This window comes from Coregonus clupeaformis, chromosome 8, assembly GCF_020615455.1.
Source record: "Coregonus clupeaformis isolate EN_2021a chromosome 8, ASM2061545v1, whole genome shotgun sequence".
Lineage (NCBI taxonomy): Eukaryota > Metazoa > Chordata > Actinopteri > Salmoniformes > Salmonidae > Coregonus > Coregonus clupeaformis.
Window position 1 is genome coordinate 20,490,635 of NC_059199.1, and position 144,179 is coordinate 20,634,813.

Below are 144,179 nucleotides of genomic sequence, written 5' to 3' on the forward strand. Positions count from 1 at the left end.
TTAGAACCAGCAACCTTTCGGTTACTGGCACAACGCTCTTACCCACTAAGCTACCTGCCGCCCTTTAGTAGTGGTTTCTTTGCAGCAATTCGACCATGAAGGCCTGATTCACACGGTCTCCTCTGAACAGTTGATGTTGAGATGTCTGTTACTTGAACTCTGTGAAGCATTTATTTGGGCTGCAATCAGAGGTGCAGTTCATTCTAATGAACTTATCCTCTGCAGCAGAGGTAACTCTGGGTCTTCCTTTCCTGTGGCAGTCCTCATGAGAGCTAGTTTCATCATAGAGCTTGATGGTTTTTGTGACTGCACTTGAAGAAACGTTCAAAGTTCTTGAAATGTTCCGAATTGACTGACCTTCATGTCTTAAAGTAATGATGGACTGCCGTTTCTCTTTGTTTATTTGAGCTGTTCTTGCCATAATATGGACTTGGTCTTTTACCAAATAGGGCTAACTTATGTATACCACCCCTACCTTATCAAAACACAACTGATTGGCTCAAACACATTAAGAAGGAAAGAAATTCCACAAATTAACAGGCACACCTGTTAATTGAAATGCATTCCAGGTGACTACCTGGTTGAGAGAATGCCAAGAGTGTGCAAAGCTGTCATCAAGGCAAAGGGTTGCTATTTGAAGAATCTCAAATATAAAATATATTTTGATTTGTTTAACACGTTTTTGGTTACTGCATGATTCCATATGTGTTATTTCATAGTTTTGATGTCTTCACTATTATTCTACAATGTAGAAAATAGTAAAAATATAGAAAAACCCTGGAATGAGTAGGTGTGTCCAAACTTTTGACTGGTACTGTACATTTATATTTAGTAAATTTAGCAGACACTCTTATCACACCATAGTGCTATCAGACTTCTGATACCAATGCAGGGTGAAAGGGGGCCACAACATGTGAACTGCTATAAAGAATGGTATAGAAAAAGTACACACAAAAACAATATTACCAGATAGAGGTTCTTTGGCTTGTAACCATAGCAGAACCCTTTTTGGTACAACACATTAGGAATACCTTCCAAATATTATGTTGCACCCCCTTCTGCCCTTAGAACACCCTCAATTCGCCAGGGCATGGACTCTACAAGGTGTTGAAAGCGTTCCAAAGGGATGCTGGCCCATGTTGAGTCCAATGCTTCCCACAGTTGTGTCAAGTTGGCTGGGTGTCCTTTGGGTGGTGGACCATTCTTGATACACATGGGAAACTGTTGAGTGTGAAAAACACAGCAACGTTGTAGTTCTTGACACACTCAAACCGGTCCGCCTGGCACCTAATTCCATACTCCATTTAAAGGCACATAAATCTTTTGTCTTGCCCATTCACCCTCTGAATGGCACACGTGCAATCCATGTCTCAATTGTCTCAAGGCTTAGAAATCCTTATTTAACCTGTCTCCTCCCCTTCATCTACACTGGTTGAAGTGGATTTAATAAGTGACATCAATAGTGGACCATAGCTTTCACCTGGATTCACCTGGTCAGTCTGTCACAAAAATATATAAAAATAAAAAAGAAGACACATTTTAAAATAACTAATAATTAAAGAGCAGCATTAAAATAACAATAGCAAGGCTATATACAGGGGGTACCGGTACAGAGTCAATGTGTGGGGGCACAGGTTAGTCTAGGTAATTGAGGTAATATGTACATGTAGATAGAGGTAAAGTGACTATGCATAGATAATAAACAGAGAGTAGCAGCAGCGGGGGGTCAATGCGAATAGTCCGGGTAGCCATTTGATTAGCTGTTCAGGAGTCTTATGGCTTGAGGGTGGAAGCTGTACCACTTGCCATGCGGTAGCAGAGAGAACAGTCTATGACTAGGGTGGCTGGAGTCTTTGGCAATTTTTAAGGGCCTTCCTCTGACACCGCCTGGTATAGAGGTCCTGGATGGCAGGAAGTTTGGCCCCAGTGATGTACTGGGCCGTACACACTACCCTCTGTAGTGCCTGACTGGTTGCATCATACCAGGCGGTGATGCAACCAGTCAGGATGCTCTTGATGGTGCAGCTGTATAACTTTTTGAGGATCTGAGGACCCATGCCAAATCTTTTCAGTCTCCTGAGGGGGAATAGGTGTTGTCGTGCCCTCTTCACGGCTGTCTTGGTGTGTTTGGACCATGATAGTTCGTTGGTGATGTGGACACCAAGGAACTTGAAGCTCTCAACCTGCTCAGTCCTCCTTTTCTTGTAGTCCACAATCATCTCCTTTGTCTTGATCACATAGAGGGAGAGGTTGTTATCCTGGTACCACACTGCCAGGTCTATGACCTCCTCCCTATAGACTGTCTCATCGTTTTCGGTGATCAGGCCTACCACTGTTGTGTCGTCGGCAAACTTAATGATGGTGTTGGAGTCCTGAGGGGCCCCCGTGTTGTTACGTAGTCCAGGATCCAGTTGCAGAGGGAGGTGTTTAGTCCCAGGGTCCTTAGCTTACTGATGAGCTTTGAGGGCACTATGGTGTTGAACGCTGAGCTGTAGTCAATGAATAGCATTCTCAATGAATAGTATTCTTGTTAATTGACAAGTTGAATCATGTGTGCTACCTCTGGAACAGCTGGGGGTCCCTGAGGATAGAACTGAGAACCACTGACTGATTTAGGCAACTGTTTAGTCAATTGACCCAAGGCCATATGTAAGTATTTCACAAGACACCATCACTGGCCATAGTAAAATAAAATATGCAATGGCATAACACAACACATTAGATAAACTGGAATTACACTATCACTCACGGTTGCACAAAAAGAGCTGTGAGCAAACCACGCCTCCCCTACATTTTAATTATCACTAAAAGAGAAAACAACCCTTTTGTGAACTGCAAATAACCATTGAAGAGCTGAAAGGTTCTTTGAGTCATTATGGTTCCATATAGAACCATCACCCTTCCCAAAGAACCCTATTTTTTTTTATTTTGAAAATGCAAATGACCGTATTTTGAAATACATTGGAGTGTAGTTCAGCCCAGGTTAATTCAAATTACACAAAATACTCAGAAGTCATTCAAATACGTACCTGTTTGTAGCTTGATGGGTGGCCAAGGAGCTTTTCTCTGTGCACAATGGATCTGCATAAGCTGCCCACATCTTGCCAGCCCCTCACATCAGTGTGAGTACCTACCACCATGTGTTTATTCGAGTGTCATCATGAAACCATAACAAAAGTCATGCATTTGTAACAAGAACAGTGAGTGTTATGTTGGTGTTGTATATCAGTATTTTGCAAATGTGACTGTTTAGCTGATCTGGACTACATTTGAATTATTCTCTAGGATGGCAAACATCCATCATTATACATGACTACCATCCACATGCAATCCACCACCACTTTTCTAATGAACACCACTCCTCAATCAGCATATTGTACATGGAACAACATCATTTTCTATGTATTTATGATTTATATTCCCTTTTGTCAATAACAGCTTCTACACGTCATGGCCAACATGCTTGGGTAAAAATCTTTAAACATGTCTATAGACTTTGAGGTTATGGGGGTGATGCGGTTGCCCATCAGATTTAATATATTATGCCAATATGTCAAAGTTATCAATTAGGAAATGGTGGAATTCAGAATGGCATGTTCATGACTGTTGATGTTCACAGGACTCTCCAAATGCTATGTTGAACAAGCACAACAGATGGAGGGGGAGGAAAACAGATAGCTTATCTCTACCACACATTCACCAAGTAATCATCCAATGTTTGCTTCATGAACAATTGTTGCATCTTCTAAATAAATATACCATGACTTTTTTATATTCTGTTTCAACTGTTTTTTATGCTAGATGTGAGTAATTTAACAGGTCTATAGTATAATGTATTGTATTAAATACATATTCATTCACAAGTCTCTTGGATTATTTTATGTAGCCTTTTTAAGTGTTTGTTACTTTGTACATGCTGAAACAGTCTCATTAGTTTTGGGCTAGGCTATGATCTGTAAATGCACTTTCTATTCATTGTTTTCTACTTTTTATTTTACTACTGCCTGGTGAGGTATTGGATAATATGGAATACATCGGAGGAAGTGAGAATTATTGAGTAAACATTTTATAGTTGTATAAACAGAGGGCATCCGTAGAAGAACATACGGACAACGTCAGGTAATAAGCAGGTAAATGTAGAGCCTATTAATAACAGAACAGTGCAGTGATGTAATATTAGGATAACATCAGATATTGCATGTTATGTGCTATATCTATTCTGGACAGGAGGCTAGCCATGCTGTTCTCCTCAAAACATTGGATTACTAACTTGAAAAAAAAGATCTTAGCTAAATAGCCAAATAGCAAAGCCAACCAAATATACACCCGAGCAAACAATAATTTTGTAAACGAATGTTAGCCTCAACTAACATAAAAAAGTACTTAGACCTATTTCTCGGCAAAACAACGTTAGATACAGTCTAGCTATGATAATAGCCAGAAGTCTCTGATGCTAGCTAGCAAACCAGCCATGTCAAGTCTATGGAAGAGGCTAGCTAGCTAGCTAACCAGCACATTGCTGTAGCTTTCCAATTATATGAATGTAATTTAGTAATTGTAACAAATTAAAAACATTTTTTTTACGACATATCCTCCCTGTTGGCAATGCCTGACGATACACCAGAAAAGGCTCCCCCGATAAGAGGAGGCCGTGGAATGTTAGAGCATGGAATTTGCATAGTGGCTATTGAATTAAATTAAAGGCCCAAATCATTCAAAAACTAGATTTTCCTGTGTTTTATATATATTTCCGCACTATGAGGTTGGAATAATACTGTGAAATTGTGAAAATGATGATAATGCCCTTTTAGTGTAAGAGCTGTTTGAAAAGGCAGCCTAGAATTTCAGCCTGTTTTGGTGGGATGGAATTTTGGTGACATCACCAGACAGTAAATGAGTTAATCGACCAATAAGAACATCTCTGCCAATAACAGCTAGTTTTCAGTTTTCCCCTCCCACTCAAACCACTCCCAGACAGTCCTAGCAAAATCCTTGCTTGAGAAATTGCTCTTTGCTAAGAAGCTGTTTTTGTTTCTTTTTGACCATTTTAATTTAAAACAATCACAATAAGGTACTTAATTGTTACCCAGAAATGATTTGATATTGAGATAAAGACCTTTAAGAAATTCAGAATTGACCCCAACCCTGACTGACACACACACACCATTCATATCCCAACAAGCCTCTCTCTCCTACCCTGAACAGTGCACCAGCCCCCTGACACACACACCCACCCACGCGCACACATACATTACAATGGCCTTCTCATACTTGGAAGAAAACATTGAAGAGTGGACACCTGTGGTGGCAATAGTCTCATTCATTCACTCTCTCTCTCTCTCTCTCTCTCTCTCTCTCTCTTCTTTCTTTCTCTAACCCTCTCTCTACATTTCTCTCTCTCCCTCGAGTCTACCCCCTTTCTCTTTGATTTCTGTCTTTCTCCCTCTTACTACTTTCCATCTCTCTACAACAGGTATTTGGGACCCACAGCAGGTCTTCTGTTCCCAAAGGAAGTATTAGGTAAGTAATTAGAGAAAAGCTTGTTTTATTCTGTTTTCTTCTCCAATGATCTATATATTGGGTCATAATACATTTTTTAAATGTTTTTTTTATTCATGATGTTGAAGAGTAAAGATGGGAAAAAAGAGGAGTGAGAGGGAAAGGAGGATGGTTAAAGAAGCATAATTTGACAGTCGTCAAATTAGGTTATGAAAAGAGAGGGAGGGGGATGAAAGGAGGATAACAATGGAAAGTAGAGGGAGAGATGTATAAGGTAGTGTAATTATGAAAGGCCCCCTTCCTTCTTTCTTTCCCTCCCTCCCTCCCTCCCTCCCTCCCTCCCTCCCTCCCTCCCTCCTACTTTCTCTCTCTCCTTTCACTGATATCCAGACATTTCTGACAGCATGCCAAGGACTCACAAAGACACATTGTATCTGAGTGCGCACACACACACACACACTCTCTTATTGAGAAAGTCCTGCATCAGTCAACAGCAGCAATAAGAGTTAGATCAAATTACCCTGTAAAACGGCAGATATGTTGGCTTGTAATGCAAAGTTCACTTCAAAAGCTCGTATGTGCGTTGACTGCTACTATACTGCACAGTACACTGCACTTCCTTGTGTAGTGGTCCTACACCTCCATCTAGTGGTCGCTTGGCGCTCTTACTGCACTGATACGGTAAGTTGCGCAATAGTTCTGAATGTGGAAAGAGGTCGAAAGGAGTCCTAGGAAAATGTTAAAGAGGCAACTTTGTTAGCGAGCTAACTTTGGTCAACTCTGAGTTCAACTCTGGTTAATGGTTGACACGAAAGTGGCTCGCCTTTTAGCCAGGTACATTCTATTGCAACGAATCCTTCAGGGATAATGAAGGTTATATATGTAACCACGGTTATGTGAGCTATTGGATCACTCCAATATGGTATCCTTCCGCGTGGCAGGATATATTCAGAATAAGAATTTCAGATTAGTCCCGTGTACCGGGTAGTACTGCGGCTGACCCCCTTAAATAGCTGCCGCCGCACTACTTCCACCTCGTGTCCTTTTCGAGGCACCGTAGATCACCGGCAAAGAGGACTGGAGTGATCCAATAGCTCACATAACTGTGGTTACATACATAACCTTCGTTATGTAGCACTATATTGGATCACTCCAATATGGTATCACAATTCCAGATTAACCGGTGAACTAGGTAAGGGCCAGACAGAGAGCAAAGTCCCATAGGACTGAGCTCAGGGCAGTCGTAGTTGCTATGTCCATCCATCCCCTCTCAGGGAAGTGGAGGCAACACCCAGCACAGCCGTTCCGACATGGGTCCCTCTTGGCCTTTGTCATGTCATGCCGAGATAGCGGCTAAATACACTCTCAACGTGGATGCTACTCGGCCCGCATCGAGCAGTGACTGTGAAAACTGTTAGGGAAAGCTGCCATGGGGTCTCCGAGAGGAGACAAGAGAAGGCTGAACCATGGTGGTCTCAGCCAGCACAGATCTATCAAGAGCAGCTGGTGGCCAATCAAGATGATCCTGTCTAACGTAGTTGTGATCAAGGGAAATGGTGGCAAAGCATAAAGCGGTTTTGCCGGCCAATTGTGAGCGAGGGTGTCCAGACCCATAGGGTCCAACATTGAGAACCAGCTGGGGCAATAAGTGTTCTCCTGAAATGCAAACAGGTCCACCTGTGCTCTCCCGAACCTGTCTCAAAGCTGTAGCACCACCTGAAGGTGTAGACTCTAGTCTCTCCACCGTCAGTAGGCCGAGTAACTGTTGGTACTCTAACACCGACATGGCTCGTCCGAGCCGGAAACGGTTGAAGTAGGATTTTGTTACTGTCACCTGAGGGAGACTTGCCCTCATGAGAGTCGAGTCTATGGACATCCCTAGGTAGATCACCTTCCGTGAGGGGGACAGGTGACTCTTCTCCTCGTTTAGGGTAAGGCCCAGAACTTGAATGTGGATCAAGAGGGTCCTTGTGTCCGTTGTGGCCTGTTCACTGGATGAGGCAGACTATCCAATCGTCCAGGTAAGGCAGTTACTCCTCCAGTAGAATGTGCCACCACAGCAAAAGGCAAAGGCCGGCGGGCCAGCTGAAATATTGCAGTAACAGTGTCCACCATGCAATGTGAGAGTATGGTCGGATAGGCCCACTGGGGGAAGCCCCTATTTCACCCGCAACAGCGAAAGGGGTGTGTGTGGACAAATGTAATGGGCGGTTAACGTGTCTGTCAGACAGAACCCTTGGCCAGAATGAGGGGTTTGGATGTAGGTTGACACTCCTTCATTTTAACTCATTCGGAAACATTCCATCAACCAGGGCGTCAACACTAGAAGACCCTGAGACATTTGAGGCACCAGAATTATAGCGGTGGCCAGCATCGGAATTGGAGTTCGTAGCCTTCCATCACTGTATTCAGTGCCCATGGGGACTCCACTTGCCTCTGTTTGGCCTTTGGGCCTGTGAGAAGCTGCCAATGCCAGCGGCAAGCACCTCAGGGTGACTGCAGACTGCCACCCTTCTTAGACGTTGCTGCCTGTGCATATGGTAGTTTCTCTTTGTGGGAAGAAGAGATGGGTAGTGTATACCCTGCAGTATAATAAATGAATATGGCAACTCCAGCTACACACTAAGGGAAACTAGGATAGTTACTGTCTGTACTGTAAACTAATGTAACAAAACTATAGTAAACCCAGCTATATACTGAAACACTCAGTGTAATAGATCTGAGATGTGAGTTTCCAGGGGAAACTAGGATAGTTACTGTCTTAACTGTAAGTACAACAGAAAACTAGTAACCCCAGCTACACACGTCGAAGTCGACGTCGGCAACCTTCCGTCCCTGTTCTGGATCGAGTGGGGCTTCTCAATCTGTCGGAGGCCTGCACCATCCTGTGAAGCGTGGGAATGGACGGATTTCCTCGTCCTTCTCACTAGCCGTGATTTTGGGCAGCTCCATGGTAAGAAATGTGACTATTCCTGGTGCAAAAACAATGTCCTATCCCGGAGCTCGAGTAAATTACATCACTAAGCTGTTCCCGAATGTACTATGCCAGTAAATTGATTCTATCGTAGTCCATGTGGGTTTTAATGACATTATGAAGGGCAGCTCTGAACAGCTGAAACTGGATTTCAAAGAGCTGATTGACTCTCTGCTAGACACTAATAAAATACCCATCATATCTGGCCCTGTGCCCTCTCTGAATCGTGGCATTGAATGCTTTAGCAGGATTCTTTCTCTTCACAACTGGCTACGTGATTATTGCAGCTCAGTGGGTGTAACTTTTGTTGACAATTGCGATACCTTTTGGAAACAAAACACGTTTTATAAGGAGGATAAGATCCACCCAAATCATTTGGGTTCCTGTATCCTTTCACAGCATTATAAGGCTGCATTGAGACAATGACTTATCAATGACCCAGGCCCAGCTCAGTTAATCCCTACCATTGTGTCGCTGCGTCATCATAATGCTTTAGCAAATGTACATTATACCAGGGGCATTGGTAGACACAATGTAAGTAACCTAATTTGTGTCCCTCTAACTGCCCTGAATGCCTCTGCTGATCCTGCAGCAAACGTGCCTAGATTTATGCTGTTAGCATACTAGGGCACACCGCACTGAGGCGGTGTGCCCTAGTAGGAAGTCCACAGTGTGCAGCTCACCCTGCACTAACATAAATAGCATGAACATATCTACTTCTGCTAAGCTTCCCGGTAAAGCAATGAACACAAGCAAGCATCCCAGAGAACTGCTCAAAATAGCCCACGTTAACATGTGTAGCTTAAGAAACAAGGTTCATTAAATTAATAACTTGCTAGTAATAGATGACATTCATATTCTGACTATCTCTGAAACTCACTTAGACAATACCTTTGATGATACAGTGGTAGCAATACAAGGTTATAATATTTACAGAAAAGACAGAAATGCCAGTGGTGGAGGTGTTGCTGTTTATATTCAGAACCACATTCCTGTAAAGATTAGAGAGGATCTCATGTTAAATACTGTTGAAGTAATATGGCTACAGGTTCATCTACCTCACCTAAAGCCCATTCTTGTGGGAATCTGGTATAGACAGTCAGTATCTGGATAACATGTGTGAAATGCTTGATAATGTATGTGATATCAACAGAGAGGTATATTTTCTGGGTGATTTAAATATTGACTGGCTTTCATCAAGCTGTCCACTCAAGAAAAAGCTTCAAACTGTAACCAGTGCCTGCAACCTGGTTCAGGATATCAGTCAACCTACCAGGGTAGTTACAAACAGCACAGGAATGAAATCGTCAACATGTATTGATCACATCTTTACTAATGCTGCAGAAATGTGCTTGAAAGCAGTATCCTGATCCATTGGATATAGTGATCACAATATAGTAGCCATATCTAGGAAAACCAAAGTTCCAAAGGCTGGGCCTAATATACTGTATAAGAGGTCATACAATACGTTTTGTAGTGATTCCTATGTTGTTGATGTAAATAATGATTGTTGGCCCGTGGTGTGTAATGAGGAGCAAACAGACGTTGCACTGGACACATTTATAAAATTGCTTATCCCAGTTACTAATAAGCACCCATTAAGAAAATTACTGTAAAAACGGTTAAATCCCTGTGGATTGATGAGGAATTGAAAATGTGTATGGTTGAGAGGGATGAAGGAATGGCAAATAAGTCTGGCTGCACAACCGATTGGCAAACGTACTGCAAATTGAGAAATCATGTGACTAAACTGAATAAAAAGAAGAATAAACTACACTATGAAACAAAGATAAATGACATAAAGAATGATAGTAAAAAGCTTTGGATCACCTTCAATTACATTTAGGGAAAAAAGGCAAACTCAGCTCCATCATTCATTGAACCAGATGGCTCATTCATCACAAAACCGACTGATATTGCCAACTACTTTAATGATTTTTTTTCATTGGCAAGATTAGCAAATTTAGGCATGACATGCCAGAAAGAAATGCTGACACCACACATCCAAGTATATCTGACCAAATGATGAAAGACAGGAATTCCGTAAAGTGAGTGTAGAAGAGGTGAAAAAATGATTGTTGTCTATCAACAATGACAAGCCACCGGTGTCTGACAACTTGGATGGAAAATTACTGAGGATAATAGCAGACAATATTTCCACTCCTATTTGCCATATCTTCAATTTAAGCCTATTAGAAAGTGTGTCCTCCGGCCTGGAGAGAAGCAAAAATCATTCCGCTACCTAAGAATAGTAAAGCCCATTTACTGGCTCAAATAGCCTACCAATCAGCCTGTTACCAACCCTTAATAAAGTTTTGGGAAAAAATATGTTTGACCAGATACAATGCTATTTTACAGTAAACAAATTGACAACAGACTTTCAGCACGCGTATAGGGAAGGACACTCAACAAGCACATCGCTTACACAAATGACTGATGATTGGCTGAGAGAAATTGACGATAAAAAAGATTGTGGGGGCCTGCTATATTGTGGATAAAGATTTACCTGTCTAACAGAATACAGAGGGTGTTCTTTAATGGAAGCCTCTCCAACATAATCCAGGTAGAATCAGGAATTGTCTAGGCCCCTTACTTTTTTCAGTCATTACTAACGACATGCCACTGGCTTTGAGTAAAGCCAGTGTGTCTATGTATGCGGATTACTCAACACTATACATGTCAGCTACTACAGTGACTGAAATGACTGCAACACTTAACAAAGAGCTGCAGTTAGTTTCAGAATGGGTGGCAAGGAATAAGTTTGTCCTAAATATTTCAAAAAATTAAATTATTGTGTTTGGGACAACCTCAACTTCAACTAAATATTGTAATAAATAATGTGGAAATTGAGCAAGTTGAGCTAACTAAACTGCTTGGAGTAACCCTGGATTGTAAACTGTCATGGTCAAAACATATTGATACAACAGTAGCTAAGATGGGGAGAAGTCTGTCCATACCAAAGCACTGCTCTACCTTCTTAACAGCACTATCAACAAGGCAGGTCCTACAGGCTCTAGTTTCAGTCTTGTGGTCGGGTGCCACAAAGAGGGACTTAGGAAAATTGCAATTGGCTCAGAACAGGGCAGCATGGCTGGCCCTTGGATGTACACAGAGAGCAAACATTAATGTCAATCTCTCCTGGCTCAAAGTAGAGGAGAGATTGACTATATGTATTTGTGAGAGGTATTGACATGTTGAAAGCACGAGTTGTATGTTTAAACGACTAGCACACAGCTCAGACACCCATGCATACCCCACAAGACATGTCACCAGAGGTCTCTTCACAGTCGCCAAGTACAGAACAGACTATGGGAGTCGCACGGTACTATATACAGTTGAAGTCGGAAGTTTACATACACTTAGGTTGGAGTCATTAAAACGTGTTTTTCAACCACTCCACAAATGTCTTGGTAACAAACTATAGTTTTGGCAAGTTGGTTAGGACATCTACTTTGTGCATGACACAAGTACATTTTCCAACAATTGTTTACAGACAGATTATTTCACTTATAATTCACTGTATCACAATTCCAGTGGGTCAGAAGTTTACATACACTAAGTTGACTGTGCCTTTAAACAGCTTGGAAAATTACATAAAATGTCATGGCTTTAGAAGCTTCTGATAGGCTAATTGAGTCAATTGGAGGTGTACTGTGGATGTGGATGTATTTCAAGGCCTACCTTCAAACTCAGTGCCTCTTTGCTTGACATCATGGGAAAATCAAAAGAAATCAGCCAAGACCTCAGAAAACAAATTGTAGACCTCCACAAGTCTGGTTCATCATTGGGAGCAATTTCCAAATGCCTGAAGGTACCACGTTCATCAGTACAAACAATAGTACGCAAGTATAAACACCATGGGACCACGCAGCCGTCATACCGCTCAGGAAGGAGACGCGTTCTGTATGTAAGCTTCCGACTTCAACTGTAGATGCCATGAGTTATAATAATCAAACATAGATTTATTGGTAAATGAAAAATCGGTAGGCTGTTTGATGCCCAATTATACAAGAGTAATTATATTGAGCCTTATTCACAAATCACTATTTTATTGTCATCATCAGATAGCCGAACAGATGTCATAATGAGTTATAGGCCTAATAATGAAAATGTATTGGTAATAAATGAAAAACTGGTAGACGTCAAAATAACTTATATTTTCAGATTTAGGCTATATCACTTAGGTGTTTGTTATGTGTTTTGTTAACATTCAAATGGCACAGTATGATTCTCTAACAAGAATAGAGTGCTTTATTTCACATGGTCGGGAACTGACCAATAAAAACGTGTTAAGAAATGGAAAAACAAGCGCAATCAAAACCGTCTAACCAATTACAGAGCGCTGGTATAACGCCTATCGCTGTTGATCCTTCCACTTCTGTTGACGCGCCGACTTTCAGACATGCTCCAAGTATGCAGTTACCCATTCTTGCAAAAAGTTGCATATTGTGACTTTAATAGATGAATAGGGACCAGCCTCACACTGCAGTACAGTAGGTGGCGGTGTACGCACCTTTCAGTTGGTTGCGATCCGCCAATACAAAGAAGAAGACGAAAAAAGTCGAACAGATGGCCATTTTTTATTTATTTTACTAGGCAAGTCAGTTAAGAACAAATTCTTATTTACAATGACGGCCTACACCGGCCAAATTGTGCGCCGCACTATGGGACTCCCAATCACGGCCGGTTGTGATACAGCCTGGAATTGAACCAGGGGGTCTGTAGTGACTCCTCAAGCACTGAGATGCAGTGCCTTAGACCGCTGCGCCACTCGGGAGCCCAGATCATTTTGTTGGCCTTGCAGTGGGTGGAGGAAGTCAAACAAGACAGAGTAGTTATTTGCTCTGATTCATGTGCAGTGTTAATGAGTCTCCAGTCCTTTAGCTCACGTAGTAGACAAGACCTGCTTTATGAGGTGCTACAAACCCAGATGGGTATACAGATAAGATTTACGTGGGTCCCAGCCCATGTGGAGGGGAACGAGGCAGTAGATGAGCTGGCTAAACAAGCACTTAGTAGTGGGGATGTTGATGTTGAAGTTTCAATGAGCAAGGCAGAGGCAAAAATACTGATATATACAGTGATGGTGCAGAGATGGCAGGAGTAGTGGAATAGAGATAATAAGGGAAGGCATTTATTTCAAGTACAGAGGAAAGTCGGGGAGGGGAGGACGGCAGGAAGGGACAGAAGAGAGGAGGCTATTTTTATAAGATTAAGGGTGGGACACAGCCAGTTGAATAATACATTAAATGTGATAGGAAAGCATCCAAAAGGAAAGTGTGATTATTGTCAGGAAACAATGGAGCATGCATTGCTACCGTGTGGACAGTATCAGAGGGAAAGAGAGAGTATGAGATCTAGTATGAGGGAGAAGGGGATACAGGAAATTAGTTTAAAAAGTATATTGATTAGAACGTCATTAGATATAGTCTCAAATATTTTGTTATCTTTTTTAAGAGCAACGAGGCTGGCAGGTAGAATTGAGTTTCTCCCTGTCTCTGGCCCACACTCCAGTACAATAGGTGGCGGTAATGTACCATAACGTTGGATGCCAACCACCGATAAACCCCACTGAAGAAGAAGAAAAATAAAAAGAAGAAGTCGAACAGCATTAATGGATAGAACTGCGGTGTCGTTTCTTTCGAAAGAACTGCAAAGATGATGGTGAGTAGCTGTTCATGCTTCGCTCATTGAGAAATCCACCTCCATCCTTCTAGTTATCAAGAGATATGTGTTACCAAATCACATGTATTGTACATTGTAGGCTCTGTCTACCCAGTTGGAAACATTATCTTTCAAATAAAAGACGTTAAAGTCCACCGTTATGATGTTAACAAGGACCTAGCCAGTGTCTCCTCGCATCAAATGGGCGTATTACTTGCTAGCTAACTAGCTGTGACTCTCCTGTATCGTTAGTTCATAGAACTAGCATGTTGTAATTTAGTAATATGCTAAAATGGTTTGATAGTGTTAGGTTTGAAGTGTAAATCCATGGATATTGTTTAGTTGTAGCGTAGCTACTGGCTTGGTCTGTCAACAACTTGTGCTAACGCTAGCTAGGCTACCTAGCCTAGGTCTTGTTGTCTTGACAGCAGTGTGGCGCATCAGAGATTTAGATGGAACAGTCGAGAACCTTCCTCCAGTGCTAGGCTAGTTACCTACTGCAAATGGGCTTCCTAAGTATGTTTTAATTATTGAGTCTGACTGGCACACATTGGGAAACCAGCCCGTTAACGTTAGAAATAGCTCGTCACTACTCCATGGGGTTTGTTTGGTAGCTAGCGACGCTCAGCTAACGTTCGCTTTCATAGTTGTATTTAGTTAGTTAGGATATCGAGGAACAGTAGTACCATTTGTCTAAACCTATTCACGTTAGCTACAGGCTAACGTTAATCGGCTACTCTGTGCTCAGTCATTGCAAACAATCTGTGGAAGCAATACGGTAGCCTTAAAGGAAAGGTTCACCCATTTTGAACGTTATATTGTTTTTGTGCATTTGAGAAATCCCAAAAAAAATCAGGCCGGTATGACGTAGCACTGTGATAGTCACTCTCGCTCAAATCAAATCAAATTTTATTGGCCACATGCGCCGAATACAACAGGTGCAGACATTACAGTGAAATGCTTACTTACAGCCCTTAACCAACAGTGCATTTATTTTTAACAAAAAAGTAAAAATAAAACAACAACAAAAAAAGTGTTGAGAAAAAAAGAGCAGAAATAAAATAAAATAACAGTAGGGAGGCTATATATACAGGGGGGTAAAGGTGCGGGGCACCGGCTAGTTGAGGTAGTTGAAGTAATATGTACATGTGGGCAGAGTTAAAGTGACTATGCATAAATAATTAACAGAGTAGCAGCAGCGTAAAAGGATGGGGTGGGGGGGCAGTGCAAATAGTCAGGGTAGCCATGATTAGCTGTTCAGGAGTCTTATGGCTTGGGGGTAGAAGCTGTTGAGAAGTCTTTTGGACCTAGACTTGGCACTCCGGTACCGCTTGCCGTGCGGTAGCAGAGAGAACAGTCTATGACTAGGGTGGCTGGAGTCTTTGACAATTTTGAGGGCTTTCCTCTGACACCGCCTGGTATAGAGGTCCTGGATGGCAGGAAGCTTGGCCCCAGTGATGTACTGGGCTGTACGCACTACCCTCCCCTTGCGGTCGGAGGCCAAGCAGTTGCCATACCGGGCGGTGATGCAACCAGTCAGGATGCTCCCCATGGTGCAGCTGTATAATTTTTTGAGGATCTGAGGACCCATGCAAAATCTTTTCAGTCTCCTGAGGGGGAATAGGCTTTGTCGTGCCCTCTTCACGACTGACTTGGTGTGTTTGGACCATGATAGTTCGTTGGTGATGTGGACACCAAGGAACTTGAAGCTCTCAACCTGTTCCACTACAATCCCGTCGATGAGAATGGGGGCGTGCTCAGTCCTCTTTTTTTTCCTGTAGTCCACAATCATCTCCTTTGTCTTGGTCACGTTGAGGGAGAGGTTGTTGTCCTGGCACCACACGGCCAGGTCTCTGACCTCCTCCCTATAGGCTGTCTCATCGTTGTCGGTGATCAGGCCTACCACTGTTGTGTCGTCGGCAAACTTAATGATGGTGTTGGAGTCGTGCCTGGCCATGCAGTCATGGGTGAACAGGGAGTACAGGAGGGGACTGAGCACGCACCCCTGAGGGGCCCCCGTGTTGAGGGTCAGTGTGGCAGATGTGTTGTTACCTACCCTTACCACTTGGGGGCGGCCCGTCAGGAAGTCCAGGATCCAGTTATATAATAATAATAATATATGCCATTTAGCAGACGCTTTTATCCAAAGCGACTTACAGTCATGCGTGCATACATCTTTTTTTTTTTTGTTGTGTATGGGTGGTCCCGGGGATCGAACCCACTACCTTGGCGTTACAAGCGCCGTGCTCTACCAGCTGAGCTACAGAGGACCACACAGTTGCAGAAGGAGGTGTTTAGTCCCAGGATCCTTAGCTTAGTGATGAGCTTTGAGGGCACTATGGTGTTGAATGCTGAGCTGTAGTCAATGAATAGCATTCTCACGTAATTCTCACTACACTGGAAGTTAATATGGAAGTTAATATGAATACGATTTTTAGATCGCGAAAACGTCTATCGTACATGTCAGATTTCAATACTGACCGATGTCATAACTCGGGAGGATGTCTTCTCTCGAATGATCCATTGATCATATTTTGGCGATGTTAGTAATTTATCAGAGGGACTAGCACATTTTTCCTATTTGTCTACCTCTTTAGTCCAGGGTGCATTGCATGGTGCGTTGCCAGAGATATTATAGAAAGGAGATAGGAATCCAATGAATGAAGGTATAACTCCTCACCCAGCAGACTGTTGACCAATCGCTTTCACGTTGTCATGCTGCCGCACACGGTTGCTTAGATAATCGTCACGCAATCCCTTCTCTAAGTCAGTGTATATGTCGAGATGTGCCTATTTCCCTCAAGTACGTAATATCACGTTTCCAAAGCTCAACCATATTACAGATAGCTAGTTAATTATTTCACATCTCGGAAAAGATTTGTAATGTTGTATAGCTTGTTGACGAAATTCGTGTTAATGTTGGGTTTTTGAGCTAGCGCCCAATAGACTCCGATTCACTCCTTGAAGGAGAGAGCTCCTTGTCCCAGAATGCACCGCGCGGCCCATTGACGTAGCATGGAGAGTATATCTGTCGTTGCGAATGTCTACTCTGTGAGGCACATCGATCTGCAGGTTGAACATGGTGAGATTGTAGACTCCTAAATTGATAGTGCAGTTTAGCTGATTTTACAGCTAACTAGCTATTTTACATGCAGATATTGTCTTTGATATTATTGTGTGTAGCTGCGTTTTCTTGCTAGCTAGCTAGCCAGCCAACCAGTAGAGAGAGCAAATGTTGTAGTCGACTTGAGCTGCAACAGATTTCAACAACAATTTTTAATGATGCTACCAACTTTATTATAACTCCAAAATGAAACATTTGTTCACCAAAAATATTGTTCACACATATTAGTGTTAAATAACACTAAATTAAAGGAATTAGTGGTTTTGGGTGGATTTTTCCTTTAACGTGGACTGTATCATGCACTGGCAATATGGAATGGGGCATCACTTGATTTGATAATTGATGCTAGTAGTGCTGAGCGATTAGTGTTTTTTGAGGTCAGTTTGATTATTAAAAAATCACGGGTTTCGATTAAAAAATGTAGGACATTAAATGCACTTTGCATTATGTGGGTTGAATTCTGTAACTAGGGCTGTCCCCGACTAAAAAATTATTTTGGTCGACCTAAAGTTGTCTGTTCTATCGACCAATCGATTGTCTGATGCTTTAAAAACTATGTTTGATGAAATAAGACACTCATGAAGGAGCCAGAGATAAAGATAAACAGAAGGGGAAAAAACCGTTAACTGACCCGACCATTCTCCTCCTGCTGGCTTTCACGGATTCTGCCGATACTCTCCTGAAGTTGCTGATCCGGCAACCTTTCTCATGTGGAATGGCAATTTATCTTACAATTTCTACCAATCTTTGTGCCAGTTATGTTTTTTTTGTGGAACAGTTTAATTTATTTATTTGTGTCTCAAAATCATTGTCATGTGGTTAATCAAAATTCTATCCAAATCTAAATTAAAATGCTACAAACCTAAAAAATAACTTCTATTGCCAACTATGTCATATGAAAATGGCGCCGACAGAGAGGGCTGCCTCGCTTCTAGTCCTTAGGGAACTTTGCAGTATTTTGTTTTTTTATGTATAATTTCTTACATTGTTAGCCCAGAAAATCTTAAGTGTTATTACATACAGCCGGGAAGAACTACTGGATATCAGAGCGGCGTCAACTTACAAGTGCTACGACCAGGAAGATGACTTTCCCGAAGCAGATCCTTTGTCCGCACAACCCAGGGCATTTTGAACTGATTCCAGAGGCTGACCCAAAACAATGCCGCCGGAGGAGAAGCAGCCGTAGCAGTCTTCTAGTCAGACTTAGGAGGCGCGCACAGCATCCATCGCTTCCGAGTATATTGTCCAGTCCCTAGATAACAAAGTTGACGAGATCAGGGCAAGGGTTGCTTTCCAGAAAGACATACGAGTCATTTTGTTCACCTGACCTAGAATTCCTCACAATCAAATGCCGACTGTATTATCTCCCAAGAGAATTCTCTTCGGTTATTGTTACAGCCGTGTATATCCCCCCTCAAGCCGATACCACGACGGCCCTCAAGGAACTTCACTGGACTTTATGCAAACTGGATAGGCCATCACACTGCCCTATCCCATCTGGACAAGAGGAATACCTACAGTTGAAGTCGGAAGTTTACATACACTTAGGTTGGAGTCATTAAAACTCGTTTTTCAACCACTCCACAAATTTCTTGTTAACAAACTATAGTTTTGGCAAGTCGTTTAGGACATCTACTTTGTGCATGACAAGTAATTTTTCCAACAATTGTTTACAGACACAGTGAATTATAAGTAAAATAATCTATCACAATTCCAGTGGGTCAGAAATTTACATACAATAAGTTGACTGTGCCTTTAAACAGCTTGGAAAATTCCTGAAAATGATGTCATGGCTTTAGAAGCTTCTGATAGGCTAATTAACATCATTTGAGTCAATTGGAGGTGTACCTGTGGATCTATTTCAAGGCCTACCTTCAAACGCAGTGCCTCTTTGCTTGACATCCTTGGAAAATCAAAAGAAATCAGCTAACACTTCAGAAAAAACATTGTAGACCTCCACAAGTCTGGTTCATCCTTGGGAGAAATGTCCAAATGCCTGAAGGTACCGCGTTCATCTGTACAAACAATAGTACGCAAGTATAAACACCATGGGACCACGCAGCCGTCATAACGCTCAGGAAGGAGACGTGTTCTGTCTCCTAGAGATTAACGCACTTTGGTGCGAAAAGTGCAAATCAATCCCAGAACAACAAAGGACCTTGTGAAGATGCTGGAGGAAACGGGTACAAAAGTATCTATATCCACAGTAAAACAAGTCCTATATCGACATAACCTGATAGGCCGCTCAGCAAGGAAGAAGCCACTGCTCCAAAACCGCCATAAAAAAGCCAGACTACGGTTTGCAACTGCACATGGGGACAAAGATCATACTTTTTGGGGAAATGTCCTCTGGTCTGATGAAACAAAAATAGAACTGTTTGGCCATAATGACCATTGTTATGTTTGGAGGAAAAAGGGGGTAGCTTGCAAGCCAAAGAACACCATCCCAACCGTGAAGCACGGGGGTGGCAGCATCATGCTGTGGGGGTGCTTTGCTGCAGGAGGGACTGGTGCACTTCACAAAATAGATGGCATCATGAGGAAGGAAAATGATGTGGATATATTGAACTAACATCTCAAGACATCAGTCAGGAAGTTAAAGCTTGGTCGCAAATGGGTCTTCCAAATGGACAACGACCCCAAGCATACATCCAAAATTGTGGCAAAATGGCTTAAGGACAACAAAGTCAAGGTATTGGAGTGGCCATCACAAAGCCCTGACCTCAATCCTGTAGAACATTTGTGGGCAGAACTGAAAAAGCGTGTGCGAGCAAGGAGGCCTACAAACCTGACTCGGTTACACCAGCTCTGTTAAACAGCTATCACTAGCATAGAGAGGCTGCTGCCTACATACAGACTTGAACATCACTGGCCACTTTAATAAATTGAACACTAGTCACTTTAAAAATGCCACTTTTAATAATGTTTCCATATCTTGAATTACCCATCTCATTTGTAGATGGTATAGAATACAGTATATATTGCATCGTAGGCTATGCCACTCTGATAATGACATTGCTCATCTATATAAATTATTTATATATTGTTATTCCATTCCTTTACTTAGATTTGTGTGTATTAGATACAGTGGGGAGAACAAGTATTTGATACACTGCTGAATTTGCAGGTTTTCCTACTTACAAAGCATGTAGAGGTCTGTAATTTTTATCATAGGTACACTTCAACTGTGAGAGACGGAATCTAAAACAAAAATCCAGAAAATCACATTGTATGATTTTTAAGTAATTAATTAGCATTTTATTGCATGACATAAGTATTTGATCACCTACCAACCAGTAAGAATTCCAGCTCTCACAGACCTGTTCGTTTTTCTTTAAGAAGCACTCCTGTTCTCCACTCGTTACCTGTATTAACTGCACCTGTTTGAACTCGTTACCTGTATAAAAGACACCTGTCCACACACTCAATCAAACAGACTCCAACCTCTCCACAATTGCCAAGACCAGAGAGCTGTGTAAGGACATCAGGGATACAATTGTAGACCTGCACAAGGCTGGGATGGGCTACAGGACAATAGGCACGCAGCTTGGTGAGAAGGCAACAACTGTTGGCGCAATTATTAGAAAATGGAAGAAGTTCAAGATGACGGTCAATCATCCTCGGTCTGGGGCTCCATGCAAGATCTCACCTCGTGGGGCATCAATGATCATGAGGAAGGTGAGGGATCAGCCCAGAACTACACGGCAGGACCTGGTCAATGACCTGAAGAGAGCTGGGACCACAGTCTCAAAGAAAACCATTAGTAACACACTACGCCGTCATGGATTAAAATCCTGCAGCGCACGCAAGGTCCCCCTGCTCAAGCCAGCGCATGTCCAGGCCCGTCTGAAGTTTGCCAATGACCATCTGGATGATCCAGAGGAGGAATGGGAGATGGTCATGTGGTCTGATGAGACAAAAATAGAGCTTTTGTATAAACTCCACTCGCCGTGTTTGGAGGAAGAAGAAGGATGAGTACAACCCCAAGAACACCATCCCAACCGTGAAGCATGGAGGTGGAAACATCATTCTTTGGGGATGCTTTTCTGCAAAGGGGACAGGACGACTGCACCGTATTGAGGGGAGGATGGATGGGGCCATGTATCGCGAGATCTTGGCCAACAACCTCCTTCCCTCAGTAAGAGCATTGAAGATGGGTCGTGGCTGGGTCTTCCAGCATGACAACGACCCGAAACACACAGCCAGGGCAACTAAGGAGTGGCTCCGTAAGAAGTATCTCAAGGTTCTGGAGTGGCCTAGCCAGTCTCCAGACCTGAACCCAATAGAACATTTTTGGAGGGAGCTGAAAGTCCGTATTGCCCAGTGACAGCCCCGAAACCTGAAGGATCTGGAGAAGGTCTGTATGGAGGAGTGGGCCAAAATCCCTGCTGCAGTGTGTGCAAACCTGGTCAAGACCTACAGGAAACGTATAATCTTTGTAACTGCAAACAAAGGTTTCTGTACCAAATATTAAGTTCTGCTTTTCTGATGTATCAAATACTTATGTCATGCAATAAAATGCAAATTAATTACTTAAAAATCATACAATGTGATTTTCTGGATTTTTGTTTTAGATTCCGTCTCTCACAGTTGAAGTGCACCTATGATAAAAAATTACAGACCTCTACATGCTTTGTAAGTAGGAAAACCTGCAAAATCGGCAGTGTATCAAATACTTGTTCTCCCCACTGTATTTGTTGTGGAACTGTTAGGGATTACTTGCTAGATATTGCTGCACTGTCGGAACTAGAAGCACAAGCAGTTTGCTACACTCGCAATAACGTCTGCTAACCATGTGTATGTGACCAATAAATTGTATTGTATGTAAAAATAGCCTACATAAAGCCAACAAATAAAAACATTGCAGCCTGCAAAATATATATATATATATATATATATATTTTTTACATTATTATTTTTACAGCTGTAGGCTATTTGCGCAAGGCATAAGAAGTAATCAGGTAGGCCTATTTTATGACGTTTCCACTGAATCATAGCATGACATTTTTCCCTTTCATGCTGAGTGGTTATCGAAAGGGAGAGAGCTTGGAAAGATTTTTCAAATACATTGAGGAACTATTGTCATTCTCAATGGATGTAAAAATAGACTTGGTTTGCTTGCTGTTTTGAGGTGAAGAAACATGTTATTTGAAAAACTCCACAGCTCATTAGTAATGCATTAAGCCAATCAGAAAACTATCAGATCCCCAAATGGGCACGTTTTATATGCCTACATTTTTGGCCTGGCCAAGTAGCCTATAGGCCTATTTCTATGCGTAATCAGGTGCTTGTCCTTACTCAACATTGGCAGGAGCGCTCCAAACAAAAGACAATGACTAAATTGACTAAACTCGTAAATGGAATGAAATGAACCAAAACTTGTTTCTCGCAAGTGTAGCATAGGTTGTGCGCTCTGCAAACATGTCCATTCCGAAAATGGGAATGGTAAAAGACTGGAATAATAATAATATATTGAATGTATTAACAGAAATTACTGTAACCGAACAAACGATTTAGATTAGGAATTAACGGTAAATGTACTACTGGTGATACACTACCGGTCAAAAGTTTTACAACACCTACTCATTCAAGGGTTTTTCTTTTCTTTTTACTATTTTCTACATTGTAGAATAATAGTGAAGACATCAAAACTATGAAATAACACATATGGAATCATGTAGTAACCGAAAAAGTGTTAAACAAATCAAAATATATTTTATATTTTGAGATTCTTCAAATAGCCACCCTTTGCCTTCATGACAGCTTTGCACACTCTATTATTCTACAATGTAGAAAATAGTAAAAATTAAGAAAAACCCTTGAATGATTAGGTGTTCTAAAACTTTTGACCGTTAGTGTATATATATTTGCTACTGCTTGACCCAAAAAAAAACTTTTACTAGGATTAAATGTCAGGAATTGTGAAAAACTGAGTTTAAATGTATTTGGCTAAGGTGTATGTAAACTTCTGACTTCAACTGTAAATATTAATATCAGGTGTGCTAGATTATGGTTGGAGTGAACCTACAGGACAGTAGCTCTCGAGGAACCGGGTTGGAGAGCCCTGATTTACATAATGTATTTTCAGGCTCTTATCCGTCTCGATCGCGCTGTCTCTTCTCTCATGTTCCATTAACATCGTGACATACATTGCCCTCCGTCATTATTGGGACAGTGAAGCATTTTTTCTTACTTTGGCTCTATACTCCAAAAGTTTGGATTTGAAATCAAACAATGACTGTTAGGTTAAAGTGCAGACTGTCAACTTTAATTTGATGGTATTTCCATCCATATCGGGTGAACCGTTTAGAAATTGTGTTTTTGTACATAGTCCACCCCCCCCTTCATTTTAGGGCACCAAAAGTATTGGGACAAATTCACTTATGTTTATTAATGTATTCTAAGGTTTAGTATTTGGTCCCATATTCTTAGCACGCAATGAGCTTTTCACTCTACAAACTTGTTGGATGCATTTTGCTGTTTGTTTTGGTTGTGTTTCAGATTATCTTGTGCCCAATAGAAATTAATAGTAAATCATGTATTGTGCCATTTTGGAGTCGCTGGTATTGTAAATAAGAATATAATAAATTTCTAAACACTAATACATTAATGTGGATGCTACCATGATTATGAATAGTCCTGAATGAATCGTGAATAATATTGTGTGAAAGTTTGACACACAAATATCAGTGGAAACGTCTAGGAGCAACAATGGCTGAGTGCTGAAGCTTGTATTGTGTAAAAATCATCTGTCCTCTATTGCAACACTCACTACCGAGTTCCAAACTGCCTCTGGAAGCAACGTCAGCACGAGCTGTTCGTCAGAAGCTTCATGAAATGGGTTACCATTGCCGAGTAGCCACACTCAAGCCTAAAATCACCATGCGCAATGCCAAGTGTCGGCTGGAGTGGTGTAAAGCTAACCGCCATTGGACTCTGGAGCAGTGGAAGCACGTTCTCTGGAGTGGTAAATCATGCTTCATCATATGTCAGTCCGACGGACTAATCTGGGTTTGGCGGATGCCAGGAGAACACTACCTGCCCCAATGCATAGTGCCAACTGTAAAGTTTGGTTGAGGAATAATGGTCTGGGGCTGTTTTTCATGGTTCAGGCTAGGCCCCTTAGTTCCAGTGAAGGGAAATCTTAACGCTGCAGCATACAATGACATTCTAGACGATTCTGTGCTTCCAACTTTGTGGCAACAGTTTGGGGAAGGCCCTTTCCTGTTTCAGCATGACAATGCCCCTGTGCACAAAGCGATGTCTATACAGCAGTGGTTTGTTGAGATCGGTGTGGAAGAGCTTGACTGGCCTGCACAGAGCCCTGACCTAAACCCCCATCGAACACCTTTGGGATGAATTGGAATGCCAACTGCGGTCCAGGCCTAATTGCGCAACATCAGTGCCTGACCTCACTAATGCTCTTGTGGCTGAATGGAAGCAAGTCTGCTAAAATGTAAAATGACTAAAGTCCCCGCATCAATGTTCCAACATCTAGTCGAAAGCCTTCCCAGAAGAGTAGAAGCACTTATAGAAGCAAAGGGGGGACCTACTCCATATTAATGCCCATGATTTTGGAATGATATGTTCGAGCGGGTGTCCGTATACTTTTGGTCATGTAGTGTATCCCATAAAGCCATCACCAAAACCACATTCTCATCTTCTCTGTTTTGGTGAATTCCTATTCTTCTACGGACTTGGCTGGACTGAAGATGACGCAAAGTTTCAGAGTTTGTGTGTCCATCTCGCAACGGAGCCTTGAATCGTAAAGGGGCCTTTCGTTTTCACTCCGTTGTGCATGTCTACATTGAAATGCGTGACATCCGGCGCAACGTAACCCGAGTGCTTATGGGTAATGTAAACTAGGCTTCAGTCTCTGTGTCTGCTACGCACAGACCAGACAAGTTTAAGCAGGCGCGCAATGAATGATGGTTATTGTAGTTAATTACCACGTTTTCTGCACTAAACTATGTAGAATATTGGCCTGTTGAAAACTACAACTCCCTACAGTTCAGGGTTCATCTGATTTTATCTCTACAAACTGCACATCAAGCTCACAGAAGAAGAAAAAAACTAACGAAATGGACTTCAAATACTTGAACCGATGTCGGTCAATTTGGTTGTCTAAAAACCACTCAGCACTGGTGGCTAGCCATCTTAACGTTATGTTAGCTAGCTAGTGAGTGAATCATGACGTCAAGTTCGGCTCCTTTCTCTCTCTCTCTCTAAATCTGACCTATCGCCGGGAGCAGCGGGTGTATGCTATCCTGCTTCTCGTGGGCCCTTAAATGTTCAACGAATTGTAAGGGCTATTAATGGGCGGATTTCTCCATCCCCTTCTCTGGCCGTTGTATTGGGCAGTTCAATGGTGAGAAATATCTGTCCCTGGAGCAAAAACTGTGTGCTATCCAGGAGCACGAGTACAGGACCTCAAGTTGCTTCCAAACATTTTAAACCTGCATGAGGAAATTGATTCTATCATACACTGCTCAAAAAAATAAAGGGAACACTAAAATAACACATTCTAGATCTGAATGAATGAAATAATCTTATTAAATACTTTTTTCTTTACATAGTTGAATGTGCTGACAACAAAATCACACAAAAATTATCAATGGAAATCAAATGTATCAACCCATGGAGGTCTGGATTTGGAGTCACCCTCAAAATTAAAGTGGAAAACCACACTACAGGCTGATCCAACTTTGATGTAATGTCCTTAAAACAAGTCAAAATGAGGCTCAGTAGTGTGTGTGGCCTCCACGTGCCTGTATGACCTCCCTACAACGCCCGGGCATGCTCCTGATGAGGTGGCGGATGGTCTCCTGAGGGATCTCCTCCCAGACCTGGACTAAAGCATCCGCTAACTCCTGGACAGTCTGTGGTGAAACGTGGCGTTGGTGGATGGAGCTAGACATGATGTCCCAAATGTGCTCAATTGGATTCAGGTCTGGGGAACGGGCAGGCCAGTCCATAGCATCAATGCCTTCCTCTTGCAGGAACTGCTGACACACACCAGCCACATGAGGTCTAGCATTGTCTTGCATTAGGAGGAACCCAGGGCCAACCGCACCAGCATATGGTCTCACAAGGGGTCTGAGGATCTCATCTCGGTACCTAATGGCAGTCAGGCTACCTCTGGCGAGCACATGGAGGGCTGTGCGGCCCCCCAAAGAAATGCCACCCCACACCATGACTGACCCACCGCCAAACCGGTCATGCTGGAGGATGTTGCAGGCAGCAGAACGTTCTCCACGGCGTCTTCAGACTCACGTCTGTCACGTGCTCAGTGTGAACCTGCTTTCATCTGTGAAGAGCACAGGGCGCCAGTGGCGAATTTGCCAATCTTGGTGTTCTCTGGCAAATGCCAAACGTCCTGCACTGTGTTGGGCTGTAAGCACAACCCCCACCTGTGGACGTCGGGCCCTCACACCACCCTCATGGAGTCTGTTTCTGACCGTTTGAGCAGACACATGCACATTTGTGGCCTTCTGGAGGTCATTTTGCAGGGCTCTGGCAGTGCTCCTCCTGCTCCTCCTTGCACAAAGGTGGAGGTAGCAGTCCTGCTGCTGGGTTGTTACCCTCCTACGGCCTCCTCTACGTCTCCTGATGTACTGGCCTGTCTCCTGGTAGCGCCTCCATGCTCTGGACACTACGCTGACAGACACAGCAAACCTTCTTGCCACAGCTCGCATTGATGTGCCATCCTGGATGAGCTGCACTACCTGAGCCACTTGTGTGGGTTGTAGACTCCGTCTCATGCTACCACTAGAGTGAAAGCACCGCCAGCATTCAAAAGTGACCAAAACATCAGCCAGGAAGCATAGGAACTGAGAAGTGGTCTGTGGTCACCAACTGCAAAACCAGTCTTTTATTGGGGGTGTCTTGCTAATTGCCTATAATTTCCACCTGTTGTCTATTCCATTTGCACAACAGCATGTGAAATATATTGTCAATCAGTGTTGCTTCCTAAGTGGACAGTTTGATTTCACAGAAATGTGATTGACTTGGAGTTACATTGTGTTCTTTAAGTGTTCCCTTAATTTTTTTGAGCAGTGTAGTTCACGTGGGTTTCAATGACACTGTGAAGGGCAGCTCAGAACAGCTGAAGATGGATTTTAAAGAACTGATTGGCTCTCTGCTTGACACCCAACAACCGCCCCATAATATTTGGCCCTGTGCCCTCCCTAAATTGTGTCTTTTAACGACTTTTAGCCCTCCATAACTGGCTACGAGACTATTGCATCTCTGTGGGTGTAATATTTATTGACAATTTCGATACCTTTTGGAAACAAAACACGTTTTATAAGGAGGATGGAATCCACCCAAATCATTTGGGTTCCTGGATCCTTTCACAGCATTATAAGGCTGCGTTGAGACAATGACCCAATCCCAGCTCAGCTAATCCCTACCATTGTGTCTCTGAGTTGTCATAATGCTTCAGCAAATGTACATTATCCCAGGGGCGTTGAAGACACAATGTAAGTAACCTAATTTATGTCCCTCTAACTGCCCTGAATGCCTCTGCTGATCCTACAGCTATTGTATGCAGTAATCATGTGCCTATGAATCAGTTATACTGTTAGGACTGAGGTGGTGTGCCCTAGTAGGAAATCCACTGTGTGCAGCTCACCCTGCTCTGACATAAATAACATGAGAATGTCTACTTTTGCTAAGCTTCCCAGTAAAGTAATGAAAACAATCACACATCCCAGAAAAGTGCTATAAATAGCCCACATTAACATACGTAGTTTAAGAAACGAGGTTCATGAAATCAATAATTTGCTAGTAACAGAAGACATTCATATTCTGACAACCTCTGAAACTCACTTAGATAATACATTTGATGATACAGTGGTAGCAATACATGGTTATAACATCTACAGAAAAGACAGAAATGCCAAAGGTGGAGGTGTTACCGTTTTATATTCAGAACCACATTCTTATTTTTTAATTGGCAAGATTAGCAAATTTAGGCATGACATGCCAGCAACGAACACTGACACTACACATCCAAGGATAACTGATCTAATTATGAAAGACAAGCGTTGTACTTTTGAATTCTGTAAAGTGAGTGTGGAAGAAATGAAAAAATTGTTGCCTACTAGAAAGTGTGTGCCCTCAGGCCTGGAGGGAAGCAAAAGTATTTCCACTACCCAAGAATAGTAAAGCCCCCTTTCCTGGCTCCAATAGCCGACCAATCAGCCTGTTACCAACCCTTAGTAAACTTTTTTGGGGGGAAATAGTTTGACCAGATACAATGCTATTTTACTGTAAACAAATTGACAACAGACTTTCAGCACGCTTATAGGGATGGACATTCAACAAGCATGGCACTTACACAAATGACTGATTGGCTGAGAGAAATTGATAAAAAGATTGTTGGAAATGTTTTGTTAGACTTCAGTACGGCTTTTGACATTATCGATCATAGTCTACTGCTAGAAAAGCTCCTCATGTTTTATGGCTTTACACCCCCTGCTGTGGATAAAGAGTTACCTGTCTAACATAACACAGAGGGTGTTCTTTAATGGAAGCCCCTCTAACATAATCCAGGTAGAATCAGGAATTCCCCAGGGCAGCTGTCTTTTTTTAGTCATTACTAAGGACATGCCACTAGCTTTGAGTAAAGCCAGTGTATCTATGTATGCGGATTACTCAACACTATACACGTCAGCTACTACAGCGACTGAAATAACTGCAACACTTAACAAAGAGCTGCTGTTAGTTTCAGAATGGGTGGCAAGGAATAAGTTAGTCCTAAATATTTCAAAAAGATTACAATTGGCTCAGGGCAGCATGGCTGGCCCTTTGATGTACACGATGAGCTAACATTAATAATATGCATGTAAATCTCTCATGGCTCAAAGTGGAGGAGACATTGACTTCATCACTACTTGTTTTTGTAATAAGTGTTGACATGCTGAATGCACCAAGGTGTCTGTTTTTAAACTACTAGCACACAGCTCTGAAACCCATGCATACCCCACAAGACATACCACCAAAGGTCTCTTCACCATCCCCAAGTCAAGAACAGACTATGAGAGGCACACAGTACTACGTAGAGCCATGGCTACATGGAACTCTATTCCACATCAGGTAACTGATGCAAGCAGTGGAATCATGTTATTTTTTAAACAGATAAAATTACACCTTATGGAACAGCGGGGACTGTGAGAAGACACACATAAGCCGCGCAATTTACACACACGTACACATGAATGTTGAATTGTAAATATGTGATAGTGGGGTAGTGGCCTGAGGGAACACACTAAATGTATTGGGTGAAGTGTACATTTCATTAATGTTTTAAACTGAATATAACTGCCTTAATGTTGTTGGACCCCAGGAAGAGTAGCTGCTGCCAGCATATGATGGGGATCCTTAATAAATACAAATGCCACTAGCTAACTGCTAGTGGCTACATTTTGAGTAACAAAAGCATCACACCCAATGCTGTCACATGTGGACCGTGCATCCTGTTCACTGACTTAGTTGCTCTGGATGAGAGCATCTGCTAAGCTAAATGGTAAAAATATAATGTAAATGTCTCTTCAGACAATTTATGAATGATTAATAAAATGGCATGAAAATAAAAACATTTCGAGTTCTGACCCTCCATTAATGAATCTCTCTCTCTACCATCCCTCTGCCCCTCCCCCCTCCATGTATCTCTTCCTCCAGCCCACACCAGTTATTCTGCTAAAGGAGGGGACCGATACGTCTCAGGGCGTCCCCCAGCTGATCAGCAACATCAATGCCTGTCAGGTCATCGCAGAGGCCGTCCGTACGACCCTGGGGCCTCGCGGCATGGACAAACTCATAGTGGACGGCAGAGGTGAGGAGCAAGGGGGAGGCAGGGTGAGGAAGGGGGATGGTAGTGGGGGGGTGAAGTCACATAGGCCCCTGGGGCCTCATGGCGTGGACGGCAGAGGTTAGTACTATGCCGCTATGATAGAAATGTTTTGTGAGCGGTTATATTCATTAGTGCACATTCAGGCAGTCGGTCAATAGATCAAGGGGTGCTTGCTCCCTCTCTGCCCAGAAAAGACAGAGCAGTGAAACTGAAGGCCTTTTCTTTGTGTAATGTCTTATATCTCCTGAGTGGCGCAGTGGTCTAAGGCATTGCATCGCAGTGCATCTCAGTGCTAGCTGTGCCACTAGAGATCCTGGTTCGAATCCAGGCTCTGTCGTAGCCGGCCGCGACCGGGAGACCCATAGGGCGGCGCACAATTGGCCCAGCGTCGTCCAGGGTAGGGGAGGGAATGGCCGGCAGGGATGTAGCTCAGTTGGTAGAGCATGGCGTTTGCAACGCCAGGGTTGTGGGTTCGATTCCCATGGGGGGCCAGTATGAAAAAAAATAAAAATAATATATGCACTCACTAACTGTAAGTCGCTCTGGATAAGAGCGTCTGCTAAATGACTAAAATGTAAATCAGAGGTTTATTAATCATTTTACGTTTCTGTGTAACAAAAATTGAAACAATTCTTATGTAATGTGTCTCTTAGGCAAAGCCACCATCTCCAACGACGGGGCGACCATCCTGAAGCTGCTGGATGTGGTTCACCCTGCAGCCAAGACCCTAGTGGACATCGCACGTTCTCAGGATGCTGAGGTACTGTGTGTGTCTTGTTTATGTCTGTCTTCTGTCTGTGAACGTGTGTGATTTCTTCTTTATCCGTATCTCTCTCGGTGTGCGCTCTCCCCCCCTTTCCCTGTGCTCTCTCTATGCGCGCTCTCTCTCATTTATGTTAATCTGTTCTAGTGTTAGTCTATTCACTCTCCTCGCTATTTTTAGTCCTTTTTTTTTTCTTCACTTTTTACTCTCTAGGTGGGAGATGGTACTACATCAGTGACCCTGCTAGCAGCTGAGTTTCTAAAGCAGTTGAAGCCGTACGTGGAGGAGGGTCTCCATCCTCAGACCATTATCAGGGCCTTTCGCAACGCTACGCACCTGGCCGTCAAGAAGATCAAAGAAATCTCTGTCACCGTCAAGAAGGACAACAAGAAGTGAGTTGGAGTGTGTTGTTGCTGGTGTGTGTGGGAGAGGGAGAGATCTTCATAAACGTCAATAAGGATGACAAGCATTAAGTTGGAAGAGGGGGTAATCTCTCTCCTTTTCCTCTCTTCTAACTCTCTCTCTCCCTCTATTCTTCCCTCTCCATCCCCTGTATGTATGTCTTTCGGAGGGGATGTAATAAAGCAGAAGACAAATTCCGTTGGACATCAACGTACATTGAACAATAAAGTAATCTTATTTTTCTTCTTCTAGAGAACAGAGGGAACTCCTGGTGAAGTGTGCAGCCACAGCCATGAACTCCAAGCTGATTGCAGGTCAGAAAGTTTTTATTTATTTTTAACGAAAACAAGGTGATGCAATTAGCTTTACAAATGACTTGCGTACAATTCATACATCTACACTTTTTTTTGTCCCCCACGTTCCCCTCTGTCCATTTATACGTACGTTAGTCACGCGATATCTGACACTACTGGCCCGATTTGACAACTGGGTGAAGGATGCGTCTTGCCATAGAGAACAGGCACTTACAAAATTACACTGATTCGCCCAAAGGGGGAACTATAGTAATCAACTGAAATTCCAAACATGGGAGAGGCTATACAGACACGCCTGGTGCACATATTTATGACTTATGTCGCGCAGCTGGGAGTCGATGAATGGATTCAGTTCAGTCAGTCGTCCTGATGAGTTCTTCCCAGGTAGCTAGTTTATGCATGTGGCTAGACGCTTCAGTAGAATTTTGAAACTTGTCTGCTGAAGTTAAGACTTGGGAGAGTGTTCAGAATCATTCCGTGCTTTAGCTGTCACCCTGACCTGATATTGGCTACACTATCTAGCTACTTCCCTCTCCTTACTGAGGCAAGCGCGAGTGAAGGACACTGTGCCCTGTTTTGTTGTTGCCGGCTTGCAAACTCTCCCTATTTTGAGCAGTTGATTGTATGACTGTGACATCCAGGTGGTTACGACCGATATTATAAGTTATTTCTCGTTTAGCCTACTATTAGGGCTGGGCGTTAAACCGTATTTTACTATATGCCGGTATTGATGCACGGACCGGTTTGGATTTGTGCTTTCTTTACCTTACATAACGGTATTTCAATGTTTGGTTTGTTAAATGTAATATAAATGTAATAACTGCGTGATGAAACAAAAAAAAAAATATGGTAATCGTCTGTTCTTACCGCCAGTAAGACTGCGAACAGTTGAGAACTGCTAAATTGCTAGCAAGAGCTTTGGGTGTGCCTATGTACTTTTTAACCATAAATCATGCCTGTAAGGCAGTGCTGGGCCAAAAGCACTGTAGAAATTAGCACAATGACGGCAGGGGGCGGCAGGTAGCTTAGTGGTTAAGAGCGTTGTGTCAGTAACCGAAAGGTCAGTAACCGAAAGGTCACTGGTTCTAATCCCCGAGCCGACTAGGTGAAAAATATGTTGATGTGCCCTTGAGCAAGGCACTTAACCCTAACTGCTCCTGTAAGTTGCTCTGGATAAGAGCGTCTGCTAAATTACTTAAATGTAAATGTTGCGAAAGTATCCATTGAAACAGTGCCTTCAGAAAGTATTCACACCCTTTGACTTTTTCCACATTTTGTTCTTACAGCCTGAATTTAAATTTGATTAAATTGAGATGTTTTGTCTCTTGCCTACATCCAATACCCCATAATGTCAAAGTGGAATTATGTTTTTTGAAATGTCTTGAGTCAATAAGTATTCAACACCTTTATGGCAAGCCTAAATAAGTTCAGGAGTCAAAATGTGCTTAACAAGTCACATAATCAGTTACATGGGCTTTTTTCTACCTTTGCACAACTTCAGCCCTGCCCCTAGGAGCCTGTTTCGAACCGTCCTCGCCGTGCACTTCACCCCAGCTGCCGTTTGCAATTCTTTTTGTAGGTCATTTGATGTCATCCTACGGTTGTTGAGTGACATTCTAATGAGTTGGCGGTCATCTCGGTCAGTAGTCGTTTTCGCCCTCTGCCGGTCTGTAGCTTTTGTTGTCCCCACTGTCTGCTGCTTGACCTTGTTCTTATCAACCGCTGTCTTTGACATTTTAAGGATGGAAGCAACCTGACGCTCACTGTATCCCTCTGCCAGTAAAGCCAGAATTTAATCCATCTTTTCCTCACTCAAAACTTTCCTTTTCAACTCTTTTGGCATGTCAATAGTTATTTTTTTATTTAATATTACTTTTGAGGTACTATTAGCACTGTTTTTGCGATCCAGCTGGTCCTATTGCAAGAGTGATGACCACAGCAGTGGTTTTTATACTTTTCCTCGTTAAATAAGATTTGGTTCAGATGATCACCTAATCAGTACCTAATTCAGTAGAATGAGGTGTGCCTGTGTTGGAATTCAACAGACAATGGAATGTAGAGCGCATGTAGAGATAAATTTGCAGTGGTCTCTTAATTTTTTCCACAGCTGTATATGCAGCTCCTCATGAGCAACGTGTTTCCCGTAAGGACCTATAAGCTCAGCCCATTACATTATCAGCAAATTAGACAGACTTTTATATTTATTTTATGCATGCAACATAAGTTTCCCAAAATTCCCAGGTTTTTCAGAAATCCTGGTTTGATGATTCTGAATTTCTTGCTTTTCTCTCCTGATTCTGTCTTCCAACCGAGATTTCTCAAACCTGGGAACTTGTGGAAAGTAAATTTTTGCAACCCTAACTACTGATAGTTTTCAAAAGGGAGTGGTATAAATGTTTTAATTGAATCCAACACCAGGTCAGAAGGAGTTCTTCAGTGAGATGGTGGTGGAGGCTGTCATGATGCTGGATGAACTGCTGCCTCTCAAGATGATCGGTATTAAGAAGGTGCAGGGGGGAGCTCTGGAGGTAAGGTGTGTCTGTGTGTAGGTAAGACTGTGTGTGTGTGTGTTTCATTGAGGTGAAATGAGACTACAGGGCTGCATCTCAATAGTCTATGGAGTTTAGGGCTGGGACCTAGGCTGTGTCTCAATAGTAAAAAAAAACACACAAAAAACAAGAAGGTGCAGGGAGGAGCACTGGAGGTAAGAGAAGACTGTTTGTCATTGGGGTATGATTAGACAAAGGGCTGTATCTCAATAGTTGGGTTCAGGGCTTGGAGCTGGGGTGGGTCCCTATAGTCTAAAGTTCCTCTGTCTTCAGTGTTTCCCCAGGATCTTTTTCAGGAGTGGTGGCAAAGTTAGTGGCGGGGTAGTGGGCGTGGCCAAAGGCATGGTTTTAGAGGCCCTCCTCTTCGCCGCAGAGACAAAATGTTGCTGTTTTAAAGCTAGTTTCCTTCAATTCTACACATTAGTGACGGACCGGCCAGATTCGGCCTTATGTAGCAACATTTGAAATTGTGTTTTTTACATTGGATAAAAGTATCATAAACTACAGTTGCGGAACAATGGGAAAGTAGTTCTGCTTTGTAAGTTGATGAACTTCGCTCTTTAATATTTTGGTATACCTACTGGAGAGCTGCTCTTTGTCTACACCCATTCAGCATTGTTCAAACCCTCTTAAGCCTTAGAACCGCATATCTCTTTAAGGATTCACACTTGAGGCCATGTGCTACACAGAGTGAGTTTGGTAGTTTACTAAACAACAAAAGATTTCAAGACTAAAGGCTGGTTTATACTACGTCTATCGACACATCTGTATAGACAAGTTTACGCGCTGTATCCCGGGTGGCGCCATAACTCTACACAAATGCATTTCATTTCCGCCGGAAGTTGTTGGCACAACGTCTGCCGGTGTAAACACAGCGATGTCGACGCTAGCTTGGGAACACGGTTCTACTACTATGCCGCAACCCGTCAAGGAGCGGAGGGGGAGGAACTTGCAAGGGACTATTTGGAAACTCTGGGCAACAGCATTGAAACCAAAGGCTTAGTAGTGTGCGAAAAGGAACCGTGGCTTGCAGCATCTCCCGATGGAGTGATAAACAACGACATTCTGTTGGAGATCAAATCACCTGTGATGGGAAACAAGTCACTTGCAGAATTTTTGGCAACAAAGAACTGCGAAATCACAACTGTGGCAAACGGAGATAGGGTAGATTACCATATTGCCTGCAATGGTCCAAAAGGCTACTACATGCAGGTACAAATTGGGATGCACTTCACAGGGCTTCAGCACTCCCAAGTTGGTGATCTGGAACAAAACTGAGCACCTAGAAATCGAAGTACCCTACGACCATGGCTTTGTCCAGGGGCATATCATAAGGCTGCGCACATTCTACTTTGCCCACATGCTCCCGAAAATTGTTGATGATTTTGTTGAGGGAAGGTTACAGTTCTGCAGTAAATATCTCAGCATTTTAAAACCAAAATAAACTGCCTTATTTAGGTCATGCCCACAGGAGCCAACAGATGTCCATTGTTTACATGATCTCTTTATGCTGTGCAATATATCAGTGTGCCTACTGTTTGAGTGAAAATAAAGTTTGATGTAATTTCAATCCTTAGAGTGCTACAATTTATTTTAACACAGTTCATAATTCATAGTAAGCTCATACTGTACATAAATAACACTGGATTAATTAATTGTTTTGAGGAAACTAAACAAATGGCTTCAACAAGAAAGATTGCGTGTTTAATCTTAACAGGTATTAAAAAGTAAAATACAAAAGCAGCCCACACAATTACATCACTATGAAAATATTCATATATAATATTAAAAAATACAATGCACGCAGTATTTGTTGTGTTTATCTGTATTTAATGAACAACATGGCTGGGTGTTGGTAGACAGGGACACAGGGCAAGATTCTAAACCTCATTGATCAGTGGACTCTTCAGGTTAACTAGGCCAGCACAGATGGTTAAGATGTTGTTCGGTGCCATGCTGATGGGAACATTCTGGGATAAAATCTTAAACACCTTCAGTCTCTGGATTGCTCTTTCCACATGTATGCGGACATTGGCTACTCGCCTGGTGCGTGTCGTCTCCTCATTGGTCAACTGATTGCGCCTGTAGGTGAAAGCAGGGATGTTCAAACTGACCCTTCTCTCATCAAGCAAGTCTCGAATGGTGAACCCACGGTCCGCCATGACCTCATCACCAGCCCTCAGATAGTCTAGGAACCCACTGTCCATGGTGATAAACTTATCGCTGCTTCTGCCAGCATAGGCATCAGATATAAACATGATTAGCCCATTAGGGGCCACAGCGACGAGATATTTCACAGTGTTGCGTGATTTATACTGGCTGAAAGTGTCACTCCTTGAGTCGTGGTTTGTGGCTCTCTGCATGGCACTTTCGGCACAGTCAATGATGCAGGTGGTTCGAGGGTAGTTCCTCTGAAACGACAAGGGCATGGTGGCACGAATGGTCTCTCTTGGAAGCCAGGGGATCAGGACTTTGAACTGTTCACCCATCACGTCAATCCAGTGACTAATCACAATGCTTGCCATGGATGTAGACACATTGAAGCGGTGAGCAATATCTCCTAATATTAGGTTTAGTTTGTTTCATCAACGTCATAAGTATTTGGTCAACAACAGGAAGGGTAATTGATGGCTTACTGAAAGGCAACAACACCGTCACCAGGGTGAAGAATTGAACCATAAGCACTCCTGTATACAGCCGGGACCTAGCATCATCAATGACCGTGGTGCTGGTCACAGTAGGACCCATTTCTGCCTCGCACTGTGTGGCCTTGTCTACTTTAACAGACTGTGTTGAACAGTAAATGTGATCAATATGTGACGGATCCTCCCATTGGGTCTGGGCATCTCGAAATTTTGGTGTAGCAGGCTCGGCCTCACAGACAGGCTGACAGGTTTCTGGAGCATCTAAAAAGGGGAAGAGAAAACATGGATGGAGCAAAATTAATGCAGGCATAGAGTGCTCTCACTACAAACATCACAATGGAAAAATGTGTACTACAACATTGCACTCACACACACAATCATCATCACAACAGCCTGCCACCTTGCATTGTATTGATGATGTAGACTAAGGCACACGCAGGCAGGCACACACACACACACACACACAATTAATGATGTAGCTATCGTGGGCATTGTTTGTCCCATCTCCAAAACAATCAACTGCCTTAGCAAAATACCAGTAGCAATGTTAATGTATGACAACTTCTTCATAATTAACAGTATTGTCAGCTTCATAGCTAAAGTTGCTGAACTTACCCTCAGATTCAAGTCTGCGTTTCTTTATCTGGGAGGAGGCAGTGGTCCGCTGGGTGAGTTGACGCCTATTTGGCTGGGGAGGGCGATTGTATCCCAACCACAACTCTGGGAAAGGATTATCCTTGGTAGGTTTTTGGTCAACAAAGTGATAGGAACAAACAAAAACGTTGAGGGGTGGTTTCTTTAGATTCAATGCCTTCAGCCAGGTCCTTGATTCCGAGTCGGTATCAGGCTTGCGAAAAAATGTAAACAATGGAGCGCATGGACATTGCCTCTTTGTAGCTGGTTTGTGGTCATAGCACTCTCTATCTAACCACTCGTTCAGGTGCTTTCTCGAGTTTTTGCAACCAACTACCGCACACGTCGTTCCCGAACCACTTTTCTTCATGTTGTAATTGTAATTTTTATATCCTCTTTGTCACTGCGATATCAGTGCTTTGTCGGCACAACGGCGCTAGCTAGCAAAACAAACCCAGCCCGGCAGAACGGAACTGGATTGCATCGACGGGAGGAGTTCAGGAAGTAGAGCGGAAACGGCTCAAAAACTTGTCTATACAGTTGTCGCAGTGACATCATGAACATTCTATTGTCGTTCAGCATCAAACTTGTCTTTGTCTGTATGAAAAAGTATAAACACAAAAATGACAGGCTGCTTGACATCAGCAGCCTGGTGGTCCAAAATAGCATAACTGGTGTATTTTAACACCAATAAACCCATCCGTTTATAAATGAATTTAGTATGTACATCTAGCAAACCAGAAAACTAAAAGCAACTTCTAGGCCATTCCAAGACATTTAAATGTTTCCCCTTAAACCACTCGAGTGTTGCTTTAGCAGTATGCTTAGGGTCATTGTCCTGCTGGAAGGTGAACCTCCGTCCCAGTCTCAAATCTCTGGAAGACCGAAAAAGGTTTCCCTCAAGAATTTCCCTGTATTTAGCACCATCCAACATTCCTTCAATTCTGACCAGTTTCCCAGTCCCTGCCAATGGAAAAACATCCCCACAGCATGATGCTGCCACCACCATGCTTCACTGTGGGGATGGTGTTCTCGGAGTGATGAGAGTTGTTGGGTTTGCGCCAGACATAGCGTTTTCCTTCATGGCCAAAATGCTCAATTAGTCTCATCTGACCAGAGTACCTTCTTCCGTGTGTTTGGGGAGTCTCCCACATGCCTTTTGGCGAACACCAAACGTGTTCGCTTATTTTTTTCTTTAAGAAATGGCTTTTTTCTGGCCACTCTTCCATAAAGCCCAGCTCTGTGGAGTGTATGGCTTAAAGTGGTCCTATGAACAGATACTCCAATCTCCGCTGTGGAGCTTTGCAGCTCCTTCAGGGTTATCTTTGGTCTCTTTGTTGCCTCTCTGATTAATGCCCGCCTTGCCTGGTCCATGAGTTTTGGTGGGCGGCCCCCTCTTGGCATGTTTGTTGTGATGCCATATTCTTTCAATTTTTAAAATAATTTTACATTTTAGTCATTTAGCGGACGCTCTTATCCAGAGCAACTTACAGTTAGTGAGTGCATACATTTTTTTTCATACTGGCCCCCAGTGGGAATTGAACCCACAACCCTGGCGTTGCAAGCGCCATGGTCTACCAACTGAGCTACACGGGACTACAATAATGGATTTAATGGTGCTCCGTGGGATGTTAAAAGTTTCTGATATTTTTTGATAACCTAACACTGATCAGTACTTCTCCACAACTTTGTCCCTGACCTGTTTGGAGAGCTTCTTGGTCTTCATGGTGCCACTTGTTTGGTGGTGCCCCTTGCTTAGTGGTGTTGCAGACTCTGGGGGCTTTAAGAACAGGTGTGTGTGTATACAGTTGAAGTCAAAGTTTACATACACTTAGGTTGGAGTCATTAAAACTCGTTTTTCAACCACTCCACATTTCTTGTTAACAAACTATAGTTTTGGCAAGTCGGTTAGGACATCTACTTTGTGCATGACACCTGTAATTTTTCCAACAATTGTTTACAGACAGGTTATTTCATTTAGAATTCACTGTATCACAATTCCAGTGGGTCAGAAATGTACATACACTAAGTTGACTGCCTTTAAACAGCTTGGAAAATTCCAGAAAATGATGTCATGGCTTTAGAAGCTTCTGATAGGCTAATTGACATAATTTGAGTCAATTGGAGGTGTACCTGTGGATGTATTTCAAGGCCTACCTTCAAACTCAGTGCCTCTTTGCTTGACATAATGGGAAAATCAAAAGAAATCAGCCAAGACCTCAGAAAAAAAATTGTAGACCTCCACAAGTCTGGTTCATCCTTTGGAGCAATTTCCAAACGCCTGAAGGTACCACGTTCATCTGTACAAACAATAGTGTGCAAGTATAAACACCATGGGACCACGCAGCCGTCATACCGCTCAGGAAGGAGACGCGTTCTGTCTCCTAGAGATGAACGTACTTTGGTGCGAAAAGTGCAAATCAATCCCAGAACAACAGCAAAGGACCTTGTGAAGATGCTGGAGGAAACAGGTACAAAAGTATCTATATTCACAGTAAAACGAGTCCTATATCGACATAACCTGAAAGGCCACCGCTCTAAAACTGCCATAAAAAAACCTATGGAGAACTTCTCACTGAATAACTATGGTTTGCAACTGCACATGGTGACAAAGATCATACTTTTTGGAGAAATGTCCTCTGGTCTGATGAAACAAAAATAGAACTGTTTGGCCATAATGACCATCGTTATGTTTGGAGGAAAAAGGTGGTTGCTTTCAAGCCGAAGAACACCATCCCAACCGTGAAGCACGGGGGTGACAGCATCATGCTGAGGGGGTGCTCTGCTGCAGGTGGGACTTATTTGGATATTTATTTGGATATATTGAAGCAACATCTCAAGACATCAGTCAGAAAGTTAAAGCTTGTTCGCAAATGGGTCTTCCAAATAGACAATGACCCCAAGCATACTTCCAAAGTTGTGGCAAAATGGCTTAAGGACAACAAAGTCAAGGTATTGGAGTGGCCATCACAAAGCCCTGACCTCAATCCTATAGAACATTTGTGGGCAGAACTGAAAAAGTGTGTGCGAGCAAGGAGGCCTACAAACCAAAATTCACCCAATTTATTGTGGGAAGCTTGTGGAAGGCTACCCAAAACATTTGACCCAAGTTAAACAATTTAAAGGCAATGCTACTTCTGACCCACTGGGAATGTGATGAAAGAAACAAAAGCTGAAAGAAATAATTCGCTCCACTATTATTCTGACATTTCACATTCTTAAAATAAAGTGGTAATCCTAACTGACCTAAGACAGGGAACTTTTACTAGGATAAAATGTCAGGAATTGTGAAAAACAGAGATGAAATGTATTTGGCTAAAGTGTATGTAAACTTCTTACTTCAACTGTATATACTGAGATTTTGACAGATCATGTGACACTTAGATTGCACACAGGTGGACTTTATTTAACTAATTATGTGACTTCTGAAGATAATTGTTTGCACTAGATCTTATTTAGGGGCTTCATAGCAAAGGGGGTGAATACATATGCACGCACCACTTTTCCGTTATTTGATTTCTAGAATGTTTTGAAACAAGTGATTTTTTTTTTTCATTTAACTTCACCAATTTGGACTATTTTGTGTATGTCCATTACATGAAATCCAAATAAAAATCCATTTCAATTACAGGTTGTAATACAACAAAATAGGAAAAACGCCAAGGGGGATGAATACTTTTGCAAGGCACTGTATGTTAGCTGGCTAGCCAGTTCAAATAATGACAGTATCATATAGCTGACAACATTACAGGAAAATAAATTCACAACAAGATCATTATTTACAAGTTATTTGTGAGCTAATTAAAGAAAATAGCTTACGGTTGTGAGTGTGCCTAATTAAAAGCAGGGCATTCTACCAGAGAATTTTTGAACTTGGACACTGTCACGTTGGCCTAACGTTATATCCTAATTTGACTTTGGTGCAGGCCATGTTCTTCACATTACCATCTCTGGTAAACACAACTATATGAAATAAAATCTACGTTTATTTTTCACATGCACAGGATACAGAAGGTGTAAACGGTACAGTGAAATGGTTACTTGCATAGTGGAGTATTTTGTTTAGATGTAGCTAGCTAGCTAGTTAAACAATGAACCATAATCCCAACTCGTAACGTTACTACCCTGCATGAATCTACAGGTAGCTAAAGCTTACCAACTAGGTTCAATGTTAGCTAGCTAGCTAACATTAGGGTATAACTAGCAATGCAAATGGCTCTGCGATACTAATAATATTACTACACAGATCATACACAACTTTAGCTAGCAAGCCAGCCAGCTAATGTTAGTTAGCTATCTAACAGTACGCTTTAACTTGCAATGAAAACGATTTTCTGACAATTATAAACTTATAATATCTGAAAATGTAGCTTGCTAGACTCTATCACGGATGCCATGGTTGCCCTTAGTTTGAAGATGTAATCCGGAGACAGATGTTTTATATAACAGCCTTTTGTGTTCTCTTTTCGACTCCCTCCACATATATTTGCAATCAAACGCCTGCATTTTCTCCATGTCTTTTTCTCTGGCTTAACCAACTAGGCTCATAATTGAACAATTGTATTCCTGTTTACAGATGGCATAAAAGTTTATTTAGGCGCATGAAAGTAAACGTGTTCCAGGAGGGATTTCTGGCAACAACAAAAAACACTTTTATGATAATAATAAAAACTGTACAATGCAGTCGGAAATTATTCAGACCCATTCACAAGGTTCCTTTCATTGGCTGTTGTGACTGGATTGTTATGTTGGGCCTCAAGTTTCCACTCTGATGCTGCGTTTGTAACTACAGTGTATTCGGAAAGTATTCAGACCACTTGACCTTTCCCACATTTTGTTACGTTACAGCCTTATTCTAAAATGTATTAAAAAAAATCTACACACAATAACGCATATTGACAAAACAAAAACCGGTTTTTAGAAATTGTGCAAATATATTAAAAATAATAAACAGATACCATATTTACATAAATATTCAGACCCTTTGCTATTGAACTCTAAATTGAGCTCAGGTGCATCCTGTTTCCGTTGATCAGCCTTGATGTTTCTACAACTTGATTGGAGTCCACCTGTGGTAAATTCAATTTATTGGACATGATTTGGAAAGGCACACACCTGTCTATATACTTTCCGAATGCACTGTACATAAGTATTCAGACCCTTTACTCATTAATTTGTTGAAGCACCTTTGGCAGCGATTACAGCATCAAGTATTCTTGGGTATGACACTACAAGCTTGGCACACCTGTATTTGGGGAGTTTCTCCAATTCTTCTCTGCAGATCCTCAAGCTCTGTCAGGTTGGATGGGGAGCGACGCTGCACAGCTATTTTCAGTTCTCTCCAGAGATGTTCGATCAGGTTCAAGTCCGGGCTCTGGCTGGGCCCCTCAAGGACATTCAGAGGCTTGTCCCAAAGCCACTCCTGCGATGTCTTGACTGTGTGCTTAGGGTCGTTGTCCTGTTGGAAGGTGAACCTTCGCCCCAGTCTGAGGTCCTAAGCGCTCTGGAGCAGGTGCTGCAGAGATGGTTGTCCTTCTGGAAGGTTCTCCCATCTCCTCAGAGGAACTCTGGAGCTGTCAAGGCCCTTCTCCCCCGATTGCTCAGTTTGGCCGGGCGGCCAGTTCTAGGAAGAGTCTTGGTGGTTCCAAACTAATTCCATTTAAGAATGATGAAGGCCAATGTGTTCTTGGGAACCTTCAATGATGCAGAAATGTTTTGGTACCCTTCCCCAGATCTGTGCCTCGACACAATCCTGTCTTGGAGCTCTACGGACAATTCCTTTGACCTCATGGCTTGGTTTTTGCTCTGACGTGAACTGTCAACTGTGGGACCGTATATAGACAGGTGTGTGCCTTTCCAAATCCAATGTCCAATCAATTGAATTTACCACAGGTGGACTCAAGTTGTAGAAACATCTCAAGGATGATCAATGGAAACAGTGTGCACCTGAGCTCAATTTCGAGTCTCATAGCAAAGGGTCTGAATACTTGTGAAAATAAGGTATTTGTTTTTTAATTTGTAATAAATTGGCAAAAATTTCTGAACCTGTTTTCGATTTGTCATTATCGGGTATTGTGTGTAGATTGAGGGAAATATAAAAAAAAAAAAAAAAAAGATGCTTATGTATGTATTTTAGAATAAGGCTGTAATTTAACAATGTGGGAAAAGTCAAGGGGTCTGAATACTTTCCGAATGCATTGTAAATGTGATTTCTACATTTTTGTAAAATGTATTTGCTAATATTTCCTGTTTTTGCTTTGTCATCCTGGGGTATTTTATGTAGATTGATGTAAAAAAATAACTATTTTAGAATAAGGCAGGGGTTCTGAATACACAACATACATTTAAGTCATTTAGCAGACGCTCTTATCCAGAGCGACTTACAAATAGGTGCATTCAACTTAGGATAGCCAGTGGGACAACCACCCTTTTTTCCCTTCTTGTTTTTAGATGGGGGGGAGGGGGGTAGAAGGATTACTGTTATACTATTCCAGGTATTCCTTAAAGAGGTAGGGTTTCAAGTGTCTCTGGAAGGTGGTCAGTGACTCCGCTGTCGTGGGGGAGCTTGTTCCACCATTGGGGTGCCAGAGCAGCGAATAGCTTTGACTGGGCTGAGCGGGAACTGTGCTTCCGTAGAGGTAGGGGGGCTAGCAGGCCAGAGGTGGATGAACGTAGTGCCCTCGTTTGGGTGTAGGGTCTGATCAGAGCCTGAAGGTAAGGAGGTGCCGTTCCCCTCACAGCTCCGTAGGCAAGCACCATGGTTTTGTAGTAGATGCGAGCTTCAACTGGAAGCCAGTGGAGTGTGCGGGGTGACATGAGAGAACTTGGGAAGGTTGAACACCAGACGGGCTGCAGCGTTCTGGATAAATTGTAGGGGTTTAATGGCACAGGCAGGGAGCCCAGCCAACAGCGAGTTGCAGTAATCCAGACGGGAGATGACAAGTGCCTGGATTAGGACCTGTGCCGCTTTCTGTGTAAGGTAGGGTCGTACTCTGTGAATGTTGTAGAGCGTGAACCTGCAGGATCGGGTTACCGCTTTGATGTTAGCGGAGAACGACAGGGTGTTGTCCAGGGTCACGCCAAGGTTCTTTGCACTCTGGGAGGAGGACACAATGGAGTTGTCAACCGTGATGGCGAGATCATGGAGCGGGCAGTCCTTCCCCGGGAGTAAGAGCAGCTCGGTCTTGCCGAGGTTCAGCTTGAGGTGGTGATCCGACATCCACACTGATATGTCTGCAAGACATGCAGAGATGCGATTCGCCACCTGGTTATCAGAAGGGGGAAAGGAGAAAATGTGAGGATATGACTGAGCCAAGTGACTTGGTGTATAGAGAGAATAGGAGAGGGCCTAGAACTGAGCCCTGGGGGACACCAGTGGTGAGAGCACGTGGTGCGGAGACAGATTCTTGCCACGCCACCTGGTAGGAGCGACCTGTCAGGTAGGACGCAATCCAAGAGTGAGCGGCGCCTGAGATGCCCAACTCGGAGAGGGTGGAGAGGAGGATCTGATGGTTCACAGTATCAAAGGCAGCAGATAGGTCTAGAAGGATAAGAGCAGAGGAGAGAGAGTTAGCTTTAGCAGTGCGGAGAGCCTCCGTGACACAGAGAAGAGCAGTCTCAGTTGAATGACCAGTCTTGAAACCTGACTGGTTTGGATCAAGAAGGTCATTCTGAGAGAGATAGCAGGAGAGTTGGCTAGAGATGGCACACTCAAGAGTTTTGGAGAGAAAAGAAAGAAGGGATACTGGTCTGTAGTTGTTGACATCGGAGGGATCGAGTGTAGGTTTTTTGAGGGGTGAAACTCTCGCTGTCTTGAAGACGGAAGGGACATGGCCAGTGGTCAAGGATGAGTTGATGAGCGAGGTGAGGTAAGGGAGAAGGTCTCTGGAAATGGTCTGGAGAAGAGAGGAGGGGATAGGGTCAAGCGGGCAGGTTGTTGGGCGGCCGGCCGTCACAAGTCGCAAGATTTCATCTAGAGAGAGGGGAGAGAAAGAAGTGAAAGCATAGAGTAGGGCAGTGTGAGCAGGACCAGCGGTGTCATTTGACTTAATAAATGAGGATCGGATGTCGTCAACCTTCTTTTCAATATGGTTGACAAAGTAATCCACAGAGAGAGAGGGAGGAGGGAGGAGAAGGTGGCAAAGAGCTTCCTAGGGTTAGAGGCAGAGGCTTGAAATTTAGAGTGGTAGAAAATGGCTTTAGCAGCAGAAACAGTGGAAGAAAATGTAGGGAGGGGGGAGTGAAAAGATGACAGGTCCGCAGGGAGTCTAGTTTTCCTCCATTTCCGCTCGGCTGCCCGGAGCCCTGTTCTGTGAGCTCGCAATGAGTCATCAAGCCACGGAGCAGGAGGGGAGGACCGAGCCGGCCGGGAGGATAGGGGACATAGAGTCAAAGGATGCAGAAAGGGAGGAGAGGAGGGTTGAGGAGGCAGAATCAGGAGATCGGCGGGAGAAGGATTGAGCAGAGGGAAGAGATGATAGGATGGAAGAGGAGAGAGTAGCGAGAGAGAGAGCGAAGGTTGCGACGTTACATTACCATCTGAGTAGGGGCAGAGTGAGTAGTGTTGGAGGAGAGCGAGAGAGAAAAGGATACAAAGTAGTGGTCGAAGACTTGGAGGGGAGTTGCAGTGAGATTAGTAGAAGAACAGCATCTAGTAAAGATGAGGTCAAGCGTATTGCCTGCCTTGTGAGTAGAGGGGACGGTGAGAGGGTGAGGTCAAAAGAGGAAGGAGTGGAAAGAAGGAGGCAGAGAGAAATGAGTCAAAGGCAGACGTAGGGAGGTTAAAGTCACCCAGAACTGTGAGGGGTGAGCCATCCTCAGGAAAGGAACTTATCAAGGCGTCAAGCTCATTGATGAACTCTCCAAGGGAACCTGGAGGGCGATAAATGATAAGGATGTTAAGCTTGAATGGGCTAGTGACTGTGACAGCATGGAATTCAAATGAGATAGACAGATGGGTTAGGGGGAAAAGAGAGAATGTCCACTTGGGAGAGATGAGGATTCCTGTGCCACCGCCGCGCTGACCAGATGCTCTCGGGGTATGCGAGAACACATGATCAGACGAGGAAAGAGCAGTAGGAGTAGCAGTGTTTTCTGTGGTAATCCATGTTTCCGTCAGCGCCAAGAAGTCGAGGGACTGGAGGGTAGCATAGGCTGAGATGAACTCTGCCTTTTTGGCCGCAGAACGGCAGTTCCAGAGGCTGCCTTAGACCTGGAACTCCACGTGGGTCGTGCGCGCAGGGACCACCAGATTAGAGTGGCAGCAGACATGCGGTGTGAAGCGTTTGTATGGCCTGAACAGAGAGGAGAGAACAGGGATAGACAGACACATAGTTGACAGGCTACAGAAAAGGCTACAATAATGCAAAAGAGATCAGAATAAAATTAACTAAACATCTGGTGAAGCGAGCGAGCGGGGCGTCCCTCACTTACCTTTCACTGAAACACTCAAATATAACTCTCCCAACTTCCACTTTAGAAATTATAATTGTTGTAAACTACAGCGGTTCAATGTTTTCTAGGAATAGACTCTAACTTAGTTTATTCAGCTAGCTAACTTGGTACAGTATACGCCTAGTTTCCTGAATGGAGTCACATTTGTCGTGGGGCTAAGGGACTCAAACGTAACAAAATCAATGTGGGCCCCATGCATGACATTTTTGGAATTTCAGGTTCTCCCCGACGGTCTTGTTTTTATTTTTGGTCATTTGTTAGTTCTCAAAGATGGTCTTATTTTTAAAATATATATATATTTATCCATTATCTTTTCTACATGCTTTATATCTGGTTTTAGGTTTACATTGAAAACATTTTACATTGTGAAAATTATTTAACCCAAAAAAATGCGGCGGTGCACCACTGCTAAATGCCTAGAGTATAGAGGAAACAGTGGTCTTAGTGGACTTAAACACAGTGCCCTGCGTCATGTCTATTGATTGGTGGTTTTCCAGGCTGCCTACATTTCAAACATGCTGCTCCAACTGTCAGATTGTTGAGTCATATTGATTGGTTTCCTGCAGCGTTAAACACCACTTCTGCATATGTAGAGATCTGAGACTAATCATACTCTTGACACTCCTCCCTGTCTTTCTCTCTCCTGTTCCCACCTCACCTATCTACAGGAGTCTCACCTGGTAGCTGGCGTGGCGTTCAAGAAGACGTTCTCCTACGCTGGGTTTGAGATGCAGCCTAAACGCTACGACCAACCCAAGATCGCCTTGCTCAATGTGGAGCTGGAACTGAAGGCCGAGAAGGACAACGCAGAGGTTCGCGTAAAGTCTGTTGAGGTATGTAGGGAATACACAGACAGACGTAGTGAGACACACAGACACATACACACCACGTCTTACACACACACAGAGGTCCACATACACCCAGACTCAGCAATACAAAAGCTACCATACACTCCTCGCAATGACTGTGGTATGTAAAACTTTTTTAAAACTTTTTTTTATATATATATATATTATAAAGTGGTTGTCCAACTGGCTATCATAAGGTGAATGCACCAATTTGTAAGTCGCTCTGGATAAGAGCGTCTGCTAAATGACAAATGTGGATGTCTTAACTACCTTAGTTGAAGGTACTGAATGTAAGTCGCTCTGGATAAGACGGTGACTAAAATGTCAACATAAACAATTTTCTGTATTTTATTTTCCAGGACTACCAGGCAATTGTGGACGCTGAGTGGAACATCCTGTATGATAAACTGGAGAAGATCTACAAGTCTGGAGCCAAGGTGGTTCTGTCCAAACTGCCCATAGGAGATGTGGCCACACAGTACTTTGCCGACCGGGACCTGTTCTGTGCCGGACGCGTTCAGGAGGAGGACCTCAAGAGGACCATGATGGTAGGGGATCGCAATGCAACCACAACCATAAACTCGATTGATTTACTCTGTCCAAAAACATTACCAGCTGTCAAATCCTTTATTCCTCAATTATTTGCTTCTCTTTCAAAATTATTTTGAAGGAGGTGAGGAATCAAGAACCGGAGGATTTGGGGGCTAGTGATGTTTTGGGTTGATTTGGTGTTCAGTAAAGGAAGATATGTATTTCTTCTGAATTTAAGAATATATGTGTGCATTTCTAACGGTGTGTCCTCCAGGCATGCGGGGGCTCCATCCAGACCAGTGTTGGCTCCATGACAGATGACGTCCTGGGGCGCTGTGAACTCTTCGAGGAGGTGCAGGTCGGAGGAGAGAGGTAAGGGCTGTGTGTGCTTTTATACCTCTGTGTTCTTTGCACAGACCATTGTGTGTTTTCGTGTGTGTGTGCCCCTCTTTCCTTCTCCATTTCTAACGAGTGCTGTATGTGTGTTTAAAATATCTTTATAATGTGTGTGCCTCCTTCCTCTCGTCCAGGTATAACTTCTTCAAGGGTTGTCCTCGGTCCCAGACATGCACCATCATCCTGAGGGGCGGAGCAGAGCAGTTCATGGAGGAGACGGAACGCTCTCTACACGATGCCATCATGATCGTACGCAGAGCCATCAAGGTAGGTTGACCCACAGGCCACACGCACATGTACAACCATCATGATTAGGGCTGTAGCATTACACGTTATCGTACTGAACTGTTGGGTATGGGGACCTCGGTTTGGTCCGCACTGTGAACCCAAATTAATAAATAAATATTTACAAAATAAAAACACTAGGCCTATAGGCTATGCCTACGCTGTGTTGTATGCATATGCCGCTTGAGTAAATCTGAGTTGAGAAAAACATTTCAGGTTATTCCATTAAAACAACTAGAGCCTATGCGCACGTTGAAATCAAAATCTTAATTGCCGCATTTCAAACTGTCCTTTTGTGAGACGCAGCTGGAAACTAGTTCTATACGATGGCGAGTGGTGGGGTCGATAAACCAGAATTGGAGGATCCGCCATTATTTTAATCTCCAGTTTGGCTTTCCTGTAGATCACAAATGTGATGGACAGACGCGAAGTCGGCTCAAAACAAAAGTTACATAATTTAAGCATGTGTAGTAATTAGTAGGATTCTGTGTTTTCTCGTGCAAAAGTGATTGCTTTTGATAAAAATGTCTTCCCAATGAATACTAGTTAGGAATTAAAGCGTGTTTTATTTTATTGAGAGCTGTTGGTAATTACTAGTGGGGAAACTAGTCTATCATCCTGAGCACCCACTTCTCCCACATGGTGACCTCTGTCACCTACTAAGGAAATGGCCTCTATAACTGCATTTTCGGCAGTTAAATGCAACAACAAAACATTGCTTTTTATAAATAATCTATTAATGTGGTCTATAATTAGTTTACAAGCATGATAGCTGTACTTGTTGGCCATTAGCCAATCGGCGTTTCTCGACAAGTTCAAATCACATGAATGCATCCAACTGGTATTTACGACTTCACAACAGGTAAATTCCCACCTCCCACATACAGTGCATTCGGAAAGTATTCAGACCACATTTTGTGACGTTAAAATGGATGAAATTAATTTTTTCCCATCGTCAATCTACACACACTATACCCCATAATGACAAAGCAAAAACAGGTTTTTGGGACATTTTAGCAAATGTATTAAAAAACATTTACATAAGTATTCAGACCCTTTACTCAGTACTTTGTTGAAGCACCTTTGGCATCGATTACCGTCTCGAGTCTTCTTGGGTATGACACTACAAGCTTGGCACACCTGTATTTGGGGAGTTTCTCCCATTCTTCTCTGCAGATCCTCTCAAAATAAATTGCAAGACTCTCAAGCTAAAAAATAAACCTGACTCTCAAGCTCTGTCAGGTTGGATGGTGAGTGTCGCTGCACAGCTTTTTTCAGGATTCTCCAGAGATATTCGATCGGGTCCGGGCTCTGGCTGGGCCACTCAAGGACATTCAGAGACTTGTCCCGAAGCCAATGCTGCGTTTTCTTGGCTGTGTGCTTAGGGTTGTTGTCCTTTTGGAAGGTGAACTTTCACCACAGTCTGAGGTACTAAGCGCTCTGGAGCAGGTTTTCATTAAGTATCTCTCTGTACTTTGCTCCGTTAATCTTTCCCTCAATCCTGACTAGTCTCCCAGTCCCTGCCACTGAAAAACATCCCCACAGCATGATGCTGCCACCACCATGCTTCACTGTAGGGATGGTCCCAGGTTTCCTCCAGATGTGACGCTTTGCATTCAGGCCAAAGAGTTCAATCTTGGTTTCATCAGACCAGAGAATCTTGTTTCTCGTGGTCTGAGAGTCTTTTGGGCTCCCGAGTGGCGCAGCGGTCTAAGCCACTGCATCTCAATGCTTGAGGCGTCACTACAGACCCCCTGGTTCGATTCCAGGCTGTATCACAACCTGCCATGATTGGGAGTCCCATAGGGCGGCGCACAATTGGCCCAGCATCGTCCGGGTTTGGCCGGTGTAGGCCGTCATTGTAAATAAGAATTTGTTCTTAACTGACTTGCCTAGTTAAATAAAGGTAAGGTAAAGTAAAATAAAAAAAATAATATAAAAAAATAGGTGCCTTTTGGCAAATTCCAAGCGGGCTGTCATGTGCCTTTTACTCAGGAGTGGCTTCCGTCTGGCCATAAAGGCCTGATTGGTGGAGTACTGCAGAGATTGTTGTCCTTCTGGAACGTTCCCCCATCTCCACAGAGGAACTCTAGAGCTCTATCAGAGTGACCATGGGTTCGTGGTCACCTCCCTGACCAAGGCCCTTCTCCCCCGATTGCTCAATTTGGCCAAGCGGCATGCTCTAGGAAGAGTCTTGGTGGTTCCAAACTTACATTTACATTTTACATTTTATTCAATTAGCAGACGCTCCTATCAAGAGAGACCTACAGTTAGTGATTAAAAAAATAAATAATTATACTTCTTCCATTTAAGAATGATGGAGGCCACTGTGTTCTTGGGGACCTGCAATTATGCAGAAATGTTTTGGTACCCTTCCCCAGATCTGTGCCAGATCTGTGCCTCGACACAATCCTGTCTCGGAGCTCTACGGACAATTCCTTCAAACTCATGGCTTGGTTTTTGCTCTGACATACACTGTCAACTGTGGGACCTTTATATAGACACGTGTGTGCCTTTCCAAATAATGTCCAATCAATTGATTTTACCACAGGTGGACTCCAAGTTGTAGAAACATCTCAAGGATGATCAATGGAAGCAGGATGCACCTGAGCTCAATTTTGAGTTTCTAATAGCAAAGGGTCTGAATACTTATGTAAATACTTTCCGAATGCACTGTAGTTACCAACGCAGCATCAGAGTGGAAACTTGAGGCCCAACAATCCAGTCACAACAGCCAATGAAAGGAGCATTGTGAATGGCATGGAATTTTCCCTCTACCAAAACTTAACCGTGACATTTGATTAAATGTATCCCCCTTTCTGAAAGTAATGCAGCAGATTCCAAAGTATATACATTGAACAAAAATATGTATATGCAATATGTAAACCATGTTTCATGAGCTGAAATAAAAGATCCCAGACATCTTCCATATGCACAAAATGCTTATTTCTCTCAAATGTTGTGAACAAATTTGTTTAGATCTCTGTTAGTGAGCTCCTTTGTGAAGATAATCCATCCACCTGACAGGAAGCTGATTTAAACAGCGTGATCATTACACAGGTGCACCTTGTGCTGGGGACAATAGAAGGCCACTCCAAAATGTGCAGTTTTGTCACGCAATTGGCATGCTGACTGCAGGAATGTCCACCAGAGCTGTTCCAAATAATTTTATGTTAATTTCTCTACCATAAACTGCCTCCGTCTTTTTAGAGAATTTGACATTACATCCAACCGGCCTCACAACCGCAGACCACGTGTAACCACGCCAGCCCAGGACCTCCACATCCGGCTATTTCACCTGCGGGATCGTCTGAGACCATCCACCAGGACAACTAATGAAACTGTGGGTTTGCACAACCGAAGAATTTCTGCACAAACTTTCAGAAACCGTCTCAGGGAAGCTCATCTTCCTGCTTGTCGTCCTCACCGGGGTCTTGACCTGACTGCAGTTAGGCGTCATAACCGACTTCAGTGGGCAAATGCTCACCTTCGATGGCAACTGGCACGCTGTAGAAGTGTGCTCTTCATGGATGAATCCCGGTTTCAACTGTACCGGGCAGATGGCAGACAGCGTGTGTGGGCGAGCGGTTTACTGATGTCAACGCTGTGAACAGAGTGCCCCATGGTGGGGTTATGGTATGGGCAGGCATAAGCTATGAACACAATTGCATTTTATCAATGGTAATTTGAATGCACAGCGATACATGACGAGATCCTGAGGCCCATTCTCGTGCCGTTCATTCGCCACCATAACGTTTCAGCATGATAGTGCACGGCCCAATGTCGCAAGGATCTGTACAAATTCCTGGAAGCTCACCAGACATGTCACCCATTGAGCATATTTGGGATTCTCTGGATCGACGTGTACGACAGCGTGTTCCAGTTCCCACCAATATCCAGCAACTTCGCACAGCCATTGAAGAGGATTGGTACAACATTCCACAGGCCACAATCAACAGCCTGATCAACTCTATGCGAAGGAGATGTTGCGCTGCATGAGGCAAAGGCCTACTGTTTTTCTGATCCACACACCTACCTTTTTCTTTAAGGTATCTGTGACCAAGAGATGCATATCTGTATTCCCAGTCGTGAAATCCATAGATTCGGGCCTAATGAATTTATTTAAATTAACTGATTTCCTTATATAAACTGTAACTCAGTAAAGTCTTTGAAATTGTTGCTCGTTGCGTTTGTCATTTTACACTGAACAAAATGTGATATCGATTTGAGACTAGAAGAGACATTGCTTAATTGCTTAATTTCATTTTGGCTGGATTATTTGAGGGCCATACACCAACCTCTCTCTCATCCCTCAATCCCTCTCCAGAATGACTCCATCGTGGCAGGTGGGGGTGCGATAGAGATGGAGCTCTCCAAGTATCTGCGTGATTATTCCAGAACAATTCCCGGGAAGCAGCAGCTGCTGATTGGAGCATATGCTAAAGCATTGGAGATCATCCCCAGACAGCTGTGTGACAACGCAGGGTTCGACGCCACCAACATACTGAACAAGCTGCGCGCCAAGCACGCACAGGTAGGCATGCACACACACACAAATGGGTCTTTCTATAAATAATGGCGCTAATGTGTGACATTGGGATCAACATTTCCAAATGGTTTGAAACAAATCAAATATTTTTATGCAGTTGCACATGTGTACTTAGAGTAATAAATGCAAATTAGCCCATAACTCCACCTATACAACAACATAGGCAGCACGGCTGGCCCTTGGATGTACGCAGAGAGCAAACATTAATAAAATGCATGTCAATCTCTCCTGGCTCAAAGTAAAGGAGAGATTGACTTCATCACTACTTGTATTTGTGAGATGTATTGGCATGTTGAAAGCACCGAGCTGTCTGTTTAAACGACAAGCACACAGCTCAGACACCCATGCATACCCAAATTACTTGCATGACACAAGTAATTTTTCCAACAATTGTTTACAGACAGTTTATTTCACTTAGAATTCACTGTATCACAATTCCAGTGGGTCAGAAGTTTACATACACTAAGTTGACTGTGCCTTTAAACAGCTTGGAAAATTCCAGAAAATGATGTCATGGCTTTAGAACTTCTGATAGGCTAATTGACGTCATTTGAGTCAATTGGAGGTGTACCTGTGGATGTATTTCAAGGCCTACCTTCAAACTCAGTGCCTCTTTGCTTGACATCATGGGAAAATCAGAAGAAATCAGCCAAGACCTCAGAAAAAAAATTGTAGACCTCCACAAGTCTGGTTCATCCTTGGGAGCAAATTCCAAACGCCTGAAGGTACCACGTTCATCTGTACAAACAATAGTACGCAAGTATAAACACCATGGGACCACGCAGCCGTCATACCGCTCAGGAAGGAGATGCGTTCTGTCTCCTAGAGATGAACGTACTTTGGTGCGAAAAGTGCAAATCAATCCCAGAACAACAGTAAAGGACCTTGTGAAGATGCTGAAGGAAACAGGTACAAAAGTATCTATATCCACAGTAAAACGAGTCCTATATCGACATAACCTGAAAGACCACTCAGCAAGGAAGAAGCCACTGCTCCAAAACCGCCATAAAAAAGCCAGACTACGGTTTGCAACTGCACATGGGGACAAGGATCGTACTTTTTGGAGAAATGTCCTCTGGTCTGATGAAACAAAAATGGAACTGTTTGGCCATAATGACCATCGTTATGTTTGGAGGAAAAAGGTGGTAGCTTGCAAGCCGACGAACACCATCCCAACCGTGAAGAACGGGGGTAGCAGCAACATGCTGTGGGGGTGCTTTGCTGCAGGAGGGACTGGGGCACTTCACAAAATAGATGGCATCATGAGGAAGGAACATTTATGTGGATATATTGAAGCAACATCTCAAGACATCAGTCAGGAAGTTAAAGCTTGGTCGCAAATGGGTCTTCCAAATGGACAATGACCCCAAGCATACTTCCAAAGTTGTGGCAAAATGGCTCAAGGACAACAAAGTCAAGGTATTGGAGTGGCCATCACAAAGCCCTGACCGCAATCCTATAGAAAATGTGTGGGCAGAACTGAAAAAGTGTATGCGAGCAAGGAGGCCTTCAAACCTGACTCAGTTACACCAGCTCTGTCAGGTGGAATGGGCCAAAATTAACCCAACTTATTGTAGGAAGCTTGCGGAAGGCTACCCGAAACGTTCAACCGTAGTTAAACATTTTAAAGGCAATGCTACCAAATATGAGGAATGTGAAGAAAGAAATAAAAGCTTAAATAAATCATTCGCTCTACTATTATTCTGACATTTCACATTCTTAAAATAAAGTGGTGATCCTAACTGACCTAAAACGGAATATTTACTAGGATTAAATGTCAGGAATTGTGAAAAACTGAGTTTAAATGTATTTGGCTAAGGTGTATGTAAACTTCCGACTTCAACTGTACGCACTATACACGTACACATGGATTCTGTGTTGTAGATATGTGGTAGTGGAGTAGGGGCCTGAGGGCACACACTTAGTGTGTTGTGAAATCTGTTATGAATGTATTGTAATTTTGTCAGACCCCAGGAAGAGTAGCTACTGCCTTGGCAGCAGCTAATGGGGATCCATAATAAATACAAATAGGCCTAGGACTATACGTCATTTAACACTAGAACCCCCCCAAGAAAAAGCTATGTAGTGCTCCTTTCCTGGTTTTTCCTAAATGTTTGTATTTTACGCTGCTCATTTGTCTGAATTTTGAAATCACAAACAGAAAAGTATTTACAGCATCTTGTTTCTCATGGTCTGAGTCCTTTAGGTGCCGTTTGGCAAACTCCAAGCGGGCTGTCATTTGCCTTTTACTGAGGAGTGGTTTCTGTGTGGCCATTCTACCATAAAGGCCAGATTGGTGGAGTGCTGCAGAGATGGTTGTCCTTCTGGAAGGTTCCCCCATCTCCACAGAGGAGCTCTGTCAGTGACCATCGGGTTCGTGGTTACCTCCGTGACCAAGGCCCTTCTCCCCGATTGCTCAGTTTGGCTGGGCGGCCAGCTCTAGGAAGAGTCTTGGTGGTTCCAAACTTCTTCCATTTAAGAATGATGGAGGCCACTGTGTTCTTGGGGACCTTCAATGCTGCAGAAATGTTTTGGTACCCTTCCTCAGATCTACGGACAATTCCTTCCACCTCATGTCTTTGTTTTTGCTCTGACATGCTTTGTCAATTGTAGGATCTAATATAGACAGGCGTGTGCCTTTCCAAATCATGTCCAATCAATTGAATTTACCACAGGTGGACTCCAATCAAGTTGTAGAAACATCTCAAGGATGATCAATGGAAACAGGATGCACCTGAGCTCAATTTCGAGTCTCATAGCAAAGGGTCTGAATACTTATGTAAATAAGATGTATCTGTTTTTATTTTTAATACATTTGCTAACATTTCTAAACCTGTTTTTTCACTTTGTCATCATGGGGATTGATGTGTAGATTGAGCATTGTTTTAATCTATTTTATAATAATGCTGTAACGTAACAAAATGTGTAAAAGGTCAAGGGGTCTGAATACTTTACGAATACACTGTATATAGTATCTGAAAGAGCATATTCTTCAGTTTCTATTACACTTACCTTTGTCAAATAACTCAAAATGCAAGAGGTGCAGCTCTTGTTCCAAATATCACTTTTTCCAAGTATATCTGTGCTGCCATAAATGCAAGGACAGAAAGGTAATGTTTTATGTCACATGATTTTGGACAAATCCGTCAAGCTGACAATCGTGAGAAATTAACATGGGTTGTAAATCAACTTGCGAATTCCACCCAATGACTTATCAACAGCTGTAACAAGTTGTCCAGTGTAGGAAATCCTTACTAGTACCCTAGTTTATAGAAAGACCCATATATTAACCTATCTCTCCCTCTCTCTCTCCGCCCCCTCTCTCCCCAGGGTGGTATGTGGTACGGTGTGGACGTGAACAACGAGGATATAGCTGATAACTACCTGGCGTGTGTGTGGGAACCCTCCATCGTGCGTATTAACGCCCTTACCGCCGCCAGCGAGGCCGCCTGCCTTATCCTCTCCGTGGATGAGACTATCAAGAACCCCCGCAGTAGCGTAGATGGGCCACCAGGGGGTGGGAGAGGCCGGGGCCGCGGGAGACCCCACGCTCACTAGGGGGGGGGCTAACCTCTGACCTGACCCCCTCACCTCCAAAGCCATAGATAGTCAGTCAAACTAGGTGAAATATGAAGTATCCTCCCATTTTGGTGCCAAATTTTTCGATGGCACCAGCATTCTAGATTGGATTCTGTTCATTGATTTAGAATGTGATGGCGTCTCTATGATAACTTGGCATCTTTCTAATGAGGTTTGCTGATATCTGTATGTCTACGGCTCTGGTTAAGTCCACTCCAGTCCCTTTCAACTCTTCACATAGGAGGTACAACAGCCACTTCAGTTGTGATACTCTGGCCTCTGGCTAGGATGGTGGTAGAATTTGGTCCAATTTCCCCTCTCTCCTCTCTCTCTCTCTCTTCTTTTTGTTACTAATGGCATCCATGTTGTCCAGTCACCTCAGTGTACGAGTTGGCCAGAAGCAGTTCACCTGTCACATATATGAATGTAACATCAGGCTAATATCAAAGTCTTACCTGCTTTTTGTCTTCAAACTACTAACCACAACTCTACCACTTTGTGAGTCAAACTACCAACCACAACTGAGACCCACTGAGTTTCGCATTGCTTTGCACTGAGATGGCTGGAAACATGAGCGCCTCCTGGCCCAAAATACCCATTTTTGTATACGTTTAGGACCCCCATCCCTCCAACTCTCCCCCCACCCTCTCTCCAGCCATTGTCTAGGTCAGAGTCGAGAGTGCTGTCTTTTGAAATGCTTCTGTCAGTCATGTTGAGTTGTTTTTGTTGCTTCGCCAGTGGAACTATATTATTAGACCATTAAAGTCAGTACTTCCACAACTCAACTACAGTCTCCTGTGTGTGTGTGTGTGTGTGTGAATATTAACTCCATACATCTGTATTGATTGATTTTGAACACGTCACTAGTTTATCTACAGTGGCAGTTGGGTTGTCATGGGAAGGATTTTAATTTGAGACGCTTGAGCTTCTTGCGTTGATAAATTGTTTTTAACAGTGGGATTTGAAATGTCCACCTGATCGTGCTGCTGATCCAGTTTCTGCTGTACTGCTTGCGGCCAAGGAACCCTGACCTGTTAACCAGACGTGCTGTTCTCTCTTTTGCTCTCTCCACTTCTGATTGCTAGGCTTTGAAAAGCCAACTGACATTTACTCCTGAGGTGCTGACCTGTTGCACCCTCTATAACCACTGATTATTTGACCCTGCTGGTCATTAGGAACGTTTGAACGATCTGGCCTTAATGGCCATGTACTCATCTCCACCGGGCACAGCCAGAAGAGGACTGGCCACCCCTCAGAGCCTGGTTCCTCTCTAGGTTTCTTCCTAGGTTTCTGCTTTTTTAGAGTTTTTCCTAGACACAATGCTTCTACATCTGCATTACTTGCTCTTTGGGGTTTTGTGCTGGATTCTGTATAAGCACTTTGACATCTGCGGATATAAAAAGGGCTTTATAAATACATTTGACTGAACAAAAAGCCATAGTATGGTTCTCTTTGATAGTGTTTTTCTTTATACATAAAGGTATACGTATAGATACCACAATAACATTGATAATACTTAATTGTGTGTTTTTCTTAAACTACAAAACCCTACATTACTCTCTAGAAATTGTATATAAAGGCGCATATGACTAGTATACATTCAACGGTTCCGATATATTCATAGCATATTTCTGTCAGCCCTTGGCACAATAACCACCGAGTGGCACAGTGGTCTAAGGCACTGCATCGCAGTGCTAGCTGTGCCACTAGAGATCCTGGTTCGAATCCAGGCTCTGTCGTAGCCGGCCGCAACCGGGAGACCCATGGGGCGGCGCACAATTGGCCCAGCGTCGTCCAGGGTAGGGGAGGGAATGGCCGGCAGGGGATGTAGCTCAGTTGGTAGAGCATGGCGTTTGCAACGCCAGGGTTGTGGGTTCGATAAAATAATGTATGTGCTAACTGTAAGTCGCTCTGGATAAGAGCGTCTGCTAAATGACAAAAAAAAAAAAAAAAAAATCGTTTGGTTTATTTCCCCATAAAGAGAAAGGAAAGAGATTGTTCAGCTGGTCATTCAATACTGTGGGCAGTAGGTGGCACTATACCACAACATAGGACATCCGTTGACTTTAAGACAGAGGCACTGGAATTAGATTCAGGCTAGTCATTGACCATGTTCGAGAGTGAGGATTTGATTTGTGATGCATTGTGGGTAAATTGTGAATAATTGACTGATCTACAAATAATCATGTTATTTATGATGCAAAGTGATTTGTAGATCAGTCAGTCGGCAGTCGCTTGCAATGTCAAACAAAGCACGAGTCAAACCCATCAGCCCAGGCCCCATTTTCACAAAAGCCCTGTTTGTCCCTGGTTCTAATGTGTCCTCCTTCCTGATCTTGTCTGTTTACATTTTACATTTTAGTCATTTAGCAGACGCTCTTATCCAGAGCGACTTACAGTTAGTGAGTGCATACATTTTTCATACTGGCCCCCCGTGGGAATCGAACCCACAACCCTGGCGTTGCAAGCACCATGCTCTACCAACTGAGCTACATGGGAGCTTGTTTACACTTAGAAGATCTGATCAAAATGTGTCTTTTAGTCGTCTACACCTGTAAAAATGTGTGCACAATCAGAATGTGGACAAGATCAGGACATGTTAGCACCAGGTATAATGGCGCCGGAGGAGATGGCTTCCGTTTTACGGGCTCCTAACCAATTGTGCTGTTGTGGTTTTTTCGCGTTATTTGTAACTTATTTTGTACATAATGTTTCTGCCACCGTCTCTTATGACCAAAAATAGCTTCTGGATATCAGGACAGTGATTACTCACCTCGTACTGGATGAAGATTTTTTCTTTAAGTCGGATGCAAAGGATTTACTTCAGACACCCGACAAGGCCCAAATACCCGTCATTCGCATGAAGAAGAGACAGAGATATCGGGGACGTACAGTGGGGAAAAAAAAGTATTTAGTCAGCCACCAATTGTGCAAGTTCTCCCACTTAAAAAGATGAGAGGCCTGTAATTTTCATCATAGGTACACGTCAACTATGACAGACAAAATGAGAGAGAAAAATTCCAGAAAATCACATTGTAGGATTTTTTTATGAATTTATTTGCAAATTATGGTGGAAAATAAGTATTTGGTCAATAACAAAAGTTTCTCAATACTTTGTTATATACCCTTTGTTGGCAATGACACAGGTCAAACGTTTTCTGTAAGTCTTCACAAGGTTTTCACACACTGTTGCTGGTATTTTGGCCCATTCCTCCATGCAGATCTCCTCTAGAGCAGTGATGTTTTGGGGCTGTCGCTGGGCAACATGGACTTTCAACTCCCTCCAAAGATTTTCTATGGGGTTGAGATCTGGAGACTGGCTAGGCCACTCCAGGACCTTGAAATGCTTCTTACGAAGCCACTCCTTCGTTGCCCGGGTGGTGTGTTTGGGATCATTGTCACCCAGCCACGTTTCATCTTCAATGCCCTTGCTGATGGAAGGAGGTTTTCACTCAAAATCTCACGATACATGGCCCCATTCATTCTTTCCTTTACACGGATCAGTCGTCCTGGTCCCTTTGCAGAAAAACAGCCCCAAAGCATGATGTTTCCACCCCCATGCTTCACAGTAGGTATGGTGTTCTTTGGATGCAACTCAGCATTCTTTGTCCTCCAAACACGACGAGTTGAGTTTTTACCAAAAAGTTCTATTTTGGTTTCATCTGACCATATGACATTCTCCCAATCCTCTTATAATATAATAATATCATAATAATAATATGCCATTTAGCAGATGCTTTTATCCAAAGCGACTTACAGTCATGCGTGCATATTTTTTTTTTATGTGTATGGGTGGTCCCGGGGATCGAACCCACTACCCTGGCGTTACAAGCGCCGTGCTCTACCAGCTGAGCTACAGAGCTGAGCTACAGCTTCTGGATCATCCAAATGCACTCTAGCAAACTTCAAACGGGCCTGGACATGTACTGGCTTAAGCAGGGGGACACGTCTGGCACTGCAGGATTTGAGTCCCTGGCGGCGTAGTGTGTTACTGATGGTAGGCTTTGTTACCTTGGTCCCAGCTCTCTGCAGGTCATTCACCAGGTCCCCTCGTGTGGTTCTGTTATTTTTGCTCACCGTTCTTGTGATCATTTTGACCCCACGGGGTGAGATCTTGCGTGGAGCCCCAGATCGAGGGAGATTATCAGTGGTCTTGTATGTCTTCCATTTCCTAATAATTGCTCCCACAGTTGATTTCTTCAAACCAAGCTGCTTACCTATTGCAGATTCAGTCTTCCCAGCCTGGTGCAGGTCTACAATTTTGTTTCTGGTGTCCTTTGTCAGCTCTTTGGTCTTGGCCATAGTGGAGTTTGGAGTGTGACTGTTTGAGGTTGTGGACAGGTGTCTTTTATACTGATAACAAGTTCAAACAGGTGCCATTAATACAGGTAACGAGTGGAGGACAGAGGAGCCTCTTAAAGAAGAAGTTACAGGTCTGTGAGAGCCAGAAATCTTGCTTGTTTGTAGGTGACCAAATACTTATTTTCCACCATAATTTGCAAATAAATTCATTAAAAATCCTACAATGTGATTTTCTGGATTTTTTTTCCTCAATTTGTCTATCATAGTTGACGTGTACCTATGATGAAAATTACAGGCCTCTCTCATCTTTTTAAGTGGGAGAACTTGCACAATTGGTGGCTGACTAAATACCTTTTTCCCCACTGTAGGTTGGGGTGCCTTGTAAGGATCCGACGGAGAGTGGGTAATCTGCCTCTACCATCAGTCCGATTAGCCAACGTGCAATCATTGGATAATAAAATGGATGAGCTCCGATCGAGAATATCCTACCAACGGGACATTTAACTGTAATATCTTATGTTTCACTGAGTCGTGGCTGAACGACGACATTAATAACATACATCTGGTGGGGTTTCGGTGCATCGGCAAGATAGAACAGCTGCCTCCGGTTAGACAAAGGGTAGCAGTCTGTGTATATTTGTAAACAGCTGGTGCACGAAATTTTATATTAAGGAAGTCTTAAGGTTTTGCTTGCCTGAGGTAGTGTATCTCATGATTAAGCTGTAGACCACACTATTTACAAGAGAGTTTTCATCGATATTTTTCGTAGCTGTCTATTTACCACCATAAACCGATGCTGGCACTAAGACCGCACTCAACGAGCTGTATAAGGCCATAAGCAAACAAGAAAATGCTCATCCAGAGTCGGCGCTCCTAGTGGCCGGGGACTTTAATGCAGGGAAACTTAAATCCATTTTACCTCATTTCTAACAGCATATTAAATGTGCAACCAGAGGGGAAAAAACTAGACCACCTTTACTCCACACACAGAGACGCATACAAAGCTCTCCCTCGCCCTCCATTTGGCAAATCTGACCATAATTATATCCTCCTGGTTCCTGCTTACAAGCAAAAACTAAAGCAGGAAGTACCAGTGACTCGCTCAATACAGAAGTGGTCAGATGACGCAGATACTAAGCTACAGGACTGTTTTGCAAGCACAGACTGGAATATGTTCCAGGATTCTTCCGATGGTATTGAGGAGTACACCACATCAGTGGTTCATCGATGACGTCGTCCCCACAGTGACCGTACTACACCGTTGCTCATCGGATGTGGCAGGGCTAGCAAACTATTACGGACTACAAAGGGAAGCACAGCCACGAGCTGCCCAGTGACACGAGCCTACCAGACGAGTTAAATTACTTCTATGCTCGCTTTGAAGCAAGCAACACTGAAGTATGCATGAGAGCATCAGCTGTTCCGGACGACTGTGTGATCACACTCTCCGTAGCCGATGTGAGTAAGACCTTTTAAACAGGTCAACATTCACAAGGCCGCAGGGCCAGACGGATTACCAGGACGTGTACTCAGAGCATGCGCTGACCAACTGGCAAGTGTCTTCACTGACATTTTCAACCTGTCCCTGACTGAGTCTGTAATACCAACATGTTTCAAGCAGACCACCATAGTCCCTGTGCCCAAGAACACTAAGGTAACCTGCCTAAATGACAACTGACCCGTAGAACTCACGTCTGTAGCCATGAAGTGCTTTGAAAGGCTGGTCATGGCTCACATCAACACCATTATCCCAGAAACCCTAGACCCACTCCAATTTGCATACCGCCCCAACAGATCCACAGATGGTGCAATTTCTATAGCACTCCACACTGCCTTTTCCCACCTGGACAAAAGGAACACCTACGTGAGAATGCTATTCATTGACTACAGCTCAGCGTTCAACACTTATGATGAGTTTTCTGGTATCGAGTAATTCAGGATGCAAGAGTATCGTTAAACACTTAGATGGAGATTTGGTACACAGTATTTAATATTACAGTACCGGGTTCACATGACAAGCGGTACAGGCGTAGCCTATTGTCATCTGAATGAAAGGCATTCAACATATATCTGTTTATATACTGCTTTGCAAGCTAATTCCATCCAACAGTTAACAACCATTATTTAGTGTCACTCATCACTTACAATAGGATCACCCTATATTGTATTGTGTTCACCCTAGTCAGTATATTCCATCATGTACTCCTTCTAAGGTTAGCACCAGTGGCCCCCAAGCTATCTTGGCAGGCATACCTTCTGGCACCCACCTTGACAGAAATAAATACATGGAATGTCCTCATCCTTCAAATCCTTATACAGCTCACAATATCACAAACATGAACTAATCCTGTATAAGTAATATCAATCCCCCATTTCTTTATTTTTGTTGTTGCAATTAGAATTCCACCAATATAACATTACTTTAAATAAATAAATTCACACCACACTCCACTTCCACAATAGTATATTCTCCAATAGTGGTATATATGCTTGGAGTCTAACTATTCCATATAACTGAGAATTCATCCCTCTACATTCTCTATCTTTGAATCCAACCAGATTCGCAATATATTTAAACAACAAAGGTAAACATTCTCAGTCATCCGGATCATGCACGATCAAACATCTCAAACCTCTATTGATTTGGCCTGAGTAAAATATAATTACATGACTAACTAATATATTCACGCTAAATATCTATGTAGTCAAAACCTTACTGACATAGAGCTGTGGAAAAAATTTAGTTTCTCTGGTTTTACTATTTATAGGTATGTGTTTGGGTAAAAATAACATGTTTGTTATATTCTATAAACTACTGACAACATTTCTCCCAAATTCCAAATAAAAATATTGTCATTTAGAGCATTTATTTGCAGAAAATGACAACTGGTCAAAATAACAAAAAAGATGAAGTGTTGTCAGATCTCGAATAATGCAAAGAAAATAAGTTCATGTTCATTTTTAAACAACAAAATACTAATGTTTTAACTTAGGAAGAGTTCAGAAATCAATATTTGGTGGAATAACCCTGATTTTCAATCACAGCTTTCATGCATCTTGGCATGCTCCACCAGTCTTTCACATTCTGGCGCAAAAATTCAAGCAGCTCGGCTTTGTTTGATGGCTTGTGACCATCCATCTTCCTCTTGATCACATTCCAGAAGTTTTCAATGGGGTTCAGGTCTGGAGATTGGGCTGGCCATGACAAGGTCTTGATCTGGTGGTCCTCCAATCACACCTTGATTGACCTGGCTGTGTGGCATGGTGCATTGTCCTGTTGGAAAAACCAATCCTCAGTGTTGGGGAACAATGTCAGAGCAAAAGGAAGCAAGTTTTCTTCCAGGACAACCTTGTACGTGGCTTGATTCATGCATCCCTCACAAAGATAAATCTGCCTGATTCCAGCCTTGCTGAAGCACCCCCAGATCATCACCGATCCTCCACCAAATTTCACAGTGGGTGCGAGACACTGTGGCTTGTAGGCCTCTCCAGGTCTCCGTCTAACCATTAGACGACCAGGTGTTGGGCAAAGCTGAAAATTGGACTAATCAGAGAAGATGACCTTACTCCAGTCCTCTACGGTCCAATCCTTATGGTCTTTTGCAAACCTCAGCCTGGCTCTTCTTTGCTTCTCATTGATGAAGGGCATTTTCTAGCTTTGCACAACTTCAGCCCTGCCCCTAGGAGCCTGTTTCGAACCGTACACGCCGTGCACTTCACCCCAGCTGCCGTTTGCCATTCTTTTTGTAGGTCACTTGATGTCATCCTATGGTTGTTAAGTGACATTCGAATGAGTTGGCGGTCATCCCGGTCAGTAGAGAGTCGTTTTTGCCCTCTGCCGGTCTGTAGCTTTGTTGTCCCCAATGTCTGCTGCTTGACCTTGTTCTTATGAACCGCTGTCTTTGAAATTTTAAGGATGGAAGCAACCTGACGCTCACTGTATCCCTCTGCCAGTAAAGCCAGAATTGAACCCTTCTTTTCCTCACTCAAAACTTTCATTTTCAACTCTTTTGGCATGGTCAATAGTTATTTTTGGATTAATATTACTTTTGAGGTACTATTAGCACTGTTTTTGCCATCCAGCTGGTCCTATTGCAAGAGGATAGTGACAACCACAGCAGTGGTTTTTATACTTTTCCTTGTTAAATAAGATTTGGTTCATGTGATCACCTAATCAGTACCTAATTCAGTAGAATGAGGTGTGCCTGTGTTGGAATTCAACAGACAATGCAATGCAATGGCTGTCATACATGTAGAGATGCTGATTTAAGAAATATTTGCAGTGGTCTCTTAATTTTTTCCACAGCTGTATAAGGAAAAATCCCACATTGACCATCCATATTTTTTTAATGACACCTTTGTATACATCATTTTCATATGTACCCATCCTCTTAGACATGCTACCAAGAAAAACATACATAGAAATAAATGCTTAACATCATGACATCATCCAAGAAAATACTTGAATTCATGACAATTTCTAAGTTACATGTAGACTACAATATAGTCAGATGAATATATCCCAATAAAAATAACTTCAGTCTTCATTCTCCATGTTCATTCAGAGGAACCCCAAGCTTTTCTCTGGTCACTTGGGGCGCTATCTGATCGACTGAGGTAGTCTTGTTTCCACATTTTCAATCCTGTAAACCTTAAATCCAACGTTATACAGTTCCAACTTCACATTCCCCATTCTTCAATCAACATGATCAATGGACTGTACACTTGAATAAGATGATATACAGTGAGGGAAAAAAGTATTTGATCCCCTGCTGATTTTGTACGTTTGCCCACTGACAAAGAAATGATCAGTCTATAATTTTAATGGTAGGTTTATTTGAACAGTGAGAGACAGAATAACAACAAAAATCCAGAAAAATGCATGTCAAAAATGTTATGAATTGATTTGCATTTTAATGAGGGAAATAAGTATTTGACCCCCTCTCAATCAGAAAGATTTCTGGCTCCCAGGTGTCTTTTATACACGTAACGAGCTGAGATTAGGAGCACACTCTTAAAGGGAGTGCTCCTAATCTCAGCTTGTTACCTGTATAAAAGACACCTGTCCACAGAAGCAATCAATATATCAGATTCCAAACTCTCCACCATGGCCAAGCCCAAAGAGCTCTCCAAGGATGTCAGGGACAAGATTGTAGACCTACACAAGGCTGGAATGCGCTACAAGACCATCGCCAAGCAGCTTGGTGAGAAGGTGACAACAGTTGGTGTGATTATTCGCAAATGGAAGAAACACAAAATAACTGTCAATCTCCCTCGGCCTGGGGCTCCATGCAAGATCTCACCTCGTGGAGTTGCAATGATCATGACAACGGTGAGGAATCAGCCCAGAACTACACGGGAGGATCTTATCAATGATCTCAAGGCAGATGGGACCATAGTCACCAGGAAAACAATTGGTAACACTACGCCGTGAAGGACTGAAATCCTGCAGTGCCCGCAAGATCCCCTTGCTCAAGAAAGCACATATACATGCCCATCTGAAGTTTGCCAATGAACATCTGAATGATTCAGAGGAGAACTGGGTGAAAGTGTTGTGGTCAGATGAGACCAAAATGGAGCTCTTTGGCATCAACTCAACTCGCCGTGTTTGGAGGAGGAGGAATGCTGCCTATGCCCCCAAGAACACCATCCTCACCGTCAAACATGGAGGTGGAAACATTATGCTTTGGGGGTGTTTTTCTGCTAAGGGGACAGGACAACTTCACCGCATCAAAAGGACGATGGACGGGTCCATGTACATCAAATCTTGGGTGAGAACCTCCTTCCCTCAGCCAGGGCATTAAAAATGGGTATTCCAGCATGACAATGACCCAAAACACACGGCCAAGGCAACAAAGGAGTGGGTCAAGAAGAAGCACATTAAAGTCCTGGAGTGGCCTAGCCAGTCTCCAGACCTTAATCCCATAGAAAATCTGTGGAGGAAGCTGAAGGTTCGAGTTGCCAAACGTCAGCCTCGAAACCTTAATGACTTGGAGAAGATCTGCAAAGAGGAGTGGGACAAAATCCCTCCTGAGATGTGTGCAAACCTGGTGGCCAACTACAAGAAACGTCTGACCTCTGATTGCCAACATGGGTTTTGCCACCAAGTACTAAGTCATGTTTTGCAGAGGGGTCAAATACTTATTTCCCTCATTAAAATGCAAATCAATTTATAACATTTTTGACATGTGTTTTTCTGGATTTTCTTGTTGTTATTCTGTCTCACTGTTCAAATAAACCCACCATTAAAATTATAGACTGATCATTTCTTTGTCAGTGGGCAAACATACAAAATCAGCAGGGGATCAAATACTTTTTTCCCTCACTGTAGATGCTAGGTCAGATTGTAATCCGGTAAACCCAGTGCTGGAGAATTGCATATTATATACTTGATGTGACGAAAAGAGTGTTTAATTTCATCAGTCCACATAATATCCTCAGGAGCATCCTTCTTCTTTGTTCTGCACAGTATCGAATCATACACTGCATATTCAGCCAACCAAGGTCTGCAATAATTCACAAGTCCCAAAAAAGACAACGTTCCAGTCTTATTTCTTGGCCTTTCAATGTCTTTGATCGATTTCACCCTCTCTGGTGACAAAAATCTACATCCATTGCGCAGTACGTATCCCAGATAATTAACAGCCTCCTTACAAAACTGTAGCTTGGCGAGGGACGCTCTGTGACCCCGATTAGCCAGATGCGTGAGTAGTGCTACTGAATCCTGTACACACTCGTCCTCGCATATAGAAGTCATCAGTATGTCATCAATGTATTGTAAAAGCGTTGAATTGCATGGGAGAGACAATTGAGCCAAGTGCCTATTTACAGCTGAACTATAGACAGCTGCTGAATCAATAAATCCCATTGGTAGACGACGCCAAATATATTGTTCCCTTCGAAACGTAAAAGCAAACAACGGCTGTGTGTTTGCATGTACAGGGATGGAGAAATATGCCGAGCATCAATCAACAACAGTATACCATTTAGAATTAGTAGGCAATGTCATTAATATCGAATTAACAACTGGCACAATCAGTGATATCGTTATTATTGCCTCGTTAATTTTCCTTTCATCCTGTGTAAATCGATATTTCTTACTGCCTGGTTTTAAAAGGTTTATAGGTGTATTATTCGGTGAAATGCCTTTGTAAACCACTCCCTGTTGTAGTAGACTTTCAATAAACGGACTAATGCCTTCTTCTTTTTCCTTAGATAAAGGTACACATATAAAGGATATTGTTTAATAAAGACTGGATACTTATTTGGATTAATCTTTGCCTCATAAGGTGGAACATCAATTAACACTAATCTTTTTATTCCTTCCATAGTAAATCATTTTGTCACTAACTCTGCCTTAAACAATGTTGTTTTCGCCCTGAATGTACGTTGATTGCCATTAGAAAACAATTGATATGCACAATTCGGCGAAATGTGTACCTCGATGCCATCTGGTGAACAAAAAATGGTCGCATTAAGATTACTTAAAAGGTCTCTTCCCATTAACGCCATAGGAGTTGTAGCGCTTACTATAAATGAATGTTGAATATGAATATCGTCCAAATCAATTTGTAATGGGAGAGATATAGGATCAATTTGCGGAGTTCCTCTAATTCCGATAGACTGGACCTTCTGATTACTTAAAGGACACCTTAAATCTTGTTGCCTTAAACATGACATAGTTGCCCCTGTATCTATTAGAAATTGAATTATTTTACCAGATCCACAGTTAAGTTTATGTGTTATTTCTAATGGGCTATCCGAAATATGCAATTGTGGTGCATTGGTCATGTATTTAACCTTCTCCCTGCCTATCGGTGTTGTATGTCATTGTCCCCATAATCAATTACCCGGCATCTCCTCTCTAGGTTTATTCTGGAAATTAGGATGCGGATTGGCAGGATTCCAATTCCCCCTCTCTCTATCTCCATATCGCTGTCTCTCCTTATCCTGTACTCTCACGTTACAATCTCGAATCCAATGTCCCCATTGTTTAAAATAACTGCAAGTATCCATGTCTCTGTTAAACCTCCTTCTTCCTCCTCTGGAATGACAATTGGACCTGCCTCCCTCGATTATTAAGGTACGAATTGCCCGTTTGTATGCTGCTGAAATGGTTCCAGTTTATCCTGCTGTATTGGGCAAATTGCAGTGCCTGAATTGTAGGTTTCTGCTCATTGAATAATCCTACTGCCTCTAATTCCCTAATCCTTTTAAAGTTGTAATGGTTTTATTGAATATATTTCAGGTGTAGACAGTTTCAGAGTATATGTAGGTCCATGACATTCAAAAACATGCTTATGAAAAAAGTGTCCTCCAAATCATTGATTTAATTTAGAATCCTCTCTCCATGTTTTTTGAAAACGTGTTGCATATTCAGACATTGTTTCAGTTGGTTTACGTTTACAATGTAACAATTGGGTAACATCTCATTCCTGACTAGCATGTTCTTTTAAGAATACTTTAAGTTATTTGATATGTGCTTCTATATGATCCCTACTCAACCAAGGAAACCTGTCTTCTGGATTCCTCCCATCTCCAGGCCCATCGTTATCATATGATAAAGTCTCACATTAAGTTATCAATGTTTCCATGTTAACATTTGGCATTAGGTATTTAAAATGTATCTGACGTCTTTACCACTCATCAATCCATGCATTAAAGCTGTGCGCCACCAATTTATAAATCCTAGTGGGTTGATTAATGGCTGCGATGCATCTTTTATAATTATATAATTATTACAGTACCGGATTCACATGACAAGCGGTACGGGCTTGGCCTATTGTCATCTAAATGAAAGGCATATTATATACTGCTTTGCAAGCTAATTCCATCCAACAGTTGCCAACCATTTTTGAGTGTCACTCATCACTTACAATAGCATCACCCTATATGGTATTGTGTTGCACCCTAGTCAGTATATTCCATCACATACTCCTTTTAAGATTAGCACCAGTGGCCCCAAAGCTATCTTGGCACGCATACATTCTGGCACCCACCTTGACAGAAAGAAATACATGGAATGTCCTCATCCTTCAAATCCTTATACAGCTCACAATATCACAAACATTAACTAATCCGTATAAAAGACGTAATATCAAACACCATAGTACCCTCAAAGCTCATCACTAAGCTAAGGACCCTGGAACTAAATACCTCCCTTTGCAACTGGATCCTGGACTTCCTGACGGGCCGCTCCAGGTGGTAAGGGTAGGTAACAACATCTGCCACGCTGATCCTCAACACGGGGGCCCCTCAGGGGTGCGTGCTCAGACCCCTCCTGTACTCCCTGTTCACTCATTACTGCATGGCCAAGCACGACTCCAACACTATCATTAAGTTTGCCGACGACACAAGTGGTAGGCCTGATCACCGACAACGATGAGACAGCCTATAGGGAGGAGGTCAGAGACCTGGCCGTGTGGTGCCAGGATAACAAACCCTCTCTCAATGTGATCAAGACAAAGGAGATGATTGTGGACAACAGGAAAAGGAGGACCGAGCACGCCCCCATTCTCATCGACGGGAGTGTAGTGGAGCAGGTTGAGAGCTTCAAGTTGCTTGGTGTCCACATCACCAACAAACTATCATGGTCCAAACACACCAAGACAGTCGTGAAGAGGGCACGACAAAGCCTATTCCCCCTCAGGAGACTGAAAAGATTTGGCATGGGTCCTCAGATCCTCAAAAGGTTCTACAGCTGCACCATCGAGAGCATCCTGACTGGTTGCATCACCGCCTGGTATGGCAACTGCTCGGCCTCCAACCGCAAGGCACTACAGAGGGTAGTGCGTATGGCTCAGTACATCACTGGGGCCAAGCTTCCTGCCATCCAGGACCTCTATACCAGGCGGTGTCAGAGGAAGGCCCTAAAAATGGCCAAAGACTCCAGCCACCCTCGTCATAGACTGTTCTCTCTGCTGCTGCACGGCAAGCGGTACCGGAGCGCCAAGTCCAAAAGGCTTAACAGCTTCTACCCCCAAGCCATAAGACTCCTGAACAGCTAATCAAATGGCTACCCGGACTATTTGCATTGTCCCCCCCACCCCCTCTTTATACGCTGCTGCTACTCTCTATTTATTATTTACATTTTAGTCATTTAGCAGACACTCTTATCCAGAGCGACTTATAGTTAGTGAGTGCATACATTTTCATACTGGCCCCCCGTGGGAATCGAACCCACAACCCTGGCGTTGCAAGCGCCATACTCTTCCAACTGAGCTACACGGGACTATTATCTATGCATAGTCACTTTACCTCTACCCACGTACATATTACCTCAATTACCTCGACTAACCTGTGACCCCGCACATTGACTCTGTACCGGTACCCCCTGTATATAGCCTCGCTACTGTTATTTTACTGCTGCTCTTGAATTATATATATTGTTTGAAATTATTTTTTTACTTATCAAATTTTTTTTACTTAACACTTATTTTTCTAAACTGCATTGTTGGTTAAGCATTCCAGTCTGTTGTATTCAGCGCATTTGACAAATACAATTTGATTTGATTTATAAACCGGGCTTAAGAGTCTGTTGGAGTGTTGATCTAGGATCAGTTTTGCCTTTTAGAGCATAATTAATACAATAAATGAATAAGATGACAGTAGGGACCTGATCGTAGATCAGTATGAGATGCTTTGCTTGGATGTAAAAAAGGAATAGTTCAGTCACAGACAAAATGGAAACCCAGACACATCACAGGGGCTACATTTAACTTTTTCTCACCACCAAATATGGTGATGAGAGGAAGTCCAGTGACCGGAAGTGGGAGAAGATGAAGCTTGACCGACATTCTGCAAATTTTCTCATTGATTAAACAGTCCATCTCAATACAGTTCTCTCTTCCCAAAACTAAAATCTCCTACGACCAGAGTGCACTAAGTTGTTTAGAAGGAGTGCAACGGTGAATTGTTATTGCACACACACTTCCCTAAGTAGGCGTTCCCTAATGGAAATATGCAAATACATGCTAAAACGCGCCAATAGGATCTCGCGAGCTCGTGCTTGGCTCTGCCCACCTCCTTGCTTGTTCTGCCCACTTTGTTTAATTTGCTCCCATTGGAAGTGATGCCAATGATAAATCTTGGGTTCGTTATCAGTATCTTTGGTTCAGTTGAGCAGCTTGAAGGTCTTGTCATCTCTTAAAATGTCCTATCATGTCTTGACTCAATATTTTAAAAATAACCTGATCCTGGATCTTCGACTTCTACGTATTCCTCAACTATTTACTCCCTACTTCCTCCTTCTTTGACCATGTCCCCGCCCACTTCCTCCTCACTTCCTCAATTGGACAGGAAGTCAATTGCGGCTTGGACCGTCTCATTGGTGGCCACATCCACGGCCATCACCTTGATATCAGTGTCCCCGAAATGCATCATTGCTTGTATCTCTCTCCTCTCGGTCCTCTCTGCCCCGGCAACCTTCTCCGGTAATGTTTAGCTTGTCCGGGAGCAAGACGTTGGTGTCCGCGACATGGTTGGTTTTCCCTTTGTAATCCTTGTTTGTTTGGAGCCCTTGCCACATACGTCTCGGTCTGAGCCGTTGAATTGCAACTCCACTTTGTCTCTGTACTGACGTTTCTTCCTGTCCGATTGCCTTACGGAGGGCATAACTGGACTGTTTGTATTTCACCATATTCCCAGTCACCTTGCCGTGGTAAATGCGGTGGTTTGCGTTACAGTCCCTGATGTCTCTCTGGAAGGAGATCCTCACCCTGAGCTCATCTATTTTATTGTCCATGGACTGAACATTAGCGAGTAATATACTTGGAAGTGGTGGATGGTGTGCACGCGTCCTGAGTCGGACTAAAAGTCCACTCCGAATACCTCTTCTCCGCCGGCGGCGTCTTGGAGCAGCCTTTGGGATAAGTTCAATCGCCTTGGGTGGTACGAACAAAGGATCCAATTCAGGTAAGTTGTATTTCTAGTGAGTTATCGCCGCTCTGATATCTACAATTTCTTTCCGGCTGTATGTAATAATGTGAGAAATAACACACACACAAAAAAAGATATGGCAGAGTTGCTTAGGAGCTAGAAACAGAGCGGCCGTCTATCGGCGCCATCTTGTTAACTCATGTTGAATCATGACTCTTTCGAGTTTTTCAGTTCACCATTCGCCGGTAGGGGGTCTTGCATGCTCTGGGCATTACTGACTCAAATGAACAAAATTTGTCTAAACATTCTGTTCTTTTGGCTGAATGAGTCGAAATGATCAGTCAGTAAAAAGAGCCGAACTTCCCGGATTTACAGCAGAGTTGCTGATTGGTAGTTGGAAACAACATGAATATTTTCCATGACAAATTTGGCGCAATATAGAATTAGAATTTTAAGAAAAACAATAGCCTAAACAATACTGTTATGACTTGTCAGTTGTCTTCTTGGTGTTTTTGTTTTAGCAATGGAAAATACTGATGTTGTATTTAGTAGGCTATTTAGTATTTATTAGGATTCCCAATTAGATGCTGCCGAGGCAGCGGCTCCTCTTCCTGGGGTCCAAACAGGAATTAAAACACAACAAATAAAATACATAATATACATAGCAGTACATTACAATTTAGTCATTTAGCAGACACTCCCATCCATTGTGACCCTCAGCTAGTGCGTTAATCTCAAGATAGCCAGGTGAGACAACCACATTTCACAGCCGTCACACAACCACGTATCACTACATAATACAATACATAATACAATGCAAAATACATAAATGTCTGTGTGTCTCTTCACAGTCCCTGTCGTACCGTAAGGTCTTCTTTTATCTGGTATTTTAATCTGGTTTTATTGCTAGCTTTAGTTACCTGGGGTGGCAGAGAGTTCCATGTAGACTTTAATATTTAATACTGTGTGTTTCCCAGCCTCTGTTCTGGACCTGGGGACTGTGAAGAGACCTCTGGTTGCATGTCTTGTGTGGTACCGATGAGTGTCCGAACAGTATGCCAACTGCTTGAACAGACAGTTCGGTACCTTCAACACGTCAACATCTCGCACAAAGACCAATAGTGATGCAGTCACTCTCTCTTCAACTTTGAGCCAGGAGAGATTGACATGCATGTTGACATTCACCCTCTGTGTACATCTAAGTGCAATACGTGCTGCTCTGTTCTGGACCAACTGCAGTTTGCCTATGTCCTTCTTTGCTGCACCTGACCACACAACTGGGCAGTAGTCCAGGTGCGACAAAACTAGAGCATGTAAGAGCCTGTTGATTGAGATGTCAAGAAAGCAGAGCAACGCCTTATCATGGACAGACCTCTTCCCATTTTAGCAACCATTGAGTCTATATGTTTTGCCCATGACAGCTTGCTATCTAGGGTTACAACCAGCAGTTTAGTCTCCTCAACTTGCTCAATCACCACATAATATATCTAGATGAGGTTTAGAGTTGAGCGAGTGACTTGTCCCAAAAACGATGCTTTTAGTTTTGATTTATATTTAGCACCAGCCTATTGCTAGTTACCCATTCTAAAACTGACTGGAGCTCTATGTTAAGGGTGTATAGCATTGTGCTTGATTCACTGGTTGAAGAGATACATATAGCCCCTGAAGAAAAAGCAAAGGGAGGTAATCAAGGCATTTTTTGGGAAGCAGCCCACTGGGCACAAACTGGTTAAATCAACGTTGTTTCAACGTAATTTGTCAACATATTGTGACATGGAATTTACGTGGAAAATACATTGGATTTGAGAAAAGTCATCAACTGTTGTTTTGAGGGTGAAATTTCAACCACAGGATTAGGTAGGTCATCATGGTAACCCATTTTCAACATAGACAAACCTTGTATAAAAGATGTTGAATTTGTACCTTTGAAATGTCAGATCTTCAATATAATATCCATTACAAGAAAAAAACTATAGGGTGGGCAGCACCTCCTACTGGAGAGTTGATCTAGCTACATCTATCCCGTTGGTCTCCCATCCAGGGTTTTAACCAAGCCCTGCTTTGCTTTGATATGTCACTGACTATTACCAATGTGCTATTGTGAGAATGATTGTTGAGAAATCTCCACTTAATAGATTCACTGTTGCTATCAGTTATTCCAAAGGGTAGGTTAAAAGAGCAAATGAAATGTAACCATACTTTATCAATCATATATCATCAATAATGGTATTTAGGCCTATATAGCATTTCAGAAGTCATTAACAGCTGTTGTTTAAATTCAGCTGGAATTAAAGCCAGACTAAGTCAGTAGCACAGATGGAACTATCCAAGCAGTAATTACATCTCCTTTAAATGTTGATATTTGGTTGCATTGTCCCGTGTAGCTCAGTTGGTAGAGCATGGCGTTTGCAACGGCAGGTTTGTGGGTTCGATTCCCACGGGGGGCCATTATGAAAAAAAAAGAAGTTTATTTTATGTATGCACTCACTAACTGTAAGTCGCTCTGGATAAGAGCTTCTGCTAAATGATGTAAATGTGAATGCATTGTCAACCAAACACAATGTATACATTTTTTAAGACGGTAAATAGCCTAATTTTAAGGCTATTTTACAAACAAATGTAACATTATTTATTCAACCTTAAAAAGAGTAACACCTCCATGGCCACATTGAGGTTACTGTAACAATAAATGTATCATGTAATCATAGAAAGCGTGCAGGTTCAGGGACGCAGGTCTGTAGAAATCTTCACAATTGCTTTAATAATCTGCACAGAATATCAAACGGCATTGATCACTTGTACCGTGTACTTTAATGTAATCTCAACTGCAATCCAGGTCATTTGGTTGTGCTATCAGATGAAGCACAGTGATAACCCATTAAATTGTTGTATAAATAAACATATCTGACATTGTACTCTCATTTCAACATGCGCTTTTAAATGGTTGAAAGCATAGTGATAACACATTGGAAATTCAACAAACTTTTGGCTATCTTTTTGAGTTGGTGAAAATAGGTTGGAATCTCATTGATCAATGTATCTACCAAATATTACCCAATTCTTCACGTTGAAATTACGTGGTGTGACCAGCGGGCTGCTAGAGTTAATGGCAGTCGGACTAGCAATATCCACCGTCGTAGTACACATGAAACCTGACCTGGGATGTGATGTTAACTGAAGCTTGCTAGCTTTATAAAAGCCTGAGTAGATCAAGCTTGCCACTCAGGATATGATTTGAGAGCACTAGTTAGCTCCAAAAGTGGTTATGGCTAGCTGAGGAACGCTCAACTTCATTCTCTTACATCAAGACAGACTTAAATCTACCCAAAACCACTCATTCCTTTAATTTACAGTGTTAAATAATACTAATATGTTATAATAAGGTTGGTAGCAACATGGAAAATCTTGTGGAAATCTGTTGCAGCTCAAGTCGACTATAAAATACACAACGCAATGCTCTCTATTGGCTGGCTAGCTAGCAAACATAGCACAATCACACCAAAGACAATATCAACACGTAAAGTAGCTAGTTAGCTGTAAAATCGCCTAAACAAACTGCACTATCAATTTAGGAGTCTACAATCTCACCATGTTCAACCTGCAGTGCAGATCGATGTGCCTCACAGAGTGGCGTCATCTTCTTCTTCTTCAGTGGGGGTTTATCGGCGGTTGGCATCCAACGTTATGGTGCATTACCGCCACCTACCGTACTGGAGTGTGGGCCAGAGACAGGGATAAACTAAATCCTACCTGCCAACCCAGTTTCTGGGTATGGTATCACAAAATATGTGATACTATATCTAATGACGTTCTACTCAATATACTCTTTAAACTACTTTCCTGTATCCCCTTCTCCCTCATACTTAATCTCATCCTCTCTCTTTCCCTCTGAAACTGCCCACACTGTAGGAATACATACTCCACAGTCTCAATTTACATTTGTACATTTTAGTCATTTAGCAGACGCTCTTATCCAGAGCGACTTACAGTTAGTGAGTGCATACATTTTCATACTGGCCCCCCCGTGGGAAACGAACCCACAACCCTGGCGTTGCAAGCGCCATGCTCTACCAACTGAGCTACAGGGAACTTTCCTGACAATAATCACATTTTCCTGATGGATGCTTTCCTATCACGCTTAGTGTCTTATTCAACTGGCTGTGTCCCACCCTTAATCTTGTAAAGATAGCCTCCTCTAACTTCTGTCGCTTCCTGCCGTCCTCCCCTCCCCGACTTTCCTCTGTACTTATAAATGCCTTCCCTTAAAATGTATATTCCACTGCTCCTGCCAACTCTGCACCATCACTGTGTATATCAGTCTTTTTGCCTCTGCCTTGCTCATTGACACTTCAACATCAACATCCCCACTACTAAGTGCTTGTTTAGCCAGTTCATCTACTGCCTCGTTCCCCTCCACCCCCACATGGGCTGGAACCCAAGTAAATCTTATCTGTATACCCATCTGTTTAATCCTGCCATGGGTTTGTAGCACCTCATTAAGCAGGTCTTGTCTGCTACATGAGCTAAAGGACTGGAGACTCATTAACACTGCGCATGAGTCAGAGCAAATAACTACTCTGTCTGGCTTAGCTTCCTCCACCCACTGCAAGGCCAACAGTATGGCCATCAGTTCCGCCGTATATACAGCCAGTTGATCTGTAATACGTTTCCTGACTTCCACCCCACATTCCTGCACTACAAATGCTGACCCAGTACGTCCTGTCCTTGGATCTTTTGAACCATCTGTGTAAATGGCCACAAAATCCTGATACACAGTTTCCAGACGTCTCTTAAAGAAATCAGCTGGATCAACACCCTCCCTATCTTTCTGTAGTCTCTCCAACACTTCTAGATCAACTACTGGAGGTGGGAGTAGCCATGGTGGATTTACAGGAATAACTACCGTTGGACTAAACTCCCTTCCATACAGCCCCATCTCCTTCGCCTGGGTATTACCCATCCACCCAAAGCTCGTGTTCTGTCTTTGCTCATGTTCCCAGCATGCCTGTAAAATCCCTTTCGCAGGATGAGACACCCCATGTCCCTGTAGGTTGACCCAATAATTAATTGCCAGCTGCCGTCTCCTAATCTGCAATGGCATATCCCCCATCTCCACCTGTAATGCAGCCACTGGGGACGTTCGAAACACCCCACTACATATTCTGAGTCCTTGCCCCTGTATGACATCTAGCCTTTCCAGTGAGGTCCGGGCTGCCGAACCATATGCTATACTTCCATAATCTATTACAGATCGGATCAATGCAACATACATGGTCTTCAATGAGGAACGCCCAGCCCCCCACTCCTTCCCCGTCAGACAGCGCATCACATTTAGCACCTTCTTACACTTTCCCACCACTGTCTCAATGTGTTCAGCCCAGGTCAGTCTAGTATCAAAGTATACCCCAAGGAACCTGAAGGCCCCCACCCTCTCCAGGTTTCTCCCATATAACCTCAAGCATACCTCATCTCCCACCTTCCTCCTGGTAAAGAACACTGTTTGAGTTTTCTCTACAGAGAACCTGAATCCCCACATTAATGCCCACCGCTCTACCTCATCAATTGCTTCCTGCACCTTCCTGACTATGTATGGCACATTTCTTCCCCTCTTCCATAAGGCACCATCATCTGCAAATAACGACTTCCCTATATCCAGCTGTACCTGAGAGTAAACATCATTGATCATGATTGAGAACAACAGAGGACTAATCACGCTCCCCTGCGGTGTACCATTATCCACCAAGTAGCTGCCTGATAAAGACTTCCCCACCCTCACCTGGATAGACTTTCCAAACAGGAAATCCTTTATCCAGTTGTACATTCTTCCTCCTACCCCCATAATATCTAGCTTGATTAACAACCCCTCCTTCCACATCATATCATACGCCTTTTCCACATCAAAAAAGACAGCTACAACAGTCTCCTTGTTCACCTGAGCCTTCCTAACCTCTGCTTCTAAGCAGAGCACTGGATCCATAGTTCCCCTACCCTTCCTGAACCCACTCTGATGTGGCGTTACTAGCCCTCTGCTCTCCAGGAGGTAAGTTAGCCTCTCCGTGATCATACGTTCCATAATCTTATATACATGTGATGTTAAAGCTATTGGCTGATAGCTTGTTGGCTTCGTTGGATCCTTCCCAGGCTTCCGGATTGGTACCACTACTGCCTCCTTCCAACTGCCTGGTAGTTTCCCCTCCTCCCACACTCTGTTGTACAACACCAATACCTTATCCAGTGCCTCATCACTAAGATGGGCCAACATAACATAGCACACCTCATCTTTCCCAGGTGAAGTTAACCCTCCCTTACCTATTGCTCTTTTCACCTCTGCCCTGGTAAATGGTGCAGTCAATGCATCATTTACATCCTCCCTCCTTTCCAGCACTCCAGGATGCTCCTCTCTCATGTTCTCTCTCCCCCTCTGCCCCTCCTCTGACAGATTTGCTGAGCTATGCACTTGAACAAATGCTTTGGCCATCATCTCTGCTTTCTCCACATCTGTTACTGCCACATCCTCCCCACTCGGCAACACTGGGTAATCCCACTCCCTTCTGATCCCACTCATCCTCTTAATCATCCCCCACACTTCTCCCACAGGTGTCACCCTTCCAATGGTGTCACAGAACCGATGCCAACATGACCTCTTTGCCTGATGGATAGTTCTCCTCACCATGGGCTGGGCCTGCTTATATTGAATCTGATGTTGGAAATTATGCGTCCTTTTCAGTACTCTAAATGCCCTGCTCCTAATCCTCACCATTGCCCCACATTCCTCCGTCCACCATGGAACTGCTATCCTCCTCCTCCTCCGTGAACTCTTAGGTATAGCCTCAGTAGCTGCCCCCACTAACGCTGTTCTCACCCAGTTATTCATACTATCTACATCCCCTCTCATATCCACCCCAGCCATCACCTGCTCACTCAAATCCTGAAACTGATCCCACTTTTCCCTTCCAAACACCCACCTGCCCACTCCCTCCACTAACACCTCCTCCTCCCTTCGGTCTACTGTGCATAGAATGGGGTAATGATCACTCCCTACTGTCGACTCCTCCCATACCTCCCACTCACATATTCCTGCCATCGAACTAGATACCAGAGTGAGGTCCAAGGCAGACTCTTTCCTTGTGGCTACATCAATCCTGGTCCCTCGGCCATCATTCAGGCACACCAGATCTTCCTTTTCTATCAAATTTTCCATCACTTGTCCATTTCCATCCATTCGCCTCACTTGTTGCACCTCCACTGCCTTCTTCATAGCCTCACACCCACTATATGCCACACTATGAGCACCCCCACAGTTGCAGCACTTTGGTTGTACACCATCTCCACACTTCCCATACTCATGCTCCCCTCCACAACTGGCACACCTCTTTTTCTCTTTACAGACTGTTGCCACATGCCCAAACCTCTGGCATTTATAACATCTTAAATATTTCGGTACATAAGCCCTCACATAGTAACTCATATATCCTATTGTTACCTTATTTGGCAGTACCCGGTCTTGAAGTGTAACAGAATAGACGTGCTATCTACCCTATCTCCACCCCTTGTTGCTTGCAATCTTTGTGCATTCACTAGAACGCCTCCTCTCAAATTTTCCCTTATCTCTTTAGTGCTAACACTCACAGGCACTCCTGTTATCACCCCTTTACTCCACTGCTTCCCCAATCAACTATTTTATCACAGCCGTCAACCTTATCGGACTCATCGCCCCAACTCCCCCTTCCTCCCTAAACTTCATAATCACTTTATGCCCCTCCTCACCTCCATGTTCCTCTCGTGTCTTATCTTGCCCTTCTTCTGCACTTACTGCCTCCGAACTTCCACTATCGTTGGAATCTAGGTTGCTCTCCTCAAACTTCCTTTTCTGCCTCCTCTCTACCTCCATAGACCTCTCGCTCCCCTTCATACCCCTACTCCCTTTCTCTCCCGCTTTATTTTTCTCTTTCTTACTCCCTCCTTTATTTGAACCACTATGTTCCATACTTGCTTCCCTTTCCTCTCCATCACTATCTCCTACCATCTCTGACCCATTCACAGCATGGCCGTGCCGAACCTCCGCCACACCGAGTAAAGTTCGTTTGTTTCTCAACGATTTCAAAAATCCCTCTCCTCAACGAAATTCCCGCGGAAAGTCTTCTTCCTCCCAGAGTGGAGTCAGACCTTTGCAACGGCAGATATACTTTTGAGGAAGAAGACCCATGCTACGTTAATTGGCCGCGCGGTGCATTCTGGGCGATTCTGGGACAAGGAGCTCTCTCCTTCAATGAGTGAATGGGATTCTATTGGGCGCTAGCTCAAAAACCCATCATTAGAACGAATTTCGTCAACAAGAAGTACAACAGTACAAATATTTTCTGAGATGTCAGATAATTAACTTGCTATCTGTAATATCGTATAGTTTTGGAATCGTGACATTACGTACTTTCGAGGAAGATATGCCTTTTTTTTTTTTTTTACATCTACACTGACTTTGAGAAGGGATAGCGTGACAATTAGCATAGCAACCGCGTGACGCTGCATGACAGCGCGAACACGATTGGTCGACAGTCTGCGGGGTGGGGCATTATACGTTCATTCGTTGGATTTCTATCTCCTTTCTATAATATCTCTGGCAACAGCACTATGCAATGCACCCTGGACTAAAGAGGCAGACAAATAGGAAAAATATGCTAGACCCTCTGTTAAATTACACATTTCTCGAGGTAGGAATATCGCAAAAATATGATCAATGGCTCATTCGAGAGAGGACATCCTTCCGAGTTATGACATCGGCCAGTATTGAAATCTGATATGTATGACAGACGTTTTTGCGATCTAAAAGTCGTATTCCTATTAACTTCCAATGTAGAGAGAGTGACTTTATCACAGTGCTACGTAATGCCGGACAGATTTCTGCCTGCTTGAACCCCAATAAACATGAAATGACCCAGGGAATCGATAGAAGATCACTCAAAGATGCACAAAAACAATATAACATAAAAAAATTGTGAATCTTTCCTTTAAGTATTGGTAACTGGTCATACGATTTGCTAGCAACAACATTGCGTCCAGTGGTGTAAAGTACCTAAGTAAAAATACTTCAAAGTAGTTTTTTGGGGTATCTGTACTTTACTATTTATATTTTTGACAACTTTTACTTTTACTTCACTACATTCCTAAAGAAAATGATGTACTTTTTACTCCATACATTTTCCCTGAGTACTCATTACATTTCGAATGCTTAGCAGGACAGGAAAATGGTCTAATTCACACACTTATCAAGAGAACATCCTTCGTCATTCCTACCCCCTCTGATCTGGCGGACTCACTAAACACATGCTTCATTTGTAAATTATGTGTTGGAGCGTGTCCCTGGCTATCCGTAAAAAAAATTATAAATAAAAATGGTACCATATGGTTTGATTAATATAATGAATTCGAAATGATTGATACTTTTACTTCTACTTTTGATACTTAAGTATATTTTATCAATTACATTTACTTTTGATACTGAAGTAGATTTAAAACCAAATACTTTTAGACTTTTACTCAAGTAAGATTGCACTAGGCGACTAACTTTTACTTGAGTCATTTTCTATTAAGGTATCTTTACTTTTACTCAAGTATGACAATTGGGTACTTTTTCCACCACTGATTGCGTCACCAGGCGGTGTCAGAGGAAGACCTTAAAGATTGTCAAAGACTCCAGCCACCCAAGTCATAGACTGTTCTCCCTGCTACCGCATGGCAAGCAGTACCGATGCACCAAGTCTGAAACCAACAGGACCCCGAACAGCTTCTACCCCCAAGCCATAAGACTGCTAAATAGTTAGTGAAATAGTTAACCAATAGCTACCCGGACAATCTGTATTGACCCTTTTTGCACTCTTTTGACTCATCACAAACGCTGCTGTTACTGTTTTATCTATCCTGTTGCGTAGTCACGTTATCCCTTTCTATATGTACATATCTACTTCAATTACCTCATACCCAATTATCTCGTATTCCTGTACATCGACTCGGTACTGGTACCCTGTGTATATAGCCAAGTTATCGTTAATCTGGGAAACCAGGCCTGCTATTCATAGCAGAATTTGAAAAGGCATTTGATAAAGTACGACTGGGGTTTATATATAAATGCCTGGAGCATTTCAATTTTGGAGAATCTCTTATAAAATGGGTTAGAATCATGTATAGTAACCCTAGGTGTAAAATAGTAAATAATGGCTATTTCTCCTAAAGTTTTAAACTGTCAAGAGGAGTGAAACAAGGTTGTCCACTATCAGCATATCTATTTATTATGGCCATCGAAATGTTAGCTATTAAAATCAGATTCAACGATAATATCAAGGGATTAGAAATCCAGGGCTTAAAAACCAAAGGTGCCATTGTACACTGATGATTCATGTTTTATTTAAAATCCACAACTTGAATCCCTTCACAGCCTCATAGAGGATCTAGATACATTTTCTAACCTTTCTGGATTACAACCAAATTATGATAAATGTACTATATTACATATTGGATCACTAAAAAATACAATGTTTACATTACCATGTAGTCTACCAATAAAATGGTCTGATGGTGATGTGGATATACTCGGAATACATATCCCAAATAAAATAAATTATCTCACTCCAATAAATCTTAATAGAAAGTTAGCAAAAATAGATAAAATCTTGCTACCATGGAAAGGTAAATACCTGTAAATTTGTGGAAAAATCACCCTGATTAACTCTTTATTATTATCCCATATTGCTTATGGTCTTGCCTACGCCTAGCGAACAGTTTTTTAAATTATATGAGAAACAAATATTCAATTTTATTTGGAATGGCAAGCAAGACAAAATTAAACGGGCCTATTTATATAATGAATATGAATTCGGAGGACAGAAATTATTAAATATTAAAGCATTAGACCTATCACTAAAAACTTCAGTCATACAAACATTTGTAACCCTGCAGATATCACTACTGGGTGATCTGAAAAGTCATAGTCAATCGATCAATAATATAATAATACTTTTAGCAAAAAATTGTATTTTCAATTTACAATCTGTAGAAACAATGAGAATAGAAGGGTTCAGAACTTTTGTAAAACATCACAGTACAGTTGAAAAATATATGGCAAATAGAAATCCAATATGGATGGTGTTAAGAGATAGATGGGAGGTGTTGAATGGAGTTGAAGGATGGGACTAATAACAACTAACAACAAGATAAATAATGTAAAGCATACTGTGTCCATAATAAGTATATAGGTTATAGGTTGAGAGCTTTTGTGAAAGAGCACAGTTAGAAAGATATGGCATATAGAAGCAAACCGGATGGACATCATGAAAATGATCGGAGAGGTTGAGGGTAGAGGAAGTTCAGGAGTAAAAACAAACAAAATAGAATTATTGTAAAATTGACTGTGTCCATAAAATTTATATAGTATGTATAAGCTGGAAGTAGAGGCCTAAGCATTGTTGTTCAGTAGTTTACTCCAATTAGGGAAGTATAATATATACAGTGGGGAGAACAAGTATTTGATACACTGCCGATTTTGCAGGTTTTCCTACTTACAAAGCATGTAGAGGTCTGTAATTTTTATCATAGGTACACTTCAACTGTGAGAGACGGAATCTAAAACAAAAATCCAGAAAATCACATTGTATGATTTGTAAGTAATTAATTTGCGTTTTATTGCATGACATAAGTATTTGATACATCAGAAAAGCAGAACTTAATATTTGGTACAGAAACCTTTGTCTGCAATTACAGAGATCATACGTTTCCTGTAGGTCTTGACCAGGTTTGCACACACTGCAGCAGGGATTTTGGCCCATCCTCCATACAGACCTTCTCCAGATCCTTCAGGTTTCGGGGCTGTTGCTGGGCAATACATACTTTCAGCTCCCTCCAATGATTTTCTATTGGGTTCAGGTCTGGAGACTGGCTAGGCCACTCCAGGACCTTGAGATGCTTCTTACGGAGCCACTCCTTAGTTGCCCTGGCTGTGTGTTTCAGGTCGTTGTCATGCTGAAAGACCCAGCCACGACCCCATCTTCAATGCTCTTACTGAGTGAAGGAGGTTGTTGGCCAAGATCTCGCGATACATGGCCCCATCCATCCTCCCCTCTATATGGTGCAGTCGTCCTGTCCCCTTTGCAGAAAAGCATCCCCAAAGAATGATGTTTCCACCTCCATGCTTCACGGTTGGGATCGTGTTCTTGGGGTTGTACTCATCCTTCTTCTTCCTCCAAACACGCGAGTGGAGTTTAGACCAAAAAGCTCTATTTTTGTCTCATCAGACCACATGACCTTCTCCCATTCCTCCTCTGGATCATCCAGATGGTCATTGGCAAACTTCAGACGGGCTTGGACATTTGCTGGCTTGAGCAGGGGGACCTTGCGTGCGCTGCAGGATTTTAATCCATGACGACGTAGTGTGTTACTAATGGTTTTCTTTGAGACTGTGGTCCCAGCTCTCTTCAGGTCATTGACCAGGTCCTGCCGTGTAGTTCTGGGCTGATCCCTCACCTTCCTCATGATCATTGATGCCCCACGAGGTGAGATCTTGCATGGAGCCCCAGACCGAGGGTGATTGACCGTCATCTTGAACTTCTTCCATTTTCTAATAATTGCGGCAACAGTTGTTGCCCTTCTCACCAAGCTGCTTGCCTATTGTCCTGTAGCCCATCCCAGCCTTGTGCAGGTCTACAATTTTATCCCTGATGTCCTTACACAGCTCTCTGGTCTTGGCCATTGTGGAGAGGTTGGAGTCTGTTTGATTGAGTGTGTGGACAGGTGTCTTTTATACAGGTAACGAGTTCAAACAGGTGCAGTTAATACAGGTAATGAGTGGAGAACAGGAGAGCTTCTTAAAGAAAAACTAACAGGTCTGTGAGAGCCGGAATTCTTACTGGTTGGTAGGTGATCAAATACTTATGTCATGCAATAAAATGCTAATTAATTACTTAAAAATCATACAATGTGATTTTCTGGAATTTTGTTTTAGATTCCGTCTCTCACAGTTGAAGTGTACCTATGATAAATTAGAGACCTCTACATGCTTTGTAAGTAGGAAAACCTGTAAAATTGGCAGTGTATCAAATACTTGTTCTCCCCACTGTACACTGCCCAAAAAAAATAAAGGGAACACTTAAACAACACAATGTAACTCAAAGTCAATCACACTTCAGTGAAATCAAACTGTCCACTTAGGAAGCAACACTGATTGACAATAAATTTCACATGCTGTTGTGCAAATGGAATAGACAACAGGTGGAAATTATAGGCAATTAGCAAGACACCCCCAATAAAGGACTGGTTTTGCAGGTGGTGACCACAGACCACTTCTCAGTTCCTATGCTTCCTGGCTGATATTTTGGTCACTTTTGAATGCTGGCGGTGCTTTCACTCTAGTGGTAGCATGAGACGGAGTCTACAACCCACACAAGTGGCTCAGGTAGTGCAGCTCATCCAGGATGGTACATCAATGCGAGCTGTGGCAAGTAGGTTTGCTGTGTCTGTCAGCGTAGTGTCCAGAGCATGGAGGCGCTACCAGGAGACAGGCCAGTACATCAGGAGACGTGGAGGAGGCCGTAGGAGGGCAACAACCCAGCAGCAGGACTGCTACCTCCGCCTTTGTGCAAGGAGGAGCAGGAGGAGCACTGACAGAGCCCTGCAAAATGACCTCCAGCAGGCCACAAATGTGCATGTGTCTGCTCAAACGGTCAGAAACAGACTCCATGAGGGTGGTATGAGGGCCCGACGTCCACAGGTGGGGGTTGTGCTTACAGCCCAACACTGTGCAGGACGTTTGGCATTTGCCAGTGAACACCAAGTTTGGCAAATTCGCCACTGGCGCCCTGTGCTCTTCACAGATGAAAGCAGGTTCACTCTGAGCACAAGTGACAGACGTGACAGAGTCTGGAGACGCCGTGGAGAACGTTCTGCTGCCTGCAACATCATCCAGCATGACCGGTTTGGCGGTGGGTCAGTCATGGTGTGGGGTGGCATTTCTTTGGGGGGCCGCACAGCCCTCCATGTGCTCGCCAGAGGTAGCCTGACTGCCATTAGGTACCGAGATGAGATCCTCAGACCCCTTGTGAGACCATATGCTGGTGCGGTTGGCCCTGGGTTCCTCCTAATGCAAGATAATGCTAGACCTCATGTGGCTGGAGTGTGTCAGCAGTTCCTGCAAGAGGAAGGCATTGATGCTATGGACTGGCCCGCCCGTTCCACAGACCTGAATCCAATTGAGCACATCTGGAACATCATGTCTCGCTCCATCCAACAACGCCACGTTTCACCACAGACTGTCCAGGAGTTGGCGGATGCTTTAGTCCAGGTCTGGGAGGAGATCCCTCAGGAGACCATCCGCCACCTCATCAGGAGCATGCACAGGCGTTGTAGGGAGGTCATACAGGCACGTGGAGGCCACACACACTACTGAGCCTCATTTTGACTTGTTTTAAGGACATTACATCAAAGTTGGATCAGCCTGTGGTGTGGTTTTCCACTTTAATTTTGAGGGTGACTCCAAATCCAGACCTCCATGGGTTGATACATTTGATTTCCATTGATAATTTTTGTGTGATTTTGTTGTCAGCACATTCAACTATGTAAAGAAAAAAGTATTTAATAAGATTATTTCATTCATTCAGATCTAGGATGTGTTATTTTAGTGTTCCCTTTATTTTTTTGAGCAGTGTATATACAGTGGGGAAAAAAAGTATTTAGTCAGCCACTAATTGTGCAAGTTCTCCCACTTAAAAAGATGAGAGAGGCCTGTAATTTTCATCATAGGTACACGTCAACTATGACAGACAAATTGCGGAAAAAAAATCCAGAAAATCACATTGTAGGATTTTTTATGAATTTATTTGCAAATTATGGTGGAAAATAAGTATTTGGTCACCTACAAACAAGCAAGATTTCTGGCTCTCACAGACCTGTAACTTCTTCTATAAGAGGCTCCTCTGTCCTCCACTCGTTACCTGTATTAATGGCACCTGTTTGAACTTGTTATCAGTATAAAAGACACCTGTCCACAACCTCAAACAGTCACACTCCAAACTCCACTATGGCCAAGACCAAAGAGCTGTCAAAGGACACCATAAACAAAATTGTAGACCTGCACCAGGCTGGGAAGACTGAATCTGCAATAGGTAAGCAGCTTGGTTTGAAGAAATCAACTGTGGGAGCAATTATTAGGAAATGGAAGACATACAAGACCACTGATAATCTCCCTCGATCTGGGGCTCCACGCAAGATCTCACCCCGTGGGTTCAAAATGATCACAAGAACGGTGAGCAAAAATCCCAGAACCACACGGGGGGACCTAGTGAATGACCTGCAGAGAGCTGGGACCAAAGTAACAAAGCCTACCATCAGTAACACACTACGCCGCCAGGGACTCAAATCCTGCAGTGCCAGACGTGTCCCCCTGCTTAAGCCAGTACATTTCCAGGCCCGTCTGAAGTTTGCTAGAGTGCATTTGGATGATCCAGAAGAGGATTGGGAGAATGTCATATGGTCAGATGAAACCAAAATATAACTTTTTGGTAAAAACTCAACTCGTCGTGTTTGGAGGACAAAGAATGCTGAGTTGCATCCAAAGATCACCATACCTATTGTGAAGCATGGGTGTGGATTCATCATGCTTTGGGGCTGTTTTTCTGCAAAGGGACCAGGACGACTGATCCGTGTAAAGGAAAGAATGAATGGGGCCATGTATCGTGAGATTTTGAGTGAAAACCTCCTTCCATCAGCAAGGGCATTGAAGATGAAACGTGGCTGGGTCTTTCAGCATGACAATGATCCCAAACACACCGCCCGGGCAACGAAGGAGTGGCTTCGTAAGAAGCATTTCAAGGTTCTGGAGTGGCCTAGCCAGTCTCCAGATCTCGACCCCATAGAAAATCTTTGGAGGGGAGTTGAAAGTCCGTGTTGCCCAGCGACAGCCCCAAAACATCACTGCTCTAGAGGAGATCTGCATGGAGGAATGGGCCAAAATACCAGCAACAGTGTGTGAAAACCTTGTGAAGACTTACAGAAAACGTTTGACCTGTGTCATTGCCAACAAAGGTTATATAACAAAGTATTGAGACATTTTTGTTATTGACCAAATACTTATTTTCCACCATAATTTGCAAATAAATTCATAAAAAATCCTACAATGTGATTTTCTGGATTTTTTTTCTCCATTTTGTTTGTCATAGATGACGTGTACCTATGATGAAAATTACAGGCCTCTCTCATCTTTTTAAGTGGGAGAACTTGCACAATTGGTGGCTGACTAAATACTTTTTTCCCCCACTGTATATATATGATTATATATGTATGTGTATATGTATGTATGTGTATGTACAAATCGTGGTCAAACATTTTTGAGAATGACACAAGTATTGGTCTTCACAAAGTTCGCTGCTTCAGTGTTATGAGATATTTTTGTCTGATGTTACTATGGTATACTGAAGTATAATTACAAGCATTCCATAAGTGTCAAATGCTTTTATTGACAATTACATTAAGTTTATGCAAAGAGTCAATATTTGCAGTGTCTTTTTCAAGACCTCTGCAATCCGCCCTGGCATGCTGTCAATTAACTTCTAGGCCACATCCTGACTGATGGCAGCCCATTCTTGCATAATCAATGCTTGGAGTTGGTCAGAATTTGTGGGTTTTTGTTTGTCCACCCGCCTCTTGAGGATCGACCACAAGTTCTCAATGGGATTAAGGTCTGGGGAGTTTCCTGGCCATGGACCCAAAATGTTGATGTTTTATTCCCAGAGCCACTTAGTTATCATTTTTGCCTTATGGCATGGTGCTCCATCATGCTGGAAACGGCATTGTTCGTCACCAAACCGTTCTTGGATGGTTGGGAGAAGTTGCTCTCGGAGGATGTGTTGGTACCATTCTTTATTCATGGCTGTGTTCTTAGGCAAAATTGTGAGTGAGCCCACTCCCTTGGCTGAGAAGCAACCCCACACATGAATGGTATCAGGATGCTTTACTGTTGGCATGACACAGGACTGATGGTAGCGCTCAACTTGTCTACTCCCGACAAGGTGTTTTCCGGATGCCCCAAACAATCGGAAAGGGGATTCATCAGAGAAAATGACTTTACCCCAGTCCTCAGCAGTCCAATCCCTGTACCTTTTGCAGAATATCAGTCTGTCCCTGATGTTTGTCCTGGAGAGAAGTGGCTTCTTTGCTGCCCTTCTTGACACCAGGCCATCCTCCAAAAGTCTTCGCCTCACTGTGCGTGCAGATGCACTCACACCTGCCTGCTGCCATTCCTGAGCAAGCTCTGCACTGGTGGTGCCCCGATCCCGCAGCTGAATCAACTTTAGGAGATGGTCCTGGCGCTTGCTGGACTTTCTTGGGCTCCCTGGCGCCTTCTTCACAACAATTGAACCTCTCTCCTTGAAGTTCTTTATGATCCGATAAATGGTTGATTTAGGTGCAATCTTACTAGCAGCAATGTCCTTGCCTGTAAAGCCCTTTATGTGCAAAGCAATGGTGCAACTCCCCTCCAAGTCTTCGACCACTACTTTGTATCCTTTTCTCTCTCGCTCTCCTCCAACACTACTCACTCTGCCCCTACTCAGATGGTAATGTGCCGTCGCAACCTTCACTCTCTCTCTCCCGCTACTCTCTCCTCTTCCATCCTATCATCTCTTCCCTCTGCTAAATCCTTCTCCCTCCGATCTCCTGATTCTGCCTCCTCAACCCTCCTCTCCTCCCTCTCTGAATCTTTTGACTCTCTATGTCCCCTATCCTCCCGGCCGGCTCGGTCCTCCCCTCTTGCTCCGTGGCTTGACGACTCATTGCGAGTTCACAGAAGAGGGCTCCGGGCAGCCAAGCGGAAATGGAAGAAAACTAGACTCCCTGCGGACCTGTCATCTTTTCACTCCCTCCTCTCTATATTATCTTCCTCTGCTAAAGCCACTTTCTACCACTCTAAATGTCAAGCCTCTGCCTCTAACCCTAGGAAGCTCTTTGCCACCTTCTCCTCCCTGCTGAATCCTCCTCCTCCTCCCCCTCCCTCCTCCCTCTCTGTGGATGACTTCGTCAACCATTTTGAAAAGAAGGTTGACGACATCCGATCCTCATTTATTAACTCAAATGACACCGCTGGTCCTGCTCACACTGCCCTACCCTATGCTTTGACTTCTTTCTCCCCTCTCTCTCCACATGAAATCTTGTGACTTGTGATGGCCGGCCGCCCAACAATCTGCCCACTTGACCCTATCCCCTCCTCTCTCCTCCAGACCATTTCCGGAGACTTTCTCCTTTACCTCACCTCGCTCATCAACTCATCCTTGACCACTGGCCATGTCCCTTCCGTCTTCAAGACAGCGAGAGTTGCACCCCTACTCAAAAAACCTACACTCGATCCCTCCGATGTCAACAACTAGAGACCAGTATCCCTTCTTTCTTTTCTCTCCAAAACTCTTGAGCGTGCCGTCTCAAGCCAACTCTCCTGCTATCTCTCTCAGAATTACCTTCTTGATCCAAACCAGTCAGGTTTCAAGACTGGTCATTCAACTGAGACTGCTCTTCTCTGTGTTACGGAGGCTCTCCGCACTGCTAAAGCTAACTCTCTCTCCTCTGCTCTTATCCTTCTAGACCTATCCGCTGCCTTTGATACTGTGAACCATCAGATCCTCCTCTCCACCCTCTCCGAGTTGGGCCTCTCTTGGAATGCGTCTTAGCTGACAGGTTGCTCCTACCAGGTGGCGTGGCGAGAATCTGTCTCCGCACCACGTGCTCTCACCACTGGTGTCCCCCAGGGCTCAGTTCTAGGCCCTCTCCTATTCTCTCTATACACCAAGTCACTTGGCTCTGTCATATCCTCACATGGTCTCTCCTATCATTGCTACACAGACGACACACAATTAATTTTCTCCTTTCCCCCTTCTGATAACCAGGTGGCAAATCACATCTCTGCATGTCTGGCAGACATATCAGTGTGGATGTCGGATCACCACCTCAAGCTGAACCTCGGCAAGACTGAGCTGCTCTTCCTCCCGGGGAAGGACTGCCCGCTCCATGATCTTGCCATCACGGTTGACAACTCCATTGTGTTCTCCTCCCAGAGTGCAAAGAACCTTGGCGTGACCCTGGACAACACCCTGTCGTTCTCCGCTAACATCAAAGTGGTGACCCGATCCTGCAGGTTCATGCTCTACAACATTCGCAGAGTACGACCCTACCTTACACAGAAAGCGGCACAGGTCCTAATCCAGGCACTTGTCATCTCCCGTCTGGATTACTGCAACTCGCTGTTGGCTGGGCTCCCTGCCTGTGCCATTAAACCCCTACAATTTATCCAGAACGCTGCAGTCCGTCTGGTGTTCAACCTTCCCAAGTTCTCTCATGTCACCCCGCTCCTCCGCACACTCCACTGGCTTCCAGTTGAGGCTTGCATCTACTACAAGACCATGGCGCTTGCCTATGGAGCTGTGAGGGGAACGGCACCTCCTTACCTTCAGGCTCTGATCAGACCCTACACCCAAACGAGGGCACTACGTTCATCCACCTCTGGCCTGCTAGCCCCTCTACCTCTACGGAAGCACAGTTCCCGCTCAGCCCAGTCAAAGCTATTCGCTGCTCTGGCACCCCAACGGTGGAACAAGCTCCCCCACGACGCCAGGACAGCGGAGTCACTGACCACCTTCCGGAGACACTTGAAACCCTACCTCTTTAAGGAATACCTGGAATAGTGTAAAAGTAATCCTTCTACCTCCACCCCCCCATAAAAAAAAAGTGGTTGTCCCACTGGCTATCATAGGTTGAATGCACCAATTTGTAAGTCACTCTGGATAAGAGCGTCTGCTAAATGATGTAAATGTAAATGTAAATAACCATGGTTAACAGAGGAAGAACAATGATTTCAAGCACCACCCTCCTTTTAAAGCTTCCATACTGTTATTCTAACTCAATCAGCATGACAGAGTGATCTCCAGCCTTGTCCTCGTCAACACTCTCACCTGTGTTAACGAGAGAATCACTGACATGATGGCAGCTGGTCCTTTTGTGGCAGGGCTGAAATGCAGTGGAAATGTTTTTGGGGGATTAAGTTCATTTTCATGCAATTATGAAAATTAGTATTTGTGTCATTCTCAAAACTTTTGACCACGACTGTATGTGTGTATATAAACAGTGGGGAGAACAAGTATTTGATACACTGCCGATTTTGCAGGTTTTCCTACTTACAAAGCATGTAGAGGTCTGTAATTTTTTATCATAGGTACACTTCAACTGTGAGAGACGGAATCTAAAACAAAAATCCAGAAAATCACATTTTATGATTAAGTAATTAATTTGCATTTTATTGCATGACATAAGTATTTGATCACCTACCAACCAGAAAGAATTCTGGCTCTCACAGACCTGTTAGTTTTTCTTTAAGAAGCCCTCCTGTTCTCCACTCATTACCTGTATTAACTGCACCTGTTTGAACTCGTTACCTGTATAAAAGACACCTGTCCACACACTCAATCAAACAGACTCCAACCTCTCCACAATGGCCAAGACCAGAGAGCTGTGTAAGGACATCAGGGATAGAATTGTAGACCTGCAAAAGGCTGGGATGGGCTACAGGACAATAGGCAAGCAGCTTGGTGAGAAGGCAACAACTGTTGGCACAATTATTAGAAAATGGAAGAAGTTCAAGATGACGGTCAATCACCCTCGGTCTGGGGCTCCATGCAAGATCTCACCTCGTGGGGCATCAATGATCATGAGGAAGGTGAGGGATCAGCCCAGAACGACACGGCAGGACCTGGTCAATGACCTGAAGAGAGCTGGGACCACAGTCTCAAAGAAAACCATTAGTAACACACTACGTCGTCATGGATTAAAATCCTGCAGCGCACGCAAGGTCCCCCTGCTCAAGCCAGCGCATGTCCAGGCCCGTCTGAAGTTTGCCAATGACCATCGGGATGATCCAGATGAGGAATGGGAGAAGATCATGTGGTCTGTTGAGACAAAAATAGAGCTTTTTGGTCTAAACTCCACTCGCCGTGTTTGGAGGAAGAAGAAGGATGAGTACAACCCCAAGAACACCATCCCAACCGTGAAGCATGGAGGTGGAAACATCATTCTTTGGGGATGCTTTTCTGCAAAGGGGACAGGACGACTGCACCGTATTGAGGGGAGGATGGATGGGGCCATTTATCGCGAGATCTTGGCCAACTACCTCCTTCCCTCAGTAAGAGCATTGAAGATGGGTTGTGGCTGGGTCTTCCAGCATGACAACGACCCGAAACACACAGCCAGGGCAACTAAGGAGTGGCTCTGTAAGAAGCATCTCAAGGTCCTGGAGAGGCCTAGCCAGTCTCCAGACCTGAACCCAATAGAAAATCATTGGAGGGAGCTGAAAGTCTGTATTGCCCAGCGACAGCCCCGAAACCTGAAGGATCTGGAGAAGGTCTGTATGGAGGAGTGGGCCAAAATCCCTGCTGCAGTGTGTGCAAACCTGGTCAAGACCTACAGGAAACGTATGATCTCTGTAATTGCAAACAAAGGTTTCTGTACCAAATATTAAGTTCTGCTTTTCTGATGTATCAAATACTTATGTCATGCAATAAAATTTAAATTCATTACTTTAAAATCATACAATGTGATTTTCTGGATTTTTGTTGTTGATTCTGTATCTCACAGTTTAAATGTACCTATGATAAAAAATTACAGACCTCTACATGCTTTGTAAGTAGGAAAACCTGCAAAATCGGCAGTGTATCAAATACTTGTTCTCCCCACTGTATATATATATATATATATATATATATATATATATGTACAGTGAGGGAAAAAAGTATTTGATCCCATGTTGATTTTGTACGTTTGCCCACTGACAAAGACCTGATCAGTCTATAATTATAATGGTAGGTTTATTTGAACAGTGAGAGACAGAATAACAACAACAAAAATCCAGAAAGATGCATGTCAAAAATGTTATAAATTGATTTGTATTTTAATGAGGGAAATAAATATTTGACCCCTCTGCAAAACAGGACTTGGTACTTTTGTTTGCACACATCTCAGGAGGGATTTTGTCCCACTCCTCTTTGCAGATCTTCTCCAAGTCATTAAAATTTTGAGGCTGACGTTTGGCAACTCGAACCTTCAGCTCCCTCCACAGATTTTCTATGGGATTAAGGTCTGGGGACTGGCTAGGCCATTCCAGGACCTTAATGTGCTTCTTCTTGAGCCACTCCTTTGTTGCCTTGGCCGTGTGTTTTGGGTCAAAGTCATGCTATAATACCCATTCACGACCCATTTTCAATGCCCTGGCTGAGGGAAGGACGTTCTCACCCAAGATTTGACGGTACATGGCCCCGTCCATCGTCCCTTTGATGCGGTGAAGTTGTCCTGTCCCCTTAGCAGAAAAACACCCCCAAAGCATAATGTTTCCACCTCCATGTTTGCCGGTGGGGATGGTGTTATTGGGGTCATAGGCTGCAGGATTTCAGTCCTTCACGGCGTAGTGTGTTACCAATTGTTTTCTAGGTGACTATGGTTCCAGCTGCCTTGAGATCATTGACAAGATCCTCCCGTGTAGTTCTGGGCTGATTCCTCACCGTTCTCATGATCATTGCAACTCCACGAGGTGAGATCTTGCATGGAGCCCCAGGCCGAGGGAGATTGACAGTTATTTTGTGTTTCTTCCATTTGCGAATAATCGCACCAACTGTTGTCACCTTCTCACCAAGCTGCTTGGTGATGGTCTTGTGTAGGTCTACAATCTTGTCTCTGACATCCTTGGAGAGCTCTTTGGTCTTGGCCATGGTGGAGAGTTTGGAATCTGATTGATTGATTGCTTCTGTGGACAGGTGTCTTTTATACAGGAACAAGCTGAGATATGGAGCACTCCCTTTTAAGAGTGTGCTCCTAATCTCAGCTCGTTACCTGTATAAAAGACACCTGGGAGCCAGAAATCTTTCTTATTGAGAGGGGGACTAATATTTATTTCCCTCATTAAAATGCAAATCAATTTATAACATTTTTGACATGCGTTTTTTCTGTGTTTTGTTGTTGTTGTTCTGTCTCTCACTGTTCAAATAAACCTACCATTAAAATTATAGACTGATTATGTCTTTGTCAGTGGGCAAACGTACAAAATCAGCGTGGGATCAAATACTTTTTTCCCCTCACTGTATATATTGTGATGTCACGAGAGGCTGTGTCCTGGAGGGACGTTACATCCCCCTGAGATGGCTGCAAACCCAGACAGCTATGGCTCCATCTGCTGGTATGGTCGGGAACTCCAACCCTCTATGGCCAATCTTCCCACGCAGCTGAAACCAATCAGGAGCTGATGAGCTGAAGGTTTGTTGAAGGGAAGGGACACGGTCTCCAACCTGGGCTCTGGAGGACAAGAGTGCTGCACGTCCACTTCCATGAGGAATATAAGGATTTGGAGATACTTACCTTTGGGAAATACTCACCTTTGGATATATGCACCTGTGGAAATACGTGTGGGACATTTGGAAGGACGTTTTGCTGGGTTGGCCACTAGCTGCAACGTGGAATACAGTAAGACTGGGGAAAAGTTATTTGAGCGAGGGAGAGTTATGATTTTGGATGTGGAAGAGACATCCCTGAACTGTTAACCCTTAAGAGCCACCAGAGAACAGAATTGTGTTATACTTTCGTTAGTTTCCCAAGACCTTTAATAAAATCCTTGTTTTGGTTGAACCTGGTCTCCTTGCACTACTTGAGCAATCCCGCTGAAAGCTGTGTAGCCTCTCGTGACATCACAGATGGTGGAGAATACGGGCACGCTCAAGCGTTAATAGTGCATGTCAGAGGAGGATACCGAAGGTTTGATCACCCAGTTTTCCAAGTTGGCCGTAGGCTCCCCGCCGACTGAAATGGAGGACATATTGAAAGCCCTTGTTGCTGGCCAGCAAGCCCAGATGCAAGCAAACGTGGCTCTCTTGGAGGAGCAAAAGAAAGCCAACCTTCTGAAGGCAGAGGAATTGCAGTTGCAGAGACAGAGGGTGGTCCAAAATACCCGCCCAATAAAGGCAAGTGACTTTATATCTAAGATGGGAGCTACCGATGACATTGAGGCATACCTGCATGCATTTGAGGCCACGGCCACTAGGGAAGCCTGGCCCAAGCAACAGTGGGTTGGTCTGTTAGCCCCCTTTCTAACCGGGAAGCGCTGAATGCTGTCCGGGACCTGGGCCCTGACCAGGTTACTGACTATGATGCCCTGAAGTCTGAGATCCTCAGCAGATATGGACTCACAAAGTTTGGTATGGCCCAGCGCTTTCACAGTTGGACCTTCCAACCAGACCAACCTCCTCGGGCGCAGATGCATGAACTTGTCCGAATCGCAAGGAAATGGCTGGATCCGCAGAGGAATACAGCAGCGGCGGTGGTGGAGGCCGTTGTGGTGGATCGTTACCTACGCGCCCTGCCTTATGAGGCAAAACGGTTCATCAGTCAACAGGCCTTGACCACGGCTGATCTGACCGTGGAAGCTGTGGAAAAGTACCAGGCCACAGCGGAGATGCTGAATGCTTCCCGAAAAGACCCCAGGAGTGCGGCCCCACCACAAATGGGAAGAACCCGTCCAAAGGACCCCAAGGTCTCGAACCCAGCCACGTCAGGGACTTATCCCGGCTCCAGGGGGAGCCAGAAACCAGGCGGGTCCAAGAAGAGTACACCAGGAGGGGGAAACTCGACAGTGTTACCGGTGTGGAGAGATTGGACATATCTCCTGGCAGTGTGGGAAACCAGCCGATGAACCTATGCCCACTGCGGAGTCCTCCAGCTCAGCACCCACACACCGTTTTGCCTCGCTCTTGGGAGTCGTAGATGGCGGCCCAGATCGACCCCCCCACCTGCCCGGTAACTGTGAATCACCATGATGTGGAGGCCTTACTGGATTCTGGTAGCCGGGCCACCCTGGTGCGTAAGGATTTGGTGGGCCCAACGTGTCTGACCCCGGGGAAAGTCCTCCCAGTTTCCTGTGTCCATGGGGACACCAGAGAATACCCCATTACTGAACTTACAATGACCAGCACACGGGGAACCATACACACGACGGCGGGGGTGGTTGATTCCCTCCCCGTCCCTGTCCTAATTGGGCCGAGACTGCCCAGCCTTTTACCCACTCTGGAGAGAGTCTCAGGAGAGGATAACCCGAGTACCTCGGAAACGGAGAGGCAAGACTCATCCTGGGAAGGCTCCGGTGCAATCCTCCGAGTTACTCACTCCCGCCCGGGCTCTGATAGGGATGGCAGGTGCCCAGACCGACACAGAGACGGAGCTACAGAATCTGGACAAAGAACTGTCTGGTCTGAAGGGGACCGCTGAGAGGTATCGTTTGTTAAAGCAACAGTTAGACATGAAGACAGAAGAGTTAGATATCCTCCAGGCTAAACTCCAACAGAGCTCCTTCCCTAAGCAACAGGAGGAGCTGGATAGGCTGCGCAGGACCATCGAGGAGTGTGAGGAGACCCTGCGCAGTAGTAAGGAGGTCCAGAAGAAGGCAGAGGAGAAGTACAAGGTGTTGGAGAACAAGATGAAGAATGCGGAGGCAGAGAGAGAGAAGGAACTGAAAGCTGCTCAACAGAAGCTAAACTCTGCTAAAACCAAGGCTGATGCGTTCAGTAAGAAACTCAAGGAGAGACAACAGGAGGCTGAGTCCCTGGTCCTAGAGTTGGAGGAGTTGAAGAGAGAGCAGTCTGGCAAGCACCACGGCAATGCGGACGCCCTCTCCCGGCGTGATGCCTTCTTCGCTGCCTTTACCCCGACGAGGACGTCGGTCCCGAGGAGGGGGATGTGTGATGTCACGAGAGGCTGTGTCCTGGAGGGACGTTACATCCCCCTGAGATGGCTGCAAACCCAGACAGCTATGGCTCCATCTGCTGGTATGGTCGGGAACTCCAACCCTCTATGGCCAATCTTCCCACGCAGCTGAAACCAATCAGGAGCTGATGAGCTGAAGGTTTGTTGAAGGGAAGGGACACGGTCTCCAACCTGGGCTCTGGAGGACAAGAGTGCTGCACGTCCACTTCCATGAGGAATATAAGGATTTGGAGATACTTACCTTTGGGAAATACTCACCTTTGGATATATGCACCTGTGGAAATACGTGTGGGACATTTGGAAGGACGTTTTGCTGGGTTGGCCACTAGCTGCAACGTGGAATACAGTAAGACTGGGGAAAAGTTATTTGAGCGAGGGAGAGTTATGATTTTGGATGTGGAAGAGACATCCCTGAACTGTTAACCCTTAAGAGCCACCAGAGAACAGAATTGTGTTATACTTTCGTTAGTTTCCCAAGACCTTTAATAAAATCCTTGTTTTGGTTGAACCTGGTCTCCTTGCACTACTTGAGCAATCCCGCTGAAAGCTGTGTAGCCTCTCGTGACATCACAATATATATATACAGCTCTGGAAAAAAGTAAGAGACCACTGCAAAATTATCAGTTTCTCTGGTTTTACTATTTATAGGTATGTGTTTGGGTAAAAATAAGATTTTTGTTTTATTCTATAAACTACTGACAATATTTATCCCAAATTCCAAATAAAAATATTGTCATTTAGAGCATTTATTTGCAGAAAATGACAACTGGTCAAAATAACAAAAAAGATGCAGTGTTGTCAGACCTCGAATAATGCAAAGAAAATAAGTTAATGTTCATTTTTTAAAAACACAATACTAATGTTTTAACTTAGGAAAAGTTCAGAAATCAACATTTGGTGGAATAACCCTGATTTTCAATCACAGCTTTCATGCGTCTTGGCATGCTCCACCAGTCTTTCACATTGATGTTGGGTGACTTTATGCCTCTCCTGGTGCAAAAAGTCAAGCAGCTCGGCTTTGTTTGTTGGCTTGTGACCATCCATCTTCCTCTTGATCACATTCCAGAAGTTTTCAATGGGGTTCAGGTTTGGAGTTTGGGCTGGCCATGACAGGGTCTTGTTCTGGTGGTCCTCCATCCACACCTTGATTGACCTGGCTGTGTGGCATGGCGCATTGTCCTGCTGGAAAAACCAATCAACAGAATTGGGGAACAATGTCAGAGCAAAGGAAGCAAGTTTTCTTCCAGGACAACCTTGTACGTGGCTTGATTCATGCATCCTTCACAAATACAAATCTGCCCAATTCCAGCCTTGCTGAAGCACCCCCAGATCATCACCGATCCTCCACCAAATTTCACAGTGGGTGCGAGACACTGTGGCTTGTAGGCCTCTCCAGGTCTCCGTCTAACCATTAGACAGCCAGGTGTTGGGCAAAGCTGAAAATTGGACTCATCAGAGAAGATGACCTTACTCCATTCCTCTACGGTCAAATCCTTATAGTCTTTTGCAAACCTCAGCCTGGCTCTTCTTTGCTTCTCATTGATGAAGGGCTTTTTTCTAGCTTTGCACGACTTCAGCCCTGCCTCTAGGAGTCTGTTTCGACCCGACCTCGCCGTGCACTTCACCCCAGCTGCCGTTTGCCATTCTTTTTGTAGGTCACTTGATGTCATCCTACGGTTGCTGAGTGATATTCGAATGAGTTGGCGGTCATCCCAGTCAGTAGAGAGTCGTTTTCGCCCTCTGCCGGTCTGTAGCTTTGTTGTCCCCAATGTCTGCTGCTTGACCTTGTTCTTATGAACCGCCGTCTTTGAAATCCTAAGGATGGAAGCGACCTGACGCTCACTGTATCCCTCTGCCAGTAAAGCCAGAATTGAACCCTTCTTTTCCTCACTCAAAACGTTCCTTTTCAACTCTTTTGGCATGGTCAATAGTTATTTTTTGATTAATAATACTTTTGAGGTACTATTAGCACTGTTTTTGCCATCCAGCTGGTCCTATTGCAAGAGGATAGTGATGACCACAGCAGTGTTTTTTATACTTTTCCTCGTTAAATAAGATTTTGTTCAGGTGATCACCTAATCAGTATCTAATTCAGTAGAATGAGGTGTGCCTGTGTTGGAATTCAACAGACACTGGAATGGAATGGCTGTCATACATGTAGAGATGCTGATTTAAGAACAATTTGCAGTGGTCTCTTAATTTTTTCCACAGCTGTGTATATATATATATATATATATATATATATATGCGAGAAAAAAAACATATGGGGGATTGGAAGTGATGCAGACAATTACAGGAAGTCACAATCTATCTGCAATATTAAAGGTGATCGACCCCCTAAAAAAAAAAAATTGTGTATTTATTTATCATGTTATTATTTGTATATTATTGATATATTTTTTATCTCGGCATTGTTGGGAAGAGCCCGTAAGTAAGCATGTCACTGTTAGTCTACACCTGTTGTTTATGAAGCATGTAACAAATCAAATTGGAATTTATTTGACTATCAGTCGATGTACACTACCAGTCAAAGGTTTGGACAAACACCTACTCATTCAAGGGTTTTTCTTTCTTTATTTTTATTTTTTTTTACATTGTAGAATAATAGTGAAGACATCAAAAATATGAAATAACACAAATGGAATCATGTAGTAACCAAAAAAGTGTTAAACAAATCAAAATATATTTGAGATTTGAGATTCTTCAAATATCCACCCTTTGCCTTGATGACAGCTTTGCACACACTTGGTATTTTCTCAACCTGCTTCACCTGGAATGCTTTTCCAACAGTCTTGAAGGAGTTCCCACATATGCTAAGCACTTGCTGGCTGCTTTTCCTTTACAATGTAGAAAATAGTAAAAAATAAAGAAAAACATTTGAATGCAACCAGCTTCACCTGGAATGATTTTCCAACAGTCTTGAAGGAGTTCCCACATATGCTAAGCACTTGCTGGCTGCTTTTCCTTAATTTACATTTTAGTCATTTAGCAGACGCTCTTATCTAGAGCGACTTACAGTTAGTGTGTGCATACATTTTTCATACTGGCTCCCCTTAGGAAACAAACCCACAACCCTGGCGTTGCAAGCGCCATGCTCTACCAACTGAGCTACAGGAGGGCCTTCACAATGTAGAAAATAGCAAAAATAAAGAAAAACATTTGAATGAGTAGGTGTTTCCAAACTTTTGACTGGTGCTGTATGTAGTTCTGTCCTTGTTGTTCTTGTCTATTAATGTTCTGTATTATGTCATGTTTCATGTTCTTTGTGGACCCCAGGAAGAGTAGCTTCTGCTTTCGCAACAGCTAATGGGGATCCTAATGAAATACCAAAAAAAGATAGGCCTACTTTTGTCTGAAAACACCTAAGTTTGTCCTATACAACTGTGGACCTTCCGTGGGGTGCTGAAATTCATACTTTTAATAAAAATGTAGCAAATACAACCTACATTTTTCTCATTTGTGTTGCTCAACTGGAGACTTAGCCAGTAGATTGTCGACGTGATTCATGATGATGACTGCTTGTCTAGCTTTTAAAAGTATGATGTTGACATGATCAGTCCAATCAGGTAGCTTAGTGGCGGCAGGTAGCTTAGTGGTTAAGAGCGTTGTGCCAGTCACCGAAAGGTTGCTGTTTCTAATCCCCGAGCCGACTAGGTGAAAAATCTGTCGATGTGCCCTTGAGCAAGGCACTTAACCCTAATTGCTCATGTAAGTCGCTCTGGATAAGAGCATCTGCTAAATGACATAGATATAACGTGATTTGATGTCATTTTATCTGTGGCCAATGACCTTAAGCCTTCTTGGATGGGCACTTCTAATGTAAATCTATGAAAGCACCTAAGGGGGCTTGACCTTTCTAGCTCTCCCTGTAGATTTTGCAGTAACGTAGTGTCCCCATGAGTGACAGAACACTGAGCCAATCACGGCTTGACTAGAGAAGATTACCAACCCCTACGCTCTGTATTTTCCGCTGGCTGCCCCTCCACCACAGAAATCAATGAGCTAGGCTGAAACACCTGCATTTTGGAGCTGCCTTACTCAAGAAAGCAAAAAAGAGACCATGTTTGTATGCAGCTTTATTAACTCAATTAAAAAAAATTGTACATTGTTTGCAAACGTATATGTGACACGTATTAATGCCAAAATAACATGCAAAACCGGCAACAACAAACGTTTTTTTTTTTTTTTTAGCTAAACAGGTGGGGCTCATTAGAATGACAATCACAGAGAAAGGGACAGGGCAACAACTCTTACAATTCCAACTATTGAATCCTGCAAGATACTGTTCTTAATGCTAAACCAGTTCGTTTCAGCCATGAATTCTGATACCACCGGTATGACAAAACATGTATTTTTACTCCTATAATTACGTTGGTAACAACTTTATATTAGCAATAAGGCACCTCTGGAGTTTGTGGTATATGGCCAATATACCACGGCTAAGGGCTGCATCCAGGCACTCTGCGTTGCGTCGCGCGTAAGAACACCCCTTAACCATGGTATATTGGCCATATACCCCCTCGGGCCTTATTGCTTAATTATACAACTACATTTTTTGGCCAAAGCAGATGCTGAAAAAATTGTTTTGCCCAGGCTACAGAAGTCTATATTGTTCCGCTAATACTAGTAAAGGCCCAGTGCACTACGATAATTTTTTTAAATGGGAGCTGCAGCACCCTCAGAACACCTACCTCCCGTGGCTATGGAAATTGAGCTTCCCATAAAAATGTCTGAGGTTGCAACAGTATCCAAGGGGGCGGGATTTAGCGAAGGGTCGGTGTGTACAGTTGGACAATCGGTACCACGTGACCGTTTTCCTAGTTCGCCTTTGTGGCACAAATCGTGATTTTCGAGGCTCTCTATGGCCAATAAGGGGAGAAAACGGACAAAGACGCATATTTACGAGGCTTAAATCGGATGCATTCAATTGTTTTGTTGTGTGGTTCTTTCGTATTTCCGGGAAGACAGGAGCTGCTGTGTAGTTTTTACGGCGGGTTTTGTTTACCACATCTCAACTTGGTTGGTGAGTGGTTATTGGTAAGCCGCTAGGTTGCTAACAGCTGTGCCCGCATTGTTCTTTTTGCTTGACAGTTTAATATCAAAACAAAGCTAGCTAGCTAGGTAACGATAGTGATTTTCTGAAAACACCCACTTTGCCTTGTCTGTTAGCTAGCTAACAACATTGTTTACTCTGCTAGCCAACATGCTGCTTTGTTTATCTAGCAGTGCTTTGAACTAGCGCTAACGTTATCTAGCTATGATGTATCCACTGTGTCACAAGCAAAAACTGTTTAGTAACAGTCTGGTATACTTGTTTCTATTCAACATTCAACAAATACAGCCCTTTGACTTTCCTTTTCTTACCACTCCGCTACCTTCGATGTTAGCCAATAGCCACGCGTGTGTGTTTTGGTGAAAGAGACGGGAGGGGGCGCGTCTTTGATGTTGGACCACATGACCACGGTGTTCCTAATGTAGTTAGCTAACCTCGCCTGGAAATTTACGAGTGTGTTGTTGGAAATACGTTCTTATTGTCTGCTTGAAGTAACGCGAAAGCACGGGATGCCAGGTACTACTTTCGAACACCCACTGTCAGTTTTTACGTGGATTTCACATCCACGCATTTGAACGCTGAGTCTTGCGTCTTGACCCGATTCCGTGCGAAATGCCATTCACTGAACTAACAATGCTAGCTGGTTAGTTTTGCTAGCCTATCTTGTTAGCTGGTTGGTCTCTGACGCATAAATCCATTGTGCCATGGGAATGGAATCCGACGCATTGTTACATTGCGTTGTGGCGTTATATAATTGAATATTGTTCCATATTTGCAAATGCGTTTAGAATGCGGTTTCAAAACATGTTCACTGTCAAACTTTTTGTGTGTGAAATTTAGCTAGCTAGTTAACTCCGTTCCGTCATGTTTTCCTTGAAGGCCCATCCGTGGTGGTAGTATAGTCATGGTGTAGCCCGCTAGTATTACATTTTACATTTTAGTCATTTAGCAGACGCTCTTATCCAGAGCGACTTACAGTTAGTGTGTGCATAAATGTTTTCATATTACCTAGCTAAGCTCTCTTTTAACTAACATTTAGATAGTTCGCTAATTTCATGTAACTATCGTGATAACATAACTTAATGTACGGCCTGGGGCTGTGTGTTGTAACCAACATTGATGTTGTTAGCTACCTTCCTCAGAGGGCTAGCTAGCCGTTTTGGCAATATGTGACACTGGTTTATTATAAGCTACCAATATAAGGCAGGGTAATATAACTAGCTAGCATTAAATCCATCACCACGAACTGCCTTATATAAGAGTTAGCCAGTTTTAGTCGTTATTAAGTTTATCACAAGGCAGAGAAGAACCTGGGGTGTTTTCATTCCGCCGATTGTTGCAAAACGGGCAGGGGCCTAAATACTTTTGTCAAATAGACACTAGTTTTGCTCCGTTTGGTTCTTAAATCGTAAACTGTTTCCGTAATGAATACACCAGACTAGTAAAATATGACTAATCCGATAGAAAGCCAGTAACAGGCTACAGATGTGTTAGCTGTAATCCTGGCATTGTTGATTGCAAAATAAATACAACACGTGGTTTCATTTGTGACGTTAGCTAGCTTTAGCTCATTGTCCTGCACTGCAATAGCATGATATTGTTAACTAATGCAGGAGAACTGGCAATGTAACCGTCTGTTAGGACTGATGTTGAAGTATTCAACAGCACCAAGCAAACGTTGGGTGGGTGTCATGACGAGTGTATAGGCTAGCCTATGTTGTTGTAGCTGAGTGGCCTAGCTACTGTAGCAAGTTAGACCTCGTATATAACTAGCGTGCTTGCAATTACTACACTCCACGCAGGTCTCTGACTAGCTAAGGAAAACACACTATTCAGGCCACTTCGATGCCGAAGTGACTTTTTCGTAGCAGGTTAGGGTTAGAAAAATTATCTCCTAACCTGCTACGAAAATGATGTTGTATTGAAGTGGTGTGAAAAGTGTGTCCCAGCTAGCTACATTACATAAGCACCATTACATGGCCGGACACATTGTTACATTTACATTTTAGTCATTTAGCAGACGCTCTTATCCAGAGCGACTTACAGTTAGTGAATACATATTTTTTTATACTGGCCCCCGTTGTTGACATCATAGACCAGATTTTTTCCATGGGCCATGTCACTTTCTGCCAGGGTTTCCTTTAGCAGGTAAAAGCTGGCTTTCTGCCATATTTGTTTTATTAGAAAAGCCAATAAATAAAATGTTCACCAGCCAGTTGTCTGGGAGAAGAAGAAAAAATCCAATTTGCTTAATGCTTTTTTGCCTATTGATTGATGGAAATACATTGGACAGGTAATGCTTATCAGTCAATGGGGTCATTTGCATAATTTAGTGGAATTAAATTGCTGTGTGTGTATATTCATTATCTATTTTATTTATCACACCTGCACAGCATACGGAGTTAGACTTGACTGTATGACTACTCGGGTAAAAAAAAAAATCGCTAGCCTGCTACAGTTACAGTAGTAGGTATATGTTGCTTGCTATTATGCATTCTTTATTTAGTGGCAATGGAAAATCCACCTTCCTTGAGCCAGCTTTCTCACCTGAGTCTTGACACACTCTCACTGTGGGTTGATGGCTAATTTAAAAACTACTTGTGCCACAGGTGCAGGGCCTGAATAATGCAGGACTGAATCCCCTGGGCCCAAGAGGCCAACAAATCCAACCAATTCTCAATGTTCAAAATACACCGGAGAGCATAATTTAGCCCCAGAGGATCAATAGTTTCCTGGGTCCTATGATTTCTTAAAACCCATTAGTTTAAGCTATATGGAATTGTTTTAAGACTGTCATACCAAGGATCCTTTGGCTATTTGATTTTGAATTTGAAGACCCCTTGAAGTGTGTGTGTATTTAGTTTTTTGTTGTTAATTTCATTTGGCCTTACTGCTATTAGCACAGTCCATGTAAAATCAAAATGAGGTTTGTTCTGAAGTATCTGTCCAATATCTGAGATATAATGTATTTGACACCTTATTTTTGGCACTAAACAGTCTCCATATATACTTCCATACATTTAGACGAGTCTTGTGAGGCCTGTGTTCGTGAGAGTCTCACCTTTCCACGGGGGGGTCATAATAGTTTTTTTTAGGTCAAACCGTTCGGACACTACAGATGATTTTGTGAGAAGACCTAGATGTGTCATGGTCTGACAAACACCGCTCTAGCTCTGTCACCTTTCACCGCAGATGTGGAGGTGTGACATTAGCGGATGTAATGAATTGAGACGCATTTAATACAACAACAACAAAAATATCTCTAGCTTAAACTGACAGATTTTGATGGAGCGGTTGTTGACTTCTTGAATGTAAATAAACTACAATATGATTGGTCGGCTGCTGTTGGAGGATATTGTGTGTGTGTGTGTGTGAGAGAGAGAGTTGAGTAAACTTTCTTTGAATCAGGTCTTTTCAAAATGCTGATAAAATCTGTGTTGTGGACGGAATCCAGACATTTAAAGAGAATTCAACAATATATTTTTTTGTTGAACTTAATAGGCAAATCATAAGACATGAACAAAATGCATCAGTGATTTGTATTTTCCTGCAACTTTCTGAAATGACACAGGAATGGCCCTTTGTGTAGCCATTACCGATGATGCTAATGATAAACTCCTTCTGGTAGAGATGGAAAGGATTCCCCAAAAACCTTCTCAATTAAATGTTAACTTCAAAGTAGTGTATGCCTACCTGGCAGAATATCATGATTATTTGCATCAATCCAGTGGCCATTTGTTTTGCAAACACTGCAATCACACTAAATCAAATCAAATTTTATTGGCCACATGCGCCGAAAACAACAGGTGCAGACATTACAGTGAAATGCTTACCTACAGCCCTTAACCAACAGTGCATTTTATTTTTAATAAAAATGTAGAATAAAACAACAACAAAAGTGTTGAGAAAAAAAGAGCAGAAGTAAAATAAAATAACAGTAGGGAGGCTATATATACAGGGGGGTACCGGTGCAGAGTCAATGTGCGGCTAGTTGAGGTAGTTGAAGTAATATGTACATGTGGGTAGAGTTAGTGACTATGCATAAATAATTAACAGAGTAGCAGCAGCGTAAAAAGATGGGGTGGGGGGGCAGTGCAAATAGTCCGGGTAGCCATGATTAGCTATTCAGGAGTCTTATGGCTTGGGAGTAGAAGCTGTTGAGAAGTCTTTTGGACCTAGACTTGGCACTCCGGTACCGCTTGCCGTGCGGTAGCAGAGAGAACAGTCTATGACTAGTGTGGCTGGAGTCTTTGACAATTTTGAGGGCCTTCCTCTGACACCGCCTGGTATAGAGGTCCTGGATGGCAGGAAGCTTGGCCCCAGTGATGTACTGGGCCGCACGCACTACCCTCTGTAGTGCCTTGCGGTCGGAGGCCAAGCAGTTGCCATACCAGGCGGTGATGCAACCAGTCAGGATGCTCTCGATGGTGCAGCTGTAGAATTTTTTGAGGATCTGAGGACCCATGCCAAATCTTTTCAGTCTCCTGAGGGGGAATAGGCTTTGTCGTGCCCTCTTCACGACTGTCTTGGTGTGTTTGGACCATGAGGAACTTGAAGCTCTCAATCTGTTCCACTACAGCCCCGTCGATGAGAATGGGGGCGTGCTCAGTCCTCTTTTTTTTCCCTGTAGTTCACAATCATCTCCTTTGTCTTGGTCACGTTGAGGGAGAGGTTGTTATCCTGGCACCACACGGCCAGGTCTCTGACCTCCTCCCTATAGGCTGTCTCATCGTTGTCGGTGATCAGGCCTACCACTGTTGTGTCGTCGGCAAACTTAATGATGGTGTTGGAGTCATGCCTGGCCATGCAGTCATGGGTGAACAGGGAGTACAGAAGGGGACTGAGCACGCACCCCTGAGGGGCCCCCGTGTTGAGGATCAGTGTGGCAGATGTGTTGTTACCTACCCTTACCACCTGGGGGCGGCCCGTCAGGAAGTCCAGGATCCAGTTGCAGAGGGAGGTGTTTAGTCCCAGGATCCTTAGCTTAGTGATGAGCTTTGAGGGCACTATGACGTTGAATGCTGAGCTGTAGTCAATGAATAGCATTCTCACATAGGTGTTCCTCTTGTCTAGATGGGAAAGGGCAGTGTGGAGTGCAACAGAGATTGCATCATCTGTGGGTCTGTTGGGGCGGTATGCAAATTGGAGTGGGTCTAGGGTTTCTGGGATAATGCTGTTGATGTGAGCCATGACCAGCCTTTCAAAGCACTTTATGGCTACAGACGTCAGTGCTACGGGTCGGCAGTCATTTAGGCAGGTTATCTTAGAGTCCTTGGGCACGGGAACTATGGTGGTCTGCTTGAAACATAACTAGAGCTACAGAAACATCGCTAACCAAACTGTCTCTTGCATTAAAGGGGGTAACTACACCCCAAAATCAAGTGTTTTTAAGCATTGTTGTGGACTTAGAACACTGCCTGTTTTTTGTTCATGTATTTTTTTTTTCTTGTGTGATTTTTGAGAACGAAAAAATAGGAAAAACAGAAACCTGGAAAAATAAAATGGAATTCTGAAAAAAACTCAATGGAATTAGGCTAAAAAAATATAGGTGATTTTGTAGGGCCCTAATTTCCTTATTTATCTTGAATGACAGTGAGTGAGTGTAGAGGTGTGGCCTAATAACAGTGGTCCTCAAACCTCTCCTCGGGGACCCCAGACGTTTCATAATGCCTCCTGTAGCTCAGTTGGTAGAGCATGGCGCTTGCAACGGCAGGGTTGTTGGTTCGATTCCCAAGGTGGGCCAGTATGAAAAATGTATGCACTCACTAACTGTAAGTTGCACTGGATAAGAGTGTCTGCTAAATTACAAAAATTAAAAAAGAAAAATTAAATGTTGTTGCCCTGAACTAGCTCACTGATAAACCTATTTAAGGGCTTGATGATTAGTTGCAGGGCCTAAAATTAACACAACCGCTGCCTGTCAAATACGGGTAGATTTTGTCATTGGTGGGTAAGATGTCTATTTCACCAGCCACGTTGGCGGGTGGTCAGGGCTCCACAGTGCGAGCATTTCACTCGCGTTTGTGAATAAAAATAATAAGTATGATCAAATGTATATTAACATAAATGCTGCAGTGGCTGTTTTCAAAGTATTTCTGCCGTTTTGTTTCATAGCTGGTAAATCAATCGCACAAAGTCAAAGAACGACAAATCCTATATAGCCCATTCCACCTTGTGCTGTAACACTGGCTGTGCCCACGATTCATTTTTAAAAGCGCTACGCACAGGCATAAAAGTTGGTCTAATTTACTTGAAACTAAAGACTACTTTGTCCTTGTGTTTCTTGGCTATTTACATTGTTTTGTTCACAAGCTCGGTTCTTTTTCTATGTTTGAGTTTCAACTGCTAGCAAAGAGAAGACAACACATCTACTAGTCAGACTCAATCTCACAGGCACAAACACAACTGGAGTCGAGCTACCACGGTAACCGGTAAAGGGGCAGGTGAAAATGTTCCTCATCTGTGATATTTTGGTTAAAATGTAATTAAACAATATACCACATTAGTAATAACTACTTATTAGTAATATATTTAGTGTTTTAGAAACATTACAAAGAATGTTCATCAGTTTTTGGTGTGATTTTAGCAGCGAAAAATATTTTGCCTGGTAAAAAATCTAGAGTTGCTGGAAGAATTTTTAAATCTACCTGTCACAGTGGCTGGTGGACCAAAAAGTACATTTTATGCCCTGATTAGTTGATGATTTAGTACACCTGATCTAGACATCAACACTGACCCACCAACCAAAGAAGAAATAATCACTACCATGAAGTCACTAAAGAACGAGAAAGCTCCAGGTCCTGATAACCTTTATGCAGAGCTGTTTTAATATCAATCCAGTATTGGCTGCAAACATTCTTCTTCCACTCTTCACTGACATCTGGATGGAGGGAAAGATACCTTCACATTAGACCAAGGGGGTCATCATACAGGTACCTAATGGCACACTTTCCGACTGCAACAAATGGAGGAGCATCACTTTTATATATAAAGGTTATCGTACAACATATGTCTTCAGCTGTAGGCAAAGTGCTTAGGAATGAACAAGCATGTTTTAGTGGAGGAAGGAGCTGTACAGACCAGATCTTCACCTTCAGGAACATCATTGAGTAATGTAGTAAGTGGCAACAGCAGCTATACATAAACTTGATTAACTTCCAGAAGGCTTTTGACAGCATCCACCGCGAAAGCCTATGGCAGAGTAAAAAAATGTATGGAATCCCTACCTATGTTGTTAACCTCATAAAACAGTTCTACAGCAACTTTTCATTGACACTGGGAATGAACGGCACAAGCTTTGCTGTGAAGTCTGGAGTTCGTCAAGGTTGTGTGATGTCAGGCTTACTCTTCAACCTTCTGTTGTTCGCCTAGACTGGGTCATGCGGCGAACAACAGAAGATCAGACGAGGAATACAATGGCCGATGACCTGGCTCTTTTATCACACACACCAACATCTAGGCCTACAAGAAAAAAACTGACAAGACTCCAGTCCTTTGGCCAGCAAGTTGGCCTGGTTATCAACTGCAGCAAATCAAAGGTCATGCCCAGGGCTGTTACGGTGACCGTATTACCGCCACACCGGTGGTCACGAGTCATGGCCGCAGTCAAATTCCATGTGACCGTTTAGTCACGGTAACTAGGCTTCTCCAAGCTCTAACGCTGCCGATGGTCATTAGAAGAATACCGAACTTGCTAACTGCCTGAGAAAACAGCGTTTTGATGACCTCTTAAAAAGAAGAGGATCCCATCAGCTTTCTATAGGCTATGCCTACTATATTTATTTATTTATTTATCAACTTTCCAAATATTAAGCACATTGCTTCGCTTTACAACAGGAGGATAATCTACTGGGCTGGCATGAAAATGAACCACGGGAAAAGCGTCATCCATTTGCTATTTAAGTGCGTAGATTACATATTTTTTTCCCCCACACCCCTGTTCTGAGACAGGTACATGATAATGGTCCATTCTAAATCAAAACAAATTTCTCACACAGATTATTTAGTACATGTAAAGACATCATTAAATTAGAATAGTCTGATGGGTGACAGTATTAGCTTATCACTTGTGAATGATGCCCAGCGTGTGCAAGAAACAGCGAATGCCTTTTTTTGCGTCTTTTTCAAATCATAGTCAAACACCTCATGTAGCCTAGCCCATAGGCCTATGTGTCATTTTTTACAATATTTTTGTATATATTTTTTTATTTGACCCCCTTTTTCAATTACGATCTTGTATTCAGACCCCTTGACTTTCCACATTTTGTTACGTTACAGCCTTATTCTAAAATTGATTACATTATTTTTTTTCCCTCATCAAACTACACACAATACACCATAATGACAAAGTAAAATTTTTTAAAAACATTTTTGAAAAATGTTTTAAAAATAAAAAACAGAAATACCTTATTTACATAAGTAATTCAGACCCTTTGCTATGAGACTCGAAATTGCGCTCCGGTGCATCCTGTTTCCATTGTTCATCCTTGACGCTTCTACAACTTGATTGGAGCCAACCTGTGTTAAATTCAATTGATTGGACATGATTTGGAAAGGTACACACCTGTCTAATATAAGGTCCCACAGTTGACAGTGCATTTCAGAGCATAAACCAAGCCATGAGGTCGAAGGAATTGTCTGTAGAGCTCCAAGACACAGGATTGTGTGAAGACACAGATCTGGGGAAGGGTCCCAAAACATTTCTGCAACATTTAAGGTCCCCAAGAACACAGTGGCCTCCATAATTCTTAAATGGAAGAAGTTTGGAACCACCAAGACTCTTCCTAGAGCTAGCCGGCCGGCCAAACTGAGCAATCGGGGGAGAAGGGCCTTGGTCAGGGAGGTGACCAACAACCCGATGGTCACTCTGACAGAGCTCTAGAGTTCCTCTGTGGAGATGGTTGTCCTTCTGGAAGATTCTCCCATCTCTGCAGCACTCCACCAATCAGGCCTTTATGTTAGAGTGGCCAGACGGAAGCCACTCCTCAGTAAAAGCCACATGACAGCCCGCTTGGAGTTTGCTAAAAGGCACCTAAAGACTCTCAGACCATGAGAAACAAGATTCTCTGGTCTGATGAAACCAATATTGAACTCTTTGGCCTGAATGCCAAGCATAAGTATTCAGACCCTTGACTCAGTACTTTGTTGAAGCACCTTTGGCAGCGATTACAGCATTGACTCTTCTTGGTTATAACGCTACAAGCTTGGCACACCTGTATTTTGGGAGATTCTCCCATTCTTCTCTGCAGATCCTCTCAAGCTCTGTCAGGTTGGATGGGGAGCGTTGCTGCACAGCTATTTTCAGGTCTCTCCAGAGATGTTCGATCGGGTTGAAGTCCGTGCTCTGGCATTTGAGGACATTCAGAGGCTTGTCCCAAAGCCACTCCTGTGTTGTCTTGGCTGTGTGCTTAGGGTCGTTGTCCTGTTGGAAGGTGAATCTTTGCCCCAGTCTGATGTCCTGAGTACTCTGGAGCAGGTTTTCATCAAGGATCTCTGTACTTTGCTCTGTTCATCTTTCCCTCGATCCTGACTATTCTCCCAGTCCCTGCCGCTGAAAAACATCCCCACAGCATGGTGCTGCCACCACCATGCTTCACCGTAGGGATGATGCCAGGTTTCCTCCAGATGTGAAGCTTGGCATTCGGGCCAAAGAGTTCAATCTTGGTTTCATCAGACCAGAGAAGGTCTGAGAGTCTTTAGGTGCCTTTTGGCAAACTCCAAGCTGGCTGTCATGTGCCTTTTTACAGAGGAGTGGCTTCCGTCTGGCCACTCTACCATAAAGGCCTGATTGGTGGAGTGCTGCAGAGATGGTTGTCCTTCTGGAAGGTTCTCCCATCTCAGAGTGACCATCGGGTTCTTGGTCACCTCCCTAACCAAGGCCCTTCTCCCCAGATTGCTGAGTTTGGCCGGGCGGCCAGCTCTAGGAAGAGTCTTTGTGGTTCCAAACTTATTCCATTTAAGAATAATGGAGGCCACTGTGTTCTTGGGGACCTTCAATGCTGCAGACACTTTTTGGTAGCCTTCCCCAGATCTGTGCCTACGGACAATTCCTTCGACCTCGTGGCTTGGTTTTTGCTCTGACATGCACTGTCATCTGTGGGACCTTATATAGACAGGTGTGTGCCTTTCCAAATCATATCCAATCAATTGATTTGACCACAGGTGGACTCCAATCAAGTTGTAGAAACATCTCAAGGATGGTCAATATAAACAGGATGCACCTGAGCTCAATTTCGAGTCTCGTAGCAAAGGTCAAGTCAGTTTTTTTAATTTTTCATAAATTAGCAAATTCCCCAAAACCTGTTTTCGCTTTGTCATTATGGCGCATTGTGTGTAGATTGCTGAGGATTTTTATTTATTTAATCCATTTTAGAATAAGGCTGTAATGTAACAGTGTGGAAAAAGTCCAGGGGTTTGAATATTTTCCGAAGGCACTGTGTATTGACGCTTTGCTTGGGCAGTGAGCTACCCTGAAGGAGCAAAGCCTATATCGCCAATACTTGCATTATTCATTGCTTAATGAATGGTTAAACATATTTTATAAAGTGCTTTTCTTTCTGAAACATGTATCATGCACATTCACTAATAATGAATAACTTCTTGTAGCAGGTGTTAGAGAAAATTAATGCAGGTCTCATAAAATCTCTCAAGCACAAGCCCTCGTGCTATTGAGTAGCCAGCTAAAAAAAAAAACATTGTGTAACCATGCATCTTTATCTATCCCGCCCAATCAGAGCCGTCGGAGATGAGTGGTCCAGAGGTAGCGAAGACGCCGGGGGGCGGGGCTCCGGGGAAGGAAGGCATGGAGGCCGTAGCCAATGGCCATGCAGGAGAGGGTGAACAGGGAGGAGACGATCCCTTCGCTGAGTACATGTGGATGGAGAACGAGGATGCGTACAACAGACAGGTTGGTACACACACACAGTTTTGTTTAACTAACCTTGTGGTGACACACAATTTATAACCATTGTAAATCCTATTTTCCCTAACACGTAACCCCAAAACCCAACCCTAACTCCTAAACCTAATTCTAACACAAATTCTACCTTAACCCTAAACCCCCTAGAAATAACATTTGACCTTGTGGGAACTAACAGAATGTCCCCAGTTGGTCAAATGTTAGTTTGTGTACTATTCTTGTGGGGACTTTTGGTCCCCACAAGTATAGTTACACACATAGTGGCGCATACACAAACACGCGCACACACACACCTGATGGATACATATTGGGAAAATCAAAAGAAATCAGCCAAGACCTCAGGTCTGGTTCATCCTTGGGAGAAATTTCCAAACGCCTGAAGGTACCACGTTCATCTGTACAAACAATAGTACGCAAGTATAAACACCATGGGACCACACAGCCGTCATACAGCTCAGGAAGGAGGCGCGTTCTGTCTCCTAGAGATGAACGTACTTTAGTGCGAAAAGTGCAAATCAATCCCAGAACAACAGCAAAGTATCTTGTGAAGATGCTGGAGGAAACAGGTACAAAAGTATCTATACCCACAGTAAAACGAGTCCTATATCGACATAACCTGAAAGGCCACTCAGCAAGGAAGAAGCCACTGCTCCAAAACCGCCATAAAAAAGCCAGACTACGGTTTGCAACTGCACATAGGGACAAAGATCGTATTTTTTGGAGAAATGTCCTCTGGTCTGATGAAACAAAAATAGAACTGTTTGGCCATAATGACCATCGTTATGTTTGGAGGAAAAGGGGGGGGCTTGCAAGCCGAAGAACACCATCCCAACCGTGAAGCACGGGGGTGGCAGCATCATGCTTTGGGGGTGCTTTGCTGCAGGAGAAACTAGTGCACTTCACAAAATAGATGGCATCATGAGGAAGGGAAATTATGTGGATATATTGAAGCAACATCTCAAGACATCAGTCAGGAAGTTAAAGCTTGGTCGCAAATGGGTCTTCCAAATGGTCAATGACCCCAAGCATACTTCCAAAGTTGTGGTAAAATGGCTTAAGGACAACAAAGCCCTGATCTCAATCCTATAGACAATTTGTGGGCAGAACTGAAAAAGCGTGTGCGAGCAAGGAGGCCTACAAACCTGACTCAGTTACACCAGCTCTGTCAGGTAGAATGGGCCAAAATTCACCCAACTTATTGTGGGAAGCTTGTGGAAGGCTACCCAAACCGTTTGACCCACGTCAAATACTAATTGAGTGTATGTAAACTTCTGACCCACTGGGAATGTGATGAAAGAAATAAAAGCTGAAATAAATCATTCTCTCTACTATTATTCTGACATTTCAGATGCGATAGCCCATCCTTGACAAGGACCAATGAGTTGTGCATTCTAAGATGCCATTCTGCACACCACTGTTGTACTGCACGGTTAATTGCCTGTTTATTGCCAGTTTGTTAGCTTGCACGATTCTTGCCATTCTCCTTCGACCTCTCATCAACAAGCTGTTTTCACCCACAGGACTGCCGCTGTACTGTATGTTTTTTGTTTTTCGCACCATTCTCGGTAAACTCTAGACACTGTTGTGCGTGAAAAGCCCAGGAGGCCAGCCGTTTCTGAGATACTGGAACCGGCGCGCCTGGCACCGACGATCATACCATGCTCAGTCTCTTAGGTCACTAGTTTTTGCCCATTCTAACGTTATATCGAACAGTAACTGAATGCCTCGACGCCTGTCTGCCTGCTTTATATAGCAAGCCATGGCCACGTGACTCACTGTCTGTACGAGCTAACCATTTTCGTGAACGGTGTGGTTTACCTAATAAACTGGCCACTGAGTGCATATTAACTATATCCTTCTCTCTCTCTCTCTCTCTCTCTCTCTCTCTCTCTCTCTCTCTCTCTCTCTCTCTCTCTCTTCTCTCTCTCTCTCTCTCTCTCTCTCTCTCTCTCTCTCTCTCTCTCTCTCTCTCTCTCTCTCTCTCTCTCTCTCTTTTTTCTCTCTCTCTCTCTCTCTCTCTCTCTCTCTCTCTCTCTCTCTCTCTCTCTCTCTCTCTCTCTCTCTCTCTCTCTCTCTCTCTCTCTCTCTCTCTCTCTCTCTCTCTCTCTCTCTCTCTCTCTCTCTCTCTCTCTCGTGGAGGAGTTTTCAGAGCAGGAGTTCCTGGAGCGTTGATTCTCAGTCTCTCCCTCCATATATACTGAAGAAAAATATAAACGCAACATATAAAGTGTTGGTTTCATGAGCTGAAATAAAAGAACCCAGAAATGTTCCGTGTGCACAAAAAGCTTTTCTCTCAAATTTTGTGCACAAATTTGTTTACATCCCTGTTAGTGAGCATTTCTCCTTTGCCAAGATAATCCATCAAGAAGCTGATTAAACAGCATGAACATTACACAGGTGCACCTTGTGCTGGGGACAATAAAAGGCCACTCTAAAATGTGCAGTTTTGTCACAACACAATGCCACAGATGTCTCCAAGTTTCGAGGGAGATTGCAATTGGCATGCTGACTGCAGGAATGTCCACCAGAGCTGTTGCCAGATAATTTAATGTCAATTTCTCTACAATAAGCCGCCTCCAGCGTCATTTGTAGAGTTTGGCAATACGTACAACCGGCCTCACAACTGCAGACCATGTGTATCCACGCCAGCCCAGGACCTCCACATCAGGCTTCTTCACCTGCGGGATCGTCTGAGACCAGCCACCCGGACAGCTGATGAAACTGTAGGTTTACACAACTGAAGAATTTCTGAACAAACTGTCAGAAACAGTCTCAGAGAAGCTCATATGCATGCTCGTCGTCCTCACCAGGGTCTTGACCTGACTGCAGTTCAACTTCAGTGGGCAAATGCTCTCCTTCGATGGCCACTGGCACGCTGGAGAAGTGTGCTCTTCACAGATTAATCAGTTTCAACTGTACAGGGCAGATGGCAGACATGTATGGCGTCGTGTGGGCGAGCGATTTGCTGAGTCCCCCATGGTGGTGGGGTTATGGTATGTGAAGGCATAAGCTACGGACAACGAACACAATTGCATATCGATGGAAATTTGAATGCAAAGAGAGACCGTGACAAGAGCACGAGGCCCATTGACGTGCCATTAATTTGCCGCCATCGCCTCATGTTTCAGCATGATAATGCATTGCCCCATGTCGCAAGGATCTGTACACAATTCCTGGAAGCAGAAAAGTTATTCCATGGCCTGCATACTCACCAGACATGTCACCCATTGAGCATTTTTGGGATGCTCTGGATCGACGTGTACGACAGCGTGTTCCAGTTCTCGCCAATATCAAGCAACTTCGCACAGCCATTGAAGACGAGTGGGACAACATTCCACAGGCCACAATCAACAGCCTGATCAACTCTATGCGAAGGAGATGTCTCGCTGCATGAGGCAAATGGTGGTCACACCAGATAATAACTGGTTTTCTGATCCACGCGCCAACCTTTTATTTAAGGTACTGTATCTGTGACCAATTGAAAAAGAAAAGGAGAGCCGCTCACTCTAGGAGCTCAGATGCAATAATTTTAATAACCAACGTTTCGACAGACAAGCTGTCTTCATCAGGGTTGTCTCCAAGAGATGTATATCTGTATTCCCAGTCATGTGAAATCCATAGGTTAGGGCCTAATGAATTATTTTCAATTGACTGATTTCCTTTTATGAGCTGTAACTCAGTGAAATCGTATGAAGTGTTTCATGTTGGTTTTATTTTTGTTCAGTGTAGATACTAAACCCTCTCTCCTTCTTTGTCTCTGTCAGGTTGAAGAGGAATTGTTGGAACAGGAGTTCTTGGAGCGTTGTTTCCAGGAGATGTTGGATGAGGAGGACCAGGATTGGTTCATCCCGGCCAGAGACCTCCCCTCAGGGATGGGGCAGATCCAGCAACAGCTCAACGGCTTGTCAGTCAGTGACAGAGGAAATGCAGAGGAGATGGCGGTGAGCATGGAACACACACACAGTGTGGGACACGGGCACACACACACACACACACACACACACACACACAATGCCGAACACAGTCAGCCAGCCAAGCAACCAACCAGTCAGTCAGCCAGATCCAGCAACAGCTTAAAGGCCTGTCAGTCGGTAACGGAGGAAAGGCAGAGGAGAGGGGAAGTGCCAAACACACACACACACACACACACACACACACACACAGCGTCGAACAGATACGGCATGGAACGTTTACGAGTCTTTTTGTCGAGCAAAACTTTCTGTGGAAGGTACTACGCAGCGCACAGACCCCCCTCGCGTAATCAACTTCGAGTTTCCTTGTAGGGTTATAAAATGTGAAGCCAGCTGTATAGCCTGTTTCTATCGTAGTATTTTATTAAAGCATGTTCAACAATGTTGTTTCTGTTTGCTGCATTTCAATAAATTGACATTTACATTTGAGTCATTTAGCAGACGCTCTTATCCAGAGCGACTTACAGTTAGTGAGTGCATACATTTTTCATACTGGCCCCCCGTGGGAATCGAACCTACAACCCTGGCGTTGCAAGCGCCATGCTCTACCAACTGAGCTACAGGAAGCCTCTATCGACACTGAGTGTACAAAACATTAGGAACACCTTGTTAATATTGAGTTGCACCCCCTTTTGCCCCCAGAACAGCCTCAACTTGGACGGGGCATGGACTCTACAAGGCGTTCCACAGGGATACTGACCCATGTTGACTCCAATGCTTCCCACAGTTGTCAAGTTGGCTGGATGTAGTTTGGGTGGTGTACCATTCTTGATACACACGGGAAACTGTTGTGTGGAAAAACCCAGCAGCATTGCAGTTCTTGAAACACTCAAACCGGTGCGCATGACACCTTCTACCATACCCCGTTCAAAGGCACTTAAATATTTTCTTGCCCATTCACCCTCTGAATGGCACACGTGCAATCCATGTCTCAATTGTGTTGTGGCTTAAAAATCCCTCTTTAACCTGTCTCCTCCCCTTCATCTACATCAGTGTTTCCCAAACTTGGTCCTCTGGACCCCAAGTGGTGCAGGTTTTTGTTTTTTGCCCTAGCACTACACAGTTGATTCAAATGAACTAATTATCACATTGGGGTCCCGAGGACTGAGTTTGGGAAATACTGATTGAAGTGGATTTAACAAGTGACATCAATAATGGATCATAGCTTTCACCTGGTCAGTCTGTCATTGAAAAAGCAGGTGTTCCTAATGTTTTGTACACTCAGTGTATAGGCTAGCATACTGCATTTTGATCAGTTATGGGAAAAAAATATGTCATGCTGGAAAAATTTCTGGTAAAAGGCCGACATTTGGATGTTTCATGACTATAGAAATGGAAACATTGTGATTTTAGAGACACAAAGTAAGTAACAATAGCTTATGATTAAAAGGTGAGGCTATACTGGGTTCTCACTGACATTATCATTATACACATAATTCCAATTCTATCAGTCACAATTATCAGCTTGGGTAGTGACATCAGTGAGCAGGCATTCAGAGTGAGAAGAGATGCATGGTTAGGCATACCAACAGAAAACATCTGAAAACCAAAATTATGAAATTCGGACCACAGAAATCCAATCTTTATATAAAATGTCTGCCTTTAAACCTATATTTTAAGTCTAAATCAATTTAATATAGGACATTTAAAAATCCATTTGGCCTATGTCGTTTAATTTAGTTTAATTATGATACGGAAAATGTAGGCTATTTCAAAAGAACAGAATACCATATTTTGAGTTGACCTTACCAGCTATTATACTAAAGATCTAGCCGATGTTCAACTTTTAAGGCAAGGGCATCTTTTAGAACCATTTTGATACTCACCTCATGTCTTGATAATATGATTGAGAATGTAGTCCATTTTTGTTTTGAAATCAGTATTTGTCAATCTCTCCCATTGTTCCCATTTTCAAAAAATATGCATGAGACCATAACATTGGAACATTGAAATAAAATGTATTACAAGGAAATAAAGCTTTTTAGCTTTTGAAGCTGATTTAAAAATGCTATAGGCCTACATTTTTTGCCTGTATAGTTGGACTATCCTTTTCGTAATGTATGATACATCAAAACATTCTAGAATAACATTGCGTGGTATCATAACCGCTGTTCACTTTACTGTCATTCTGGAGAATAAAAAAATCTGAATCAGCTGGTTATTGTTGAAACAGGGTTCAAGTTCATTGTCTAATTTCACAGATAAATGCTTATTATATTGAAATGCAAACAACACTGCCATTAATACAAGGAACGTAAAGTGTTTTATCTCACACGATTCTGGACAAGTACATTTATTTTGGGAATGTATTGTTACATTCCCATGACGCCCAAAATACTGTTCTCGTTTTAGGTCATACTTAAATGTAAAATAATAGGCACACAAACTGCTGCTAAAGAAGAATGACTAGGCCCAGTTGATTATCTTTGAAACGATCCTCTTTGAACTGCCGGGTCTGAGTAAAAGTGTTGGATGGATGGCTTCGAATAGTCCAGCAATTGAATTGCAAGTTGTTCATATGCTAATAATCCAAATAGTCTGCTTAAAAAGATCTTGCACTGCTACCCTCAGCATTCATTATTCTTAGAGGAGGTCAGAACAAGCAATGCAACCTGAATTTATCCTCTGTGCTTGGAAAGAATATAGTGGTGCATGAAGGCGAACACCTACAGACGGGAACGACAGACACGACCAAAAGTATTTGGACACCTGCTCGTCGAAAATCTCATTCCAAAGTCATGACCGTTTAATATGGAGTTAGTCTCCCCTTTGCTGCTATAACAGCCTCCACTCTTCTGGGAAGGCTTTCCACTAGAACATTGCTGTGGGGACTTGCTTCCATTCAGAGCATTAGGGAGGTCGGGCACTGATTGTGGGCGGTTAGGCCTGGCTCGCAGTCGGCGTTCCAATTCATCCCAAAGGTGTTCGATGGTGTTGAAGTCAGTCAAGTTCTTCCACACCGATCTCGACAAACCATTTCTGTATGGACCTTGCTTTGTGCACGGGGGAAACCAAGATGGCGCCGGAGGGGATGGCTGCCGTTTTATGGACTCTTAACCAACCCTGCTATTTTGTGTTTTTTTTCGCATTGTTTGTAACTTATTTTGTACATAACTTTGCTGCTACCGTCTCTTATGACCGAAAATAGTTTATGGACATCAGAATAGCGGTTATTCACCTTGAACTGGACAAATAATTTTTCTTTAATGAGTCTGACGAGATCGATTTGCTCCAGACACCCGACAGTGCCCTCATTCCCATCATTCGCAGTAGAAAGAAAATGATATTGCGGAAGGAGATCGGGGTGCTTGGTAAGGAGCTGGCAACGAGTGGCTAATCTGGCTTTGACCTCGATACTATTGGCCAATTTACAACCGCTTGATAATAAAGTGGACGAACTACAGGCACGAATATCCTACCAACGGGACATTAAAAACTGTAATATCTTATGTTTCACCAAGTCGTGGCTGAACGAAGACAAAACTTATCACTAAGCTAAGGACCCTGGGACTAAACTCCTCCCTCTGCAACTGGATCCTGGACTTCCTGACGGGCCGCCCCCAGGTGGTAAGGGTAGGTAACAACACATCCGCCATGTTGATCCTCAACACGGGGGCCCCTCAGGGGTGCGTGCTCAGTCCCCTCCTGTACTCCCTGTTCACTCATGACTGCATGGCCAGGCACGACTCCAACACCATCATTAAGTTTGCCGATGACACAACAGTGGTAGGCCTGATCACCGACAATGACGAGACAGTCTATAGGGAGGAGGTCAGAGACCAGGCCGTGTGGTACCAGGACAACAACCTATCCCTCAACGTGATCAAGACAAAGGAGGTGATTGTGGACTACAGGAAAAAGAAGAGGACCGAGCACGCCCCCATTCTCATCTACTGGGCTGTAGTGGAGTAGGTTTAGAGCTTCAAGTTCCTTGGTGTCCACATCACCAACAAACTAACATGGTCCAAGCATACCAAGACAGTCGTGAGGAGGGCACGACAAAACCTATTCCTCCTAAGGAGACTGAAAAGATTTGGCATGGGTCCTCAGATCCTCAAAAGGTTCTACAGCTGCACAATCGAGAGCATCCTGGCTGGTTGCATCACTTCCTGGTATGGCAACTGCTCGGCCTCCGAACGCAAGGCACTACCAAGGGTAGTGCGTACGGCCCAATACATCACTGGGGCCAAGCTTCCTGCCATCCAGGACCTCTATACTAGGCGGTGTCAGAGGAAGGCCCTAAAAATTGTCGAAGACTCCAGCCACCCTAGTCATAGACTGTTCTCTCTGCTACCGCACGGCAAGCGGTACCGGAGCGCCATGTCTAGGTCCAAGAGGCTTATAAACAGCTTCTACCCCCAATCCATAAGATTCCTGAACATCTAATGAAGTGGCTACCCAGATTATTTGCATTGCTGCAACTCTCTGTTTATTATCTATGCATAGTCACTTTAATAACTCTACCTACATGTACATATTACCTCAACAACCGGTGCCCCCACACATTGACTCGGTACCCCCTGTATATAGCCTCGCTATTGTTATTTTTACTGCTGCTCTTTTAATTATTTGTTGCTTTTATTTTGTATTTTATATTGTGTGTGTATGTATGTATGTATGTATGTATGTATGTATGTGTGTGTGTGTGTGTGTGTGTGTGTGTGTGTGTGTGTGTGTGTGTGTGTGTGTGTGTGTGTGTGTATATATACACACACACACACACACACAGTGGGGAAAAAAAGTATTTAGTCAGCCACCAATTGTGCAAGTTCTCCCACTTTAAAAGATTAGAGGCCTGTAATTTTCATCATAGGTACACGTCAACTATGACAGACAAAATGAGGAAAAAAAATCCAGAAAATCACATTGTAGGATTTTTAATGAATTTATTTGCAAATTATGGTGGAAAATAAGTATTTGGTCAATAACAAAAGTTTCTCAATACTTTGTTATATACCCTTTGTTGGCAATGACACAGGTCAAACGTTTTCTGTAAGTCTTCACAAGGTTTTCACACACTGTTGCTGGTATTTTGGCCCATTCCTCCATGCAGATCTCCTCTAGAGCAGTGATGTTTTGGGGCTGTCGCTGGGCAACACGGACTTTCAACTCCCCTCCAAAGATTTTCTATGGGGTTGAGATCTGGAGACTCCAGGACCTTGAAATGCTTCTTACGAAGCCACTCCTTCGTTGCCCGGGCGGTGTGTTTGGGATCATTGTCATGCTGAAAGACCCAGCCACGTTTCATCTTCAATGCCCTTGCTGATGGAAGGAGGTTTTCACTCAAAATCTCACGATACATGGCCCCATTCATTCTTTCCTTTACACGGATCAGTCGTCCTGGTCCCTTTGCAGAAAAACAGCCCCAAAGCATGATGTTTCCACCCCCATGCTTCACAGTAGGTATGGTGTTCTTTGGATGCAACTCAGCATTCTTTGTCCTCCAAACACAACGAGTTGAGTTTTTACCAAAAAGTTTTATTTTGGTTTCATCTGACCATATGACATTCTCCCAATCCTCTTCTGGATGCACTCTAGCAAACTTCAGACGGGCCTGGACATGTACTGGCTTAAGCAGGGGGACACGTCTAGCACTGCAGGATTTGAGTCCCTGGCGGCGTAGTGTGTTACTGATGGTAGGCTTTGTACTTTGGTCCCAGCTCTCTGCAGGTCATTCACTAGGTCCCCCCGTGTGGTTCTGGGATTTTTGCTCACCGTTCTTGTGATCATTTTGACCCCACGGGGTGAGATCTTGCGTGGAGCCCCAGATCGAGGGAGATTATCAGTGGTCTTGTATGTCTTCCATTTCCTAATAATTGCTCCCACAGTTGATTTCTTCAAACCAAGCTGCTTACCTATTGCAGATTCAGTCTTCCCAGCCTGGTGCAGGTCTACACTTTTGTTTCTGGTGTCCTTTGACAGCTCTTTGGTATTGGCCATAGTGGAGTTTGGAGTGTGACTGTTTGAGGTTGTGGACAGGTGTCTTTTATACTGATAACAAGTTCAAACAGGTGCCATTAATACAGGTAATCAGTGGAGGACAGAGGAGCCTCTTAAAGAAGAAGTTACAGGTCTGTGAGAGCCAGAAATCTTGCTTGTTTGTAGGTGACCAAATACTTATTTTCCACCATAATTTGCAAATAAATTCATTAAAAATCCTACAATGTGATTTTCTGGATTTTCTTTTCTCAATTTGTCTGTCATAGTTGACGTGTACCTATGATGAAAATTACAGGCCTCTCTCATCTTTTTAAGTGGGAGAACTTGCACAATTGGTGGCTGACTAAATACTTTTTTGCCCCACTGTATATATTACACACAGTGAGGGAAAAAAGTATTTGATCCCCTGCTGATTTTGTACGTTTGCCCACTGATAAAGACATGATCAGTCTATAATTTTAATGGTAGGTTTATTTGAACAGTGAGAGACAGAATAACATAATGTCAAAAATGTTATAAATTGATTTGCATTTTAATGAGGGAAATAAGTATTTGACCCCTCTGCAAAACATTTATTTAGTACTTGGTGGCAAAACCCTTGTTGGCAATCACAGAGGTCAGACATTTCTTGTAGTTGGCCACCAGGTTTGCACACATCTCAGGAGGGATTTTGTCCCACTCCTCTTTGTAGATCTTCTCCAAGTCATTAAGGTTTCGAGGCTGACGTTTGGCAACTCGAACCTTCAGCTCCCTCCACAGATTTTCTATGGGATTAAGGTCTGGAGACTGGCTAGGCCACTCCAGGACCTTAATGTGCTTCTTCTTGAGCCACTCCTTTGTTGCCTTGGCCGTGTGTTTTGGGTCATTGTCATGCTGGAATACCCATCCACGACCCATTTTCAATGCCCTGGCTGAGGGAAGGATGTTCTCACCCAAGATTTGACGGTACATGTCCCGTCCATCGTCCCTTTGATGCGGTGAAGTTGTCCTGTCCCCTTAGCAGAAAAACACCCCCAAAGCATAATGTTTCCACCTCCATGTTTGACGGTGGGGATGGTGTTCTTGGGGTCATAGGCAGCATTCCTCCTCCTCCAAACACGGCGAGTTGAGTTGATGCCAAAGAGCTCGATTTTGGTCTCATCTGACCACAACACTTTCACCCAGTTCTCCTCTGAATCATTCAGATGTTCATTGGCAAACTTCAGACGGGCCTGTATATGTGCTTTCTTGAGCAGGGGGACCTTGCGGGCGCTGCAGGATTTCAGTCCTTCACGGCGTAGTGTGTTGCCAATTGTTTTCTTGGTGACTATGGTCCCAGCTGCCTTGAGATCATTGACAAGATCCTCCCGTGTAGTTCTGGGCTGATTCCTCACCGTTCTCATGATCATTGCAACTCCACGAGGTGAGATCTTGCATGGAGCCCCAGGCCGAGGGAGATTGACAGTTATTTTGTGTTTCTTCCATTTGCGAATAATCACACCAACTGTTGTCACCTTCTCACCAAGCTGCTTGGCGATGGTCTTGTAGCTCATTCCAGCCTTGTGTAGGTCTACAATCTTGTCCCTGACATCCTTGGAGAGCTCTTTGGTCTTGGCCATGGTGGAGAGTTTGGAATCTGATTGATTGATTGCTTCTGTGGACAGGTGTCTTTTTTATACAGGTAACAAGCTGAGATTAGGAGCACTCCCTTTAAGAGTGTGCTTCTAATCTCAGCTCGTTACCTGTATAGAAGACACCTGTGAGCAAGAAATCTTCCTGATTGAGAGGGGGTCAAATATTTATTTCCCTTATTAAAATGCAAATCAATTTATAACATTTTTAACATGCGTTTTTCTGGATTTTTTTGTTGTTATTCTGTCTCTCACTGTTGAAATAAACCTACCATTATCTGGAGAACACAACCATATTCCGAACAATGCTTGCATTCAGATCCGAAAGGTGATAAATGGCCTGAAGGAGAGAAGCCTGGAGACCCAGGAAGAAACCAACCAAGTTGTGGACCGTGGTACACATGGATGGCCTGCGTCTATTTGGGGAGAAATGCCCTCTCTGAAAAACATGAAGTTGGTGCAGACACACCGACAAAAGAACTACCTGGCATGGCCCCTCTACCTACATCCCTCTCCGAACTCGTCCTCCCTGACAGCTACAACGGAGAGCTGTTCCTCCAGCATGACAGTGGACCCGGGCCAGACAGAATTCTCATCTTCACAACCACATATGCAACTTGGAGTCCCTGTGCAACTCTTAAGTACAGGTTTGCAGATGGAACATTCAAGACAACCGCTCCTTTGTTTAGCCAGTTGTACACCATTCACGGGTTGCAGGAGGGGAACATGGTTCCAACAGTCTTGATGTTGCTGCCCAATAAGACTGAGGTATGTATCAACAATTGCTTTTGACGTTTTATTGAAGTGTTAAAAAAAGTCAATTTTAAGCAACTAAATGTAGGCCTAAACTTGCAGTCTAACATGATATATTTTCTATTTTTAGGGAACATACGCTCGTGCGTATGCGGTGCTGAAAAGCCTGAGGCCCGACCTGAAACTCCATCATGACTGACTTTGAGCCAGCTGCTTTTAAAGCCTTTACGAAGGTGTTTTCCATCAGACCCACAACCGGGGTTGCTTCTTTCAAATGAAACAGGCCATTTGGCGAAAAGTACAAACACTTCCCAAAGTGCGACAAATGTTACCTCAACAACACCTACAACGCCCAAGAGATCAGGAAGCTTGGCGCACTCGTCCCACCGGCTGATGTAGGCTTCGACGACCTGCTGGATACCCGGTTCTTCCAGCGACTGGAACGTCAACTGGAGGAGCTCCTGACATACAGTACTTTCAGGCAACATGGGTTGGGGAGATGTTCGGAAGCATTTAAAGAAAGCCAATGTCTTGTTTAACATAATGGCTTAATTATTATTATTATTGATGACCGAATGCGAAAGGCCAATAACATGGTTGCTAATCTTTTTATTAATGTTTTTAGAATGATGTAACTACTACGATGCTGTCCTGCAAGACTTGGCGAAGACTAACAACGGAGAGGAGTGGCATCACATTTTCGATGCTACCCCACCATTTGGAAGTTCATTGATGCATTGGAACGACAGCAGCAAAGAGGTGAAACGAGAATGGAGCAGCGACTTGCTGGCGTTTCACCGCCATGGCAAAGACCACAAGCAACAGAAGGATCTTAAGTCCCTGGTTGAGAAGTACACAGCTCAGCGGCTGGAGTCTTACCTGAAGAGCGTTGCATACACTTTCAAGTTGCAGTTGCGAATACTCCAAAATCCATCTGAGAAAAATGAGCACCTAACCTACTTGGACACTTCTTCATGACACTTATACATTTTAACCCTTTCAATTACTCCAAAATCCTTATAAGACCCTGAACACAAAGCACGTTCTTAGACGATTTGTTTATTAACTTGTTTTTATGGTACTGCATTGTCATACAGCCTACTTTAATTTGTTGTATTTGTTTGGTTATTTGAAATGAAAGTTTTAGGCTTACTTATTTTTGCCCCATTTTCAGTATTTTGCTCAACTTATTTGTTTAAATAAATGTTTTATAGTGAATGGTTGGTGTTAATGGATGGTATGAAAATGAAATAAAAGGAAAATACATGCGTTAAAAGGAAAATACATTTGTAGAAACAAGATATAGTATAGTCTGTTTTTAGCCTTCAGCATTTATATAACCATTTGAATTAATTTATATACAATATTATTTTAGGCCATATTTGAACCGATTTCTGTAGGCTCTATATACAATATCTGCCCATATGAACAAATGTATACTGAGCAAAAATATAAACGCAACATTTTCAAAGATTTTACTGAGTTAAAGTTCATATAAGGAAATCGGTAAATTAAAATAAATTCATTAGGCCCTAATCTATGGATTTCCCATAACTGGGAATACAAATATGCATCTTTTGGTCACAGATACCTTAAAAAAGTTGGGGCGTGGATCAGAAAACCAGTCAGTATCTGGTGTGACCACCATTTGCCTCATGCAGCGCGACATCTCCTTAGAGTTGATCAGGCTGTTGATAGTGGAATGTTGTCCCACTCCTCTCTCTGGAACACGCTGTCGTACATCCAGAGCATCCCAAACATGCGCAGTGGGTGACATGTCTGGTGAGTATGCAGGCCCTAGAAGAACTGGGACATTTTCAGCTTCCAGGAATTGTGTACAGATCCTTGCGACATGGGGCAATGCATTATCATGCTGAAACGTGAGGTGATGGCGGCGGATGAATGGCACGACAATGGGTCTCAGGAACTCGTCACGGTATCTCTGTGCATTCAAATTGCCATCAATGAAATGCAATTGTGTTCGTTGTCCGTAGTTTATGCCTGCCCATATCATAATCTCACCGCCACCAAGGGGCACTCTGTTCACAACGTTGACATCAGCAAACCGTTCTCCCACATGACACCATACACATGAAGCCTGTTGGACATACTGCCAAATTCTCTAAAATGAAGTTGGGATGCGGCTTATGGTAGAGAAATTAACATTCAATTGTCTGGCAACAGCTCTGGTGGACATTCCTGCAGTCAGCATTCCAATTGCACGCTCCCTGAAAACTTGAGACCTTTGTGGTATTGTGTGACAAAACTGCACATTTATTGGCCTTTTATTGTTCCCAGCACATGGTGCACCTGTGTAATGATCATGATGTTTATTCAGCTTCTTGATATGCTACACCTGTCAGGTGGATGAATTATTTTGGCAAAGGAGAAATGCTCACTAACAGGGATGTAAACAGATTTGTGCACAAAAGTAGAGAAATAAGCTTTTTGTGCATTTGTAACATTTCTGGGATCTTTTATTTCAGCTCATAAAACATGGGACCAACACTTTACATGTTGCGTTTATATTTTTGTTCAGTGTACACTACTGGTCAAAAGTTTTAGAACACCTACTCATTCAATGGTTTTTCTTTGTTTATACTATTTTCTACATTGTAGAATAATAGTGAAGATATCAAAACTATGAAATGGCACATATGGATTAATGTAGTAACCAAAACAGTGTTAAACAAATCTAAATATATTTTATATTTGAGATTCTTCAAATAGCCACCCTTTGCCTTGATGACAGCTTTGTACACTCTTGGCATTCTCTCAACCAGTTTCACCTGGAATGCTTTTCCGACAGTCTTGAAGGAGTTCCCACATATGCTGAGCACTTGTTGGGTGCTTTTCCTTCACTCTGCGGTCCGACTCATCCCGAACCATCTCAATTGGGTTGAGGTCGGGGGATTTTGGAGACCAGGTCATCTGATGCAGCACTCCATCACTCTCCTTCTTGGTAAAATAGCCCTTACACAGCCTGGAGGTGTGTTGGGTCTTTGTCCTGTTGAAAAACAAATGATAGTCCCACGAAGCCCAAACCAGTTAAGATGGCGTATTGCTGCAGAACGCAGTGGTAGCCATGCTGGTTAAGTGTGCCTTGAATTCTAAATAAATCACAGACAGTGTCACCAGCAATGCACCCCCACACCATAACACCTCCTCCTCCATACTTTACGGTGGGAAATACACATGCAGAGATCATCCGTTCAACCACACCGTGTCTCACAAAGACACGGCGGTTGGAACCAAAACTCTCCAATTTGGACTCCAGACCAAAGGACAAATTGCTCGTGTTTCTTGGCCCAAGCAAGTCTCTTCTTCTTATTGGTGTCCTTTAGTAGTGGTTTATTTGCAGCAATTCGACCATGTAGGCCTGATTCACACAGTCTCCTCTGAACAGTTGATGTTGAGATGTGTCTGTTACTTGAACTCTGTGAAGCATTTATTTGAGCTGCAATTTCTGAGGCTGGTAACTCTAATGAACTTATCCTCTGCAGCAGAGGTAACTCTGGGTCTTCCATTCCTGTGGCGGTCCTCATGAGAGCCAGTTTCATCATAGAGCTTGATGGTTTTTGCGACTGCACTTGAAGAAACTTTCAAAGTCCTTGACATTTTCCGTATTGACTGACCTTCATGTCTTAAAGTAACGATGGACTGTTGTTTCTCTTTGCTTATTTGAACTTTTCTTGCCATAATATGGACTTGATCTTTTACCAAATAGGGCTATCTTCTGTATACCCCCCCAACTTTGTCACAACACAACTGATTGGCTCAAACACATTAAGAAGGAAAGACATTTCACAAATTCACTTTTAAGAAGGCACACCTGTTAATTGAAATTCATTCCAGTTGACTACCTCATGAAGCTGGTTGAGAGAGTGCCAAGAGTGTGCAAAGCTGTCATCAAGGCAAAGGGTGGCTATTTGAAGAATCACAAATATAAAATATATTTTGATTTCTTCAACACTTTTTTGGTTACTACATGTTTCCATATGTGTTATTTCATAGTTTTGATTTCTTCACTATTTTTCTACAATGTAGAAAGTAGTAAAAATAAAGAAAAACCCTTGAATGAGTAGGTGTTCTAAAACTTTTGACCGGTAGTGTATATACAGTGGGGAGAACAAGTATTTGATACACTGCCGATTTTGCAGGTTTTCCAACTTACAAAGCATGTAGAGGTCTGTAATTTTGATCATAGGTACACTTCAACTGTGAGAGACGGAATCTAAAACAAAAATCCAGAAAATCACATTTGTATGATTTTTAAGTAATTAATTTGCATTTATTGAATGACATACGTATTTGATCACCTACCAACCAGTAAGGATTCCGGCTCTCACAGACAATTAATTAGTTTTTCTTTAAGAAGCCCTCCTGTTCTCCACTCATTACCTGTATTAACTGCACCTGTTTGAACTCATTACCTGTATAAAAGACACCTGTCCACACACTCAATCAAACAGACTCCAACCTCTCTACAATGGCCAAGACCAGAGAGCTGTGTAAGGACATCAGGGATAAAATTGTAGACCTGCACAAGGCTGGGATGGGCTACAGGACAATAGGCAAGCAGCTTGGTGAGAAGGCAACAACTGTTGGCGCAATTATTAGAAAATTGAAGAAGTTCAAGATGACGGTCAATCATCCTCGGTCTGGGGCTCCATGCAAGATCTCACCTCGTGGGGCATCAATGATCATGAGGAAGGTGAGGGATCAGCCCAGAGTGAGGGACTACGCCGTCATGGATTAAAGTCCTGCAGCGCACGCAAGGTCCCCCTGCTCAAACCAGCGCATGTCCAGGCCCGTCTGAAGTTTGCCAATGACCATCTGGATGATCCAGAGGAGGAATGGGAGAAGGTCATGTGGTCTGATGAGACAAAAATATAGCTTTTTGGTCTAATCTCCACTCGCCGTGTTTGGAGGAAGAAGAAGGATGAGTACAACCCCAAGAACACCATCCCAACCGTGAAGCATGGAGGTGGAAACATTCTTTGGGGATGCTTTTCTGCAAAGGGGACAGGACGACTGCAGCGTATGGAGGGGTGGATGGATGGGGCCATGTATCGCGAGATCTTGGCCAACAACCTCCTTCCCTCAGTAAGAGCATTGAAGATGGGTCGTGGCTGGGTCTTCCAGCATGACAACGACCCGAAACACACAGCCAAGGCAACTAAGGAGTGGCTCCGTAAGAAGCATCTCAAGGTCCTGGAATGGCCTAGCCAGTCTCCAGACCTGAACCCAATAGAAAATATTTGGAGGGAGCTGAAAGTCCGTATTGCCCAGCGACAGCCCCGAAACCTGAAGGATCTGGAGAAGGTCTGTGTGGAGGAGTGGGCCAAAATCTCTGCTGCAGTGTGTGCAAACCTGGTCAAGACCTACAGGAAACGTATGATCTTTGTAACTGCAAACAAAGGTTTCTGTACCAAATATTAAGTTCTGCTTTTCTGATGTATCAAATACTTATGTCATGCAATAAAACGCAAATTAATTACTTACAAATCATACAATGTGATCTTCTGGATTTTTGTTTTAGATTCCGTCTCTCACAGTTGAAGTGTACCTATGATAAAAATGACAGACCTCTACTTGCTTTGTAAGTAGGAAAACCTGCAAAATCGTCAGTGTATCAAATACTTGTTCTCTCCACTGTACAATATTTGTAGTCATACGTGATTTAATGAAAAGCAGTTAACATACCTGCCCATATGAATGAATGTAGGCCAATAGTCTGGCTATACAATATTTATAGCGATACATGATTTCATGAAAAGCAGTAAACATACACATTGTTTCACGTTCTTTAATAACAGACCCATAAACACAATCATGCAATAGGCTACAGCTCGCTTCACAGTTTCCCCGGGAAACTCGAGGTATTGTAGCCTCACGCAAACGAAAGAGAAGCGGAGGAAGGAGTTTGCTTTTGCTGCGGTGTTCACTGTAAAATATGTGTTGCTGTGATGCTTCTACATGGAACACACACACTTTAGGGAAAAACCATTCACAAACACCATGTTCTGTACAACAATGGACAGCAATCTTGTGGTTGTATAATGTAAATTAGTTTGTACAATTTGAGAGTTCTCACACTTTCCTCTCTCTCTCCTTAATCCCTCCATCACTCCACTCCTCCATCCGTCAATCTCCTCACCCCTCCATCTCTCTCTGCAGAGGAAAAGCAACTTGAACCCCGATGCAAAGGAGTTCGTTCCGGGAGTGAAATACTAGGAGACTCCCTCACCCCCAGGGAGCCCAAACACTCACGCTCACATAACCTTGCAGAGACTCTGGCGGCCTCGACCGCAACACACACACACACACACACACACACACACACAGGTCCAGGGTGTGTAGGTAGAAACCTGTAGGGGGGGACCTATTTTCTTGAAGCTTTTTATTTGATGTGTTTCAACTTGTAAACTAAGGGACAGGGTCGGTGTATCAGCATCAACAGAGCCCTATAGAGGGCGCTGCTGCTGCATTGACACACACTTGTGTCCCAAATGGTACCCTATTCCCTATGTGGTGCACTACTTTTGACCAGGGCCCTACCATTGTGGGCCCTGGTCTAAAGTAGTGCACTCCATAAGAAAAAGGGTGCTTTTTCGGACGCACAGAAAGGTGTACATATACAGAGAAATTGCAAACTCTTGAGATTTTCTGACTTTTCATGGTTGCCATGTTGGCACCTAAAAGTTCCATGCTAATACAACAAGCGAATTGCAAATGACCCCCTGTTCCACCATATAGTGCACTACCTAGTAAAAATAGGGTGCCATTTTGAGATCTGCATTTATACGTTTCATGGCGGCCTTGTTGGCGCCAGAATGTTCAACAATGTTACCATTCTAATTGGAATCCAACTAAGAATGTAATTATTGATAACGAACGACGACTGGTGCCAACATGGACGACAGTTGGCCGTTCTAGAACTCTGTATCTATGTACCTCTGGTCACAATATGACATAATTACTCTTCTGTCTCATTTCCCCTTATGACATCATCATTCATACTCGCTCTGTGTAGAGCTGTTTTTATTTCTCATGGGCCTGGTTCCAAATCAATTACTCATCTCTCCTATTCCCTACACCCTTTAAACTCAACTCTTGACCTCGAAGCCAGTTCCACTGCATTTTGTCATATTTCCCTCTAATCAGGGACTGATTTAGAACTGGGACACCAGGTGAGTGCAATTAATTATCAGGTAGAACAAAAACCAGCAGGCTCCGACCCTCGTAGGGTAAGAGTTGAATACCCCTGCCCTACACCATTGTTCACTACCCCCTTGTGGGTGAAAAGGTTGAAGTTATATTCCCCATAGGCTGTGTTTACACAGGCAGCCCAATTCCTGATATTGTTTTCTAGTAATTGGTCTTTTGACCAATCACATCAGATATTTTTCAGAGCTGATCTGATTGGTCAGAAGACCAATTAGTGAAAAAAATATCAGAATTGGGCTGCCTGTGTAAACGCAGCCATATCGTCCTACTTTTAACCAGAACCTGGAGTCCTGGTCAAAAGTAGTACTATACAGGGTATCATTTGAGGTGTCACGTGATGGGGTGCATGGGTTAGGGTATTGGTGTTTGGTTTGTAACTAGGCCGTTCTCTGGCATGCGTTTCAAATGGCACCCTATTCCCTTATAGTGCACTACTTTTGACCTGGGCTCTGGTCAAAAGTAATGCACTAAATAGGGAATGGGTGCCATTTGGGACATTACCTCTCTATCTCAGTACTGAAAGAATGGAAGCAGCATGTTGAACTCTGTTGGATCAATAATGTTGATCAACACATCAGGTTTATCTGTTAAAATCAATCTCCTCTTTTGTTTTTTGAGGAGCAAGGTGTTTTGTGTCTCTTGGGTTGCCGTAGCCTGTGGTGAAAACGGGAATGGATGTGTGTCCCAAATGGAACCCTATGCCCTTATATAGTGCCCTACTGTTAACCAGGGCCCATAGTGCTCCCTATGAGCTCTCAAAAGGGGGGACTCTAAAACTGAATGGGGACTTGAGTTCGGGTTGACCAACCACAGGCCACGTGCACCCTGGGTCAACCAATAGGAATTGTCCGCCAGGTGGATTTACATGAAAATAATTGTGATTTTCAGTTGAAAAAGTCCTGATGACCCAAAGTATGAATTTCATTACAAAAAGGAGGAAAAATATATGAATAAACATTTTAAACTGTCTGGTGGTTGTTAATTTTTTTGGGGTCAAATTGTTAAATCAGCGATTTGATAAACGTCCTTATTTTACCTCAAGGAAAGGATGGAGGTAAAGAAAATGGGAAAGGAGGGCCATTCAAATCAAATCAATTTGTATTTGTCACATACACGTGTTTAGCAGATGTTATAGCGGGTGTAGCGAAATGCTTGTGCTTCTAGCTCCGACAGTGCAGTAATATCTAACAATTTCACAACATATACCCAATACACACAAAAAGTAAGGAATGGGATTTAAGAATATATACATATATGGACAAGCAATGACAGAGCGGCATGGACTAAGATACAGAAGGATATTATCGAATAGAATGCAGTGTATACATATGAGATGAGTAGTGCAAGATATGTAAACATTATTAAAGTGACTATTGTTCCATTTCTTAAAGTGGCCAGTGATTTCAATAGGCAGCAGCAGCCTCTAATGTGCTAGTGATGGCTATTTAACAGTCTGATGGCCTTGAGATAGAAGCTGTTTTTCATTATCTCGGTCCCAGCTTTGATGCACCTGTACTGACCTCGCCTTCTGGATGATAGCGGGGTGAACAGGCAGTGGCTCGGGTGGTTGATGTCCTTGATGATCTTTTTGGCCTTCCTGTGACACCGGGTGCTGTATGTGTCTTGGAGGGCGGGTAGTTTGCCCCCGGTAATGCGTTCGGCAGACCGCACCACCCTCTGGAGAGCCCTGCGGTTGTGGGCGGTGCAGTTGCCGTACCAGGCGGTGATACAGCCCGACAGGATGCTCTCAATTGTGCATCTGTAAAAGTTTGTGAGGGTTTTAGGTGATAAGCCAGATTTCTTCAACCTCCTGAGGTTGAAGATGCTCTGTTGTGCCTTCTTCACCACACTGTCTGCGTGGGTGGACCATTTCAGTTTGTCGGTGATGTGTATGCCAAGGAACTTGAAGCTTTCCACCTTCTCCACTGCGGTCCCGTCTATGTTGATAGGGGGGTGCACCCTCTGCTGTTTCCTGAAGTCCACGATCATCTCCTTTGTTTTGTTGATGTTGATTGAGAGGTTATTTTCCTGGCACCACACTCTCAGAGCCCTCACCTCCTCCCTGTAGGTGGTCTCGTCATTGTTGGTAATCAAGCCTACTACTGTTGTGTCGTCTGCAAACTTGATGATTGAGTTGGAGGCGTGCTTGGCCACGCAGTCATGGGTGAACAGGGAGTACAGGAGGGGGCTGAGCACGCACCCTTGTGGGGCCCCAGTGTTGAGGATCAGCGAAGTGGAGATGTTGTTTCCTACCTTCACCACCTGGGGCCGGCCCGTCAGGAAGTCCAGGACCCAGTTGCACAGGGCGAGGTTCAGACCCAGGGCCTCGAGCCTAATGATGAGCTTGGAGGGTACTATGGTGTTGAATGCTGAGCTATAGTCAATGAACAGCATTCTTACACTGCTCAAACAAATAAAGGGAACACTCAAATAACACATCCTAGATCTGAATGAATGAAATAATCTTATTAAATACTTTTTTCTTTACATAGTTGAATGTGCTGACAACAAAATCACACAAAAATTATCAATGGAAATCAAATGTATCAACCCATGGAGGTCTGGATTTGGAGTCCCCCTCAAAATTAAAGTGGAAAACCACACTACAGGCTGATCCAACTTTGATGTAATGTCCTTAAAACAAGTCAAAATGAGGCTAAGTAGTGTGTGTGGCCTCCACGTGCCTGTATGACCTCCCTACAACGCCTGGGCATGCTCCTGATGAGGTGGCGGATGGTCTCCTGAGGGATCTCCTCCCAGACCTGGACTAAAGCATCCACCAACTCCTGGACAGTCTGTGGTGCAACGTGGCGTTGGTGGATGGAGCGAGACATGATGTCCCAGATGTACTCAATTGGATTCAGGTCTGGGGAACGGGCGGGCCAGTCCATAGCATCAATGCCTTCCTCTTGCAGGAACTGCTGACACACTCCAGCCACATGAGGTCTAGCATTGTCTTGCTTTAGGAGGAACCCAGGGCCAACCGCACCAGCATATGGTCTCACAAGGGGTCTGAGGATCTCATCTCGGTACCTAATGGCAGTCAGGCTACCTCTGGCGAGCACATGGAGGGCTGTGCGGCCCCCCAAAGAAATGCCACCCCACACCATGACTGACCCACCGCCAAACCGGTCATGCTGGAGGATGTTGCAGGCAGCAGAACGTTCTCCACGCCGTCTCCAGACTCTGTCACGTCTGTCACTTGTGCTCAGTGTGAACCTGCTTTCATCTGTGAAGAGCACAGGGCGCCAGTGGCGAATTTGCCAATCTTGGTGTTCTCTGGCAAATGCCAAACGTCCTGCACGGTGTTGGGCTGTAAGCACAACCCCCCACCTGTGGACGTCGGGCCCCTCATACCACCCTCATGGAGTCTGTTTCTGACCGTTTGAGCAGACACATGCACATTTGTGGCCTGCTGGAGGTCATTTTGCAGGACTCTGGCAGTGCTCCTCCTGCTCCTCCTTGCACAAAGGCGGAGGTAGCAGTCCTGCTGCTGGGTTGTTGCCCTCCTACGGCCTCCTCCACGTCTCCTGATGTACTGGCCTGTCTCCTGGTAGCGCCTCCATGCTCTGGACACTACGCTGACAGACACAGCAAACCTTCTTGCCACAGCTCGCATTGATGTGCCATCCTGGATGTGCTGCACTACCTGAGCCACTTGTGTGGGTTGTAGACTCCGTCTCATGCTACCACTAGAGTGAAAGCACCACCAGCATTCAAAAGTGACCAAAACATCAGCCAGGAAGCATAGGAACTGAGAAGTGGTCTGTGGTCACCAGCTGCAAAACCAGTCCTTTATTGGGGGTGTCTTGCTAATTGCCTATAATTTCCACCTGTTGTCTATTCCATTTGCACAACAGCATGTGAAATGTATTGTCAATCAGTGTTGCTTCCTAAGTGGACAGTTTGATTTCACAGAAGTGTGATTGACTTGGAGTTACATTGTGTTGTTTAAGTGTTCCCTTTATTTTTTTGAGCAGTGTACATAGGTATTCCTCTTGTCCAGATGGGATAGGGCAGTGTGCAGTGTGATGGCAATTGCATCATCTGTGGATCTATTGGGGTGGTAAGCAAATTGAATATGATCCTTGACTAGTCTCTCAAAGCACTTCATGATGACAGAGGTGAGTGCTACAGGGCGATAGTCATTTAGTTCAGTTACCTTTGCTTTCTTGGGTACAGGAACAATGGTGGCCCTCTTGAAGCATGTGGGAACAGCAGACTGGGAAAGGGAGAGATTGAATATGTCCATGAACACACCAGCCAGCTGGTCTGCGCATGCTCTGAGGACGCGGCTAGGGATGCTGTCTGGGCTGGCAGCCTTGCGGGGGTTAACATGCTTAAATGTCTTAATCACGTCGGCCATGGAGAAGGAGAGGCCACAGTCCTTGGTAGTGGGCCTCGTCAGTGGCACTGTGTTATCCTCAAAGCGGGCGAAGAAGGTGTTTAGCTTGTCTGGAAGCGAGACGTCGGTGTCGGCGACGTGGCTGGTTTTCTTTTTGTAGTCCGTGATTGTCTGTAGACCCTGCCACATACGTCTCGTGTCTGAGCCGTTGAATTCCAAGACATTTAAATGCTTCCCCTTAAACCACTTGAGTGTTGCTTTAGCATTATGCTTAGGGTCATTGTCCTGCTGGAAGGTGATCTCCGTCCCAGTCTCAAATCTCTGGAAGACTGAAACAGGTTCAATTCCTTCAATTCTGACCAGTTTCCCAGTCCCTGCCGATTAAAAATATCCCCACAGCATGATGCTGCCACCACCCTGCTTCACTGGATGGTGTTCTCGGGGTGATGAGAGGTGTTGGGTTTGCGCCAGACATAGTGTTTTCCTTATTGGCCAAAATGCTCAATTTTAGTCTCATCTGACTAGAGTACCTTCTTCCATATGTTTGGGGAGTCTCCCACATGCCTTTTGGCGACCACCAAACGTGTTTGCTTATTTTTTTCTTTAAGCAATGGCTTTTTTCTGGCCACTCTTCTGTAAAGCCCAGCTCTGTGGAGTGTACGGCTTAAAGTGGTCCTATGGACAGATACTCCAATCTCCGCTGTGGAGCTTTGCAGCTCCTTCAGGGTTATCTTTGGTCTCTTTGTTGCCTCTGATTAATGCCGTCCTTGCCTGGTCCGTGAGTTTTGGTGGGCGGCCCTCTCTTGGCAGGTTTGTTGTGGTGCCATATTCTTTCAATTAAAAAAAAATTGATTTAATGGTGCTCCGTGGGATGTTCAAAGTTTCAGATATTTTTTTATAACCCAAACCTGATCTGTACTTCTCCACAACTTTGTCCCTGACCTGTCTGGAGAGCTCCTTGGTCTTCATGGTGCCGCTTGCTTGGTGGTGCCCCTTGCTTAGTGGTGTTGCGGACTCTGGGGCCTTTCAGAACAGGTGCATATATACTGAGATCATGTGACAGATCATGTGACACTTAGATTGCACACAGGTGGACTTTATTTAACGAATTATGTGACTTCTGAAGGTAATTGGTTGCACCAGATCTTATTTAGGGGCTTCATAGCAAAGGGGGTGAATACATATGCACGCACCACTTTTCCGTTATTTATTTTTTAGAATTCTTTGAAACAAGTTATTTTTTTCATTTCACTTCACCAATTTGATTTATTTTGTGTATGTCCATTACATGAAATCCAAATAAATATCAATTTAAATTACAGGTTGTAATGCCAAGGGGAATTAATACTTTTGCAAGGCACTGTATAAGAGGCTGCTCTGTTCTACATCATCACTGCCAATATTACATCATTGGATACATGGACCTTCCTTCTACAACCTACTCAAAGATAATTGAGAGGTTTTGGAGTTATTATTCCAAAAGTTTATGGAGAAATGTATTGTAGAACAGCCCTGATTTTATTTTATTTTATGCAGAATAAGGAAGTGCGGTGTTTATTGAAATAATGCATGTATATCTTCAGCAAAATTGTTAATTTAACTGTTTATTTGTGATAATTTGCAATAGAAAAAACTGGTTGAGATAAAAAAAATATATAGATTCAACTTGAAAGATGATGAAGATAAAGTTAAATATGATGATGGTGGCTAGTCAGCGACTGTTATACTGGTAGTACTCCGGGCAGGTCTTGGGGCGGGACATGAGCGTCTGGTGAAGAAGAGGATGAATAAGAAAAACTGATGGGCTGCACCTGAAAAGGCACCTTATTCGCTACATAGTGCACACAAAATTTATTGAGTCAATAAGTATTCAACCCCTATGATAATGCAAGCCTAAATAAGTTGTGCTTAACATAAGCTGTTGCATGGACTCACTGTTGTGTGCAATAATAGTGTTTAACATGATTTTTTTTCCCTCATCTCTGAACCCCACACATACAATTATCTGTAAGGTCCCTCAGTCGATCAATGAATTTCAAACAGATTCAACCACAAAGACCAGGGAGGTTTTCCCATGTCTCGAAAAAGGACACCTATTGGTAAGCAGATGGTGTACACTTTAGATGGTGTATCAATACACCCAGTCACTACAAAGATACGTGTCCATCCGAACTCAGTTGCCGGAAGGAAACTGCTCATGGATTTCACCATGAAGCCAATAGTGTCTTTAAAACAGTTACAGATAGGGGAAAATGTACAATGGATCAGCAACATTGTAGTTATTCCACAATACCAAACTAATTGACAGAGTGAAAAGATGGAAGCTTGTACAGAATACAAATATTCCAAAACATGCATCCTGTTTGCAACAAGGCACTAAAGTAATACTACAAAAAATGTGGCAAAGCAATTAACTGTTTCCTAAATACAAAGTGTTATATTTGGGGCCAGTGGCGATTTTAGAATGTAAATCTTGGTGGGGCAAACTCCTAAACAATACATTAATTGCACTATAACGGTGACAAACAGTGCCCACAAACTGTTAGGGCCTACATAAAGCTGTCCCAACAGCAGAGTCTCAACAGCAGTCCCAACACCTTACCACTGCTACACCTGGCTATCAGCGGAGCCTTGTCTGGCAGCGAAACAGTTCATTCAGCCTAATTTACTGCCTTTAAAAAAAACATAGCTGATATGGCTGACTTGCTTAAACAAATGTGGTTTCTACTGACAATTGAAATGTACAAACTATGGAATAAGGGGACGATGAGCAGATAAGAGGCAATCCGTAATTTTGATTAAGACATTAATGAGCGAGCTAGGACGGACGCAGTCAATATAACTATTTGTTCAACACTTTTGAAATGTACAGCGACATAATTCAGCCGTTCTTACAGTATTCTACCAGTACATCAAGTCAGAACCGTAGGATAAATAAAGGGGGCATATAAGCAGACAATGAAAGCTCTTACAATATTCGATCTAAAACAGGCTATAGGCTACATGTGCACCACCAAGTCAGAACAGTAGGCTAAATTATGAGGGGGAAAGGGACCAAATTGTTAGGGTGAGGCCATGGGCCACTAACAGCTTACTACACAACATACACTTAGTATTACTTTCTTAGCTACAGTATACATATCTCCCTGGCATATTACATCATTTATGCAGCAGCATACAATACATTTTTGGACTCACCTTGTTGTGCTGTGCTCACTTGGACAGGAAGGTGGCGCGGCGGTCATTCGTGGTCAAACTTTGTCATCAAATCTGGCATTCTAAGGATTTATGGTGCTTTCAAGACAACTGGGAACAAGGTTTAATCATGATGATGTCAGTGATCTTCAGGTCGGAGCTCTAGAAAGAGGCCCAAGTTCCCGACTTGCAATTAAGAAATGGATGACCGTTCAAAACATATTTTTCCAGTCGGAGCTAGTTTCTTTCTGAGTTCCCAGTTGTCTTGAACTCACTGAAGTCTGAGATTTTTCAGTTCCGAGTTTCCAGTTGTTTTGAGCGCGGCAGAAATCATGCTGGATTGACAGCATGGCCAATGTTGAATGTTTATCCTTTTAAGCTTGGAAAAGAGGCCATTAGACCCAGACTTGGACCACACACCCACTCCACTGAATAGCAGGCTAGTGATTGCTTTGCAATGCTTGCAGTTAGCCACTGATTCCTTCCAAACCGCTCATTGTTGAATTTGCGATTTCCAACTTGTTATGTAATGTTTATGTCCAATGGCCGATGAGCACCGATATGTTTTATCTATAATTTCTCTTCATTATTTCTCTTCATGTGACAAGGATTGAAAAGGATATGCCAGTAGATTATTGACTTGATTCATGATGATGACTGCTAGCTTGCTAGCTAAGATTTTGAAAGTGTGATGTTGTCATGATCAGTCCAATCAAAGCTATGGTAGATATAACGTGATTTAACGTCATTTTATCTGTGGCCAATGACCTTGAACCTTCTTGGATGGGCACTTCTAATGAAACTCTATGGCAGCATCCAAGGGGCTTGAATTTTTTAGCTCTACCCGTAGATTATGCGGTGATGTAGTGTCTCCATGAGTGACAGAACACTGAGCCAATCACGGCGCAACTAGAGAACATTACCAACCCCTATGCACCGTATTTTCTGCTGGCTGCCCCTCCACCACAGAAAGCACTAAGCTAGGCTGAAACACCTACATTTTGGAGCTGCCTTACTCAAGAAAGCAAAAATGTTTGTATGCGGCTTTATGAACTAAAAAATTTTTTTTTAGGGTGACACATATTAATGGCAAAATAACATGCAAAACAGGCTCTGTCCCACCTGCCCTGAATGTTAAGGACTACATAGTTTTTCAGGATAAAAAGAAACGGAATGGAGCTAAGCAAAGGCAAAATCCTAGAAGATTCATTCTGCTTTCCACCAGAAACTGGGAGATGAATTCACCTTTCACCAGGACAATATAACCTAAAACACAAAGCCATATAATATATGGGTTGTAATGACGCCGGAGGATGGCTGCCGTTTTACGGGCTACTAACGAATTGTGCTCTTTTGTATGTTTTTTCGCATTGTTTTTAACTTATTTTGTACATAATGTTGCCCGAAAAGAGCTTCTGGATATCTTCTGGATATCAGAACAGCGATTACTCACCTCAAACTGGACAAAGATTTTTTCTTTAATGAGTCCGACGCGAATGATATAATGTTGCTCCCGGACAAGGCCCAAATCCCCATCATTCTAATTAAGAAAATTAAGAAATACAGGGGGTGGAGATCAAGGTGCCTTGTGAGAATGCGTCGGCGAGTGGGTAACCCGCCTCTACCATCCATTCTATTGGCCAATGTGCAATCACTAGAGAATGAACTGGATGAGCTCCGTTCGAGACTATCCTACCAACCGGACATTAAAAACTATAATATCTTATGTTTCACCGAGTCATGGCTGAACGACTCGGCTGGGTTTTCCGTGCATCGGCAGGACAGAACAGCTACATCCGGTAAGACGAGGGGTGGGGGTGTGTGTCTATTTGTCAATAACTGCTGGTGCGCAATCTCTAATATTAAGGTAGTCTCAAGGTATTGCTCGCCTGATGTAGAGTACCTCATGATAAGCTGTAGACCACACTATCTACCAAGAGAGTTTTCATCAATATTTTTCGTAGCTGTCTATTTACCACCACAAACCGACGCTGGCACTAAGACCGCACTCAACGAGCTGTATAAGGCCATAAGCAAACAAGAAAATGTTAATCCAGAAGCGGCGCTCTTAGTGGCCGGGGACTTTAATGCAGGCAAACTTAAATACCT

The 144,179-nt window shown here is 43.4% G+C and overlaps 2 protein-coding genes across 6 annotated transcripts; both read left to right on the top strand.

Moving 5' to 3' along the window:
* Positions 1-14,050: 14,050 nt before the first annotated feature.
* LOC121571249 (T-complex protein 1 subunit eta) lies at positions 14,051-57,849 on the top strand. Its single transcript, XM_041882592.1, has 12 exons — positions 14,051-14,137; positions 29,946-30,099; positions 30,771-30,877; positions 31,094-31,272; positions 31,535-31,596; positions 34,015-34,124; positions 47,545-47,709; positions 48,084-48,272; positions 48,530-48,627; positions 48,786-48,918; positions 53,264-53,470; positions 56,816-57,849. Exons 1-12 carry the CDS (start codon positions 14,132-14,134, stop codon positions 57,041-57,043), a joined length of 1,638 nt encoding a protein of 545 aa, XP_041738526.1. The 5' UTR covers positions 14,051-14,131; the 3' UTR covers positions 57,044-57,849.
* A 45,998-nt stretch (positions 57,850-103,847) lies between these two features.
* LOC121571250 (polyadenylate-binding protein-interacting protein 2B) lies at positions 103,848-133,664 on the top strand. Of its 5 annotated transcripts, XR_006001683.2 has the most exons (6): positions 103,848-104,078; positions 114,842-115,014; positions 118,791-118,967; positions 126,867-127,315; positions 127,431-127,771; positions 127,926-128,518. XR_006001683.2 is itself a non-coding variant. In XM_041882593.2 (5 exons), the coding sequence occupies exons 1-4, from the start codon at positions 103,973-103,975 to the stop codon at positions 127,290-127,292; spliced, it is 882 nt and encodes a 293-aa protein (XP_041738527.2). In that variant the 5' UTR covers positions 103,848-103,972; the 3' UTR covers positions 127,293-127,315; positions 127,431-128,518. The 5 variants fall into 5 exon arrangements, 4 of the variants coding, with proteins under 4 accessions (XP_041738527.2, XP_041738530.2, XP_041738529.1 ...); XM_041882593.2 differs by having other exon boundaries at positions 127,431-128,518; XM_041882595.1 differs by having other exon boundaries at positions 104,001-104,092; positions 127,431-128,518.
* The last annotated feature ends 10,515 nt before the right edge of the window (positions 133,665-144,179 follow it).

Bases quoted from the DNA above. Each gene is read 5' to 3' on its own strand.
- LOC121571250 (XM_041882593.2), top strand. From the start codon at position 103,973: ATGCATTCAATTGTTTTGTTGTGTGGTTCTTTCGTATTTCCGGGAAGA. The intron at 104,079-114,841 runs GTGAGTGGTTAT...CCGCCCAATCAG, and splicing joins ACCACATCTCAACTTGGTTG to AGCCGTCGGAGATGAGTGGT. The intron at 115,015-118,790 runs GTTGGTACACAC...TGTCTCTGTCAG, and splicing joins AGGATGCGTACAACAGACAG to GTTGAAGAGGAATTGTTGGA.
- LOC121571249 (XM_041882592.1), top strand. The intron at 34,125-47,544 runs GTAAGGTGTGTC...ACCTATCTACAG, and splicing joins TGCAGGGGGGAGCTCTGGAG to GAGTCTCACCTGGTAGCTGG. The intron at 48,628-48,785 runs GTAAGGGCTGTG...CCTCTCGTCCAG, and splicing joins GTGCAGGTCGGAGGAGAGAG to GTATAACTTCTTCAAGGGTT.